This window comes from Alosa alosa, chromosome 2 (genome assembly GCF_017589495.1).
Source record: "Alosa alosa isolate M-15738 ecotype Scorff River chromosome 2, AALO_Geno_1.1, whole genome shotgun sequence".
NCBI classification, from domain to species: Eukaryota; Metazoa; Chordata; class Actinopteri; order Clupeiformes; family Clupeidae; genus Alosa; species Alosa alosa.
Window position 1 is genome coordinate 28,870,754 of NC_063190.1, and position 121,896 is coordinate 28,992,649.

At 42.7% G+C, this 121,896-nt stretch overlaps 4 protein-coding genes across 6 annotated transcripts; 2 read left to right on the top strand and 2 right to left on the bottom strand.

Moving 5' to 3' along the window:
• Nucleotides 1–17,944: 17,944 nt before the first annotated feature.
• casr (calcium-sensing receptor) lies at nucleotides 17,945–34,649 on the bottom strand. Its single transcript, XM_048229483.1, has 13 exons — nucleotides 34,637–34,649; nucleotides 34,012–34,186; nucleotides 33,408–33,714; nucleotides 33,089–33,300; nucleotides 32,216–32,519; nucleotides 31,977–32,083; nucleotides 30,847–31,099; nucleotides 30,333–30,566; nucleotides 29,932–30,055; nucleotides 29,371–29,629; nucleotides 20,274–20,487; nucleotides 18,575–18,937; nucleotides 17,945–18,226 (listed from the first exon to the last, which is right to left on the bottom strand). Exons 1-13 carry the CDS (start codon nucleotides 34,647–34,649, stop codon nucleotides 17,945–17,947), a joined length of 2,847 nt encoding a protein of 948 aa, XP_048085440.1.
• Nucleotides 34,650–52,371: 17,722 nt separating this feature from the next.
• zgc:175280 (cationic amino acid transporter 2 family protein) lies at nucleotides 52,372–68,262 on the top strand. The gene is made up of 12 exons (XM_048238013.1): nucleotides 52,372–52,505; nucleotides 55,474–55,847; nucleotides 57,239–57,394; nucleotides 57,850–58,012; nucleotides 58,193–58,329; nucleotides 58,567–58,789; nucleotides 60,567–60,703; nucleotides 61,000–61,102; nucleotides 61,430–61,554; nucleotides 63,267–63,427; nucleotides 65,520–65,628; nucleotides 67,569–68,262. Exons 2-12 carry the CDS (start codon nucleotides 55,478–55,480, stop codon nucleotides 67,712–67,714), a joined length of 1,830 nt encoding a protein of 609 aa, XP_048093970.1. The 5' UTR covers nucleotides 52,372–52,505; nucleotides 55,474–55,477; the 3' UTR covers nucleotides 67,715–68,262.
• An 8,015-nt stretch (nucleotides 68,263–76,277) lies between these two features.
• LOC125309805 (sodium/nucleoside cotransporter 1-like) lies at nucleotides 76,278–95,065 on the bottom strand. 2 transcript variants are annotated; one of them, XM_048266938.1, is made up of 18 exons: nucleotides 94,913–95,065; nucleotides 94,678–94,754; nucleotides 94,419–94,501; nucleotides 93,591–93,682; nucleotides 92,933–93,122; nucleotides 92,337–92,478; nucleotides 91,982–92,095; nucleotides 91,640–91,714; nucleotides 91,460–91,540; nucleotides 91,280–91,360; nucleotides 90,581–90,706; nucleotides 90,174–90,304; nucleotides 89,795–89,963; nucleotides 88,359–88,538; nucleotides 87,370–87,451; nucleotides 87,160–87,258; nucleotides 86,321–86,426; nucleotides 86,051–86,185 (listed from the first exon to the last, which is right to left on the bottom strand). In XM_048266938.1, exons 1-18 carry the CDS (start codon nucleotides 94,917–94,919, stop codon nucleotides 86,077–86,079), a joined length of 1,944 nt encoding a protein of 647 aa, XP_048122895.1. In that variant the 5' UTR covers nucleotides 94,920–95,065; the 3' UTR covers nucleotides 86,051–86,076. The 2 variants fall into 2 exon arrangements, with proteins under 2 accessions (XP_048122889.1, XP_048122895.1); XM_048266932.1 differs by lacking the exons at nucleotides 86,051–86,185; nucleotides 86,321–86,426 and adding an exon at nucleotides 76,278–77,253.
• Nucleotides 95,066–100,594: 5,529 nt separating this feature from the next.
• Nucleotides 100,595–120,544, top strand: zgc:152816 (uncharacterized protein LOC777712 homolog). 2 transcript variants are annotated; one of them, XM_048237392.1, is made up of 25 exons: nucleotides 100,595–100,672; nucleotides 101,870–102,065; nucleotides 102,428–102,715; nucleotides 103,502–103,582; nucleotides 104,218–104,279; nucleotides 104,453–104,485; nucleotides 105,016–105,086; nucleotides 105,332–105,393; nucleotides 106,206–106,340; nucleotides 106,563–106,688; nucleotides 106,950–107,108; nucleotides 107,622–107,749; nucleotides 108,073–108,211; nucleotides 108,990–109,251; nucleotides 109,459–109,544; nucleotides 110,262–110,349; nucleotides 111,087–111,103; nucleotides 111,692–111,811; nucleotides 112,996–113,127; nucleotides 115,241–115,369; nucleotides 115,482–115,612; nucleotides 115,948–116,050; nucleotides 116,271–116,400; nucleotides 116,618–116,744; nucleotides 118,759–120,544. In XM_048237392.1, the coding sequence occupies exons 2-25, from the start codon at nucleotides 101,889–101,891 to the stop codon at nucleotides 118,811–118,813; spliced, it is 2,841 nt and encodes a 946-aa protein (XP_048093349.1). In that variant the 5' UTR covers nucleotides 100,595–100,672; nucleotides 101,870–101,888; the 3' UTR covers nucleotides 118,814–120,544. The 2 variants fall into 2 exon arrangements, with proteins under 2 accessions (XP_048093349.1, XP_048093348.1); XM_048237391.1 differs by lacking the exon at nucleotides 100,595–100,672 and adding an exon at nucleotides 100,708–100,850.
• Nucleotides 120,545–121,896: the final 1,352 nt, after the last annotated feature.

Consider the following 121,896-nt stretch of genomic DNA (forward strand, 5'->3'; position numbering starts at 1 on the left):
TCTCTACATTTGGCCTATCTCAAATCATTCAAACTGATCAGGGGTCAAATTTCCTGTCTCATTTGTTTAAGCAAGTGTTAGAACAACTGCCCATCAAACATGTGACATCCAGTGCGTATCATCCGGAGTCCCAAGGAGCCCTAGAGATTCCACCAGACCCTGAAGTCCATGTTTCGCACACACTGTTTAGATTCTGCAAAGGAGTGGGATGAGGGGCTTCCACTGCTTTTGTTCACGTGCGCGAGACTACTCAGGAGTCGCTGGGTTTCAGTCCTGCCGAGTTGATTTTTGGACATTCTGTTCGCGGTCCATTACGGCTGTTGCGTGAGAAGTGGGGGTCAGAGACCACTGATTAACAGCAGAATATCTTGGACTATGTTAGTTCGTTTCGTGAGCGCTTACACAGGGCATGTGAATGTGCTCAGAGAGCATTGTCATCTTCGCAATCAAAAATGAAGAGTCGTTACGACCGGAGGGCTGTGTGTAGGTCATTTCAAGCAGGTGACTGAGTTTTGGTGCTTTTGCCAATTGTGGGCTCTGCTCTGCAGGCCAAGTTTTCTGGGCCGTATGAGGTCGACTCAAAGCTGAGCGAGACGTACGCCTGACAGGAGGCGTAAAACCCGGGTGTGCCACATCAATATGTTGATATTGTATGTGTGTAGAGAAACTGAGAAGAGTGCTGATTGTCCTGTGCCTATGGTGTCTGTAGCTCCTGTGCTATCCTCCTATTCTCCTGAGGAGGATGGTCTTACCTTCCGTGTCCTGCCCAAGACTAATACAAAAGAATCTAAAATAACGCTGCGTTGCAGGTATAACGTTAGATGAGCTTTAAGGCCCCATTATACTTGCTGCTAACGATGCATACTCATTATGGCTGCCATGCGTATTCTGCATTCGTAGTTATATTTTGATGAGATGCTTATAATTGTACCCATGCCGCAAGTCATAAGTCAACGGGAAAAAGTTTGAGTCAATAGCATGGAAGTCCAAGTCGAGTTGCAAGTGATTTCTAATTTCGTCAAGTCGAGTATGAAGTCATCAAAAACCAATTGACTCGAGTCCACACCTCTTCTTCATACCCACTCCTCTACTGCCCCAATACCCTATACCCACTCCTCTACTGCCCCAACACCCCATACCCACTCCTCTACTGCCCCAATACCCCATACCCACTCCACTGCCCCAATAGTGGTGGGTATGTAGCCCCACTAGACTTTTACGGAAAAAATTGGTTTGGTCCCCGGGGGCCACTTTACTCCCCCCAACTCCCCCAAAATCGTAAATAACTACCTGAACCGTGGCACTGAGGATGAAGACATTTTTATGGTATGTTGGTCTCATGGGCCAACATCAACCTAGCCCATAACCCCGTGCATTGTCATTCTGCTTTAATCGCCCCTATCTTCAGTTAAGATGTTCAGAATTGCACCAAATTTACGTGTATGATTAACCTGACATTCTCTGGGGGTATTTCAACGAAGAATTGGAAATGTCCTGTTTTCTTTAAATTGTATTTGACATGTGTGTGTCTGTTGTACTGTTTTATATGTCTGATCACTATGCCCTATAAGGTAGACTCATTGAATGAAATTGTGATGTAATTGTTCAATTATGTGATCCAAATGAGCTGTGACCTACTAGGCCTGTTGGCCACTAATTGGATGCACCTGCTCTAGCTCATTGCTAGGTTACGGGGACACTGGCGAGACACGCCGCTCCGTCTGGCATCATACTTTTGTTTGTTTTTATGTAATTGGCGAGCTGCCATGCCAACTGCAGACTAACGTTAATGGTGAAGAGCTGCAATCTCACGGAGCAACAAAAGGTCGCTGTTAAAAGTCCACCGAATTGCGGATCTACACGATGGCCCACTACTTTAGACTGTGCTTCCAGTGATCTCCAGACTGCAGTCTACAAGGCCTAACGTTAACGTTATCTCCAGACTGCCAGTGAATTCACCGGGTTGGTCAGTTGCTAAAGAACTTTGTTGGCATTGCATCGGTTGTGAAGACAGCTCTGTGCGCAGTTTTCACGGATCATCATTGCCCTTGGACATTTTCAGCTGGTTTGGAAATTGGACTAATTTTAACATCACTTTTCCCCCTTTTTAAATATATTTTCATTTTTTTTTACTTTTTATTTGTTTTGTTGTCTGTCTTGGTGTCACGGGTACGCTGGCGACTACGCCACTCCGTCTGGCATTTTTTGTATCTGTTATTTTTTAAATGTATTTGTCATGTCTTGATGTCATGGGCACGCTGGCGACTACGCCACTCCATCCGGCATCTTTTGTCTTGTTGTTATGGGTCTTGTTTGTGGAGCGCTTTGGGTTGCATTATGTGCATGTTAAATGCACTTTAAAAATAAAACTGACTTGACTTGACTAGACTAGTTAAAAGGTTGCCTCACAATGCTGCTTATCTTTTTTGCACTGAGGATAGTCTTCACTGACTGAAACGTTTGTACAGCACTTTTGAAAAAAATATGTAAAAAACTAAATACAGTGGTTTAAAAACCAACCTTTTGTGATTATTTGTTTCTCAGAGTGCAAGTCCTCCTTGCCTATCTGATAAACATAATTTGCCACAGTTTTGTTTATTATGTTCACCAGAAAACATTCTATTATGCAGAATTTGACTACAGAAGTTTGTATTGTTTTTGTCAATTATGTGTCATAACTGTCTCTCAGGGTCTAGAAGTAGCAGTTTGCAGTCATGGCATTATTCTTCGCGCATTGAATATGTACAGGGAAGTATTTCCATTTCAGTACATTGCCACGTGCTCATTTATTTATTTAGTTTGATACAGTTCAATTTATTTCAAACAACGTCATCTTATAAGGTTAGCACTTACAGAAGGGCTAAGGTATTATGCCGGCATTGTTCAAAATGTCAGCATCTACAATGGCGGAGATGACCATAACAGTTAACATCTCCTTCCTTTGGTGAAAAGTATATGAATTTATCTTGTACCTCATTTCTTAATGTGAATTGTATCAGTATACCAATCATCAATGTTTAAATCAGCATACTAATCCAATGTTTTAATAAAATCCCATAGGGGTGAGATATTCACTTATCCAATGTTCCTCCAGAAGGAAGTTGCAGCCATAAGTAATCCAAAGTTTTTCTGCATGGTTGTCTGCAAATACTGGCTCTATGTCAACAGAATTGTTGAAGCTTGGCCAGATTACTTGCATATTTTAGCCATGAAGCCCTTGCTATCAGCGCTCCATGCCAAAGCACATGGGATCAAGTGTGAGGTATGTGTTTATTTGTCTATTTATGTATCCTATGTCCTATACTTTACAGGGTAGATGAAAAACCCTGTATATAGACTCAAATAGATAAATGGGCAGCAGGCAACCAGGATGGTGCTGGTTCCACCTTGGGAGAAGAAGTTGAAATGGTCAACTCCTTCCTTTCCAGGACAGCGATAAACACAAAGTTCATTAGCAAAGGAGGTTGGTTTGGACAGGTTATAATTTAAATATTCAGAGAATCCAGAGAAACCTTTTGAACAAGGGACAAGGCTGAACAAAATATTGTATTTAGTGCTATAATGCTATTCAACTTATTCAGCCTCGCACATTTTTTAAATTCCACGTTGTCTTGTAAACTTCCGGTCGGCTAGCTACGTCTAGTTAGCTTCATTGGGATAACACGGCAGAAGAGGATAGAGAGGCTAACTTACAGAACGGCAGACGAGGATAGAGAGGCTAACTTACAGAACAGCCGCTCCAAAGTCCGAACAGAAATGTCTTAAGTCACCAAAATCCTAAATAAACGTTCCTAACTTTAGGATGACCCATAATATATGATGCCAGTCATCTCGATAGAGCTCTGCTATCTCAATGTATCGCAATGGATGTACTGCTCAATCGGAAGTTCGGAGACAATGTAGGCAAAGCTAGCGCCCCCATGTTTGCGCGCGGAATAAGGTGAATATACTGCATTAAGACCTTTTCCTGTAAAAAAAGAATTATTATGGGCTAAGAAACTTCTGATAACTATTGTCTGTGAGTACAGTTTAAAGAAACGCCAACTATTATTCAGGCCCTCCAGGAATTCACGATGTTGCGATCGCAACAATTAACGCAAATTCAGCAAATCCTCGTGAATTCTGGGCGACCTCGCAATTTTGTCCAAACACCGCAACTTTTTTGCAAATGTGACCAATCATCATGGTTTCCCCGTGACATTTCACCTACCACAACAGTCCCTCGCGCAGAATATTGAGTCAGATGCCACACTCACTTCTGCAGACACCAGAGACTGCCCTATAACTTGTTCACTCCTCTGCAGTTTTGATGACAATAAATAGAAGGCTAACGTTAATGATCTGCTTTACTTGCATCTCTCAACCTGGTGTTGCTAACCTACCTAGGCTATGAAAGTAAGTTAATTAAGGCCTACTTGGTTTACTGACATTTGAGTAGGCTACAGTATGCAACCCATTGGCAAACGTTTCACCTGGAGATGTCCTTATAGCTCGTGTCATGTTTGCTAGCTTGTGGGCTCAGTTTGTGTAGTGCTACCAAAATCACGATCCAAGAATGATGTCATTCGAGTTCTTTTTTAACATTTATTTTAACTAATGACATAGAAAACATCCCGAATTCCATCCACATATCGTAATGCACTATTCAAAAAGTTATTTCCACTCGTAGCCGAACACAGTGAGATGCAAGCTTTCCAATCCCAAAACGCTACTCTCACGCCCTTAAAGCCACAGGCAGTCAATTAGACTTAAACACCACGTAATAACATTAAAGAAAAGTGTAATCTGATAGTTTAAACCAATATGAAATTACTACTTAGTTGGCTATTAGTAATTATGCAAGTCACAGAATATGAATTATTAAAAAGATATGAACTTAATATGAATTACAACATATATGAATGTATTGAAACATAGTGACATGATGCCATCTCTTTAGGGGGCTGTCTTTTTTGGACAGTTCTACGAAAGGTTATACTGCTTTGTGAATTACCCCAGTCAAAGAATTTACACAAATAAAGTAGCCTAGGCCTACTTAGATTTTCTGTAAACCATACTATTTACCTTTACTTATCCTTTTTAATAAACATCAAGATGATCAGTGTGATTTTGGTCTTAGGCTACTAACCTTAATTGCCCTCAATTCCAATTTTTTTTTTTTTTTTTTTTTTAAATCGCAACTATTTTTGCAATTTTCACTTCCTCCCGCAATTTCTTCGCAACAAACAGCTAAAAACCACCGCAACTTCCATCGCAATTTTTTAGAAAAGTTGTCGCGAAATCAGGCATTTTAGATCGCAACAATCTCAAAAAATCCTCGCGAAATCCTGGAGGGACTGATTATTTATCCTGTAGTATAGCAGCTATTTTTTGCAACAAAAAAAAAAACTAAATACATTTTCTTTATTCATCTTTAACTGTCCGCACAGACATGTTGACGGTGCAGGTCATGGATTGGAGAAAGGTGGAAAACATGTGCAACACCTTCCTTGTGCACAAGATTTCGTAAGGTAGGTCATGAACTTGAATTTGGACCATATTGCAACCCAAGGGAGAATTGGATAATGTTTAAATGACATCTTTTCCCCTTTTTTCTCACAGACACAATTGAGTCTTCAGTAGTGTTAATTTTGTCACCTATTTTTAATTTAGTCTTAGTCTTAGTCTTGTGACGAAATGTCCTTTTTAGTCTTTGTCATATTTAGTCATTCAAATATCATTTTTGTTAGTCAAGTTTTAGTCGACTAAAAGTCTCGTCATTTTAGTCTAGTTTTAGTAAAAAAAAAACTAAAGGTATCTTAGTCTTAGTCAGTTTTAGTCAACACATTTTAGTCTTTTTTTTTATAACAAATTATTTCTGATTACCATTTGAGTCAAATAGTGTTTCACACATCTCAATTTTCCAACAAAATTGTGTGTCCACATGGCTACTCGTCTGTTATAATTACTCATTCTGATTTTTTGTCAGTCAGTATGTTTACATGCACAGGTAAGTCGAGCTACAGTTATAGCTCGGCTGGGATTTGACCATAGACAGTAAGATTTGACTGGACCTCTGTCATATTTGTAGACCAGCGTTTCTCAAAGTGTGGCCCGGGGATCACTGGTGGTCCGCAAGCTATCCCAAGTAGTCCGCGAGCAGACGTGGTAAAATATGAGTTGAGTTGTTTGCAATATTGAACCAACTTGTATGTAAAAACAGTTCTGCAACACTGTCTATGTAAGATATGCCAGTTTAAATCACACAGTATGAATCCACACAATAAGCAAAGTGCAAAGACAATAAGCAAGGTGGTTCAGTGAGTAGGCCTATTGTGTAGACTAATTATAGGCTACTGTTGAAGTAGGTCTAATTTTTTTTTTTAGCTAGGGTTAGTTAAGTTGTCCTGAAACTGAAAAAGTTTGAGAAACACTGTCATAGACCAAAGTATTAATGTTTTACTCCGCCTCACTAGATGGCGATATGCGCCCAAACACAACACATTCCCCAAACAGACTCTCTATCTTAGCCATAGCTAACTTGCTAGCGAACTTTCCATATTAGCTTACTTGCTAGCAAACTTTGCATCATCAGTCTAACTAGTTAAATAGTTGACATTACATGATGAACATTTTCGTATGGACATTCTGGGGAATGTTAATTTGTATGAGAGAAGCTTGAACTTCTGGGTATGTAGCATTGTGGCATAAAGCTTAGGTAGTTAGCTTGCTAACTCTGGCAGAAATCTTCAGTGTTCTTGTTCCATGTAGTTTCGTGTTGCAGCCACAGGGTTGCAGCAACAGCACGTAGACTAGCCTAAAGGAAAGCTGTTGCGGATGAACTCATTCGGAATATTTTGAAAATATAAACCGCTAGATATTCTGTCTCATTTTGTAGACGAAAATGAAGAGAGATTTTATCTTAGTTTTTATTTCATGCAAAACATTTTAGTCTCGTCTTTTTTGTCAATAATGCATCTTAAGATAGTCTTAGTCAGTGTTTCAGGACATTACTGCCGTCTCGTCTTAGTCATGAAAAAAAAGGTCGTTGACGAACATATTTCCTCTCGTCTCGTCTGACGAAATTAACACTAGTCTTCAGAGGGAGAGGCAGAGCCTACTGTAGACCATGGAGACAGAGTTCTCTGCAGGTGATGGAACTGTGGAGCAGTGGGCCAGAGATGTCCAGGACTAGGCTGAACATGGTAAGTATACCCAGCCATCTTCATGACCAAGCTCATCTACTGTAAACAACTGTAACCATGGTCATAGATTTGCGTGGGGACCAAAGGATGTGTCCACACCAATGTCAAATTCCGACTGAAATGTCCCCACCAATATTCAGGTTGAAATGGGGGAAAAGCGCTCACACGTGCTACACAAAGAGTTAAATCATTTCTCACTTCAGTGCTGCGGATCATCTCGTACAGATCTTGTAATGTGCAGCCTAGCCTATAAGGGTAAATCACACTGATTTGAAGTTAACTATAATAACTACCAGTGAGCCGCAGTCTCCTGCGCAGCGCTTCAGCTTCACTTCGGCATATGAAGTGCGTCCAAATTCACCCATTCTTCTCTGTTGAACTCCTCGAGAAGTAGGCTACTCATCACACGTGTCACATGAAAGAGCCTTTTGTCAGCTCTTAAACAGTGCTAGCTAGCCACTATTTGCTGTGATAAACAGTTCGTGAGAAAAATATCTTTTTTATTTAATAAGATTTAATAATTATTCTGCGCCCATCTTCACATCCATTCGTCTCGGTGGAATACACACTATATAGCCTGGGAAAACCCCAGACGTACTTCCGGCAAATTCGAGATTCGCTCTGAAAGTCCGTCTGGCCAAGAACCCATTCTAGCCCATTTCCAATTTTCCTAGGTCGAGGCACCAATCAGAACCCTTGAGGCGGGCTTTACACGATGACGATAGCGCACCCTGTTGAAGAAGCCGGGGTTTTTTTATTATTATTTATTTATTTATTTTTTAAACAACCATGGCTGCTGCCGCTTGTTTGAAGCTGATATCAAGTTGGTTTAAAGGGACACCAGGCAAGCCTGATGCTTTTTCTCTACGAAACTTTCCCTCGCTCGGTCTGAAGCTCTTTTCCTTTTCTTTGCGTCTTCCGTCAAGGGTTTTCGCTGCTTCTTCGCCGGCTCTGCCATTATACACACGCTTGCAACAATAAGCGTTTCGTTAGCCTGCCTCTGTGCTGTAAACTGATCCTGCTTCAGTCGGCGGGTAGGATACACCGAACTGGCAAGTGAGATATTCTTTCTACAGGCAGTAGGGGCGGGCGAGAGAGCTTTCATTCGCGCCATAATAAGTCGTTTAACCATATACCGACTTACGAAGATGATTAATTAACACGAAAACGTTGCCTGGTGTCCCTTTAAGACAGGGAGTTAGAAGTTTCTTAACTGCTTCCTTATGTTGGAATATGCAACATTGTACAAACATGTATGTAAGGGATACCTATGTGATATCTGCAACAGTGGTAGGCTACTGAAAACGGTTTGATATTCTGTTCATTTATAAGGCAGATGTAAATTGCTAGTGACAAAATATTAGCTTTCAGTGTGGCACGATGTCTTTGTAAATTAGCCTACGTTTAATTAAAAAGTGGTTAATTCTTCCTGCTTCTCCCTACAACCAGACAGTGTTGCAAATTGTGTTTCCGTCACTCTGTCTCTTTCGTTGCTCTGATTGGTTTTTGGCTTCTCCTATTGCGTCCGAGGCATTTTGATCGGCGTATGTTTGAGAACGCCCTTTGGAAATGGAAGTGAACCAGAAAATGTCTAACAAGGGGACAAATGCCACTCTCGGAAAACTTCCGGTTTCTGAACTGGTTGCAGTTCCTACTGTGGTTCCACATGAGGGCGCTTGCGCTTGAGTGCAGAATGAATGGAGGTCTATGGAGCTGTACCCCTCAAAATCCACTTTTCTCGGGATATAATTTTTCCCAAATTTGAATATTGTATTCGAAAGGGGAGGCAAAGAAAATACAGTTGGTTGAGTATTATATTTTTTGAAGTCACTTAATTGTTCTAAAAAGCCTTTCAAACGTGTCAATGACGTCATTCATTAGCACAATGCTAGCGTGTTATGGGCAACAACGACCCAACCTGTAAGAAATCAAAAGGACATAAACACTCGTTCTTTTTCAACTTTTGACCTATAACCCATGTTGAAGTTATATAAACTACAATCAAATCTGAGATTTGTCAACGACAATCAGGTGAAACAGACAAATTTAGCCATCTAGCTCCATTGACTCCCATTCATTTTGCACTCATGGCGATTGCCCTCAGTGGAACTTTGGTGGAACTGCAACCAAAATTCGGTACAATGGGACTTGAAAAAAGCAACACCAAAGAGTTTTTTGTACCTTAAAATAATGTTTCCAAAATCGTTTCAGTGGTTCATCAACTCGTAACAGGGTGAACGGCAATTCCTCATTCGCTTAACGGCCCTCTATCGGCTATAACCGCACTATGTAAGTTTGCCAGATCGGGTAGCGGATCTGTAGTTCGATGGAATGAGACATAAGAAACTACAAATTTGACTTGCATCTGATGTCGCAATACATCATACTTTTATAAGTCATGCAAAATATTCTACCTTGTCTGTGGACATCGTTATTTGCAAAGCCGGTGCTGGATAAACAAATAGCGTGCGTGCGACAGAGGGAAAGTTCTTTGGTGTTGCTTTAATACGGAGTGGCCAGGCTCTCTGTAGACGGGCTCTGCTGTGAACGAACCTTCCCCAGACCCACTCTGTTACGACTGAGAAGGGTCTGGTTTTAACCGAGCTACACTCTATACGCAACACATGACAAACCATTCATCAGAATAAACAGCAGACCTTACCGAACACAAAGGTGTAACGCATTCCCGTGTATAGTTAGCTGTTCCAGAGTAATCTGGTTTTGAAATAAATTGTAGTAAAATTCAACATGGTCTTTCGGCTTTAAGCATTTCTTAAAACTGAGCTGTGCTTACATCGCCTAGATATCTGTAAATATTAGAATCAGAGAATATACATGCAGCTCACGGTTAAGAGTCTGTCAATTAATGATTTCTTTTCACAAAATGCTAAGCATGCATGTATTTAAAGGGGTCATAGAATGCAAAACCGAGTTTACTTTGTCATAGATGAATAGTGATAGTTCAGTGGGTGAAATGGACATACAGAGAACTTCAAAACCCCACCGACACCTCCTTCCTATGCAAATCTCACAATTGAAACTCCCGCCATAAAACGGCCGAATCCAAGCGAAACTCTTGCGGAGTTTACGCAAACTCATTGGGTGGTACCTTATTTGGCTCTGGCCTGTACATTTGTCACGCCTCAAAATTTACATACAGACCAGCCCACTGGTGCTCTGAGCACAGGAACGGAATGGAGAGCGAAGATGAGACAAACACTAGTTTAGCTGCCTGCTCGTTTTACTTCCACAGGAATTATAAAGCAGACAGTTCTTCAAGGATATCGAAAATGAGCCACGGATTAAGTAAATGCAGTGTTCCAGGTTGAAACTTAGGCTACAAAGAAAGCTGAGACTTTCCATAGTCTTCCCAAGGATTCAAAAGTTCGAGGGGCATGGATAATGTTTTTCTACCAGAAGAAGATCCCTGCAAAGTTCGACACTTCGTTATTAATTTGCAAAACATTTCACCGAAGGCAGTTTTCAAAACCTTGTACAGTTAAGCAGGATTTGCTTTTCCAGTGCCACCCTTGCATAGGATTTGCCTCATGAATTTTATGAAGTGTAGGTGATGTAAATATATATGGTAGCCAACACTATAGTACACTAAAGTACTCGAACCCCGGGGGTCAGTCCGTGCTACGTATATTTTCCTTTTTTTTACCTTTGCCAATCACACTCCTGATAATTATTAGTAATTGTGTCTTTTGATTTTTCCTCACCTAGATCCCAGAGACGAATAGTCCTAAACAGCAATCTGGTGCAAAAAATGCGAGGGTGCAATCATCGATCCCAGCAGCGTTCACCTCAGTAACAAAATATAAAACTGACTCACTGGAACAAAGTGTTAAAGAAAAAGTGATTGCGCAATGGATTGCACGCACCGGTCTACCAGTCCGCAGTATTGAGGATAAAGATTTCGTCTTCATGATGGAGACCATAGACAAGAGGCTGACCATTCCGAAAAAAAAAACAAAATAAACAACTTGATTGACCAGCTTTATATTGATGAAAAACAAAAATTTAAAGAAAGACTCGCCACGGCACGCAGAACAACAATTGGTCTGGACACAGGGCCGTTTTAAGGAATTTGGGGGCCCCAAGCAAAATGGACATGGAGGCCCCCCCACACCGCACGCTAGTGTTAATTTCGTCAGACGAGACGAGAGGAAATATGTTCGTCAACGACCTTTTTTTTCCATGACTAAGGCGAGACGATGGCGAGAGGCGGCGGTAATGTCCTGAAACACTGACTAAGACTATCTTAAGATGCATTATTGTTGACGAAAAAAAAATGAGACTAAAATGTTTTTTGCATGAAATAAAACTAAGATAAAATCTCCCTTTATGTTAGGTCTACAAAATGAGAAGACAGAATATCTAGCTGCTATGTTTTCAAAATATTCGAGATGAGTTCATACGCACAGCTTTTCTGTAGGCTAGTCTACGTGCTGCTGCTGCAACCCTGTGGCTGAAACACACGAACTACATGGAACAAGAACACTGGAGATTTCTGCCAGAGTTAGCAAGCTAACTACCTAAGCTTTATGCCACAATGCTACATACCCAGAAGTTCAAGCTTCTCTCATACAAATTAACATCCCCCCCAAGAATGTCCATACGAAAATGTTCATGATAATGTCAACTATTCATCTAGTTAGACTGATGATGCAAAGTTTGCTAGCAAGTAAGCTAATATGGAAAGTTCGCTAGCAAGTTAGCTATGGCTAAGATGGAGAGTCTGTTTGGGGAATGTGTTGTGTTTGAGCATATATCGCCATCCAGCGAGGAAATTAAAACATTAATAGTTTGGCCTCACGACAGTGTTTCTCAAACTTTTTCAGTTTCAGGACCACTTAACTAACCCTAGCTAAAGACCTACTTCAACAGTAGCCTATAATTAGTCTACACAATAGGCCTACTCACTGAACCACCTTGCTTATTGTATTTGCACTTTGCTTATTGTGTCAGAGGATTCATACTGTATGATTTAAACTGGCATATCTTACATAGACAGTGTTGCAGAACTGTTTGGATTTTCATACAAGTTATATTGCAAACAACTCCTCTATATTATATTTTACCACGTCTGCTCGCGGACCACCAGTGATCCCGGGACCACACTTTGAGAAACACTGGTCTACGAATCAGAAATAATTTGTTATAAAAAAAAGACTAAAATGTGTTGACTAAAACTGACTAAGACTAAGATACCTTTAGTTTTCTTTTGACTAAAACTAGACTAAAATGACGAGACTTTTAGTCGACTAAAACTTGACTAACAAAAATGATATTTGAATGACTAAATATGACAAAGACTAAAAAGGACATTTCGTCACAAGACTAAGACTAAATTAAAAATAGGTGACAAAATGAACACTACCGCACGCAAAGCCTACAGGAACCACAGCATAGCCATACAGTTTAAGTTCACCCACACTTTATATAAATAAACAGTTTTAAATTGACAGTGCAAATACTGCTGTTGCATATATATACTGTGCATTAGTTTTGCAAAAACACCACCGTACCATAAAATCCAATATAAATTGAAAGTGCAAACGATAAACAGTGATTCTGGAACAGATCTGCGTCTTCCTTATCCCGTTAATAAACATATTACAGTATGTACTGTAACCACATTCCGTCTGTTCGGGAAAAAAAAGTTGCACTAACTATTCTAGTTTGTTACAAGCAGCATGGGCCGTCAGGCAGGTAGTTAAGTATTACCACTGTCTTGTTTTTTCTTGTCATCCTCTTCCTTTCTCTTCTTTCTTTTCTGGCTTCCGGACGCATAACTCCGCTTCATTATGACTGCCGAGGTTTTATATTTTGCCGGCAGCAGAGATCACGAACCTGGCTGGCTGGCTGCTGTCAGCGACTACTGAGTCCAGTATTGCCGGTAACGGTGTCGTTGCACTTTACTGCATTGACTATCAAAGGGGCACTCACAGTTTGTCATTGCATTTTATTCTTAACCAGTCGTTGTCTTGGGGCCCCTGGCCAGCTCGGGGCTCCAAGCAATTGCTTGGTTTGCTTGCCTTCTAGCGACGGGTCTGTCTGGGCCAGAGGAAATTCTTTGTGTCAGTTATCAGTGACTGGGCCATTGTTGGGCCGGAGGCCCAGCCAGAACTGGGCCAACACTCACGCAACCCTGAGGCAGGTAGTGGGCCAGGGGTGGGCCGATCAAATTTTGCTATCTGGGTGGTGAGTGTACATACACAAAACAATATGCACATAATAATAATGCAGCAAAAAATCACTGACTCAGATGGTGTATATCTGTCAGTACACTTTCATGCTGTGCCGAATCATTTCAACAATAGTAAATGCAACTGTATTAGTCATAATAAATTTCAGGACTTTTACTTTCAATACTTATGTACATTTGAAGGCAAGTACTTTTGTACTTCCACTCAAGTGGAAATGTAAAAGGAGGACTTTTACTGGAGTAACATTTGACCATGTTTGTCTCTACTTTCACTCAAGTACAGGATTTGTGTACTTTGTCCACCACTGCCCACAGGTGGATAAACATTTATTTACCTTCACATTTCTTGATATTTATGTTGCAAAACACAATGCTGATATGTGTGTAAGTTTGAAATGCCATCAGTCATTGATGATGATTCTGTGATAGTTTCAGTTAGCTCTGTGGAACAAATTCAATTGTTTACTGTAGGCTATTGAAGATCGAACCACATCAAAGGGATCAGAGGATCCATCAAAATATCACATGATCCAAGTCAGATGACAAACGGGAGCATGTTCAGTGATGTTCATCCCTTTTCCTTTCTCATACTAGATAAGAGAACTGCATTCCATGCAAAATAACGTTTGAAACTAACAATGAACTTGAGGCTGCTGAAGTTTTTATAAGATACAAATAATTTTACATTCTAACAGAAGATTCTGTTCCACAACGTATTGTAAGGTTTTAAAGTTCCATGTTGAATTCAATGAACCCAGATATTCTTTAGAATGTTAAATTTCTAACATTCCTGTCAGACCGATGTGACCAAAGATTCTAGAGCGGTTCTGTTCTAGAATGTTTGGGTGTGACGGTACTCCGGTCAGTTTCCGTCCCTTTCCGAATAGGCTGTTTCTGGGGCCTGTTGCCTTAAATGCAAATTAGCTGTTGTTGGCCACGCCCCACTCCGACACTAATAGACCTCTGAAGTTCGCCTACAAAAAAGCTGCCATCTTTGACATCCGGTATCTGGCGATTTTTCTATGGGAAAATAACATGGGGATTTTGAATTATCACACCTGTTAAACTCTCGCAGGGATGGAAAAAGTCTGAAATGCAGACGTTTTCCTGAACACACTTTTGTCCTCTGCCTTCAAGTGGATGAACTCTATTAGGCTATTTTTGTAATAGTGAACAAATGAAATGTATATTATCTATACATTTATATTCTGTAGATTCTCCAATCTGAAACTTTTCTTTCCAGCTTTTGAAAATGAAATCAAACAATAGGCATATTGTTTCAAATTATTCTATTCTCCAAAAATTGGATAGCTGTGAAACCCTTGAAAGTGTGATGTCAAATGTGATTTATGTATTGTATCTCTTGACATTGTCTTCCTCATTACTGTTTACCATTCTTTTTAGCAATATATTTGTCAATATAGCCTTGTTTAGGCCTCATTCTTTCTTTCATAAGTAAATTAGACTACTGTTTGCTATGCCTTGTGCAAATATGGCACTGCCACTGCTGAAGATTGAACTATATAAACAGACTGGTTTATTTGGCTATGCTTTGTGCATCATACAGACAATTTCAGAGCAGAGAAACATAATCATCCAGGAAATTCACTTAAATTGCTATCAAGAATAATAATGACAGAGCTTTACAGAAAATTATGCTCCTAGTTACACTAATATTCACATACCCAACAACACACACAAATCAATTTAGCCTTCACAATAGGCTTTACAATAAACCTACAGTAGTCACACACAAATAAATTGTGTGCATGTTTGTATGTGAATATGTTTACAACTGTGAAGAACTGTTGGTGTACTGTATTTTTGTGATGACTGAACATGTTTTTCATATATTTATGTGTGTTATTGTGATCTAAAGGTTTCTGCACGGTGTACTCAATAAGGATTTTACCTGCGGTCTTATCAGGGAAAGACCTGGATGTGTTGGAGGTATACATTGTGCTATATTCTTTCACTGACAAATCATAAAAGACCACTGGAGTCGGCACGATAATGCAGCATAACAATCAAACACCAAATTACAGAGAAAAAGTAAACAAGTAAACAAAAACATCTCTGCAACCAAAACAACCATAACAACTGCACAACAGTATAGATAAACAGCACATATGTAATGTGTGCGTCCTGAGGGGAGGAAGGACACAGAGTCCTATATGAAGTGATGCTGGGGTGGTGGAAGTGTATGAAGATCAGTATCATCCAGTCCAGATGACAGAAATCCGGTCATTATTTTCTTGGCACAGACTTATTCCCTTAAAAGCAAGCGGTACACAGGATAAGCACGAGGACAATTTCAAAGGGTCTTCAAGGAGGACAAAAAGGGGGTTCAGGTGTGTGCTCATAGAATCTCAGGTATACAGGTGTGTAATCACAGAATCTCAGGTACACAGGTGTGTGCTCACAGGCATGTGTTGATAGCTTTCTAGCTTAGCATCTGTGGAACAGATGGAGTTAAGGTTGACCTATTGTGTGCACATGTGTTATAAAAAGCCTTGCAGAGACAACAATGAGGAAAACAAACAGACACACAAGCGATGCTGTCACAGAAAACATCTGGAAGCAGAAGCACAATCCATATCCTCCTCTTAACAAAAACATGCCCCACACCCCTGTTCAAACAGACCAGCATCCCCACAGAGTAGTGTCCTTTCTTTAAGGGTGATTTCCCACTTGGTTGTGAACTCCAATAAAATGTCTCTTCACTTAATACTGGTGGTGGTGTGGAGTCCCTCGTAAATGTGCAAAGTCTTTACAAAAGCAGGACATCATGTCTTTTGCTGGTATAGTTGAGGCACCAGGGGCCTAGTCCCTCTCCTGACCAAACCGTCCGAGTTTTGAACATTCTAACAGAAGATTCTGTTCCACAACGTATTGTAAGGTTTTAAAGTTCCATGTTGAATTCAATGAACCCATATATTCTTTAGAATGTTCAATTTATAACATTCCCGTCAGACTGGTGTGACGGTGCTGGCTGAAAGATCTATTTTCTCAGCGCTGTCATCCCAGCGTTAATTAGGAATTTGGAGGGTGGGATTACTCTCTCTCTCACACACACACACACACACACACACGTACATGCTGTAGTCTGGGAATCACTCACACACACACTGCAGTTTGGGGATCACTCACACACACCCACATACTTAAAGGTCCCATATTATAGTTCTTTTTCAACAAGTCGAAATAGACCTATGGGTTGCACAAAACATGTCCCTAGGGCTGTTTGCGCAAAATTCCCCTCAGATTAAACATTATCAGCAGCTCCATTCTTGTCAGTTTCCGTCCCTTTCAGAATAGGCTGTTTCTGGGGCCTGTTGCCTTAAATGCAAATAAGCTGTTGTTGGTGGTATGCTCCCAGCGTAGGATAGGCTACGTTAAATGGCCTTCGGCCTTGTACCTATGGCCAAATGACAGCCGCGGGGATATTGTTTGCTAACTCCGCTCCCACTCGTGTCATATTGCTTAAATATTTTAACAAGAACGAGACGTGTCCTGGGGAGTTTCGGTTTGTATACTTGAAATATGGATGATATCAGGTGCGTAAAAGACGTTTGGATATCTTGTGTAGCCTACTACAAAAAATGCTGTTGATACTCTTTCGCATGGTGCTGGTTGGAAACGATAGGCTACGACCAAAATGGAGGATCTTCGACAGGAAGTTCCTAACCTAGTGGGTGGGAATTTTCAGATGGGGGTGGGTAGTCAGTGCATTATATGGCTCTGGGTGTAGTAATATTCAAATTTCCCTTATTGTGACGTCTCAATAGAAGAGATTTCGGACATCAACTACCCTTAACTCACCCACAAAAACTCAACGCACGGTTTTGTTTTGAGTGTTTGTAAAAGTATCAGAGACCCAAATGGAAGTACAAAAGCACAGAGTGTTTTGCAATAATTTAGTTTTTGCATAATATGGCCCCTTTAAAAACACACACACACACACAGAGCCAGATTGCCTCCAGTCAGCTGCTGTCTGAATGTGGTCCCCAAGCCTGAGGGTCCATCACTGGGCAGACAGAAAGGCATAAAACCTCCTATTGTCCTGCCTCTCTCCTGATAAGTTCAAATGATAAGGGTCCAGGTCATCAGGCTCGCTCAGCTCTCTGCACTGGTAGAATCTAGTACTGAAGCTGGTACTAGATGCCTTGATTGTATCGTCAGTCCTGTCCATCAACATCAGTAGCTCATAGACCTCTGAAGTTCGCCTACAAAAAGGACCCAAAGCTGCCATCCAAATCCGGATCTCCTTAAACAGGCAAAGATGGTACCTGCATCTCCTTATATGGGCAAAAATGGCAGCTTTGGATCCTTATAGTAGGCGAACTTCAGATGTCTATTGTATTCGCCTTATTCTCACAGCGGCCATTGTAAACCAAAACGAGGCTATGGGTTACACTGACTATATCATTAACACGTTCTCGCCACCTACTGGCAAATGCATAGAACACAACAATACTGGTTTGTGTACCCCATAACCTAATTTTGGTTTACAATGGCTGCCGTGTGAATAAGGCGAATACAGGTCCCATCAGGGTTTGGAGCCCTCCTTTGGACTCTTCCTGTCAATCGTGGACATGGACACCCGCTCAAAGCTAACTCTGGGGACCTGCCCTCTGTCCAGCGAGCCACCCTCCAGCTCAGGCTTCGAGGACGAGGACGAGGAGAGAGAGGGTGACGAAGAGCGCTTGCGTGAGGCGTTGGAGCCGTGGCGCAGCGTTGCCCTAGCAGCTGCTTTGAAGGCGTGTGCCGCCGTGCTGCACCGAACCTCCTCCACTGTGTTCCGTGACGGCTTGAAGAGCAGGATGTAGACCTGGAGATCCGGCACAGAGATTAGCATTAGACCCGGACCTGTACAGAGATTACCATTATGCCTGCACCAGCACAGAAATAAGCCTTAAACCTGGACCAGCAGAGATTAGCATTAGACCCGGACCTGTACAGAGATTACTATTATGCCTGGACCAGCACAGAAATAAGCCTTAAACCTGGACCAGCAGAGATTAACATTAGGCCTAGTTTATCAAAGATATGGGTCTTATAAACATAGATATATGTATGGACATCAGACATCAGAGTTTATTATAGAGATTGACATAAGACCTGGATCATTACAGAGGTTAACACTATGATGATCTAACACAGTGACAGTTATACATACTTTGTTGAAGAACAGGCAGGCCAGCATGCTGAAACTGGAGGCCAGGATAGCGATCACCTCCACCGCTGACACGTACTTCCCGTGGGTGCTGACGTATGCCGGCACAAACGAGCCCCACACGATGAAAAAGATGAGCATGCTGAATGTGATGCACTTCGCTTCCGTGAAGTTCTCCGGAAGCTTTCGCGACTTGAAAGCAAACAGGAAGCAGGCGGCAGCCAGCAGACAGGTGTAACCAATCAGAAGGCCAAGAGCCATGGCTGACCCCTCATGGCAGGTCACCACAATGACCTCATCGTCCAGTTCATGGTTTTCATAGCTGGCCGGGGGGGCGTTGTACAACCACACCACACAGATGGCCACCTGTGGGCACATGAGGCACCCGTGAATTAGCATTAATAAGACAGAACATCACAAGTGTGCACTTTACCATTCATCTTTATCAGTGCTTTACCATTAACAATTATCAGCAGTTTAACAATTAGCTACAGTTTACCACTACTATTTATCAATAGTTTACTATTATCATTTATCATCAGTTCATTTAGCCTAGAAATCTAGACGCACCCTAGCGGCAGCAAATTAAATTTGCTGCCAGGGCTAGTCTAGCAACTCTCCGTTGGCTTGTGAGCTCGAACAATTAAACTTCTATCAGGCCAATCAAATCGTGTATAGAGTCGTTAGGCGGGCTTAACATGATTGATGGAGTTGCAACGGTTTGGTTTGAATTCCCTGCTACTTAAAAACAAATAAGATAATGTTGCTGTTGGCGAACAGTGTGACACGAGTTAAGCTTTTATTAAGTTGGCAAAAGTTTGAACTAGCCAACTAGCTCCGCTGGTGGGAAACGCATGGGACTCATAGTGCTGTCCTATTGCGTGCAGAGAGAATTTGGAAGACAACTGATTATCCCGCCCCTCGGACTGAGCACTGCGAACGGTGAGTGCCCAGACCCTACATTTTAATGTGGGTCTGGCTCGTCAGGCTACAGTTCATTATTAATTGGCACTGAATGGCAGCGGATAGGAAGCACACGGTTGGTCCTGCTCTGTACAGGGCACATTCCAGTCAGACCAGCTCCCCTGATGGGAGTGTGAACCTAATATTGAAAAGGCTATGAGAAAGTGTCACCCCACCCTCTTCACAGGAGCTATATATTCCTAGGGTCATATGTTCCCAGGGTCCTATGTTCCCAAGGTCCTTTGTTCCTAGGGTCCTATGTTCCCAAGGTCGTATGATCCCAGGGTCCATGATCTCCTGTTCAATTTTCTGTTAGCTGGGGAACATAGGACCCTGGGAATATAGGGCCCTGGGAACATAGGACTCTCTAACTGGGGAACATAGGGCCCTGGAAACATATGACCCTTTTTTCATGTTCACATTATCTACCATGTTAATCTGGGGAACATACTGTAGGACCCTAGGAATGTAGGGATGACCCCCTCTTCACTACGCTTCAATTACTAAACTATGAGGAGGGAATTTGCACTATCTTTGCAGATTGAAAGTGTCTTGTCTGGGAAAGTCACTAAGACCATTGGTAATTCTTGTTTTTTTCATTGGGAAAGTCACTAAGACCATTGGTAATTCTTGTTTGAGTGTGGTTTTGAACATCAGCAGCATTGTGGTTGCACACACACACACACACACTCTGACACTCACACAAACACATACAACATGGCTGTCCACCTGTCCTCACCTGAACGAAAGTGAAGAGGAAGACCAGCAAGAACTGTAGGTTGAGACCCCACCACTTGCGATGGACGCTGGTGGGGATCTTGGCTTCAAAGACCAGCAGCACCCTGTTGGTCTTGACCAGGATGCAGGAGATACACAGGACGAAGCTGACGCCAAAGGCTGGTTGGCGCAGACGGCAGGTCCAGTCTTTTGGTTTGCCGATGAAGATCAGAGAGCTGGTGGCACGAAGTCAGAGGAAACCAGAGGTGATGAAGGTGCAGAAGACATGCATGTCTGCATATGTCTGCATGTCTGTGTTCATGTCTGCATATGTCTACATGTCTGCATGTGTCTACATGTCTGTGTGCATGTCTGTGTGCATGTCTGCATATGTCTACATGTCTGCATATGTCTACATGTCTGCATATGTCTGCATATGTCTACATGTCTGCATATGTCTACATGTCTGCATATCTGTGTGCATGTCTGCAAATGTCTACATGTCTGCATATGTCTACATGTCTGCATATGTCTGCATATCTGTGTGCATGTCTGCATGTCTGCAAATGTCTACATGTCTGCATATGTCTACATGTCTGCATATGTCTACATGTCTGCAAATGTCTGCATGTCTGCAAATGTCTACATGTCTGCATATGTCTACATGTCTGCATATGTCTACATGTCTGCGTGTGTCTACATGTCTGCATATGTCTACATGTCTGCGTGTGTCTACATGTCTGCAAATGTCTACATGTCTGTGTGCATGTCTGTGTGCATGTCTGCATATGTCTGCATGTCTGCATATGTCTACATGTCTGCATATGCCTGCATGTCTGCATATGCCTGCATATGTCTGCATGTCTACATGTCTGCATGTGTCTACATGTCTGTGTGCATGTCTGCATATGTCTACATGTCTGCATATGTCTGCATGTCTGCGTGCATGTCTACATGTCTGCATATGTCTGCTTATCCACCTGCATGTCTACATTTCTGCATGTGTATGCATGTTTGCATTTTCACAGTTATGTCTGTGTCCATGTCTGCATATGTCTACATGTCGCATGTAGGTTGCATGTCTACATATAGTGAGGAAAAGTAATCTCATCGCCTTCTACTGGTTGCATTCCTAAAATGTGGAGAAATGAATGGGATTCTCCATAGCTCGTTTTTAGAAAAAATATATCTTGCTCCACATGGGAAAGTTAGTGGAATGGCTTCCACATGATATGCTGTCTCTAGTGAATTCCCCTCTCAGCAAATGAATTCTATCATCATGGCTCTCGCTTAGCTCAAGTGTGGCAGTCTATGCCAGCTGGTAGGGAACAGAAGAGAGGGAGGAGGAAGAGGAGGAGGAGAGGGAGAGGGGGAGCAAAAAAGAGGGATGCCAGACATTCTCTATTGCTTCTGGTGATCATGCTTTATTTGTAGGAGCTACAATTACATGTGACACCACCAATTTGGGAGTTTCATCTCAAAATGGCAATTTGCTTGACTGGCTTAACATTTTTTGTAATGGCGGAGAATAATGTAAACCACGTGGTGATTATCTTTATGTTTGGTTTGCTTGTGTTGTGCTTCTACTCACATGAAGAGCTGACAGTCACGTGACTTCTAGTTGTAGTCCATTTTCCAAATGAAAGGTGCAATTTCATTTGTTTAAGTAAATTTCCCATTGAAATGAATGGGATTTTATGGATTTAGGTGAAGAAAGTGTACACATAATACATGTTGGTCTGTACCATGAAGGGAAAACTGATTCAACTATATAAACCATATATTTTCTGAAAGCTTAGACCCCTGAGGATGTGATCTAACATGACATGAAACATGTCCCACCCTCCTCATTAGTATATCATACTAATATCATACCTACACCATAGGGATATCAAGGTATCTGCATAATTAGATAGATAGATAGATACTTTATTGATCCCCAGGGGAAATTCAAGATTATTATTATTAAAGGAGGTGCAGGGATACGAGAGGATTTCTCGTGGGTTCAGAACTAGCGCACCACCACTCACCAGCCAAATCAAAAAAAAAAAAATAGCCACTGACATCCAATCAAAAAACAGAAAATCACAAAAATAAACACTTTTTAGCGCTGTGTTCATCAGGTCCTGACACCCGTCTGAGCCTCCATGGACCATGTCAACAATGAATGAAAATTAGCTTATAAAAACACAAAGGGTTTCCCCTTGATATAAAGACTGAAATAGGGCCCTATCATGACAGTCTAAAGCGCATCGTCACTCGTCAAAAGCTTATTCAAATTTAGTAGGATGTCCAGTCCACATTGGGAGTTTTTTCGTTATCAAACTTCGAGCGCATAGCGCAACAAGGTGTTCCTAGGTTTCTTAATCAGTCAAGGGTGTGTTTGGGGCGTATCATCCTTTAAGCCAATGAGAATGACATCTGTCATTCCAAATGTGTGTCAAAGAATACATCAGTATTTTGACAGTCAACGGCGCATTTGAAGGAGGCTGCTTTCGAGACCGTATGGAATAGTCATTCCACTAAACCATGCTTTACTAAAACCTAGCATAGCCTTCACACATTTGCACTCGTCTATTATTTGAAATCATTGGCAAAGTGGAACTAACTTCACCATGGTGTCAGTCAATGACAAGACAGTTATACGCAGTAAGTTACTTTCACTATTGACTGACAATGGGTTACCATCGAAAACATAGGCTGGAAAAAGCAACTTACCCTAATATTTATTGAATGACTGAATAAAAAACGTTTATCCTGTAGAGGAGTTGCTTATATCTCGTGATGGTGCGTCTTCAGCTGTGCTCTTTCGTAATATCTTTATTCTAATTATGTTTCCCATTGTAGCCTAATCGTGTAATTTCTAATGTTTTGCATGGATGTGCGCTGGTGCGCGCGTTCATGGAGGATAGAAGGATGGTGCGTTGTGCACCCGCCAATTTGACAATGCGCTCTTAAAATAACATATAAACAACTCGCCGTAGACTTCTGACCAGGTTTCTTTTGGTCAGTGGCGTAATGCGTTTTAGGTGGTGTACAAAAGCGATTTTTAGACAATGCGCCAGGCCACTCCCTAGGTTGTTAATTGCCAGACCCCTGGGCGCATTGTTTAAACGTGCAAAATAAGAAAATAGACTTTGCGCCAGGTGAAAAAAGAGTTTTACGCCATGCGCCAGGGTGCAAGATAGGGCCCATAGGCTATGCAAGTATCACTTTCCCAGATGGGTACAAATCCCAGACTGTCCTGAAAAATAAACAAAAACAAGATATAGGATGTATAGATTACAATGTCAAATTCAAGGTTAATGCTTCTTTCCAAAAAACTTGCCAGAAGTCATTATTTAAAGGTGCTCTAAGCAATGCCACACGTTTTTTAGGCTAAAACATTTAATGTCACTTAATGCAAACATCACCTAACCAACCGCTAGGCGCTAGCTGTCTGTGTCCTGAATACACTGTAAAAAAACGCGATCTCTGTGGACAGCCCAGGCTCCAAAAACGGCAACAAAAACAACCTGGGCAATCCTAGCCCATAAAAACATAATGAACTGTTCCAGCAAATCACAGACGAGAGTTTCAATTGCACAAGAGCAGCACGGGAGGGAGGGGGAGGAAGTAGCGAGCTAGCTCTCTGTTTTGTTTGAAAGTCAACAGAAGTGACGCGACCCAACATCACTTAGAGTACCTTTAAGGGGTTATTTTTTTTTTTTTTTAATCTTCTGTGGGAGCATGCCCCCAGACCACCCTAACTAAGCAGAGTTACCAACCTTTTAAAATGGCCAGGGGGACTCTTTTCACATCTGTGCCTAGCAAAAATTATTTTTTTCTATTAACACATTTAAATGTTTAACACATTTAAAAGTCTCATAATGTTGGCTTCAGGCGGCACCTGCGGGTGTTACAGATCTCGATGGGATTCAGCAGGAGAGAGAATGCGCACGCACGCTACCGAAATTGTAGGCCAGGCTACTTGTTGTTTTCTTTTACTATGCTGGTTATCAGCACACAATGTTATAACCTAATTCACTAACTCGAGACTCATCATGGACATAACACGTTTTTTTTTTTTAAACAACGAAAACAGAAAGGATGGAGACAGCTAGAGGAGTTATTTCAAATGGGCATGGTCTAAAGCCATACGTGAACGGTGGGCTACGCTAGAACAAAACTAAAGGTAACTTTATCGGAGTGTCTATTTACACCCCTGGTCGGCACTAACATCTGTTCAGATTACGTTTTAGATTGAAAAGTTGTGTTCTATTTTCATAATCTTGGTTCAGTGAACACATACAACCGTCAGTTTGTTAGTTAACAGAAATTTCATGAATATGACACTCAGGCCTATAAGCTATAAGTTCACCTGCAAATACCCTGTATTTGTGGAAGGAGATAATGCAGTGGTCCCAGACATGTCTTGGCACATGGGAGACTGGGGTTCGACTCCTATGTGATGAGTTTTGGCAGAGTGAGTGCGCATCCAACGAGTCCAACGTCTCTGGACAGAAGGCGCGCAATTTGAACAAGAAATCGGTTCTCAAACGGAAGTTTTGATTGCAACAATTAGCTAGTTCATGCACCAGGGTGTTAATAGCATACATTACTATATACACCAGGGTACGAAAAGCATCCACTTATAACTATACATTGATGCAAACAGCATACCTTATTCAGAGTGTCTATTACACAGCTGAGCTATTAACACCCTGTTATGTAACAACAAAAAAACATGTTGCTTGTTTTTTATTATTATTACATTGTGTGATCAATATGCCTGAATAAATGCACAGGGGTGCAAATAGCATACACTGATATTTGTACCAGATGGGGTATTAATAGAACACATTGCTGTGTGCACCGGGGTATGAATAGCATACATTGATATTTGTACCAGACGGGGTATAGAATGCAATGCTGTGTGCACCGGGGTACGAATAGAATTCACTTCTAATTGCACCAGGGTACAAATAGCATACACTGCTAATTGTACCAGGGGTGCAAATAGCCTTACCCTAACTTTATAGGCTGTATAAAGTTGTCCAAATTAATAGGTCATTGTTAGGCATTGTTGTTGTGAATTGCATGTGGATGTTAGTAGTGTATATGTAGGGTAGCCTACTTTTTTGCTGACCAATGCACAAACATTACCGGGAAACAGACAAATATTATCAACACGTTGAAAGTTTCGTTGGGGGGGGGGGGGGGTTCAACAGTACTTTCTTGACGTGAAGAATTATCTTTTAAATTCACACATCATATGTGAAATTCATAATTAGAACGAAGTCACGCCCTTCTACTTCCGGTCCCATAGGACCTATCTTTCAAAAAAATATGAACGGGAGTCAATGGAGATCCCGTTTGTGCCACGATTTTCACATTTAATATGTGTGAATTTAAAAGATAATTTTTCACGTCAAGAAAGTACTGTTGTTTGATAGACTTAAAAAGTTATGTTGGTTTTGTGTGAATCCGCTCAGTGGACTACATCTCGTCTCGAACGATGTACGTCACCAACGTAATATATAAAATAAGACTAGATGTTATGCTAGTTGACCGGATTACATGGTTATTTTGACATAGGTTGCGGGCCGGGAGTTTGAGACCCCTGCTCTAAGCACTTTGCTTTTCAAGACTTCTGAAGTTCTGCATAGCCTATAGGGGTCGGCAACCTTTTTTGCCTGGAGAGCCACTTTTACCAAATTTATTTTAATTTTATTTATTTATTTATTATTATTATTTTTTTTTTTAAGAGCCACATAAAGACGGTTACAAGAAAAAGTTTGGATATTTAACATACTGTTACTTTCATTCAACAGAGGATTTTTAAATACACTTTCTACTAGTTTTAAAAGTAGGCCTAATGTGCAAGTAACTTGAAATGTAAAGTGGAATGACAGAAGTATATTTTTCCCTATTTTTCCAGTGCCCTTTGGTATGCAAAGTAACATCACAGTTAAAGCGATGGTTCGGAGTAATTTCACCCTAGGGTCCTTTGCACCATGACCCCGAGCCAAACACCCTCCCAGAAACTTTTTTCCCTTGGTCGAACCCTGGTCGAGTAGCGCTGTCAGAAACTAATGACATTCTGCAGTCGTAATGGAACCAACTTTTATCTCGTAAATTACACTACTAATGGTACGGAACTTCTACAGTAGTACAACTATGACCTTTAGTCCAATAACGAGGCATTAGAAAGTTTGCAAGTGCAAAGAGTAAGTTTTAAAGTCCGCACATCCAAATGTCTGACCTGGGAGCAGGACAAACAAACGACCAGACAAAAAAGAGAAAAAGTCCGCTTCAACCAGGGTTTTCTGCTCCCACTTGTTTTTATATTTCTGTGACGTTTCGGGTAATCACCCTTCACGGAAAAATAAAAACAAGTGGGAGCAGAAAACCCTGGTTGAAGCGGACTTTTTCTCTTTTTTGTCTGAAAGTTTGTAAGTGCACCAGGAGTTTTAAGGAGTTTATTTAAATAACACTTGCCTCTGCATCTGCTACTATACCGCTGCGTCGACGTTTCTTCCGTGATTTGGGAAAAGCCCGTAAAAGTCCTGGCAGGAAGCATGCATAAGGATGTAGATCCAGGAATGCACTAATATTTTGTTTGTAGTCCAGTTTGCAACAATTATTAGTTAACACTAAGTTGTAAACACTTCGGGAAAAAAATATTAAAAACTGGATATACCAAAAAACATTGATGTAATCGCTTCCTGCCAGGACTTTTCTCACATGCAAGTGGAACCGAACAGGGTTAACACAGCAATACTAACTCGTTGCAGTGTGCGATATATAACGGGCAGTTCATTTCGAGTTTTCAGAATCAGTCTTCTTCGGATGGAAACTTTCCCATTTCAGCCCGCGTGTGTTCGCGCTCGCAAGCTGTGGTCGCTGACGTTTCCTTATCTAGCCTACAGCAAGCGCACACATCAACAATAACAATTAAAGTGTTCTCGGTTGACTGAAATGGAGGGAAATCGGTGATTTTGTTTGATATTGACACGGCAACGAACCGCGAATGTAACAATATTGTGCAGGCTACGGTTACGGAGTCAAGTTAGGTGGAAAGTTATATAGGCTAAATTACAGATAGACACAATATTACATTTTGAACGAACTAAAATAAAAATACATTTTAATTAAATAGACTAGGCCTAGGCTACTCATGAATTATTTTCAAAAGCTGAGCCGCATCAGAGGGATCAAAGAGCCACGGGTTGCCGACCCCTGGCCTAGCCTAATCCACACAATCGCACTTTATTTAGCGACACTCACCTCCAAAATGGAGATAACGTTACCCTGTTGGACAGGCTAGAATAGGCTAATAAGCTAGAGAAAAGTAATTTCGCTTGTTCGCTAACATTCAGATGTTAGATTAGGATATGCATGGGAAGTGATCCACAAAAGCCTATATGGTCAGCACAATGGGATGTCGGAGCAGAGGGGGTTTTTTTTTTTCGAAACTAAGGGATGTCGGACTACTGGGCTGTCGGACCAAAGGGAATTATTCGGATTATTGAGAGGTCGGAACGATGGAGCGTCGGAGAAATGGGCAGTCCCCATCCCCTGCCCCCTCCTCCTTCTAACCTCTGTGGGTGAGACCTCAGCAGCAAGCACACGATGCTGTCCTGTACATAATATACGGCCCCCACTCTCCAGACACTAACATATGATTACGGAAGCATATTAGGGCCACATGAAGAGAAAATATTTTTTAAAATTCCGAGATAAAAGTCAAAATTTTCGAGAAACAAAGTCAGAAATATTTTCTGAGATTAAAATTTTGACTTTTATCTCAAAATGTTTGACTTTTATCCCGAAAATTTTGACTTTTTCTCACAAATTTTGACTTTAATCTCAGAAGTTATTTCTGACTTTGTTTCTCGAAAATTTTGACTTTTATCGGAATTTTCATGTGGCCCTCATATGCTTCCGTATATGATTGACTTGACGTGCAAATGAGTGATAGAAAACCGCAAATGAAATCTACGATTTTCCCCCCACGAGCGCTCATTTCACACACATCAGGATCCGCCACCATAGTTATTTCTAAATTCTTTGCACTGCACTCTTAAAATGAATTCCAAACTATATGTTACTCTTGTCCAAGTAGCCTACAATTAGCCTACATGTTATGCCGTAGTTTGGTCGGACATGTCTCATGTCATGTTAGATCACATTCTGAGGGTCTAAGCTTTCAGAAATATGGTTTATATAGTTGAATCAGTGCCCCACACCCCTGTTAAAACAGACCAGCCAGATCAGCATCCCCACAGAGTATTGTCCTTTCTTTAAAGGAGGCAAAATAGGGTCTGACCTTTTCACAGTTAGTAGCCTAGATTATTACTGGATACACACTGAAATAACTTCAATAATTTAGCTGATATGGCTTTATAATTTATTTTTGAAAATTAGGTCTATGAGACGTTTAAAGGGACACCAGGCAACGTTTTCGTGTTAATTACTCATCTTCGTAAATCGGTATATGATTAAATTACTCATTACAGGGCGAATAAAGACTACTTGCAAGTTCAGTGTATCCTACCTGCCGACCGAAGCAGGATCAATTACATCCTCAAAGGCAGGCTACTAAACGCTAGCGATTGTTGCAAACGCTTGTATAATGGCAGAGCCGACGAAGAAGCAGCGAAAACCCTTGACGGAAGATGCAAAGAAAAGGAAAAGAGCTTCAGACCGAGCGAAGGGGGAGTTTCGTAGAGAAAAAGCATCAGGCTTGCCTGGTGTCCCTTTAACACTGCAACTGCTCTCTGATAGGAATAAAACCAGGGGTGCTGGTTTTCACTTTCCCTCCCTATGTCTTTATGCATGTCTGCATATGTCTGTATCCATGTGGGCATATGTCTGCATGTCTGGTTGCATTTCTGCATACAGTATGTCTGTCCATGTATGCATGTGTCTACATGTCTGGCTGCATGTCTTCATTTCTGTGTCCATCTCTGCATATGTCTTCATAATATCTGTGTGCATGTTAGCGTATGTCCTTGATTGTCTTGATTTTAATTTGCCCCACAAATTAAATAAATGTTTATAAGTGAAAAAAAAATACTATTCCTATGTATGTAATTATCCATCTTTCACTCCACCTCCATCCGAAATCTCCACACCTTAGGAAGCAGCAAATTAGAGAGATCAGCAACAGGTACGAAAGCTCTCGATTGGCCGCTTTGACGATGGGCGTGTCCCTGAACTTGATGAATAATGCCAGGACGAAAGCCGTTGCCATAACGCCCAAGGATGCCAGGATGGCCAGGGTTACCCCAAAAGGCTCCTCCCACGACAGGAAGTGGATCTCCTTTCGGAAGCAGCTGGTGTGGTTCCCATGTGACCAGGAATCACTGGGACACTTGGTGCAAATACTCGCATCTGAGAAGGAAGGGGGCGGGGGGGTTATTACTTAGGAAACTGAGGTCTATAAGGCCCTGGACAGGAGCTCTCATCTAAGGCTGGGAAGCTAGATGGACACACACACACACATAGGTAGGACACAAAATTACAAACATATGACAACCTTTTTTGTCACTACACAGTAATGTCTGGCATCCAAAAGTGCCTTGTAATTCTCACAGATAGAGTAAGAAAAGACAAACAGCTAGCTGCAGATGGACTAAAACACTGGGCAGACCCACCAGAGGGGAGGTAGGGGACGCCCTGGCAGACATGATTACCTTTGTGATCACTGTACTCGCCATCGGAACACTCTGTGCACTCAAAGCAGCAGGTCGGCATCCCGTCGATGATGCCCTTCCGGGTGCCCGGGTCGCAGTCATCACTGCAGTTGGAGAATGGCACCTAGGAACACGGGGTGAAGAAAACATGAACAAAAATTAATTTGTGAGCAAGGGCGTGGGTTTGGTCTCGGCTTTGGTATGGACACAACAACCTCCCCTCCCCCACCACTCTGCAGGGTGAAAAAGCTTTGGATAATACGAACAAGGTCGCTAAAATATTGGTAGGGACAATTCTGTCATCCCAAAATATTGGTATGGACATGTCCCTACAGTCCATATATGCAAACCTACACCCTTTTCTGTGAGTCTTACATTTAGAGAAAAACACTAAAAATCACCTCTGTCATCTGTCCAGTCCAGATGATCTTTGTGCGGTCGATGTGCAGCTTTCCTTCTCCTCTCCCGTTGGCGCTGACATGGAAACCGACCTCATGGAACTCCACTGAGTTGTCACTAGGTGACCGATGCCAGTTCATAATTGTATAGTTGCCATGGAGCTCTGCCCCTTCATTAAAGCTGACAAGTTCTCCCAAGCTGTCATGAAAGCGAAGATGACGAAGCTGCTTCAGGACCTAAAGATCGTGAACATGGTGACATTCATTGCCATTAGATTGTTTCCTGCATGAGAAAAGATAGATCGATAAACTTCATTCAATACTTTGGAAGGCAACATACAAAGATATGCTTGTTATGCACAGTTTCTACAAAGATATTAAAGATAGCACAATAAAGCTAAAAAGCTTATTTCCATTGTGGTTCTTAACGAGGTGGGGGGTTGTTGGAGGGGCCTTCTCCCACTAACTAAAACACAGCATCATCATGAGTGGGAACAGAAAAGATCAAGAAACACACCTGCCATGCCTCCACCCTCCGTATGTCAGCGCAGGAGTTGTTGGCAAACAGCCCCTTCCCCGGTTTGCATGTCAGAATCTCCTGCAGTGCATGGGCGATGGCATACACAGCCACGTAGACATTGTAGGATATTCGCAGGTGTGTGTAGTCCAGGTATGGAGTCTCCACGCTGGACACATCCTCATCTCCAGAGCAACGGGGACGAAGGCTAGCGCCCTCATCCTCACCATCCACATCGCTCCCCTCCTGCTTTCTGATCAGGGATCAATATAATTTCTGACTGATCAGAGATCAATATCACAAACACATCATTCCCTCCTGCTTTCTAATCAGAGATCAATATCACAAACACCTCGCTCCCTCCTGGTTTCTAATCAGAGATCAATATCACAAACACCTCGCTCCCTCCTGCTTTCTGATCAGAGATCAATATCACAAACACCTCGCTCCCTAGTAGGACGACGGTTGAGCCTGGAAGCAGGCTTCGCTACAATGGAATCAACTGTAAACAAGTTAACTGTCCATGCTATCGCTGTTATAGGGACGGAACGGAGCGGACAGTTTTAAACTTGTTTCCTTTGTGTGCTACAAAGGCATGGCTATTGCCTATAATGGCAACCGGGTGATAAGCTGGCGCTGCGCGTCAGGGAGTTCTTTGGCTCTCGCCCTCGTCCATTAATTCCGTATAACAAGACACCTCGGTGGCCATTATCCCTTACTTAATCTGAACCCAATCTAAACTTTCAGTAACTGTAAGATATCACTTTAAGAAACAATTTAATCAAAATTGCTGCTCTCTTGCTTTGAAGGAATGGAAGGTTTTGTGTCAGACAATTCAACGCAAAATGCGGAGTGATTACTGGCAGTGAAGAGTCAAGAGTTGGGATGCCCTCATCATGACTCATGGAATACCTCTTTTCCAATCACAAATTAATTAATAGTTTGACCAAACGGTTGTATAAACACACACACAGCAACAACTTCAAAACGTCAGTGTTGTATGTGACTGGTGCTTCACAGTGCTAAATGGAATTGAACTTCATTAATTGAGAGGACAGAGTACGTTTAGCTCAGGATTCCCAGATGGACTAAGCAGCAGGTCAGCAGCACTGAGGACATGCAGTGCTCACCTCTCCCTCCGGGTGGCGCCGTCCTGATCGTCCAGGTAGCAGTTAAAGGTCTCCTCCCAGAACTCCCGGACAAACTCGTTATGGACTAAGCTTGGACCAGGACGAATCTGCCGTCATAAATAAATATCTTTAGACACTTTCATGTTGGGTCGTACAGAGTCACGTTTCAATTGAACAGACACCTGCAGTAAAAACTAATGTTAGCACATGCTAATTAGCATGAGATTCAGGTCACGCACCTGCCGCAGAAAGTCCCGGAAGCCTGGTATGGGTCCGGCCCTGAGGGCGAAGCCCAGCGTGCCCACCATCACATCCAGGTAGTCGGGCCGGGCGATGAGCGAGGAGGTGGCCCAGGCCTCGCTGGCCAGCCACACGCGCCCTGTCAGGTTCCGCCGTGCCAGCTCGCGCACCAGGGGCTCCAGGTCTGGCGCTGTGGCAAAGGCGGCGATGACGCGAGCAGACGAGTTCTGTATACGATCTGCCAGTGCCTGGACCTCGGCCTCAGTGGCATACTGCGATATGAGCTCGTTCAGGTCGATGCATCTGCACAGAGGAGCCATGGAGACATAAACAAAGTTTTGATGGAAGAAATAAACAAAGCAGCTCTGAAGAAATGAACGAAGCAGCTCTGGCTTCGAGAAACAACGGAGATTGGTGAGGAGGTCGTTCTGGACATACCATCACTTCCTATTCAAAATGAACTACTTTTGAAGTACTTTGGGCTAATACAGTAATTACTGCAGCAGCAAACTGGAAGTGATGCAGGTGATACCACACAGAATCCCTCTCTCGCTCTTTTCCTCCATCGCTCTCTTGTTTCTTTCCTCCATCACTCCCTCTCTCTCTTGTTTCTTGAGTCTCTCTCTCTAGTCTCTTTACTCTATCTCTCTATATCTTGTTTCTTGAGTCTCTCTCTCTCTCTCTAGTCTCTTTACTCTATCTCTCTATATCTTGTTTCTTTAGTCTCTCTCTCCCTCTCTACAGTAGTCTCTTTACTCTATCTCTCTATATCTTGTTTCTTTAGTCTCTCTCTCCCTCTCTACAGTAGTCTCTTTACTCTATCCCTCTATATCTTGTTTCTTGAGTCTCTCCATTTCTCCTTTTCCTCTCACATGTCTCTCTCTAGCATCTCGTTCTCAAACTTCTCCACAGCAGGTCTCCCGTAGTCATCATCGGACGCCACAGCAATCACCCAGTTCCAGCCAAAGTGGTCGATGACCGCGGCCATGGCAACAGCCTGCTGTTCATCTGAGGGGATGGTGCGCATGAACGACTGGAACTGCTGCCGGTTGCTAAGGAGACGACTGGACGAGCCGTAAGAGATCTAGAAGAAACCAAATGAACGTTCTCTCTCACACATGTTTTTACTAGAAAAAGAACAACAACAATAACAAACACAACAATAATAATAATGATGATAACAAGACCAACCTGTGGGATGTAGAACAATCCCAGGAGGTTTGCCACTGAGGTAGAGACACTTGACCCCGTGGCGCCAACAACTGCGATTGTAGATGGAACCTTTCCAGAACAGTTACAGAACTCATCGAGGCTTAACGAGTCGATCTTGTTCTGTGCCACAAAACTCAACGTGGCCTCTAGGGCCTTGGAGACGGTGTTGCAGGTATCATGGATACGGTAGCCAAGAGTGACATTAGGAAGGAGGTCAGTGCTGTTGTTGATCTGGTCCACTGCAAAAACCATCGCTTGGAGCCATCGGAAACCACGGAAATTGAACCTGTGAATGTGGAAGGACAGAAATTAAAACAGAGTATAGCTGCACACTCTAATCTCTTAATACATTTATAATGGCCGACGTTTCGGCACACAGCCTTTATCAAGGAGATAAGAGCGGCTACTCGGTTTTTAATCTGATGACCTCCTGTGTGTGTGAGCAGAGGAAGGATGGGAAAGAGAAGAGATGGCCTGGGGTTGTGTGTGTGTGGGTGGAGGAAGTGGTGAGAAGTGCACCTGACACACTCGGTTGTGTGTGTGTTTGTGTGGGAAAGAACATAGGAGAGGGTGAGAAGCGTACCTGACACACTCGGTCGCCTCGGGTCGTGCTGCCAGGTCCTGGTCGTGGGACTCAACGCCGAGGTGGATGGGGAAGAGTCCCCCCAGCATGATGTCACCGCTCCTCTGGGCACGCTGCTTGGGGCCGTACCCCCCCACCGGGAACACACACCACACACACACCAACACACACCTCCACACACACACCTCCATCCTCTCCTCCACCTGTTTCAAAAGGTTCACTCATCAGAGACACACCTTCACACACCAACACACATTGCTACTCACACACTAACACACAACTATACACACCAACACACACACAGCAACACGCACCAACAGACACATCTCTACACACACACCAACACACATCGCTACTCACACACCTACACACATCTCTACACACCAACACACTAATACATACCTACACACACTAACACACATCTCCACACACACACCAACACACATCTCTACACACACACCAACACACATCTCCAAACAAACACCAACACACATCTTCACACACTAACACACATCTTCACACACAGACATCTCCACACAAACACACCTAGAGATACATACCCAATACATACCTACACACACCAACACATCAATACATACCAACACACATCTCCACACACACACACCTGCACACGCCATCTGACACACACTATCAGAGTGGGGACTTCTAAAGGCACACACTCACATCACAGTGGGGTCTAGCTGCAGCTATACGTCTCCATGGTGATGTCAGCGTGTGTTTTGTGTATACACTGTGGTACAAGCAGCATATTGAGCACACGTTCAGGTCTAAGTTGCCACAGCAACCACAGTAGTGTGTCTGAATCTAAGTAAACTCATTTCCTGTCAACCCTTAAAAGTTGTATCAGCGATTTCAGTCCCAAAAAAGGCCCAAACATAAATGATCATATTCATCTAATCTTTCCTAACGATCCGCTAGCTGCCTGCCCCATAAGCAGGCCGTCAAAAAAACACGTCTCTGTAGGCAGTCTAGGCTCCGAGATCTGTACACAAAAACAATTGCTACCAACAAGGGTTGGCAACCCCTCTAAAGCAAAATAAAGTGTTTCAACCAATAAACGACGAGATGCGCGTTTAGGAGAGTTTTAATTGCATTGGAGGGAAGGGGAGGGAGTAGTGAGCTAGCTCTCTGTTTTGTTTGAACATCAACAGAAGTGACATATCCCCGCTATCGCTGATACAACCTTTAATGTCCTATCACAAAGACTGAACGTTTTTCAGTGCTTCTACACATGCATTTGGGTATCTGGGATGGCAACCAATGCAAAACTAGCATGATGTAGACACTGCTGCACATGTGACACTGGTCCTCTGGGCGCACTGCTTAGGGCCGAACCCCCCACTGGGAACATCCACCACACACACTTCCACACACACACACACCAACACACACTTCCACACACACACACACCAACACACACTTCCACACACACCAACACACACTTCCACACACACACACCAACAGACACTTCCACACACACACCAACACACACTTCCACACCAACACACACTTCCGCATACACACCAACACACACTTCCACACACACACCAACACACACTTCCACACACACACACACCAACACACACTTCCACACACACACCAACACATACTTCCACATACACACCACAGACACCAACACACACTTCTACATACACACCACACACACCAACACACCAGGGTTGTGCACAATTTTAATTGCAATTCTGCTTCCTGTTTGCTACCTCAATTGAAATGCAAGTGAAATTCAAGAATTTAATTGGAATTTAAGAGTCAGTTTCAATTCAATTCTGGAATTTTGCACAAGCCTGCAACACACCACACACACACCAACACACACTTACACACACACACCACACACACACACCAACACACACTTACACACACATACCACACACATACCACACACACATCAACACACACACACCACACACACACCAACACATATACACCAACACACACTTCCACCCACACACACACCACCACACACACACTCCTGCACACACCCTAACACACACACATCACACACACCTCCGCACACACACCACACACACACACCTCCATCCTCTCCTCCACCTGTTTCAAAAGGGGCACGCATCAGACACACCTTCACACACCAACACACACATCTCTACACACACCAACACACATCTCTACACACACACCAACACACATCTCCACACACACACCAACACACATCTCCACACACACTCCAACACATCTCTAAACACACACATCACACTTGACCTATCTGGACCAAGTCTCTGCTCACGACTGAAGAAGGAAAGTGCAAAAGTGCTTTTATCCCACAAGCTTGGGACCTGTTACCAAAATGTCAAAGTAAGTCCATTGGGTAAGGAACATGCCCACAAACAGGGCGCTCTGAACAGGCCCACAAACGGGGCGCTCTGAACATGCCCACATGGCACATCACCAGTTAGACCATGAATTCTTGTCGCAAATCAAAATTCCACTGGAGCTCCAAGTGGATTTGTACACGCAGCCTTACAACACTGTTTACAGCTCTGCGAGTCACGGTAAAATGTCATTTTTGGTACATAGCTAATTTAGATACACTTATGGTGTATGTGTTTTTTTAGGAATTCACCATCTTGGTTTGTATAGAAATGAATATTAAGTGACACATACACGTAAGAGGGTGGAAATAGGGGACGGGCGGTAATAGGTGACGTTCCTATTTAGTTGAAAAATCATTTCAGGAAACACTCCAGTGTTGTCCTGTTGAGCAACAACTGGTCACGACAGTGTTCTCTGCTCTCTCTCAGCACAACGGAGTGTGTTTATGTCCTCAGAGGCCACGGTGACCGTGGGAACGACAAACTGTCAACTCATTCTTGTTTTGATATAACACAAATATAACATCACACAGAGTGTAAATACCAGATTGACATCTCTGGGTAGAGTTACGATCTGTTTTCAGAGTGAGTGTCTGTGTGTGTGAGAGAGAGAGTTAGTGTGTGTGTGTGTGTGTGAGAGAGAGAGAGTGTGTGTGTGTGAGGCTGTGAGTAGAGTTCTGTTTTGATGTCTGATGCTTTTGCCATATGCCTTCTGATCCACAACCAGAGTCTAGAGGTGAAAGGTCAGTGTGCTGGAATCATGCCACCTTGGGTCTTTAAGGGCCTGCTGTCTTTGTACACATTTCTGAAGATCAGTGTGCCTTTCTAAAACATTTATGAAGGTCAGATATTGCCTATGTCAGATATGTGCCTTTCTAAACCATTAGGTTACGTCTTTTACTTAGACTTAGCGTCTTTTTCTGACAAAAGAAGTTATGCAGACCGCTTTTTCAGTTTGAAAAAAAATCTGCCAGCGTTCTTGTTCCAAAAAGCAGCCGGAAGCTTTTTTTTTGCGATAGGCAAAGTGACTAACGTTACGTGTGGATACAAAATATCACAGAAGAAAAAATTGGGGTTGGCTATTGCTTTTGGTATGTTATGGTAAAGTTGTGAAATCATGTCAAACAATTCCCTGCTCAGACACTAAAACGAGTCTCTCAACCGGTCACCTTCTCCATATTTTACTTGTTGTCATGGGAAACCACAGGTCTCGGTAATCCGCTTGTGATTGGTCAGCTGTAAAAAAGACAGCATGACGTATGGCGTTTTTCCGCTAGAAGTTGAATATTTCTCAACTTCTGAGCTGCAGAAAAAGACGGTTGTGGTCGCGTTTTAAAAGAAGCCAACGTTTTTTTTTTTTAACACGGTCTACTCCATACGATTATAATGTAAAACTGACGTGGGCAGGTGCAAAAAAGACACTTAGTCTGAACGTACCCTTACTGATCAGATCAGATATTATTATGATTCTAAAATATTATTAAAGTATGTAATCATGCATTCCTAAAATATTACTGAATCGAATATGTAATCATGCATTTCTAAAATATTACTGGATCAAGTATTTATCAGAGTCTATTATCAAACAAAATAGTTTAGTTTAGGCACAGGTTTTCCATACACTTTCTTTGATTATTTAGTTCATGGTGGTGATGGTGTGTGTGTGTGTGTGTTGGGCGGGGGGGTATGGCATTACTCTTCTGTGCCTAGCAATGTGTATGTTTAGATGTGAAACTGAGTGAAATGTTAGAAATGTTCTCAGGCAGTATAATGACTCCCTAAAGGCTCTGGGGTCTCACTGATGAATGAGACAGTTCAGACTGTGTGTGCTGCTTGTGTGTGTGCATGTGTGTCTACTGAGGCTGATTGTGTGTGTTTGTGAGAGAGGGAAGCTAAGTGTGTGTTGAGCAGGAACCTGCCGTAAAATATTCTTTTCTCATGCAACTTTGAAATCTGATCTTTAATGTGCGTGCAAGTGTGTGTGCATGTGCTATATATATATATATATATATATATATATATATATATATATATATATATATATATATATATATATGTGTGTGTGTGTGTATTTGTGCCTGAATGCATGCATGTGTTGTGTGTGTTTGTGTGTGTGTATGTGTGTGTGTGTGCCTCTGATTAGAAGTTTAAATTAGCACTGGAAATTATGCAGAGACAGGAACCAACGAACATTACACAGCTGAGTGACTAGAGCCCGTGGGAACGACAGACACAGAGAGGGGAAGAGGGAGAGAGAGAGTGAGATAGACAGACAAAGAAAGAGAGAGGGAGAGACAGACCAGCACACACACACATACACACACAAAAACACACATACACACACACAGACAGAGACACAGACGGAAAGTGAGAGAGACAGACACATAGAGAGAGACAGAGAGAGACCAACACACACACACACACACACACACATACTCACTCACACACACGCACACATACACACACACACACACACACACACACACACACACAAAAAATACATACACACACAAATACATACACATAAAGAGAGACAGACACATAAAGACAGAGAGGGACAGAGACACACACACACACACACATACTCACTCACACACACACACACGCATACACACACACACACACACACACACACAAAAAATACATACACACACAAATACATACACATAAAGAGTGACAGACACATAAAGACAGAGAGGGACAGAGACACACACACACACACACACATGGATATGCTTTGGCAACTGTTTCTTTTTGAATGGTCATGCCAATAAAGGTCATTGAACTGAATTGCATTTAGACAGAGAGAGAGAGAGAGCAAGGGAGAGAAAATGAATGAGAGATGGACAATGACTAAGAGAAGAGAGACAGAAAGGTGAAGAAAAGCCTTCATTGTAAAGTCACTTGATTATAATAGAGTGATGAGAGAATGTTTATTTTGGTAGTGGCCCACTTACAGTAGAATGTCATCTCCGTTTGCATGGTTGAGCACACAGAGGACCTTGTCCAACATGTCCAATCTGTTCCTATGATTACATGGAGAGTGGACTATGGGGACAGCTGGGTGGTTCAGTCCAGTGATGTTGGATTAGTTTACGGTCATCCGTTACTCAGTTTAAACCATAAGCTGACATACCTTCAGACCAAATGCGCACCCTGCTGTCTACATCAGAGCTTTTTAAAGCAACACCAAAGAGTTTTTTCTACCTTATAATAATGTTTCCAAAATCGTTTCAGTGGTTCATCAACTCGTAACAGGGTGAACGGCACTTATGCATTCGCTTCGCGGCCCTCTATCGGCTATAACCACACTATGTAAGTTTGCCAGATCGGGTAGCGGATCTGTAGTTTGATAGAATGACACATAAGAAACTACAAATGTGACTTGCATCTGATGTCGCAATACATCTTACTTTCATAAAATCATGCAACATATTCTACCTTGTCTGTGGACATAGTTATTTCCAAAGCCAGTGCTGGATAAACAAATACTAGTGCGTGCGACAGAGGAAAAGTTCTTTGGTGTTGCTTTAACCTTTTGGCACACCACAGGTCAAACCAAAAGGCCACACTAGCATACCGACTTATGGTTACTGATTATAATGAATGTCATGAACATTATACTGTAGGTGTTTATTTTCATATGCCCTGTTTTTTACCATGTTCATTTCATGGAGTGTAAATGGAGTGTTCAGGAGATGAGCACAAAAGAAGGCAAGTTATGAAGTTATTGGGGAAAGGTGATTTTATTCTGTTGCTTGACAAGGGAGAGGGTGCTCCCAAAGTTGGCACAGTACTCACTCCACATATTATTTGCTAGAATTGTTTTGTTGTTAGAGCAGGTAGGTGAAAAAGTTGCTAAATCTAGCAATTCCAACATATCCTAACAAATAGGAATAAACTTGTAGTCGAAGAGAGAAGGCCAGCTTGCTCAGAAGGAGTAGTGAGAAGGATCTCAGCTTCAAATCATGAAATCAAATTAAGATTTAGCCTACTAAAGACCTTTTTTTTAAGTTGATAATCTCTGTCTACCTAAAACTGTATTTAGTTAACAAGCTGTGGCATTGATGCATCCTAAAATAGTCCTCTAGCCCATTTAAAGTTATAAGAAGCCTGTCATAAGAATAAATTGGGGTCCCTCAAAATGACTCGGCACACCGCACTCTCTCTCTCTTTCTCTCTCTCTGTCTCTCTCTCACACACACAGACACACACATACACACAAGCACACACAAATACACATAATAATGTGTATAAGCTTTAAGTATAAGCAATAAAATGATGACAGACAACATTTTCCAGTAATTTTGCATTTCTCTATTAGACACCTAATATACACATTACAAATATATGTACCAGAAACCCAACCTGTGTATGTGCTTGCTTGTGTGTGTGTGTATGTGCTTGCGTTAGTGTGTGTGTGTGAGAGAGAGTGTGTGTGAGAGAGAAAGAGTTACAAAGCAATCACAATACTTACCTCTAAATCCTTATTTTAATCCAAAACGTCTCCAAACATGTTCCAGAACCTTTTGTCAAGAACCGCTTACAGAATAATCCTTCTTCCTTGACATATAGCTTCCATTAATCCAAAGGTATTGGAAGAAAGGTTTTTGAGTTGAATTAGTTGATTACGCATTAACAAAAAATAAGATCACCATTCATTAGGGTTTTAGAGCACAAGGCAATTATGTCTCTCCATAAGTTTTATAAATGTTTTCTATATGTTTATAGGTCTTCTATAGGTCTCTATAGAGATCTCTTTATAGGTCTATAGGTTGCTCTTTGTCATAGCCTCACTTTTGCCTCACTGTTTTTTGTATCTCTCTGACTCTCAGTCTCTCTCCTCCTCCTCTCTATCCCTTTCTCTCTTTCCCTCCCTCTCTCTCTCCCTCTCTTTTCTCCACCCTCCCTGTTTCAAACATTAACTTCTTTGTTCAGTTCATTTCCTGTCATTTAACATCCCCCTCTCCTCAGCATCCTTCTCTCTCCCTCTCTCTTTGTCTCTCTCCCTCTCTCTGTCTCTTTCCCTCTCTCCCACCCTCACACTCTCTCTCCACCTCTACCCCCCACCCCAACTTTAGGGTGGAATTCAAGTTAAGTAGAGTAGAGTGGAGTTGAGTAAAGTTAAATAGAATTAATGAGAGAAAGAGAGAGAGAGAGGTGTGTATGTGAGAGAGAGAGAAAGAGATGGCTATGTGTAAATGTGCATATAGCGTCTGAATACATATAAGTCTACTCCACATGGTTTACTGTATACTGTTCATTGCAACAGCTTCAATTATTTAATCTCAGGCTCAGGCTAGTCAGGCTCAGGCTAGTCAGGCTCAGGCTAGTCAGGCTCAGCCATGCAATCGTCCGAACTCGAACCCGCAATGTGCAGCACCTCGGAAAAGGGAGTTGAGCGCGCTAGCAATTGACCTAAAGCCCCTGGGTGCCAGCTCTCTCACTAGTATGCCTGTTGAGGCGTCGGAAGGGAGCTTTATAATGCACAGTTACGTACCAACTGGCTACCTTACATATTTACAATGTCTAATGAATTCAAAATCGAATCAAAAAAATGTAGCACACTTTTTTGCAAAGCTGCACACATTGATGTTCACTATTTACACTATTTTGCCATTTATGTTCCCACTTTGACACATGTTAAAATACTTTTAGATAATGAGTTCACTCAGCAATTAGATGTGCTTGAGCACTGTAAATATTGAACAGAGAGTAAAAAGGGTGGGAATTAGAGGAGAAGGAGGAGGAGAAGAAGTGGAGGAGGAACAGGACCAGGAGGTGAAGAAGTAGAGGAGTAGGAAGATGAGGAAGATGAGGAGGAGGAGGAGGTGAAGAAGTAGAGGAGTAGGAAGATGAGGAGGAGGAGCTGAAGACGTGGAAGAGGAGAAGGAAGATGATGAGGAGGAGGTGAAGAAGTAGAGGAGAAGAAAGAGGGGGTGAAGAAGTGGAGGAGGAGGAAGATGAGGATGAGCTGAAGAAGTGGAGGAGGAGGTGAAGAAGTGGAGGAGTAGGATGAGGAGGAGGAGGATGATGATGATGTGAAGAAGAAGTAGAGGAGGAGGAGCTGAAGACGTGGAAGAGGAGAAGGAAGATGATGATGAGGAGGAGGTGAAGAAGTAGAGGAGAAGAAGGAGGAGGTGAAGAAGTGGAGGAGGAGGAGTTGAAGAAGTGGAGGAGGAGGAAGATGATGATGAGGGAGGTGAAGAAGTAGAGGAGAAGAAAGAGGGGGTGAAGAAGTGGAGGAGGAGCTGAAGAAGTGGAGGAGTAGGATGAGGAGGAGGAGGATGATGAGGAGGAGGTGAAGAAGTGGAGTAGGATGATGATGAGGAGGAGGTGAAGAAGTGGAGGAGTAGGATGAGGAGGAGGATGATGATGAGGAGGAGGTGAAGAATTAGAGGAGAAGAAAGAGGGGGTGAAGAAGTGGAGGAGGAGGAAGATGAGGATGAGCTGAAGAAGTGTAGGAGGAGGTGAAGAAGTGGAGGAGTAGGATGAGGAGGAGGAGGATGATGATGATGTGAAGAAGAAGTAGAGGAGGAGGAGGTGAAGAAGTGGAGGAGGAGGAAGATGAGGACCAAGTGATTCCATGGTGCCCACTATAAGCACTAGACAACATTACATGTGATGTGGATGAAACATTATGGCCAGACGTAGAAAGAAGGCAAGATCTAATGGGGGTTTTTGTTCTATCTAAAATGATTTTTATTTTCTTTGCTTTTTTGTTTGAATTGAAACAGAGAGAGAGGAAAGGAGATGTACTCCAAAAGAGAGAGATATTTAAAGACTCAAAGAGAGAGAGAGAGGAAAGAGATGTACTCCGAAAGAGAGAGATATTTAAAGACTCAAAGAGAGAGAGAGAGAGAGAGAGGAAAGAGATGTACTCAGAAAAAGTGGAGAGGAAAAGAAATGTGTAGAGTCAGAGAGAGAGAGAGAGAGAGGTTGTCCATGGGAGAGAGAGAGAGGTTGTCCATGGGAGAGAGAGGAGAGAGAGGTTGTCCATGGGAGAGAGAGAGAGGTTGTCCATGGGAGAGAGAGAGAGGTTGTCCATGGGAGAGAGGAGAGAGAGGTTGTCCATGGGAGAGAGAGAGGTTGTCCATGGGAGAGAGAGGAGAGAGAGGTTGTCCATGGGAGAGAGAGAGAGAGAGAGAGAGAGAGAGAGAGAGGTTGTCCATGGGAGAGAGAGAGGTTGTCCATGGGAGAGAGGGAGAGAGAGGCCGTCCATGGGAGAGAGAGAGAGGTTGTCCATGGGAGAGAGAGGAGAGAGAGGTTGTCCATGGGAGAGAGAGAGAGAGAGGGAGAGAGAGAGAGAGAGGTTGTCCATGGGAGAGAGAGAGAGGTTGTCCATGGGAGAGAGAGGAGAGAGAGGTTGTCCATGGGAGAGAGAGAGGTTGTCCATGGGAGAGAGAGAGAGGTTGTCCATGGGAGAGAGAGAGGTTGTCCATGGGCCGCGTTGTCAGGAGTGATGGCACGGCAGAGGTATCCTGGTGACTTGGCAACCATGCAACACCATCGTTTAGCCATTTAATGCCTGAATTCATCTGCTTCATAAACCTGCCTCAGGCCAGATGCTCCCCCCTTTAGAAACCCACCTCTGGCTGCCTTCTGTCTACGAGTGTGTGTGTGTGTGTGTGTCTCTGTGTGTGTGTCTGTGTGTGTCTGTGTGTGTGTGTCTCTCTGTGTGTGTGTGTGCACGTTTTTTGTCTATCATCTTTTATATCTGACCAGTTGATCTACATATCTGTGTGTGTGTGAGTGTCTCTCTTTTTCTGTATCTGTCTTTCTGTCCTGTGTTAACACCCACCCCTTGCAACCCCCACACACACACACACACACAAACGCACACACCTACACACAGAGAGAACAGTTTGCTTCAGTAGACATTAAAGCAAGTGATTTTCCTTTACTTAGGAGGTGTGTGGTGTTTGACGATCATTAAATAACCGCCTTGTGAATGTGTGTTTGTGTGTGTGTGTGTGTGTGTGTGTGCATGTGTGCCTGTGCGTGTACATGTGTGTGTGTGCGTGTGGGTAAGCCTGTCCTTGTGTGGGTCTCTGTGTGTGGGTGTGTCTAGGGTTTGAGTGTATAGGTGTATAATAGGCCTATACAGGAGACACAGAGAGTGAGAGAGTCAGTGTGTGTGTTTGTGCAATCAGTCTTGAGCAGGAGCTCAATGTTTGCAGTTGGAATCTTGCTCATGATAGTAATTAGATTTTGTGTAGATATTATTTTGTACTGTTAGCTTTAGTTAGACTAGATTTTTCCCTTTACCTGCCATTTACATGAGATCCCTGAGTGTGTCCATCTGGGGGAAATACAGTAACTGGGTGACAGCTGTGATGGCTCCAGCTGATGATATTCAATGCCATGAAAACAAACAATGCTACAAACAACGCAAAGCACTGACTGGCTTCCACCTACCAGAACTTGCAGCTCGCTGTACAGAATGTGACCGTCCAGTAGATGGCGCACTTAGACTCAAGACCAGGAAACTGGGTTGCCCCTGCCCATAGAGAGAGCAGGATAGGAATGAACACCTGGTGCAGTTGGTGACACAGGAAAATGATTTTCAGTCAACTGTCAAACGATTAAAAACAATTACTTGATTAATTGCATAATTTTTCTGTGATTAATCATGATCCATTTCTTCCTATCAATGAAGCTTTTAATAATGTAACTTGTAATGTAATATCCTAGGATTATTTCTGATGCTATTGTTTAAAGGTTGTATCAGCCCAAACATAAATGATCACATTCATCTAATCTTTCCTAACGATCCGCTAGCTGCCCGCCCCATAAGCAGGCCATGAAAAGACTGTGTCTCTGTAGGCAGCCTAGACTCTTGAGATCTGTACACAAAAACAATTGCTACCAACAAGTGTTGCCAACCACTCAAAGGCAAAATAAAATGTTCCAATAACCGACAAGATGCGCGTTCAGGAGAGTTTCAATTGCTCGGGAGGGAGGGGGAGGGAGTAGTGAGCTAGCTCTCTTTTTTGTTTGAACGTCAACCGAAGTGCCGTTACCCCACCATCGCTCATGCAACCTTTAATTTTAATCTTCTTTCAAACTTCTACACAAGCCAAAAGCTTTCCAATAAAATAATTTATGTCATTGATTTTTAGCTTGAAAGGGACATTTCTTGTGCAGTAAAAGAAATAACAAACCCCAGACTAATAAATAATGTGACAGCTGAATTGCAAGTAAGTACACAATAGTCCATGCAAATATGAAAAAGAAGACTCAGAGGGAGAGAGAAAAACAAACAGCAGTCATGGGAGAGAGACTGTGTGTGCATGAGAGAGAGAGAGTGTGTGTGTGTGAAACAGAGAGAGAGAGAGAGAGAGAGCACGCAAGCTCAGAGACCTTTTTGAAAATGACTTTATCAGATTTTTCCTTGCCAAAATGTTGGCTACATTTGGATTACATTTCAATTACAGTTATGGACTTTACAATTAGATTGTGTTGCTTTGCCCTCTCTTGCTAGCATGTTGAGAGCGATACCAATGGGTGCATTAGGTTGTCTAGGTCATTCTTGCTGTAGCACTGACCTCAATACAGTCCCTGAAGGGAAAGAGGCTCAATCGCCTTTTTTTTACATGTCAATCGCCTTTTTTTTCAAATGCATCACAGTGATTAAGAAGTTAATATTGCACTAGTTTATATTTTTGCAAAATAGGTCTGTCTTTTGGTGGGTACCATCATGGTTTGGGATGTTTCATTAGTAGGCAAGAAAGTAAGAAAACTCAGACTAATTAAAACTCTAGGATCATCTCATATCAAACTCACACACTGTGTGTCTCTCTCTCTCTCTCTCTCTCTCACACACACACACACTCATTTCACATTGCAGATTATTAGATGCGTGGATGAAATGTTAAAACCAAATGTTGGAAATGTAATCATTTAAACTGTTGGCATTGATGATAGTCACAATTTGTTTTTTTTCTGCCTGCTATGCTGTCCTTCTGTCTCTTCATTCCACACCAAGTGTCATGGTCAACTGATTCCTGTGGGCCGAGAGAGAAACCAGCATGGCCTGCACAACGGCACAAGGAGTTGGGGACGAGGAGCTCATGAGAGTTCTGTGAGACAGCAGGTAATGTTCTTCTTTAGGTAGCAGGTACCTTCTTTTTCAGCTGTTTCCTGGCGTCAATGTGCCCTGTGTGTTTCCTGGTATCCATATGCCCTGTGTGTGTCACTGGTGCTCTCCAATCCTCCGTGGACAACTGTTGCTGGACTCTGGAGGCTTTAAGGTTCAAATGAACAAGGTCCTGTTCTCTTTTGGATTGAGGTTCAAATGACCAAATGCCATTTATGCTGTAGCTGGTCCCACATTAAAGTAGCCTGGCGGGCCATCCTATATCATTGAAATGTATAGTCTGGAATCGAACCATTCACCTCGCTTAATCCAAGGGGCGGGCGGAGAATTGTCTTTCAAACTGCCTAGGCATGCAATAGGCCAGCACTACGACCATATCCGTATCCGGTCGGCAAAACGGCAAATACATCCTTCTTCGAAAGGAATGACTTAAGTGCATTGTGTTGCTCAACTTTCAAAGAAAAGCACAAGTCCAACTCCTCCAAAGTTGACGCCAACGCCGATTCAAACAACCGCCTTCGCTCGGCCATAGCCACCTTCCTTGTTGTTCACCGTCGCAGGACTGTCGCTTATCCTGTTAAGCCCGCAATAAGACTCTCTAACAAAATAGAGCGCCAGATTGGATGACGCCCACGGGCCAGCCAATAGAAATTCCTATGGTTTGATACTAGACGTACAGGCTGAGCAAATTAATTTGCCGCCGCTAGGGTGCGTCTAGATTTCTACACATCAACTTTAAAGGCCAATTTACACCAGAACTGTCTGACGTCCCTCTTTTGTTAGAGATAGAATTTCATTAGAATCTACGTGGAAGTTCCGATCAGTACCATATTCTGTCCAACCAAGGCGTATTTTTACACTTCACTTCTATTTTTAGGGCGAATCTCAGGATGTCTTACAGTAATATGCATCTGGTTTGAGCAACACAAATGTCCTAGTGCTAAATCATGGTTTGCTGTGTCTGACATGCCATATGGGAGGACAAGAGTCCAACATCAGATGACACTGGAGGGGTGTTCTGCCACCAGTGTCAACGCATCCCTGCTCTGTTGCTAAGCAGTGCCTTTATGATGTCATAATCCCTTTTATGAGGCGCACAGCAGGTTAGTTCAGCCTGTCAGAGCCACGTGGAGACCAGAGATCTTTAGGGCGGAGTGGAGTGTGTTCTAGAATCTTAGATGGAGATCACAGCTCACACACACAGTCATTTCTGTTGTCAAAATATTAGTTATATAGATCAAAATACTCTCATTCCAAGCTCGATGACCTTGAATGTATATTAGAGTGTACATTTTGTCCAAGTTTGTAGGAGTGCAGTGTGTGTGTGTATGAGAGAGAGAGAGAGAGAGAGAGTGTGTCATGTGCCATTGTGTTTTGACAGCTTTCTGTGTTACAGTATGTGTCTGTGTGTGTGTTTGTGTGTGAGACAGCGTGTGCATGTTTGTCATGTGCTTCATTTCATCCTGTGTGTGTGCAGCTTGTGTTTGTGTCTCATCATGACTCTCTCCCTCTCCATCTCTCTCTTTGTGTGTGCGTGCATGTGTGTGTGTGTGTGTGTGTGTGTGTGTGTGTGTGCACTTGGAAACACTTGTGTTTGTGTGGGAGAGGAGAGAGTTTGCCAACTGCCAAGTAAGGCAAAAAACAGACACGGATACAGAAATTGGATCCTTATTTTCACGTTTATTCATTTAGCAGTAGCTTCTAGCCAAAATGATTTACAAAAAGAGGAATCACAATCAAGCTAAACTGTAAAGGAAACCTTAGATAACAATACTACTACAATAAATACTATTACCAGAAGATGAGAGTGCAGAAGTCTAAGGTCGAAGGAGATAATGGTACAAAGTAAAGGAAGTAAAAGGGAGAAGAGAAGAGCTCGGTGATTCCTTCAGCAAGAAAGCCCAGAGATTACCTCATCTCCCATATCTGTACACACACATTTGTACTCTATTCACCCATGAATAATGTTTGTATTTCTTTTGGCTATATTACAAGTGGTGAAATTAGTCATTCCTTGTATTTTATGCTCATTTGGCAAAAAAAAACATGAAATCAGAACAATAAATTCATCACCATAGGAATGCAACAAGTGTTCCACAACACTGTTGCCATGATGATCAGATACTTACACTTATCAAAATGAACGGCTGAGAGATGATAATGAGCAAGCATGTTACAATTCAACTAGTGCTTGGTGCTATGATTGTATTTTGGAAAGATGAGCTGAGAGTCAAAGAGGAGTGATTACTTTGCATGGTTAATTACAGGACGCAAGAGAGAGAGAGAGAGTGAGAGAAAACACTAACGATACAAAGGCATGCTGTAACACATTTAATATTAGTTTTAAGTTAGTTTGTCTTTTGTCTTTAATATGTCTTTTAAACTTTAAAAAAAAACCTCCCTTCTCTGTTAAGGTGGAGGGGAGTTTGTCAACGATTGTGATTGGGGCCAGCAAAAGTTGGAAGCAAAAATAAAAGCAATAAATAAAAAATGTAAAAAAACAAGTGTGTTGAGTATTGTTAGCATTATAATAATTTGTCGCATATATCTGAATATTCTATTTTCCATGATAATCTTTCTGATTGGCTGTGTAACTCCCTCTCAAGCACGGGCAGACACAAGTGGTTTCCTTTTTACTGGTTTTAATGAAGTCTTCTCCAAGTCAAATCGTGAAAACTCGTTGGCTGCATGCTGCGAAAGGAAATTATCTTGAAGCCTTCCCATCTTCAACATTTCTTAAACTGAAACTGTATGCTTCTTTCTCGTTCACTCACGTTATAGCATTTATTCCAATCTGTGAATTAGTGAAACACACTCAGCACACAGTGAACACACAGTGAAGTGAAGCACACACTAATCCCGATGCAGTGAGCTGCCTGCTACAGCGGCGCTCGGGGAGCAGTGAGGGGTTACAGTAGGTGCCTTGCTCAAGGGCACTTCAGCCGTTCCTACTGGTCGGGGTTCGAACCGGCAACCCTCCGGTTACAAGTCCGAAGCGTTAACCAATAGGCCAGGGCTGCCCATCAGAACAAGTACACAATATGCAAGAGTTAGCACCATAGCTAATTTTAATCTATTGTCCTTAGGCAGATAAATATAAAAAAAAAAACATAAAAACAAGTAACAAGCATGCAACACCCTCATATTTTTCAAGTTTGAAGGAGTGAAGGAGTGTGTGGGGGTGTGTTCAGACAGGGCTGCAGCTATGACTGGGGATAACAGTGGAGTGACAGCTCTCATAAAGCAGAAAGCCCCGAATGCAATGTTCACACACTGTATGCTCCATCGCAAAGTAGCCTACTTGTAGCTAAATAGATATAGGATGAGCTTAATTTATTTTTACATTTACCATAGTATTGTCGATGGGTTTAATAGTCTTGCAAATAATTAATAATTGTTTTGCAAAAGAGGGGCTTTGGCCAGAAGTGGTATTTGGGGCGACTGAGGTAAACTGTAAACCAGTTTAAGCTCCACATCAGTCACTTGTGCAATTGCTTGTGCACAATTGTCTGCTCTTTTTTACATTATCAATCGCTAATGTCATGTCAGCCAAAATGCATTATACAAGTTCTCTGTTTTTCAGGATAGTCTAAGCTACCCATATCTGGGAAAGTATGATGCTATAATGCTTGTGTATGTCAGTCTTCATATCAAGGACAAATTATTTGTTTCTCTTCATTTTTTCATGCATTCATGTTAGCATGCCAGTTAGCCTGAAAGCCTGCCGAATTTAACCCTGCCCACAAAATTCAAGAAATCAAGAAATTCGGTCTGGACTTGAGAGCCTAGAGAACCTGAAAACTTGAGAACTGTGCAGACCAATTAAATCATCTGGGCGGAATTGGCTATGTCAGGATACATGTCATTAGAGATATCTATTCATATTTGTGGGATTGTCTGGATTCTTTTAATATAAGAATCATGATGGTGAGATACTTTGTGGCTTGGCAATTTACAAAAATATACTGTATATTTTGATATACATATTTTACTTATTATGAATTGTTTTGAACACTGAGGTATTGTCACTGAACCACTGGATGAAGAATGTTACTTATACTCCTCTACATTTGTGACCTGAAGTAACCTGTGCTTGCTTATGCAGTCAGTGGTTCTCAAACCTTTTCCGTCATTCCCCTCTTCAGAGGTGTGGTATTTTCAAGCCCCACCTGACCTCATCAACCCAGCGAAATGGTAACGTTAAAATATAATTTTTGCATTTTGGTTCCACATTACATTTCCCGTCTATCCTGTTCATCGCGCCCTGTCATGTCTCTATTCCCCACTATTGAGAACCATATGTCATGTAGTCCAAGGCACAGTTGTTCTGTGCATATGACCAACTTCTGATTCTTTGATATGAAAAGCAAATTCATTATTTTGAGGTGCTACAACATTAGAATTTCAGCCCAGAGTTGGAGGCTGTGTAGACATTTCAAAACCGGATAACAGCTAATTGTACAGAGAGATTTTTATATACTGTATATATACTCTTTTAATCCCGTGAGGGAAATTTGGTCTCTGCATTTCCCTTTATCGGTCTTTAGCCGTGCCTACTGGTCGGGGCTCGAACCGGCAACCCTCCGGTTACAGGTCCGAAGTGCTATTGGGATAAATGCAGAGACCAAATTTCCCTTACGGGATCAAAAGAGTATATATACTTATACTTATACTATACTTACTACTTATACCTCCATGGTCTCAGCCTGTATCTCCTAATACATAAAGGTTGATGTGTTTTGTCGGTGTGTGCGTGGGTGTGTGTCATTCTCCATCTCTGTTTTTCCTCGTCTCCTGCCACTATCTCACACACACTCTCTGAATTTCACATGATGGTGCGTGTGTGTGAGTGTGGGTGCCCTGACTGATGGTCCACGTGTGAGTATGTGTACTGACCATGTGAAAACACGGAGGGCCTCTCCAGAGCGAAAAGACCCTTTCAGAACACACATTAGAACATACTAGTTCCATCTAGAGAACCCCTACTCTACCCTACCAGAGAAAAAAGACCTTTTCAGAACACACATTAGAATAGTTTTATCTAGAGAACCCCTATACTCTACCTTACCAGAGCATAAAGACCCTTAGAGAACACATTAGAATCTAGTAGTTTCATTTGATGCTATTCATGCACTTACTGATTACTTTTTTTTTTTTTAACCCAACAGCCAACCACGTGCTACTAACTATATATATATTTTTTAATGAAATGTTGTTGCTAGGCTACATCATGCCAACTTGTCCAGTTGAAATAACTCTTTCCAAGGTTCAGTTTTTTTGCCTCAGTGGCATAGAAAGTGTGTCCACTGCTCTGAAGCACAACCTGCTACCAAACACACACACACACACACTACCATTAGCTGCCGTGTGACCATCAGCTCACACACGCAAGCACACACACACACACACACACACACAGCCTACGTCTGAATACTCCAAAGTATCTCCTAGAACTCTCCTAGTCTACTCCAGGTCTGAACCTCTATTCTACTCTACTGGATTGAGTCCTACTCTACTGGACTGAGTCCTACTTTATTGCACGGCTGGGTTGGGTGGGTGTGTGTGCGTGCACTAAGATGAGTCCGTGCAGGAAGTTCTTATCCTGCAGTTTGGCCCATTGGTGCATTAGTCAGCATCAATTATGTGTGGAGTTTGTACAGTAGAAGCGTACACACACACACAACACACACACACACACAAGCTCACTCACACAAACACCCATGCTCACTCAAACACACACCCGTGCTCAGTCACAAACACACCCACACATACACACACGTGCAGCTACAGAGTATGAACTGTGTCAGGTGTGTGTGTGTGTAGGGGAGTTTTTTTCTTGAAACATGAAAACAACTTCAACCACCCACACACTCACATTCTCTCTGTCACACACACACATGCATATAGCGGATAGAGGCACACACACATACAAAAATTCACACACGCTGCAGATTTCACAGCACACAGACGAGGACATCTCTGACATTCCCCAGGATCCTCTAAGACCAACTCTACTGCAGGTAAAATAACACAAATTTAATAAATAACCCCTCCAATAGGCATTCATTATCAATGATAAATGATTAATTATCACACAGTTAAATTAGTTATTGTAATCATGTCCAAACTGCATTCCAAACTTACTTTGAAGTCCGTTCTTCTGGCTGTTAGATTATCAAGTTGGTTCGCTTCACTCACTAATAGTCTTATTTGTTATTCATGTTTACATGTATCTGTAACAAAGCTGTAACAGAAGATACATAAAAAAGCTTTCATTCTTCAGCAGGTTAGATTGAAAGTTTAGCATACAGTTTTATTTGTCTGAAGTAACTGCAATCATAAATTTATTTATTTGTAACTTGAATGTAATTTGTAATTTGACATGTTATCAAATAATGTTTCATCAAATAGACGTTATACTTGTGATAATTGTTTTGTATTCATTTATATTCACACCCTTACGTGCAGACAGACACCCATACTGTTCTTACAGGGAATGAGATATACACTGAGATGTGTGCGATATACTGTGTTGTCAGAGATGGAACAAGTATGTGAACTTCTCACTCACAGATATTCATATTATGAATCAATATCTCAGTCAGCGCAGAATGTCTCTTGTTAATTGTGAATATTTGAGGTTGATTTTAAATAATGCATGAGATATACTTTGTACAGTTTAGTGAGTGATAACACGCTAATACACTAAGACTGATTTCCGTTTGTTAATTAGGGGTGAGCATTGTATTCAGAATACGCGTGTGTTAATGGGGGGGGTAGCGCTGTACTCATAAGCTTCATGCGTGTGTGTTGGTGGGGGTTAGCATTTTACTGTGTTGATGGGGGGGAGGGGCAGTGAGTGTTGCACTCTATGTGTTGATGGGGGGGGAGTAGTGTTGTACTCTGTGTGTTGATGGGGGGAGTAGTGTAGTGTTGTGCTATGTTGATGGGGGGAGTAGTGTTGTGCTCTGTTTGTTGATGGGGACGGGGGGGGGACGGTATTTTTGTACTCAGTGTGTTAGTGGGAGGTGAGCTTTGTACACGTGGGGCTAATGACTAATGCTCAGTAATAGACTGTCCCGCTATCATAGGTTCACCTGGCAGCCACCATAGCCTTCTAATCATTCCAATCATATCTCCATTACCTTGAATATCCTCATTTTTAGACTCATATCTCAATGCCTCCATTACCTGTAATAACCTAATCATTCATACTGTGTCAGTGTCTCCAGTACCTATAATAACAGCACTGTCTTCAGTAGGAACATCACGTTGTCCTCTACCTCAGAGTGCTGTTGCCAGGTGATGTGTGGTCAGTATGGTTTAGTTCGGTTCAGTTGTGTTTGGGTTAGGTGATGGTTTAGTTGGGTTAGGTGATGGTTGAGTTGGGTTAGGTGATGGTTTGGTTGTGTTTGGGTTAGGTGATGGTTGAGTTGGGTTAGGTGATGTTTTAGTTGGGTTAAGTGATGGTTTAGTTGATGGTTTAGTTGGGTTAGGTGTTGATTTTATTTTGTTTGGTTCAAGTGATGTGCCAGCTGGTATTAGAAGTAACCACCAGAGTCATCAACCACTGTGGTATTTGTTGTGGAATGTGATGAGTTTATTGTCATGAGATATTATTTTAAGACTGAGATATTGTTAAGAAGGAATAATATTTGTTTCCCTGATCAGATGGCGATGACTGGGATATGGGAGGAGTTTCTTTTATAATCCTTCAAGGTTAGGATCATAAAGAGGGATAAGATAAAGAGCAGTGCAGTCATGTTCTTTAAGCGTTTTATAGACACCGGCTGTGGGTGTGTTTGTGTGTGAGTGAGTGTGTGAGTGTGAGTGTGTGATGTGGGTGAATGGACATAGGTGGCTCAGGAGATCAACGGTAGCTGTTCCCTGGACCCATACCCATATTTATAATGACAGAATGTCCTGAAATGAGAGAGAGTCACAGAGAGTCAGGTGGAGTGAGGAGGAGACATGAGAGGGCAGGGTCCGTATTCACTGCCTCTGGAGGAGCTCTAAGTTTCGCAACAATTTGAAGGTTCTAAAATTCTATGTTGAATTCAATGAACCCAGATATTCTTTAGAATGTTCATTTCTCAACATTCCCGTCACACCGTGTGACGGGAATGTTGAGAAATGAACATTCTAAAGAATATCTGGGTTCATTGAATTCAACATAGAATTTTAGAACCTTCAATTGTTGCGGAACTTAGAATGTTCAAAAACCTACACCTTTAAGGGTTAACTTACCCGTTGGGTAATGGTAGACTTCATTAGGTATTTATATATCGATCTTTGCAGTAGGCTATTACAGCTCCCAACTTAGGTTGGGTAATGGTAGACTTATTTATGTATACAGCATATCAATCTTTGCAGTAGGCTAATTTACCTGTTGAGTAATGGTAGACTTATTATTTATTTAATTATTTATTCATTCATTTATCAAACTTTGCGTAAGCTATTATGGCCATGCCCACTGAAATGCACTTGTCACTCATTAACCAATCACAGAGTTCACTAAAAACAAAGCTTGTGCCTGAGACTTGACGTCACCTACACAGTTTTTTCTTCTCTTTGGAGTTCTCCTTTTCCCTTTCATACACGCTGGCAAGTTAGCACACCATAGGGTAGGGCTGATATGAGATATGAGAGCTAATCACACTGAAAGCTGAATGACAAAGATGACAAACAATCACATGAAACTGATGCTAAATGACTGATGCTGAGTGGTCATTGTAGGATAAGATGTATGTTCACCTCTGCCCTATCACATCACTCAGACACTAGTGTAAAGGGAAAGGCGAAGTGTGTTTGTGTGTCTGTGTGTGTATGTACTGTAGTATAGCATAGCAGTTATGCTGATGTACGATTCCTGTCCTTTAGAACCACAGCATGTGAGAACATTTATATATTGATATGTGGGATTTTGTTCTGCAGTACCATGCCATGTGAGAACATTTAAATGTTGATGAGTGGCTTCCTATCCTTTAGAACCATGCCCTGTGAGAGCGTCCTGTCCTTCCTGAAGAGCCTGACCCGGCGGAAGCCTTTGGAACCCGATGGCGAGGAGTCTAATTTTCGGCGTAACCTGACGACCCTTGACCTGGTGGCACTGGGCGTGGGCAGCACACTGGGCGCGGGGGTCTACGTGCTGTCGGGGGAGGTGGCACGAACCGTGTCCGGACCCAGCATCATCATTTCCTTCTTCATCGCCGCAGTGGCTTCCGTGTTTGCCGGGCTATGCTACGCTGAGTTTGGGGCGCGTGTCCCCAAGACAGGCTCGGCTTATCTCTACAGCTACGTCACCGTTGGGGAAGTGTGGGCGTTTGTGACTGGATGGAACCTACTGCTGTCATACATCATTGGTAAGTGTGTCTGTGTGTGTGTGTGTTTGTTCGAACAGTAAGGAAAGTGTGTATGTCTGTGTGTTTCAGTGGGGGAGAGGCTGAGTGTGTGTGTGCCTGTGTATGTCTGTTTGAAATTCGACAGAAATCCAGTATTTGCATATGTGTGCGTGTGTGTTTGTGTATGTGAATGGGAGAGAATGTATCTGTGTTTGTATGGTGAAGACAGAGGGTCTGTCCGAAACGGATGGCAGCTGTCTGCTGCCTCACTGCCCTCAGCTGTCTAACGAGTCACTTGCCTTTGCAGGCATCAAGGTACCAGCTACAAACTTTGTTTCGGACGGCCTACCAAGATAGCAACACAGAATGCTGTTGCCAGGATACCAGAAAGCAGAATAACATAACATTAGACTACATCTTTTGGCTGTTGCCAATTCCCAGCAGCTGCTCACAGTTACATTTGTATTAATTAATTTAGCAAGGAACTGTTATCCAAAGTGATTTACATAATGTCAGCTATATTACAAGAGATTACATTGTCCCCGGAGCAACTTGGGGTTAACTGCCTTGCTCAGGGGCACAACGGTGGAAGCTGGTAACTGAACCCTTGACTTTCCAGGATACTAGCCCATTTCCTTAACCACTCCTTAACCACTACACTACCACCGCCCACAATTAAATAGAATTTTGGACCTTAAAGGCAGCATGAAGGATACATCTACGCTGCCTTCAAAATTCGGCTAAACAAAGTTATCTTAAAAGGCAGCATTTCATAGAAATATTGATTCGGAAATTTCTCGATGCCTCGCTGTCACCGAATACTATCTTAGAAGGCAGGATTTTTTTCTGTTTCGAACACAGCCAGAGCCACGTGCCAAGGCTTAGACCTTTGTAAGTATGTCGAATTTGCTGCTGTAATAAATAAATACAATTTTTTGTAAATTTAGTGTGTGTGTGTGTGGGTGAGTGAAAAAGTCCTTCCCCAGTCCAAAGTGGTCTTCAGCCTGTAAAACTGACTTCCTTTCACGATCCTCTGCATGCATTGCGTCCAGCTGAAGCAGCATGTTGTTTTACGATCTGCTGTGTCGTCGTATGTTGTTTTATGTAGTATAAGTATATATACTCTTTTGATCCTGAGGGAAATTTGGTCTCTGCATTTATCCCAATTTGTGAATTAGTGAAACACACTCAGCACACAGTGAAGTGAAGCACACATTAATCCCGGCACAGTGAGCTGCCTGCTACAGCGGCGCTCGGGGAGCAGTGAGGTGCCTTGCTCAAGGGCACCTCAGCCGTGCCTACTGGTCGGGATTCGAACCAGCAACCCTCCGGTTACAAGTCCGAAGCGCTAACCAGTAGGCCACGGTTGCCCACACATATTGTTTTACAATCTGCTGTGTCACCATCTTCAGGCACATCCAGTGTGGCCAGGGCATGGAGCGGAACATTCGATGAACTCATCGGGAACCAGATCGCCACGGCGCTGAGGGAGAACTTGCCCATGAACCTGTCGGGTCTGGCCCCCTACCCAGACTTCTTTGCAGCGGGTCTCATCATGCTGCTGGCCGGTGGGTGGGGGACTTCTGATGGGGGCAGACTCACAGGGCACTCCTGATCAAAGGGTGTTAACCTGAACACACGGCAGGGACAGACTCACAGGGCACTCCTAAAGGGTGTTAACCAACTGGCATTTCAGTGAAAGCTGGTTGGTTTATTTACACAACCAGAATAGGCCTACAGTGGCTTTTACTGATCGTTTTATCTTTTCAATAATTTATTCATTCATTCAACCTTTATTTAATCTCGGAAGTGCATTGAGTGCAGTCCTCATTTTCAGTGATGCTGAGATTACAATAACAATAAAACTATTTTCTTTTACAATCTTTTACAGGGTTTAGTCTTTAAGTATGATTGTGTTTGTGCTGAGTCGTACTAACTGTGTTACATGGGTAAGTGTGGGAGGGGACTGTGTGTGTGTGATGCCCTCGGGTCACCCTGACACTGTGCTGCCTCGTTCCTCCAGGCATCCTGGCGTTCGGAGCTAAGGAGTCCGCCACAGTTAACAAGATCTTCACTGCTATCAACGTCCTGGTCTTGATCTTCGTCGTCATTTCTGGCTTCATCAAGGGAGATTTGAGCAACTGGCAACTCACCCCGGAGTTCATTCTCAACAATACCAATTCAGAGTAGGTGTCTAACCCCAACCCTGACCGAGAGACACCTCATCTAGATAGATAGATAGACAGGCAGACAGACAGAGGTACTGGTTCACCCACATGTTGGGGGTTTTGGGATGTTACAGCGAGACAGCCTTTATTGGGGTCTTGTGAAACAGTTCAAATAACAACCTCCCCCTCCCCCCACAGCAACATCACTGGAGAGGTTGTGCCTAACCTCAGCTATGGCTCGGGCGGCTTCTTCCCTTTCGGCATCGAGGGAACGATCGCCGGGGCGGCCACCTGCTTCTATGCCTTTGTTGGCTTCGACTGCATCGCCACCACAGGTCCTATCTATCTACACATCTGTCCTTGCCCCAACCCTCCATATCTCTCATTTTCAGGGTAACTTTGTGGGCTCCAATTAAATGCAGGGCAAAGTGCAAAGTCTAAAGTATAACTAAAGCTTGCTTAATAACCATACACAATCTATCTGAAACTTTAATACCATGAGATGACCCTCCTCCTAACTGTGCTAGTGAGTCGTCTACCTCTAGTTGACCTCGTCTGTCTGTCTCTCACAGGAGAGGAAGTCAAGAACCCGCAGAAATCCATCCCAATAGGCATCGTGGCGTCTCTGCTTATCTGCTTCCTGGCGTACTTTGGCGTGTCAGCTGCACTGACGCTCATGATGCCATACTTCATGCTGAGTCTCCAGAGCCCGCTGCCCGTGGCATTTGAATATGTGGGCTGGGGCCCCGCCAAGTATGTCGTGGCTGTCGGATCCCTCTGTGCCCTCTCCACAAGGTGGGTGCGGTCTCCCGGATCATACACCAATCACTTTGCTCACACAGTAAGTGGGTGGCGTCTCCCAACTCAAACACCAATCACTTCATTCAGACACAGGAGGGAGAGGAGATGACAAACCTAAAGCTTTTAGCCTTTCCCTGTGGACACAGTTGGCATTACAAGTATTACTGTCATATTGAGGCCATTACTCTTCATAAGACAAACAGCCTCGAGCCTGATCAAAGTTTCCTCACTATCAAGCTACTTATTAGCCTCATGAGTGTTACCTCTTCAGTCATTAATGAGGATGTGAACCCAAGACTGATCTCTACTCCTGAACTGAACTGCCTTAGTTATTTATTGTGTTGATGTAAGTACATCCCACAGCCACTAAGTCAGCGATCCTATAGAATCAATTAGTCAGCATTCTATCACTCTTTCTCAGGCTGACTCCACTTAAATGTTTGTGTACCTGTGCACCTACGTGTGTGTATGTCTGTACCTTCGCACATGTGTGTGTGTTTCTGTACCTGTACCTGTGCACCTACGTGTGTGTGTGTGTGTGTGTGTCTGTACCTGTGCACCTGCATGTGTGTGTGTCTGTACCTGTGCACCTGTGCAGGGGCGCCTTAATACCACCCGAGCCCCTGGGCTATATGTTTTTTAAGCCCCCCCAACCGCAAATATTAATTATGATTAAATGATACCTGGCCCGCGATCTGACCCGACACATAGCGTGAGCTTTTGGTTAATAATATGCAGTGTAGCCTATTATTCAGCCTATGTAGCCTAAAACCTTTACATAAACAGGAACAGAATGCCCTCGAATCACGTCAGCCCATGACATCGCTTATCAAAAAGGCTAGCCTACTGCACGAAAACAAGCGTTGAACTTTTACAACACATGTTGTAGGCTAAGTTGAAAGATGGGTAGGCTACACATATGGACGTTTAAAAGCTTTTCAAAAGTGCGTGTTTGTCGTGTCGGGGGGTTCCCCAGGAGTTTTTTTTTTAATTCTGTCTACTTAACACACCAGTTTAACGCAGTTTGGGAGGGACAGAAATACTTTTAGCCTATAACAAGCTGGCTCATGTGATGTGAACATGGCTACCTTATGCATTATCACTACACTACATGGAGACATATCTCACGTTAACAAGGGAGAAAACACAACATAGACTATTGTGCGAATGGGTTAGCACAAACTTAGCTGTTGGTGAACGGAGATGCAGATCACTAATTAATTTCTTTGCGCCACAGCCCATGTTCACTCCAATGAGACAAGTGAAATACCTACATGTTTTAAAAGCCGTTTCATTTCCAGGGTATTTGCTACGATATTTACCTGCTATGCCTTCTGTTTTCATGGACAGTTACAGGAATCCACGTCATTCGTTTATCGTTGCTTCAATCCTACCCAAGTTATCTCCAGAGTTTGTATGATAAGTTTGTCAGTCAGTTTCAGCCTCTCCTCTAGCTCCTCTACACCCGTTGGGATTTATTACGTTTTGTTACATTTTGTTACACTTTAGAATTGGAGAAGACAAAGGGGGCCTCTGCATGGATGTAAGAGCAGTATGATGTGCTCAATTATTTAGGCTAGCTCAGAGTAGGCTAATGACGCCCAATCGGACCGCCGTTTATTATTATTGATTATCATTATTATTATTATTAGGAGGCCCCTCATTGGTCGAGGCCCCTGGGCTGAAGCCCAGGTAAGCCCCTGCATTAAGGCGCCAGTGCACCTGTGTGTGTATGTCTCTGTACCTGTGCATCTATGTGTGTGTTCTGCAGTCTCCTGGGTTCTATGTTCCCTATGCCCCGGGTTCTGTTTGCCATGGCTCGAGACGGGCTCCTCTTTAAACCCCTGAGCAACATGAGCGCCCGTCAGAGTCCCGTCATCGCCACAATCTCCTCCGGAACCGTCGCTGGTGAGAACCTGACTCTCTCTCAGCCCATTCACCTGTCTGTCTCTTGGGCTGTCTGTCTTTCAGTCTGTCTGTCTCTTGGCCCATTCACCTGTCTGTCTCTCGGCCTGTCTGTCTCTTGGCACATTCAGCTGTCTTGTTTTTTCAGTCTATCTGTGCCCCATTCCATTCACTGTCTGTCTCTCGGCCCTTTTGCGTGCCTGTCTCTCAGTCTGTCTGTCCTTCAGGCCCCTTTAATCTGCATTAACGTGTCTCCTGTCAGTGATCTGCATTAATATAACGTCTTTCCTGACTTGCAGCTATCATGGCCCTGCTGTTTGACCTGAAGGCCCTGGTGGACATGATGTCCATTGGAACTCTCTTTGCCTACACACTGGTGGCTGTCTGCATCCTCATCCTGAGGTCTGGGTCGGGGTCCGTCTGTGGGCCTCATAAGAGTGACATTAGCATGATCCTTATCTGGAATCATATAATACTCCTACTTCAGAAAGTATAATAATAACTGTGTTATGACTGCACATGCCAGCCATACATAAAGTATAATGACTGTGTGTGTTAATATTGTACAGATACCAATGTGTGTGTGTGTGTGATGACTGTTGAGACTGTGCAGATAGTAGACATATGTAAAGTATAATAATGTGTGTGTGTGTGTGTGTGTTGTGACTGTGCAGATACCAGCCATATATGAAGTATAATAATGAGTGTGTGTGTGTTGTGACTGTGCAGATACCAGCCTGGTGCTTGTGATGAGGTGAATGAGAAGCAGACTCCCTCCTGGAGCATCAAGAAGCCCCCATCAGCACCCAACCCGAAGACCTCACAATTTGTGTCCCTGCTCACCATCTTTATGAGTAAGTGTGTGTGTTCTTCTATGTGTTTGTGTGTGTTCTTCTGTGTTTGTGTGTGTGTTCTTCTATGTGTTTGTTCTTCTGTGTTTGTGTGTGTGTTCTTCTATGTGTTTGTGTGTGTTCTATGTATTGGTGTGTGTGTGTTCTTCTATGTGTTTGTGTTCTTCTATGTGTTTGTTTGTGTATGTTCTTCTTTGTGTTTGTGTGTGTGTGTGTTCTTCTATGTGTTTGTGTGTGTATATCACCAGGGGCAGACCTGGACACTTTGAGGCCCAAGGCAAAGGATCCCGAGGCCCCTCGGAGCACTGGGCTTTTTTTTAACGATTTTAACTCGCTCTGCATCTCTTACGGTGTCTGGCCATAACCCAGGGTCGTCACTGATAATTGTAGGCTAGTGCTAGGTATTGTGTTAGGGCTACTCACGTTACTGGTTTCGTTTGCACCCAAAGCTTCTGCTACTGAAATGGTGTCCGTAGCAGCACCACCAGCACCAGTGCGGACTTCGGCAGTGACAGTGATCTTGTCCCTCACGACTGTTTCACTTAGATCAACATCATAATCATCATCATCATCAGTAGAAGAATATGTAGTGCAAGTTTGAGTTGCCGGTGGTGGTGCATCGCTGCTGTTGCAGCTAGCATTAGTTACACCACCCAGCTTAGCAGATGTTGTTGCATCACTATCCAAATTACTTTCTTCCGTGGAAGAATTCTTCGACTGGAAGAAGTTGGTTAATTTAGGCAATTTCTTTCTAAATTCTTCCTCCTCCCTTTTTCTTTTATCACTTCCACTCTGGAAACATTTCATGGCTGCTGTCAATCGCTCAACTCCACACCTCACCAAGACCTCGTTCAGACTAGCTAGTTGCTGCTACCCTGCTGGCATTTCAACATTGATTCAACGGTTAATAACCGTTATAAACGTTTTAAAAAAAACGTTATAACGGGTGAATCAACGTTGATATCGCAACATTATTTCAACATCCGCCATTTCAACATTGGTGCTTATTTCCTTGATTTCTTATTTTACAACCATTTGTCAACATTTTACAATACAACAGTGTTTCAACATTGACACATCAACTGACATTATTTCACCTATAATTCAACATTGATTTTCTTGATCTTTTTACAACCAACGTTGTTTCAATGTTTGTCTACATACCTTTTTACAACCATTTAGCATTAAACATTGTTTCAACATTGACGCAACAACTGACATTATTTCCCCTATATTTCAACGTTGAAGGTCGGTCGTGTGCCGGCTGGGTATGGTGACAGAAAGCGGACCTGCAGTCATTTGATTTTATGATGACTTTATGAGCAATCATGAGGCAATTTTTAAAAAAAATCTTTATTATGGATTAGAATATATTGTTTGGATGCGGAGATCATTTATTTAAAAAACAAAACAAAACAACAACAAAAAAACGAAATACGATACGGGGATGACGAGGCCCCCTGGTGGCCGAGGCCCCAGGCAATTGCCTGACCATGCCTAATGGCAGGTCCGCCCCTGTATATCACCATGTGTTGATTACATCATATCATATTAGGACAACCCCATTTCCAAAAAGGTATCCTAGTTGCACTGTACCGTAACACGTAAAGATGACAATATCATATCTGTATTACATATTGTGCATGTGTGTGTGTCTGTGTGCATGTGTGTGTGTGTTTATGTATGCGTGTGTGTGTGTGTGTCCTTCCCTGCAGTCGTGCTGACGGTGGTGCTGAGTGTGATTCTAAGCAGGGGCTTGGACTTGATAGGCGAGTGGTGGATGATCCTGCTGGTGGTGGTGACGGGGCTGCTCATGCTGCTCTCCCTGGCAGCAGTGTGGAGGCAGCCGCAGAGCTGCAGCAAGGCAGCATTCATGGTAAACACACACACACACATCCTGCAGTCTGGAGGCAGCTAGAACTGTGCCAAGGTGGCACTAATAGTAAATACACACACACACACACACTGCAGTCTGGAAGCAGCCGTACAGCTCACCAGAGAAGCATTAATTGTAAATAAACACATAGTCACACTCACTGCAGTCTGGAGATAGCCCCAGAACTGCGCCAAGGCAGCCTTCATGGTAAACACACACACACACACACACACACATACACTCTGCAGTTTGGAGGTAGCCCCAGAACTGCGGCATGACAGCCTTCATGATAAACACACACTCCTATGACACTCTTGGGGGTATTCCAAGTACGTGGTTTAGTGACAACCCTGGGTAAGTTAACTCAGAGTAAGTGGTAAACCTCCTACAACAAGAGCCCTATGGCATTGTGTTGTTAGGAGAATGAAGCCATACATCTCTTCTATTAGGAGGTTTATCGTTTACTCTGAGTTAACTTACCAAGGTTTGTCACTAAACCCCGTACTTGGAAACCCCTCCTGGGGCCCGTTGCACAAAACTAGGATAAGGGATTAAGCCGGGATATCTTGGTTATCCTGGCTCAATTTATCCGTGATCCGGTTGCACAAAAGCGGGATAGGGGGCAGTAGGATATGTTATGGAATAAGTTACCATGGAGATTTATTCTGTGGAGCTAGCCTGCTCCAGACCAGGCTAAATTCCAGGATCTATTTAATCTCATCCCTTATCTCAGTCAGCTGTCCCACAAACGGAAACCAACAGTTATTCCACTGCCCACTACACAGTATCACATATAACTACAGTACAATTGCTTTGCTTTATCACTTTCTTTTTAATTATGTCTTTTACATACTCGCCATTCACCTGTCGTGCGGCAATGTGACGTCACGGGAGCGCTGTAACCATACTCGCGTGTGGTGGTCGCGACACTAGTTGCAATATTCTCCTAAACAGAGGTGTTGCTGTTAAGGCTATGGCTCCCTACTTTACACCGTAGAAGAAGCAATGAAGCCACTCTACTTGCCACGGTGAATCAGTGGATCTGTGATCGGTGGCTGGGTGTATTTGAGGGAGCTGTGAGCGCGCCCTTATCCAGGATCGGTTTTACCTGGCTTGATGAATCCATTTCAGAGACTTTCTAATGAGGAGACAGAGCACTCAAAAAATCCTCCATAGAAATGCATGGGGCTAGTTTGTAACGCCAATATGGCCGTTGCCTACACATATCCCACCCCTTCCTCTGCAAAACGTCAACAATGTGAATACATTGAGCCAATCATGTGGTGTGATGTGAATACATTGAGCCAATCATATGGTGTGTTGTGAAGACATTGTGCCAATCATGTGTTGTGAACTCGCCGCTGGAGCAAGATTGGTGTCGTGAAGCCTTGCACACGCACATTTCTGCCGAATAGGATGCCCAATGAGTGCCTAAAAAGTGTTGCGATATGGCCGCCGAGTGGAGGGACTTGCCTAAAAGGACTTTGTCCGTTTCTGCTCATCCTGGCTTGGTCTTTGTGCAACCAAATAAGCCTGGACGCTCTTGTTTTGGATTCATTGAGCTCAGTCACTTATCCTGGATGTCTTGATCCTACTTTTGTGGGCCTCTGCTCTGTGGATGATTAGCCTGGAGAGTTGATACAAACAGTTCAACCCCCTAACTCCAGCGACTATATCTGAGGCCTCTATGATACTCTAGGCCACATCAGAGGGCCGACATTGTTTATTAGCTCAGGGCAGTAGAGTATATATCCATTATCGCTGAAATGATAATGCTGTTTTGTAGTGAAAACACGGTCAGCTGTTTATAGCCTGAAAGCAAACCGTCTGTATGTAGGGTGATGTAATATTTATGTTGGTTTGAATTTGTATTGTATCGAGCTAGAGGCAGTTTGAGCTCTTAAACATGTCCCTAGACTGAAAAATATTGTAGATAATGTTGACTCGTACAATATACCTATTTTCAGTCAGATGCTCCACACCTAGAAACTCACTGATGTTTACCCGTTTATGTTTTCCTGCTATGTTTGTGTAGGTGCCATTGGTCCCTCTGTTGTTTACCTGTTTGTATTTTCCTGTGTTGATTGTGTAGGTGCCATTGGTCCCTCTGCTCCCAGTGCTGAGCTTGTTTGTCAACATCTACCTGATGGTGCAGCTGGACGGGCAGACGTGGATACGCTACTCCATCTGGATGGCAATTGGTGAGGACGACTCCTGTGTCAACACTACACTCCTGTGTCAACACTACTAACACTTCACTGTGTCAACACTACTAACATTACACTCCTGTGTTAACACTACATTCCTGTGTCAACACTCTTAACACTACATTCCTGTGTTAACACTACTAACACTACACTCCTGTGTCAACACTGCTAACACCACACTCCTGTGTCAACACTACTAACACTACACTCCTGTGTCAACACTACACTCCTGTGTCAACACTACTAACATTACACTCCTGTGTTAACACTACATTCCTGTGTCAACACTCTTAACACTACATTCCTGTGTCAACACTCTTAACACTGCATTCCTGTGTTAACACTACTAACACTACACTCCTGTGTTAACACTACTAACACCACACTCCTGTGTCAACACTACTAACACTACACTCTAACACTACTAACACTACACTCCTGTGTCAACAAACACTAAAGGCAGGTGTAATCCAAATTCTGGTTAAATGTGTCAATTATAGAAACTTTCAGAGACAGCTGATTCAGTATTCAGAGCATCGGTTTTCTTCATTGTAGGCTACTATGTCAAAAGCAACTTTAGCTTTTGTTTGCCTTTCTAATATTGTATGTTCACTTTCACAATATCCACTTCCCAATCTGCTAGACCTATTAGATCTATTAAGTCATAGCCCTAGTCTATGTGCAAAAAAATAGTTTAAGTATTTGTTTTAAGTGGAGTAGAACTATATATATATATATTTAAGTATGTATATAAGTATAAGTATATATACTCTTTTGATCCCGTGAGGGAAATTTGGTCTCATTTATACCAATCCGTGAATTAGTGAAACACACTCAGCACACAGTGAACACACAGTGAGGTGAAGCACACACTAATCCTGGCGCAGTGAGCTGCCTGCAACAACAGCGGCGCTCGGGGAGCAGTGAGGGGTTAGGTGCCTTGCTCAAGGACACTTCAGCCGTGCCTACTGGTCGGGGTTCGAACCGGCAACCCTCCAGTTACAACTCCGAAGCGCTAATCAGTAGGCCACGGCTGCCCAACTACTAGGCCTACTCTGTATGTCGCTGCTTGTTGACATCTTATTATCACATATGATCGCTAAACTTTGATTCTTTTTAATGTAGCAATCGGTTAACTCCATTCAGCTGCGCTTGTGGTTCAGCTGTGGGCACGCAATTTGTGTTGTAGAGGGGGAAATGAGCGCTGTTTACATAATAAAGTGACACCTTAGTAAATTCCACGCAATATGGAAATGCACGGCGTTTGCTTTCTGCAGATCGGAAAACTCAGTATTAGCTCTTTCATTGCACATCCAGCCCTGAGTGCTTCGCTTCGCTAGCTTCTTCAGACTTTGCAAACTCAGCTGGGTGATGTTTCAAGTGTGGAGTGCGAGTGCATTTGACCGGCATAAAATCGGCATATCTCAGACTGACCAACCAGTCGGCGGTCATAGCCAATCACGTGAAAATCGGCCAATTCCGATCACCAGCCGATCAATCAGTGCATCTCTACTACTAACACTACACTCCTGTGTCAACACCATTAACACATCACTCTAACACTACTCATGTGTTGACATTACAAACACTAATCTGTGCCTGAGACACACACACACACACTGACTGACACGTATTATCCCAGCTGTGTTAGGCTCTACATTGTCTGTATGGGGAGGACACTTTTGTGATTGCTGCTGTAGATATCACAATGGGACTCTCTGATATTGGGCTTCCTAGAGTGCCTTTGTAAATTCAATCTGAAACGCTCTGGACGCTCCGTGTGTGACGCTCTTAATAAACACACGATAATTCCATCCACGCTCCAAATTCACGAACGGTTAAGTGTGAATTTGTGTGTGAAGTCAGAGTGGCAATTTATGCACCTCTAATGTATCAGCTGGATTTTTCTCATGTTTTTCCCCTTGTGTTTTCAGGTCTCCTGATCTACTTCTGTTATGGGGTCCACTTCAGCGTTCAGAAGCAGCGCATGGAGGCGCCTGGAAGCCCGCTGGAGGTTTCCACCATCGACCAAAAGCTGGAACAGGACTCGGACACAGTCTTACGGCAAACCAAACTGTAAACATGTCTCAAGAGCTTATAACCCCGACACCTCTAGAGCACCTCAAGATCTGGTAAACCCAACAGGGTTTTGCAGGAAGGACATTCCTCTGTTTTGGGAAAGAGACCAGTTTCTTTTTATTGTTTAGTTGCAAAAATGAACTTATGTTGAAAATAAGCCAAAGAAAAAGGTTTTTCTTTTATCCTTATCTTCCCCTAGACAGTCCAGAGTGTATTGCTGGGTCTGAAACCTGCTGCAGTTCAGTAACAGTGCATAGCTGCAGTTATACAGGATGTTAACTGTGCTGAAACATTTGACATTTACTTGGCCAGTATTCATGTCTTGCTTGTTTATGTATGTGTGTGTGTGTGTGTGTGTGTGTGTGTGTGTACGCACGCGCTTGTGTGTTTTCTAAACTTTTATTTTAAAAAACTTTTCTGGAAAGAATGATATTAAAGCATGTCTTTATGGTAACATTTCAATGTAACTTTAAGGAGAAGATATTTTTTAACATGAATAAACCATTACTGTAATAATGAATATGAATAATAAATAATCATTATGAATAATCCCTGTGATTAACGATTATTAACGATTCGCAGTCCGTCTATTCCGTTAAAGGCAAACTATGCAAGATTTTCACCTTTACGAAGCCAATTTGATGGTAAAAGAACTTGTAGTAGGCGAATCGTTCACCCAGCATAGACGTGGCGAGTCCCTATCGAGAAAACCAGCCATACAACTTCCAAGAGCGGCGCCCCGACAAATCTCGCGAGAATCGTGAAACATTACTTTGTCAGTAGATATAGCTCTTTGGAGATAGTGTTTGCCTGTTGTAATTCTGGCGAGAATTGACCAAAGGGTGTTTTTCTGCGTTAAAACATCAAATAAGCCATGCAGACAATATTTTTCGTTGATCAACCACTACAGAGCTTGGCCCGGTATAGTATATGCTATAGCCCTAAATCATAAACAGTGGATTAGACTTGAACTTGGCTTTGTTGAATCTATTTCTTTCAGCTTAACGTTGGCTACAAAGAGCATTCATAGCCTAGAGAAAACAATACATTTTTTTATCTGCAATGTTCCAGGGAAATAGGCTTACATAGGCTATTTTTAGGCTGTCCCTGTTTGATCACAGGTTCAAGAAAACGCCTTAGAGTGGATATAACTTCAATGCATTCTAGTTATATTTCATGTACTTTATTTCATGTTGAGTTTTGCTTCCCAGCATGCATTGCAATTCATTTACGCATTTTGGGTTATTATTAGTTTGTTTTGAATTTTGAAACAATTTAGCTTAGGCTAGCCTAAGCCTACTCTGATGATGTTTTGAACAATATGCTACGGGATATGCCTATTAAAAAACTGTATTAGTCTATTAAGAAAAAGACACCGTAGATGTGAAAGTATCATATCCTAGCCCCGTATAAAGGTCCATGTCTACTCACTAACACTATAATGCGTAAGGAGGACGTGATGGTGCATCAAGCCTAACTGATTGTGTAATTGTCAGTTTAATCATAAATGCGATCTCAGGTTACGACAAGCTCTCTCCTAGCAGCCTACCCTACCGGTATGTCCATTCATGAAGCCTACAAGATGTAGCCTAATAATGTGTAATCACGTTTCATGTTTTTTTTTTTCCATCGCGGAAATATAAACATTGCGCGCATAACGTCGCGGTGAACATTAAAGGACGTCCCCTCAAAGTCTCGGGGATGTCCTTTAGACTTCCTGAACACAGGTCCGCGGGACGTCAAGGGAACCCAACACAATGTCGAGGAGGTGACGTTCGCCAGGGGACCTTTAGGGGACGTTGCCGGGACTTTATTTTGTTTACTGGGTAGCCTACTCTTGGGTGAACTTCATCTTTGTAATGTGGTTTGATAGTCTCTTGAACAATGTGTTTGCTCGATCGTTTTATTGTGAGTGTGTTTGGCTTGGATTCTTGATGGCTAGCTCGCTTGCTACCAAACATGTTTGTTTGCGTTCTGAATCCAGGTTCTCGTTGTGTAATTAGATATCTAGATCGGCCTTTGAATGTTGCCTGATTTGTCGCCTGTATCATGCGATATGTCCAGCTGAACATAATAGCACTAATGCAGTGCCCTGACCTCTGCTAGTTAGCACATATTCCAAAGCTGCAGGGGTATGGAAGAATATTAGACTCTAAAGTTTTGTACATGTGTATCACGTTTTGAAACTGTAGAAATGATTTGTAACTGTAAAAATGATCTGTACAAGTAATTGTCAAAATTACAAATATGCCCTACACTTACAAATCTATTCTACAGGTACGGATCAGTTTTACAGCTACAAATCATCCTACAGTTAAAAATATTTTACCATTACAAACATATTCTACAATTACAAATCAATATTCTATGCACAAAAAGTTGTCCTACAGATACAAATCTTTTCTGCAAGTGCACAGACTTTTGCACCACCTTATGGATGAGAAGTGTCTCATATGTATTGTGTGTGTGTGCATCAAGATTTGTAACTGTAAAACTAATTTGTGATTTAACAAAAAAATGACACGAACGATTTTAAGTATTACTTATATGTCCTTCACTTACAAATATATTCCACAGGTACTAAACCTTCCACAGTTGCTTGTCTTTGAATTACAAAGCTATTCTGCCATTACGAATCTCTGCCGCTGCAGAAGTTTTTTCTACAAGTATACAGATACTTTTGAGACTGTTCTGGCACTTCCTGTTGAATAGCCAATGGCGATGCTCAGGTTTGGCTAGCCAATCAGGAATCTAAGTTCACTAACCAATCACAGAGTCAGGAGGTAGCGCACCCCAAGTATATATTGGTCCAGTGTTTTTCAACCACTGTGCCGGGGCACACTAGTGTGCCGTGAGAGATCATCAGGTGTGCCGCAGAAAATTACCCAAATGTCACTCACTGCAACTGTTGCATCAAAGAATTTATAACCACATGCTCTCATTGATTGTATGATTGCACTATTTGTGGTATGCAGGCATTGTACAACGGGGGCCCCATATCCAGTATTCACAGAATCATCACATATCCAGTTCATAACAACAATTAAATAAGATATAGTCACCTACAAATGAAACAGAGGGTGTTTGTTTTATTGAGCAGGTCTTGCATAGAAGCCATAATAAGGCCATATCTGTGTATTATTTGAAATTTTAGGCTATGGTATGTTTATTTTTTCTTCACACAGGATGTTAGTGTGCCGTGGGACATTTTAAGTGTCAAAAGTGTGCCGTGGCACAAAAAAGGTTGAAAAACACTGTATTAGTCTATGCCGCGAGTGGCCAGCTGTTGCGAGAGAATATTAATACCATATGCCTATTTGCTCCGGAAAACTTAAATTGTGCTGCGGATTGTCATGACAGAGAAGGACGCAACGATTGCGAAGGAAGACGACAAAATATTTTATCATAAGTGCCTTTCGTTTACACAGCGACCCCGCAAATCGGGGCTTGAAGACGCAAAAATCTGAAGACTCCTTCCAGAGCGTAAAGTTTTGAAGACGACCCGGGTTGCGTCTCCGTCTAAACGGTTAAACCAAAGATCCTTGATTACCTCTCTGGCTAAACTGTCAAATTAGAATGTCTGCGCGTGATGTACCGGGGTTCTATCACACCACCACCCAGCAGTCTGAAATGCATATTTCCCCCTGAGAATGCTCGTCTAAACGCGAATAAAAAAACTTCTGCGTCTTCTCTTTTCATCGTCACCGTATAAACGTAGCCTTAGTGTGTTAAGCTTAGGTCACTAGCCTATGCCGTTTACGTTTTGATAGCTAGGTTATTTTGCTAGTTTATACCAAGGTCCACATTGCATGAGGCCAGCTATTGGGAGAAAAATGGACATAATTTCGCCTGGAAAACAACAGAATATGATGTGGATGGTCATTGTACGCTTGAGAAGCGAGAGTGAGCTAAGTTAACAGATCAATGGAGAGAAGTTTGTCATCATGACAGCATCACAGATTCTCTTTAGAGTTTAGACCATCATGGAGTTTACGTGCACAGCGCAAGCACAAAACGCCACCAACACAACCCACCCACGTTGGTACCAGTGTTGCCAACTATTTAGAATGAAAAGTAGCTAAAGCCAGCTCCAAAAGTCGCTAAATGTCGCTAGATGACATCACACACTAATTTGCATATTAATTACGTCAGCACGTAGTACCCGTAGCCCCCGTCCCCCCCCCAAAAAAAGTGATGGCCCTTTAATTCCCTTTTACTCCTGTTTGCTTTTCTCCTACTCATACAGGCAACTTTAAGAGCCTAGTTTAAATATATTTGATTTAATATACTTGTATATTTATTGATAGGCTACACTTTCTGTAGCCTATCATCTAGACTACACTAGCATCAGGTGGCTGAAAAGCAGTCATTTCCAACCTATTCACTGCTGCATCTGCTTTGCACTGCTTGAAGTCTGATTATGTGACCATAGGGTAGGCTAGCCTACACGCAATGTACCCTTACGGCAATGGCTATATTTTGGATGTATTTAGGCTACATAATACAGGCTTAAATGCCACTCGGACATTTTTTTTTTTTTTTACTCAGCTGACAGTCTTGCATCAACTTGCATTGACAACATTGAAGCTAGGCCTACATAGCCTAAACGAATGCTATAGGTTTTTCTAACATGTATGTTTGATTAACTATCTACTTCCTTTGTTCAATTGTTGAACGATGCTGGCAAGTGTGCCCCTGCTGTCATCATGTCATTGCTCTCGTCTCGTTGACTCTCGTTGTAATTTCACCCGAAGTTGCTGCACCTTCCAATGAGCATTGTCTGAGCTTAGATCTATAGAACATCTACTTCCTTGTAATAAAATGGGTTGATACTGTACAGGCCAGTCATTCCTTTTATAATCATGGGGCAACGCTTTGGGCAAATTTGCGATGTAATTCACTAACGAAATAGGCATGAGAGGGGAGATTTTCTGATGTTTCAATAACGAAACAGAGTTTGCCATCTTTGCGAGAAGATTTTTTTCACGCTTTGAGCTGCTGCTGCAGTCAGCCTGGGCAAACCGAAGGATAACGCAAAGAGAAAACAAAAGTCGCCAGACACACGAAAAAGTTGCCAGATTTGTTGTCAGTCGCTAGATACACTTTTCAGTCGCCAAAGACGGCCAAAAGTCGCTAAATTGGCAACACTGGTTGGTACACACTCCTGGCTCTGTGATTGGTTAGTGAACTTAGATTCCTGATTGGCTAACCTGAGCATCGCCATTGGCTATTCAACAGGAAGTGCCAGAACAGTCTCAAAAGTATTCGCATACTTGCAGAAAATATTGATTTGTAATGACAGAATAGTTTCATAATTGAAAGACAACAACTGTGGAAGGTTTAGTACCTGTGGAACATATTTGTAAGTGAAGGACATATGAGTAATACTTAAAATTGTTTGTGTTATTTTTTGTTAAATCACAAATCATTTTTACAGTTACAAATCCTGATACACACACACACACACACACAATACATGTTGAATCACATGTGATACACACACAGTTTATTAAAAAGATAGTTTAGAAAAAGTAGCGTTCACGTATACAGTGTATATGTATACATCATATACATCTTGGGAAAACACGTGACTGTAAATTCAGCTCACATTGCACGATGTTGGATTGGACGCTGGAGGTATCAACGCTACACTAACAACAACCAATAGAATGCTCATTCATTTAGGATTTTTTAGAAATCCCTTAACTTCATATAACATCCTGTGCCAACATAGCTTTTGTATTATCTACATAAACAATACAAGGCAGAACAGGCTCAACTACCTCGTACGTAACATTGGGCTCCCATAAGAAGAATATTTAACATGTCCGGTTGTAGGGAAGCTAACTTTGACATACTTTTTCTGTTGCACCGTATTGGTGTATAACCGTATTGTTTGGATAAGAAGCTCAGTCCAGCCAGCCCTGAACTCATGAACAAAACCTATGTAAGCTAAGCCTACAAGCCGAGGTAAAGCATTACATAGAGGCAAGTAAAAAAAAACGGCACTAATAATTTCAGAGGTTTTCGATGGATTGACAGTAGGCTAGGTTAGAAAAGTGGAAAGAAGATTATTCTTTTACCAATGACTGTGTTTGAAGATGATCATTTCTGGTAGTTTCAACATTAACACAACCTGATATCCCTTGTGTTGATGATGTTAATGATAATAACTAAATAAATGTTTAACTTTGAAGGCGAAGTGTGATAAGAATTTCTATGTGAACCATCTATCAGACGAGTTACAAGATTCAGTTTGATGGCTAATGTCACAAAGTTAAGTTTGAGTCTGTGCAGTATGATGTGGGGGGGTGCAACTGGAATAACGTTCAAATTTGTGTCAGTGCCCTCCCATTGAAAACAATGGAGTCTTTTCGTCTATTCGTTCTTTTACAGTCTATGGTCCAAAATTGGTCTGGATCCGTTTGACGGATCTGGTGCACTTATTGTGTGTGGTACGGACCCGTTTATCAGATCACAGCTGGTGTTCTGTCAAACTGGGCTACCTGTCGAGTTGAGCTACAGCGCAAGCGCAGTTGAAAAACCTGTCACAATCAAATGTTGGGAGTAGAATGACTTCATTTTATGCTACCTTTCTCAACACCGAGGTAACTCGGAAACGTCGACGTGAGGTAGGTTAGTCAACATGTAGAGATATATATGATGCGTAACAATGATGTAAAATAAATAGTGAGGTAGGTTAGTCGACGATGTGTAACGGTCATGTAAAATAAATAGCCATAAATACATTATATTAGCCTGACGTAGCCATACTCAATTCTTGTCAGAATATGAGTCTGATACTGCTCCATTGGGACGTAATTATGGGGTGTTTCAACCGATACGGGGGAATGCCTCTGCACTCAATTGGATAGACCTACCCAATCAGCGCAATGAAATAGCTTACCGTGAGATGTAGGAAGAACACACAAACCTTCCTTCTTCTCCACAAATGCCTTAAAGGGATATTCCACCATTTGGGGAATTACACTCATTTTCCACCTCCCCTTGAGTTAAACAATTGATTTTTACCTTTCTCCAGTTCATCCAGCCGTTCTCTGAGTCTGGCGATACCAGTTTTAGCTCCAGCCTAGCATAGATCATTGAATCTGATTAGACCATTAGCTTCTCGCCTGCTATAGTTCCATGTCAAATCAACTTAGAAAATCGCTACATTTGATTTTCTGTTGGTCTTATTACACTTTTTAACTTGAGAGGAGACAAGTTTTAAATAGGAAAATTACCGGAAATCTTGTCACTTTTAAACGTGATGCTAGCAGGCGAGATGCTGGTCTAATTCGATTATATGCTAGGGCTGGAGCTAAAAGTGGTATCGCCAGACTCTGAGAACGGCTGGATGAACTGGAGAAAGGTAAAAATCAATTTTGAGTGTAGTGAAATGAGTGTAATGAAATGAAATGAAAATGAGTGTAATTCCTCAAATGGTGGAATATCACTTTAACATTGTTTTCTGGTCTTTTGTAAAAGTCATTGTGCTGTCAATATCTCCTACAACACTCATTAGCGAAATCTAAGAGATACGTAGTAGGGTAGGCTATTAGAAAAAAACTGACAGCCGATATCCCCTCCGTTTTTAAAAATAATTCTGTTGAACACTGATATGCTACAAACATGTTATAAACACCTGGGAAAGGCTGTCGCAAATCCCTTGAACAGGCGGTCAATCAGAGATTTCAAACGAACAACATGTCACAATGCAGTGCAGTTTTCCCTTGATGAAAGTGAAACCATGAGTTTCCCCACATCTCAACTTTGGCCAAAGTTTTCAGAAATAATCGTTTTCAGTGATAAAACCTCATTGAAATAATATGCATTTTCCATATGGGGTCTTAGAAGCCATCTGTCTCCTTCTAGCCACAGGGTTTTTGTTGCAAACATAATCAACCTAAGCGTGCTCAGATGACGTGATAGACGAGGCGCTGTTGCTCACCTGTCCATCATCGCACCCAGGCTAACATTATATGGGAGCATGCCTATGTTCCCACAGCCCTATGTTCCCTAACCAACTCACCCCTATAAAAAAACAATGACTGATTTCCCATGTGTCTGTTCTTGTAGCTGGGTAGTTAGCTAGCTGGACAAGTTCATCCACACCAAACTCTGTTGTACTTGTCTGACTGCATTGTGCCAAGTGTAAAGTTTGGTGGAGGCGGCATTATGGGGTTGTTTTTCAGGAGCTGGGCTTGGCCCCTTAGTTCCAGTTAAAGGAACTCTAAATGTTTCAGCATACCAAGAGATTTTGGACAATTCCATGCTCCCAACTTTGTGGGAACAGTTTGGGGATGGCCCCTTCCTGTTCCAACATGACTGTGCAGTGGTTCTCAAATGGGCGTGCGTGGCACTCCAGGGGGTACGTGAGATTTTAAAATATACATATATTTAAAAAGTAGAATCCATGCAAAAATACTTTAAAAAGAAATATTTAATAAATATTTCAGGAAAATATCAGTTCATAAAATGAATTTCATATTTCAGTAGGCTACTCAATTTCATTATCCTAAAAACCCAGAGTCCCCCCCATACCAGGATGGTTCGACCCAAACTGTCACATGCCACCCGCCATCACCTGTCAATCACTGTCAAAACTCAAACGATGGAGTCGTGGTTGAAGCGTAGCGGTAATTCTTGTGAAAACACGGAGGGACAAGTGGCAAAGAAGACCAAACCAGAGCCGGCAAAATTCCGGCTGTATCTTGAAGAATATGTTTTATTTGGATTTACGTCAACAAGTTGTAACCCACCCAAGGCACTGTGTTTTTTCTGTGGGGAGAAATTAGCGAATTCATATGCTAGTCAAGGCAGGTGACCCAATACTTTTGGCAATATAGTGTATCTGGCAATTAGGGAACAAGCTTGAAGAACTCTGGAGGGTCATAGTAGAAGAGCAAGCACTTGGAGAAAGGCTGACTGGAGTTGAAGTCTTGCTTGCTGTAAGGCAAGTGTTCTCTGCAAATGAGCTGTCCTGACGAGGGGTCATTCAAATTAGTTTCAGGATTTTTTTCTTCTTCAAACAGACATAAAGTATTTTATGCAGAAGACTTGCAACAGACGGTGTGTCTTCTAAAGGCTCCTCTGAACCCATAACACAGAGTGTGAATTCAAAGTCATCCACATGCCCTTTTGTGGATTTCCCATTAGGAAAAAACATTGTCTTTCCATCCTCAACGATTTTTTTCATGGTTTCACCTTTCCTGACTATAATTTCTCTTGTGCCACCTCCAGTTGGACATCAAACCTGTTTCAAAATACCATAGTAATGGTTCATCCATCCTACTTAAATTTTTCTTGTACCTTTCTCTGCATTTTTGTTCCCAGCGCCAAAACGTTTGCAAGTATGGGTTTGAGTGCCTGTTGGTGCTATGCCACTGCAGGGCAGTTTCATTTTGGACCGAAGCCGATCAAAAAGGATTCTCTTCATGCCATTCGCCATTGGTCCAGTTCCTGGCAAACACTCCGTCTCCCAGATGAGGTATACACCTGCACAAGGTGTTCTTTTGCAGCCATAACGTCTTGGTTCACCTGAGAGTGTAAAACAATTATCAGACCTACAATCACCTAAACAATCATTAGATACACCAGGCTAGACCCCCTTTTGCCTTCAGAACTGCCTTAATTCTTTATGGCATTGACTCAATAAGAAGCAGCTGGAAGCATTCTTCATAAATTTTGGTGCAAATTTGTGAGGTTTGGTGACTGTACGGGCCATTTTAAAACAGTGAAGTCATTGTAATGATCAAGAAACATTTCGAAATGATCCAAGCCTTGGGACATGGTGCGTTATCCTGCTGGATGTTAGATCACATCCTGATCGTATAAGCTTTCAGAACATATATGGATTATATGGTTGGATCAGTTTTGCCTTTATGGTACACACCAAAATGTATTGTGTGCACTTGTCACCAAAATCCATAAAAATCACATTCATTTCAGTGGGAGTTCATAAGGCTGTAATTTTAATACATGCTGTTTCTTGGTAAGGCCCCACTTCATAGATTTCAATTATTTGACCTGACTATTAACTCTTATGTTAATTGTTAACAGTTTACTGTTATGTACCAGCATTCCTACCATCATCTTGTTAAACAATGACACCTACTGTCAGATCTGTAAACTGTTGTGCAAATATTTTCTTAAAACAACAGCTTTTCTCTTCAAACATAACTAAGAAAATAATTCAATAGTAGGCTATTTGCAATAAAATTCGGAAGAAGCGCATGCCTTGCAATATGTCTTTTTAAGTGTATCCTACAAAATCACTAAAGGTTACACTATTTATCTTTCTATCTAGGTTATCGGGGATGCTGTTGAGTGTGAAGCCAACAAAAAATCTTAGCAGCTAGACACAGAGACAGCACTGTGTATGTGCTAGCAGCTAGACACAGAGACAGCACTGTGTAAGTGCTAGCAGCTAGACACAGAGACAGCACTGTGTAAGTGCTAGCAGCTAGACACAGAGACAGCACTGTGTATGTGCTAGCAGCTAGCGCTACTGACCAGCTTTTTAAAACCATGAACTAACAGGCTTAGCACCAGCAGCCAAAGATGATTTTACTATACTTGAATTCAGCAATAATCAAGGCACTACTGCATTAACCATACCAGCGGAAATAGTAGTCCCTTGCACTAGCCTCTGCTAGGTACAACGGGGTCATCCCTATGTTCCCCGCTCGGGGTTAGGATATGGTTATGGTTAGGGTTTTAAAAAAGGGTCCTATGTTCCCCGGTCCCATACAAAGCGGGGAACATAGGACCCGGGGAACATAGGTTCGCTCCCGGTACAACAGGTACGCTTCAATTTTATGCACAGATAGGCCACCTTCAATAACGTTTGTGAAATTTGAACATGTCTCACCTTGTCCTCCATCATCCTGGTGATGTTCTCCTCTGCTACCCCAACCTCTCTCAAAGCTTCATAAAACTGCATTGTGCATCTGACACCTGTCTTCTTCCTCGTCTTCGTACTCTCTTTGTCAAGCAAAGAGGGCGTGACGGTAGCAGCTAGACGTTTTCTCGGTCGTTTTCCCGTGATCACAAAATAATTGTGTTGTTCTCCCCGATTAATTATCTTGATATATATATATATATATATATATATATATATATATATATATATATGACAATGGCCTCTCTTGGCTTCTGTAGATTGAACTAATTGGTAACCGGTGTTTTGGAACCGACAGCTCGGGTTTAGTCGCTATGGGTTCAGACAACCCAGAGGTTAAGTTTTATCTCAGTGTTTGTTAATCCGCCTTTCTGGAATAGACCCCCAGAATTTATATTGGTAAAGCTGTGCAGATTAAAGGCCCTATTTTGACGATCAGAAACACAGCGCAAAGGGTATTCTTATCAAAACGCAAAGCTTATTCCTCAAATTTTTCACCAATTAACGACCTAAGGTGTGGTCTGGCGCATTATCTAAAAATCGCTATCGTACACCATCTAAAAAGCATTATGCCACTGACCAAGAAAAACCTGGTCTATAGCTAGCTAAAGGCACATATGAAGCACAGCTGAAGACGCACTGTCACGAGATGTAAATACCTGTTCCATACGGTCTCGCGTGCAGCTATCAAAATACTGATGCTCTGTTTGAAGTTGCGCTGCTTGCTTTTTAAGGGAATGACAGATGTCATTTTCATTGGATTAAAGGATGTTACGCCCAAAACACACCCATGACTGATTAAGAACAATTTCGTCATTTAGATTAGTTAGAGTCAACTTTATTTTCATTGTACAGAGTACAAGTACAGAGACAACGAAAGGCAGTAGGTTTCGTTGGAGAGTGCGGACAACGATTCCGCTACCTTTTGCATTTCCACAACTTGACAAAGGAGCGACACGGTCTGGCGGACGAGAGCTTTCCAGGTAAGTTAAAATACTGTAGCGTCGGTGTCTACTACTAGACTATGTGTGCTAGACTCCCCTCATGCTGTGCGGGCGGGGTACGGGGAAACTGGGGGTGTTACTTTTAGGATAAAAGTTGGGTTACTTTTAGGAGTGTGTTACTGTGTACTGTAGTTTTGCCTTTCGTGTAACCCTTGTGTCGCACTGAGTGTTGCTACCCTGTTTGTGTATTAGATAGATAGATAGATAGATAGATACTTTATTGATCCCCAAGGTGAAATTCAAGATTTTTGTGGGAGTGTGATTGACTACCCTCATGCAGGGCTGCCAACTTTTCAAAAAACCTTGGAGTGAGATTTGGTGGGGCCAACCAAAATTTTGCTGCGTAGGCTACATAGGAAATTTTTGTTTGGCCCATTCAGCATTATTACCGTAGGCTACAGAAAAAAAAAAAAAACGTACATCATGGTTCTCAGGTGTAGGGACCAGGGTCCCAGAGTTAAATTAACATTGGTATCAAAGGGATCTACTACTAGGACTACTGTGTCGTCCTAAGGGTGTTTTGTAATTTTTTTGTAATTTAAGAAATGTTTGTATTTTTTAACTTTTAAATGCATCAATCGGGTGCACTTTCAAAATTAATTCAGAGGTCAGACGTTTTTTATGGAAATATTTGTGCTGTAGCCTAAACTATTTTGCACTTCAGAATTATAACCATGCACACACAGGTGGAATAGTTATGGTGATATTGCAATAAGTTCACAACCACAAAACATATATGCTACAGCACTCCATGAAATTATGCAGAAGTGGTCACCTGTGTTATTCAGCTAGTTCATTTAAGATAAGATATTGGTCATTGTAATGGCCATCTAGTCTATAGCCTATGCTCTTCATTTTTCAGGACGTACTGGGAATGATGTGAATATTTGCATATGGCTTATGTCAGGCAAGAAAAAAAATATTTGTCTCATTATTTGATTTTCGTCATATGTTTGCATTAATGTTACTAGGAAGCATGCCATTAGAAATATATTCATGTATCTCTGTGGGATTGGCTGGAACCTGGCAATATAAGAACCATGATAGTGGGATAATCTATGGCTGAGCAATTTACAAAAATGTATACTGACAAATAGTTTACATTAGAATAGGCTACATTATAATTTCGCCCCAATGAGACTATGTAGAGATGTGTTGCAATTTCAAAACCGGATTACTCAGGATCCACTTATTGCACAGAGGCATGCTTTATATCCTCGTATTTGGTACGGTTTGCTGTTTATTGAGATATTGGGTTTGCCATGTGTTGTGTGAAGGGTTAGTGAGATATTTAACCGAGAGTAATGGGTGTGCACTGTGTGCAAAATGCAAATATGATTAAATTGCATGTTCAATCGTTCACATGATGTGTGATATCTGTAGGTTATAGTTAGGTTGTAGGTTTAGTTTAGTTGAACCTCATCTGCCAGGTATTTGACCTACCAGGTTGACACTTCAGTGTGAAAAATACTCAATAAATACTCAAAGCATACCTAAAGCCGGGAAAATGCGGGGGGAAATGCGCCTGGGATGGCTTGCGAAGTAGCATCGCAAATAAGACAAAGAATATTCCACAGACAGGAGGTGCTGAACCCCCTCACCGTCTCTGAAATCATAACTAGTCGATCACGAGTGGCTCAACAGGTAGATCTATAGATAAACTCATCTTTCAGGCATTTGACCGACCGGGTTGACACTTCAGCGTGAGAAATCGCGGGTGTGGCGTGTGAAACTAATCAATTGTGTGTGTCTCACGGCCAATGCGTGAGAGTTGGCAGCCCTGCTCATGTGTCCCTTGTACTGTGTCTATCCTAGCGTTCATGGGCTTCGGAAAAACCTTTTGCCCAGTGAAAACATCAGTCCGCGTCATTCACGTCACATAATGTGAGTCAGAGGTCGGAAACTGGGGCTAGCTAACAGGGTTGCCCAGTTAGGGGCTCGTCATCACTTTTGTCATCACGTTGTAGTTCGTTTGTAGTCCATGTGGCCTTTCATGTCCAACAGTTTTAATGTGAACTTGGGAATTTGCCGTTTTTGTCACTTGAAAGCTGCATATCTTTCTTTCACAAGCGTCTTACACTAGCCTGGGTTTTCCCATGCTGCCTTACACGCGCAATTTTATTCACGCTGCTAGGCAGCCTGGATACCATGGAGCAAATTTTCGCCTCAGTTAGGGGACCAATCACAGAACGGAGGGAGGGCAGCAAGACGATGACAACACAACGAAGCCGCTATGAGCTACGTACAGACGCATTTGATAGACATTCGTAGCGCCTAATGAACAGCTCTGGGCATTCGTAAACCACGTTTCAAATACGAGAAAATGAATGCCTAGTTCCCAGTAGAGGTCTGCACTCCGCACTCTTTTGCAAATTGAACCCACGTAAACGACAATATAGGCTATAACGCACCTCTCTCACGAAAATCAAATGTTTCAAATTGTGTGCTGAGTGTAAATGTAGGGCTTATTAATTTATTTAATAATTATTTGAAAGGCACAAAGCCGCATACAATCGCGCGCGTGACTGTGTATGGTAATAAGGGGATTCGACTTGATGTAGCCGCCTGCAGCCGTCATAAGCTGACTGTATGAATTGTGCATACGTCATGCAGTCAGCTACAGACCGCTGTAGGCGGCTACATCAAGTCGAATCCCCTTATTGCCTGTGCACTCAGAATTCCCTTGCTGCAGCAGTTTCCTACTGTCTATGGAGGTATATTTATCAATAAAATCTATCCTCCTCAAACTGCTTCAAGAGAAAAAAACATGGAAGCTGAGAAGTCACTGTAGCCTACTGTAGTTCTAGGCTGGGTAGGGTAGCTTAATGCATTACCCTAGTTACATACCAGAGGCGATTTTTCTGTAAGACTACAGGGGAAGCTCAGCCTCCTAAAATATCATAGAAAATCGCATCAAATAACACTATTACATTAGCTAAGCTTCTAGCCTACTATTCCAACTAGAACATGCTGAAAACATGTTCATTTTCATGGCTAGTTTGTTCAGCAATAAGGTTTTGCCGGTCATTTATCGTGATTTCGCAACCGTAATACATTGCTCTGACAACACGATCCATCAAAAAAAACATGCAATAAACCCATAGACGCTCGGCTTCACTGGACTTTCAATGGCACTACAGAGTGGGCTGATCTCAGTGCAGAAAAGCTACACGTTTATTGGACAAGTCAATAATTCATTTCCGGCGAAGCCCGGCGTCTCTGGGAGTGAATGGGACAGTGGGATGGCCCGGAAGCCGAGCTTCTGTATGATGATTGGAGGAACCATCATAGAGACTGGACTCTTTTTGATTGACAGCATATGTCGCGATCTGACAGGAAGTGGTTCAAGTTCAAGGGATGCATTAACGTTAGTGTTGGCAGGTGAAATTCAGACTTTAGTTTGAAATGGGAGAATGTCTTGTTTGGTTTTTATGAAAGCAGAAATCTTGCCTCTCATTTCTACTTGATTAATATATTAATAATATTGACAAAATACTACATTCATAAGTCTAAATTTCAGAATAAAAAACCTATACCAATTTTACAGAATTTGGTATAGACGTTACAATTTTTGGTATAGACGTTATAACAATTTCTAGCAGTAATAATAAGAAGGCTGTCAAAACACAAACACTTTTTGTGCTTTACAATATGTTTTATTATTATTTTATTTTATTATTTATTATTATTTTTGTGTAATGTACATCCCCCTGGCGTAGTTGCAACAAGGCTTTTGTACTGTATTATTGTATACTCTTTGTATACTGTTTGTATACTTTAATTGATCTAATAAAAAAAAAATTAAAAAAAGTGTTGGCAGGTGAAGTCGAGAGGCAAGGCAAGTTGCAGCTCAAATTCTCATAATTTGTGAGCAATACAGTCATTTTCTATTTGTCTTTGTAAATAGCATAGCCTACTGTAAATAAAACCGTAATGTGAAGTTAGAGTTTGTGGCTTGCTTTTGTTTCAGTTGTGTATTTAGGCTAAGTTAGGTAGCGCGCTATATAACGGTGTAGGCTATATTATGCTAATATTTACTTGAATTTTGATTTGCGACGAGAATTCTTGGGCTAACCGTTGATGTGCCGTGAGAAAGGTTGGGAACAGGCACCCACCAGCCCAGCACTAAACTCCGAGCGTGGTAAACAAAATCGGATATTTCAGGCAGTAAAAGCCCTGGTAAGAACCAAACTAGATTTTGTTCAAATTTACACACCTATGGCTACTGAAAAATGTAAGGTTAATTTATCAAATGTTATTTTGAAGTATTAAAAAAACGTTTTAGAATTTAAGAACGAAATGGTTGGTAATTAGCACCTTTACGATAGCCTACTTGCTTATCGTTTTGTAAATTGGATTGGCGTGTTCCCTAAATAACATAACCATCTTCAATTAGCACACATTTTGCAATAGCAGCTAGCACAATGTGAGAATTGTTGATCATTATTTTGTTTTACATACTATTTTAATTAAGTTATTTTAATTCAATAATCAAGCCTTACATCCCCAACCGCCCACTGCGGTCTTCTGATGAGCGTCTGTTATGTCGACCAGTCATGAAAACTAGGTCTAATTCAAGACTCTATTCCTCAGTGGTTCCATGTTGGTGGAATGAGTTGCCCAGTGCTCTCCGTTCCTGTGGTAGTTTTGGGTCGTTTAAGAGGGGTCTAAAGACATTCCTGTTCAACATGTACTTAGTTGTTTAAGCGCTTATGTGTTATGGTTTGTATAATATTGTTTTATTTTTCATTAGGCTGTTGATTATTTTGACATTATTGTTTATTATTGATATTCTCCTTAATGTAGTCTTACCATGTCATTGTTTTTATATTATTGATTGAATGGACACTATTGTTTTATTATTGCTTTTCCCCTCATTTTCATTGCTTATTTTATTAGGCTATTGATTGAATTGATATTGTTGTGTATTATTGCTATTGCTATTATTGACCAACATTCTAATCTGTTCCCTGTTCAATTTTAAATATTATGTTGTTTTGTATTTACAGTATTTGTCGCTTTGGACAAAGGCGTCTGCCAAATCCATAACCATAACATACTATAATTGATTAATGTTCTACCAAATATTTGAGCTCTCCGCATATGATGGGCTTGATTTGTAAAGCTTAAACAAGAGGAGGTTGTGTTTTTCATAGGTCACTTGTGTATATATTTTTTCACATAGTCATTTTCATAGGATTGAAATGGTATATGGGGTAGCTAGGCACTTGAAAATCTATGTGAAAGTAGATCAGTCTATGGGCAATGAGTGTACAAAGTGCCAGTGTTGTAGGCTTACATAGATAAATAAATTGAGTCCATCATTGGCACTTTATACACAAAATTACTAAATTAATTTGGTACTTTTTCACTTGTGAATATACTGCACATGTAGTATATTCAAAACAGGTGTCAAGTGTTGAAACATTCAAATTCTTCGTGAAATCCCATCCCAGAAAAACTTTTGTCTGCTGAGACATCACAATTATCCATATGTTTGTTTCCGATGAGCCATTGTGAATTATATCATTATGAATGACACAGCTTAAAACTATGGGTTCCTGTAGAAGATTGATTCAAAAGAGATGATGCATTGCCTGGTGTGTCACATAACTGTTCCGCAGTGATCATTTAATAATACAGAATCTGTATGTCTCAGTCTATCTGTGTGTGTACATGTTTGTGAGTGTGTGTGTGAGAGAGAGAGAGAGCATGCATGAATTTGAGCGTATGTGAGTGTGTGTGTGTGTGTGTTGTGTCTTATCTGTACGCATGTGTGTTTGTGTGTGTGAGAGAGAGAGAGCATGCATGAATTTGAGCGTTTGTGAGTGTGTGTGTGTGTTGTGTGTGTGAGAGAGAGAGAGAGAGAGAGCATGCATGAATTTGAGCGTTTGTGAGTGTGTCTGTGTTGTGTCTTATCTGTACGCATGTGTATGTGTGTGTGAGAGAGAGAGAAAGGAAGATAGAAAGAATAAAAGTAAGGATTCTTTGTGATCCTGTGCGATGGGTAAGTGTGTGTGGTGCTGTTGTGTCAATTGTTTTTATAAAATAAAAATGTACAGTACAAATAAAGAGAGAGTCCATTCTGCCATAAATGTATGCAATGATATGCCTTGAACAAATTAATGTCATTTAGATAATGGCATGTACATTTTTATTGATATAAAGGTAAATCATTTTAATAAAATAATAAAAAAAATACTTTTTTACCAATTCTTAAAAAGTAATATATACAAAGGCATATGTTTTAAAAAAAAGATCTTGCCTAATAGTTTCTCAGCTTAGATTGTGCAATTCTGTTCACCAATTTACATTTGAATATATATATACAGTATATATATATATATATATATATATATATATATATTATATATACAGTATATATTCATATGTGTGTGTGTGTGAATTCAGTGAAAGTGAATTCAGTGCCAGTGAAAAACACCTTTAAATAGTTTACTAGCACATGGTCCCATTGTAGAGACTACAGCATTTTTTAAAGTAGATGGTGGCGTTTGTCACCTGACTCCAGATACCCTCAAATGTCACAGTCCCGTTGATCACCGCACTGCAATTATGGTTGTTAAGAGATGAGGGGTAAGTGACCTTACAGGTTAAAGGGTAGACATTGCCAGACCTTGTATCTAGGTCAAGGCCCCCCTACCATGTTCTCAATCAAAGGTGGATAAAGAAGTAAACTCACCTATTTAAAAGGTCAGAACAGCAGTGTTCGATGTTGGGGTCAGTGCTCTCAAAAACAGAGGTCTTGAAATACTCCACACAGTCCAGAGGAGGTACAAAGAGGAGTCCTGGATAAGATAACGCTGCAAAATCATTGTCTGGCACAAAGTAAGTGTATTTTTACAGCCACCCATATATAACAGTTAAGGGCTGAGCACTCAAATCTTGTAGCCTGACGAGCCAGACCCACATCAAGATGTAGGGTCTGGGAACTTACCATAAGCACTGCTCAGTCCGAGGGGCGGGTTAAACGGTTGTCTTTCAAATTTCCTCTGCACGCAATAGGATAGCGCTACAACTCATGAGTCCCATGCATTTTCCCACCAGCGGAGCTAGTTGATAAAAATTTTGCCAATTTAAAAAAAGCTTAACTCGAGTCGCGATTCCAAGACCGCTGTTCGCCAGCAGCAGCATCCATCTTCTTTGTTTTCAAGTAGCAAGAAATTCACGCGGAACCGTAGGCGACTCTATACACGATGTGATTGGCCTGATAGAAGTTTCATTTTTCCAGCTTGCAAGCCAACGGAGAGTTGCTTGACTACCCTGGCTGCAAATTACATTCGCTGCCGCTAGGGTGCGTCTAGATTTGTAGGCTACAAATCTTGTGCATTTTCAAGATTCTTTAAGATGAACCTTCTAGCCTAAAGTAACTTATGGTGCAGGTGAGTATAGCCATCTTATCTTAGTGAACACACTATGAACTTTTGGTTTTATCAGAGCCATGCGTTGTGAGTCAAACTGAGTCACAAACAAGTTTTGGTCTTATGACAGTTACATACACGTACATGGAGCAATTCTTACCTGCAATACATGCATTGATGAGAGACACACAGGTACCAGTTAGGAGAGCTCTCATCACAAGCCTGGAAATGTCATTCTTTCTTGAAGGACAGATGGATGCTGCAGTGAAACACGTAAACTCCGTAAATCCTTTATCATTACATCAGAATCAGAATTCATATATAGACACTGAAGTGTGGGAGCCAAAATGGCTTCTACAGTGATACTCACACAAGGCCCCGATGATCATCCCAACTGAACTGAAGTTGGCAAAGCCACACAGTACATAGGTGCAAATAATTTCTGACCTGACCTGTAACGACATAGAAAGATTGCACATTATGGCCAACATAGACTGTTGGGCAGAATAATGATTAGTTACACAAATAACTGAAGACCCACTCTTTCAATGTCCAGCACTCTTCCTGCATCTCGACAAGAGAATCTTTCTGTGGCAAATCATATTTATTAATTTGCTAAACATCATAGCTTTGGATACAAGGTGCAGGCATGCAAACTGGTCAGTGGTGAGGAGGGTGCGCAAAGAGGGAAATGGCCGTTTCATAGCGAAACAAGCGCGAGTGACATTGCTGCCAATAGTGCAGCTTCCATAGAGTATGAAATGGCCACATCCGACGTATAATGTCAGCATCATATCTGAATCATCCGAAGGGTCGGACCTCCATTTGACAAAGCTCCGCATATACTGTACTCTGGATGTTATTTCTGAAAGTATAGTATAGTATAGTATAGTAGTATAGATACTCTTTTGATCCCGTGAGGGAAATTTGGTCTCTGTTAATCCAATCCGTGAATTAGTGAAACACACACAGTGAACACACAGTGAGGTGAAGCACACACTAACCCGGAGCAGTGAGCTGCCTGCTACAGCGGCGCTCGGGGAGCAGTGAGGGGTTAGGTGCCTTGCTCAAGGGCACTTCAGCCATTCCTACTGGTCAGGGATCGAAACGGCAATCCTCCTGTCACAAGACCGAAGCCCTAACCAGTAGGCCATGACTGCCCCCCAAATGAAGTAGTGTAAATGCTAGTTAAAACAATCTATGAAGTACTGCCAGAAGCTATCAATCATTTCAGAGAGCTGATGGCACAGCTCTTCAATAAACCCCTAACATCTGTCCTTACAGAAACTGACGGGTTCAGGGAGATCTTTTAAACATGAGACCAGTTCCAAAGCGTAGGGAAAAACGGTGGTTACTCACAGAGATGGTTTCAGCAGTCAAGCCATTGAGCCTGTTGTTCTTCAACACAGAGAGTTTCTCATAAGCAATGAATTCGTTGAGGAAGAGCTTGGTACCAAGGAGCTCGGCCACCACGTAGGCATCTTCTATAGGTATACCCATCATGAAGGCCACAGGCATGAAGACGTAGGAACAGATTAACTGTGGAGAGCATGAAAGGGGTGCTGAATGTGGGTCAGACACTGGCCCGCATTCTAGCTAGTTCTAGCTAGTGTGCTACCATAGCTGGTAAGTCCAAATGAAATGGCAAGGAAGAGAGCATACAGCCACAGAATCTTACAGGGTTCCTATACGCAGTATGGAAAACCTGGAAAAGTATGGAATTTGATTTTAGTAATTTCCAGGTCTGGATAAGTATGGAAAAAAGAAACAAAGGTATGGAGAAATATTTGTTTTTCCAGACTAGTGCATTTGCAGTACTAATCACTTCACTCGGGTCATAATGAACCATTCCTACTGTTGTGTACTGTCAGTCCCCATCGTCAAGATACTATAAGATACAACTAAGATACACCTAAAAATGACCCAGCTAAATGGACGAATATTAAGTGTCATATTTTAATTCACTTCAGTTGTCCATACCTTTGTTTTTACCGAGTTATTCCAAACCAGAAGTGGCCGCAATGTCAAGAACATAGGTCAGAAAAATCTACCGTGAAGTTTGGAAATTTGAGTATGGAAAAAGTATGGAATTTTGAAATGGAAAATGTGTAGGAATCCTAATCTTACATTTACATTTATTACATCTGACGTAGGACAGGAAGACTGAAGCATGAAAGAGCACAATCACAGATGTCAACCAAGAACTTAAAGGCCACAGAATTGTTCAACCTGACAGTCCATTATCTCAGTCAGCAAAAGGCATGTTGCACATGAGTAGTTGTGAAATGCTCGAATCCAAATGCAGTTTCCACCTCAAACAATTTGATTCATTAAGATATTATTTCAAGTGATTCTAGAAGTTGAACATGACATCCTGACCCCCATCTGGTGCCCTGAAAATCTTTTACCTGCAGCGTTCACTATCTGAAATTTGCCAGATAGAATAAATGTGGGAGTGCTTTGTCTACAGTGTAGGTCACTAGTCAGGGTTGTCTACAGTGTAGGTCACTAGTCAGGGTCCTGACGAGCTTCTCGGGAACACAACGGCTCTGCGCTGGCATTACCGCTCGTGGTCGCGAAGTGCATCACAGCATCACGCCGGACGAGAACTGCGCTGGCAGGGCAAGGTCATTGGCTAGAGCACCCCCTATCTATCACAAGGAGACGGGATGGGAGGCGGCTGGGAGGAGAATGGGGAGGTGGTGGGTTGCGATCAAGAACGACTGCTGCAGCAGGGCCGGCAGGTGAGCCTTGACTAAGTTATCTGGTTAATGGGAAATGGAGGCGTGACAAACCTGAAATGTGAGTCCTGGATAATCCACCAAGACCCCAAACCAATCCAAAGCAGCATTTACAAATGCGAGGATTGCAAGGAATGCTATCAGGTTAGCGACTATGTTAGCCACAAGTCCAATGGAAGCTGAGGCTCCTCCACTAGCGGCCTCCAAAATATTTTTCTGCCCCCTTTCAAAAAAAGTGAAGTTCAGAATAACCATGAGGATTGGCATAACAACACAGGGAAAATGAAGATAATCAACCTGACCAGCATGGCAGGAGAAATATACAGTGGGCTATATACCCAACATCATATATCAGCTTCAAGGACCTTACAAGAACTCAGAAGACAAACATTCCTTGCCTCAACTATTTACTGGAAGGGAACTGTTCACTCACCCTCCATCCACTTTCACATTTTTACCGTTCTTAAATTTGCTCTCTTCAGTCTCAGGGTAGGAAAGCTTGGAAATGGCTAGGGCACAGGGAGCAGCCATAACAGAAGCTGATATCAGGTGGGCAGCATCGATCTGTTGGATGGAGAGACCACAGATGAGATATCACAAGCCTGACTTGCAGCGTACCAGTCAATGATAAACACTGAGAAGATGAGCCATATTTAATATTTAAATTTGATCTTATTTATTAGCCATATCTAATTTGATAATAGAGGCTAATCTGGCAGATCAAAAGAGACTTTTATTTGTATTATTACTCATGTGGCCACTCTGGCCAACAAACAAAGGGCTGGTAGAGGAAGAACTTCGAAAAAACAATGACTTAACCTTTCTATAACTAAGCCTCACCCCAAAACTGATGTATGCTCCCATGACACTTCCAGCAATGGTGGCAAAGCCTCCTGTCAAGACTGCGTGGATCTCTGATTGGGTCATGTCCTTTATGTATGGACGGATTAGCAGGGGAGCTTCCACCTGCCACAGAGTATCATTAGTTTCACCAGTATGTACAGTGGCTTACATCAGTGCTTATGTATGTGCCCTCGAGTTTATTCAATGACTTTAATATTGATTCCTCTATAGGTTTTAAGTAACACAATAACAGATTTGGTTCTGATGGAGCATGCATGCAACAGATCTGCACCACAACAACTCCAGATCGCTGCCAGAATCAGCTCATGTGGGTGTTCTTTACAAGCATGTTATTGTTTCATGGAGATTGCCTTTTCCCGAAACAGCAACACACCATCCATGTCTTAGATAGATAGATAGATAGATAGATAGATAGATACTTTAGTATCTTAGATAGATAGATAGATAGATAGATACTTTATTCATCCCGAGGGACATTTTAGAAGTCTTTAGATAACTCATTAAAATTATAATAGATAGGCGGCAAAAGCTAAGATGCTAGATGTTGTATCAGCTGTCAGAGGTTAGCCAGTGTTTTAGGGCAAGAATTTATCAAATCTAGAGGAAATGTTTTGTCAAATGTGTACCAAAATATATTTTATTTTGATTTTTTTAGTACATGTGCTTTCACCTCACCTGGCCGATAAAGATGTTACCTGCAACACTCAACGATTCTGTTGCTGTCGTGCCCATTGTAACTTGCATGACTGAGGAAATCTGAGAGAGAGAGAGCGGTTGCAGCTCCTAGCCATTACACATTCCATTCAATCGTCACTTATGCTCTAAACCAGTCTGTGAACAGGCAGGGGCTTTTACCTTCATAATTAGCCACTGCATTAGTCCAAGGTAGTAGAGAACAGACATGACACTGCTGAAGAATATCACAATGGGCAATGTCTGCAGAGTCACACATACAGCATGAGGACATAGCAAACCCGGAGCAGACAGCTGTAAAAATACTATGACACAGCCAGACAATGATTAGTGTTGACTCACCTGAAAGGCAAAGACTTGAGTGAGCTCTGTTCCAAACACAAATTCAGACCCAGCTTTGGTGTAGTTCAAAAAAATCTGAAATGAGACATATGAGTCAGAATTTAATTCATTGTAATGTACAATGTTATTTCACTGACAACCACTACTGTCACAATGATCATTGTTGTCTTGCTGTGATTGAAAATGTCATTGCAATTTTTGGATTGCACATTTATGCAAACTTTCACCATAGCAAGATTAAACTTAAAAACTACTCTGTGTTTTATTTAGTTCAGTGTTCAGCAGTGAAAACATCAACAGAATATTAGAAGATGCTTAGTTTTTCACATTGGTTAACATTACCTGGACTTGATCTCCAAGCCATTTGAATGCAATGAGACCTGGTTCTGTCCTTATCACAAACACGCCAATTGCAAACTGCAAACCAAGGCCCCAAAAGACAGGTCGCCATGACACCTAATTTTGCAGAATAAACAAATAAATCTGGTTTTAATATGTATGTGTGTGAGAAGCTTATTATAACATGTGAACACATTATGAAGGTTTGTGAAGAAGTCCACAAGAAATCCAAAGTCTACACACTAATGTGCACTTAATGTGTTAATAGATAAGAACATGTGGTAAACTGCAGAAACGGGGTGTGTTCCTTTCCTTTATATACCAGCACCCTTCTGACAGTAAACAACACCACCCTTACCGCCGTTCGGTGGGCTGAGGTGAGGAACAAGACCGGGACGAACATACAGATGCCCCCTAATGACATGAGCTGTTCTGGTCGCTTGCTGGTGTCCACTGCTAGCCAAGTCATGATCAGGCCAAGCACAACCAGTATGAATACCCTGCAGAATCCAGAGTGAAAATCTCCTTACTTCAACTGAAGCATGAGAAGAACATTTCATTTGAAATTCAAGCAAGTTTAAGATAAAACGGGGGCGTTGTGGTGCAGCAGGCTACAGCGGCCGTACCATGTACGGGTCCGAGTGCCCACGGGGACCCAGGTTCGAATCCGACCTGCGGTCATTTCCCGATTCCCACCCTATCTCTCTCTCTCCCACTTACTTCCTGTCACTCTTCACTGTCCTGTCCAAATAAAGTCAAAAAAGCCCACAAAATATACTTAAAAAAATAAAAAGTTTAAGATAAAACACTACCTCCTGTAAGAAAGAAAACATATATGGCACACAATAATAGCCTATATTACAAGTGCCTAAGAAGTTTTTATTATTATTGTTTCTGATGTGAATGTGAATAACAAAGAGAATACTAAAAAGATCCTAAACATATTTCACTGACCATTTGATCCACCTCAGGTTTCTCTTGAAACACCTGTGTGCAGGCTTGAAGCATCGCTTAATGTCCTCTCCCTTGTACTTTTTTACAAGGTCATACACTTTAGAGACTACTGCCAAACTGGTGAGAACTACAAGGGCAATTGCCCAATTAATGTTCATCACACATGCTGTGATGAAATATGAAACATAACCTGTAGGAAATTCAGAGAAAAACAATTATTTCGGAATCTATGCAGTAATACAGTATTTCTACATCATACTCTGTAAGTTTGGTTCTTTAAAAATTCTTACATTGTTGTTCTTTGTCTTTGCAAGTTCTTAATTCTCTGTTAGACTATAAAGTTGGTTGAGTGATACATGGTTGTCCATCAACCAGTTAACTGCTTTTAATTTTCAAACAAATTTTGCGTTTTCAAGTTTCGAGTTAAGTTTTCAGTAGGTTTTGGTTTGTACCAGGTGAAAGGGTCACAGTGTAACCAACTTAATTGTCAAGAGATTTCAAGATATGCAAAAAGTGGCCAGTGAATCTCATCTATCAGGTTTACACAATGCTTTTGGGTCAGGTGTGTTATTTCATGGTCATTATTTGTTTAGACAAGCTGTGGAGATTTGGATTGAACATGGGGGTTCCTCCATTTAGAATGTAAAAGATATGCTACCTGCTCCAAGTAAGGCCAACACAATGTATTTGATGATTCTGGAATGATCCTTGCAGTATCTTTCAACTGCATTAATAGGTTCAAACACCTTACTGAAAAATACAAAAATAAGTGTGCGGTATCAGCACCAGGACTCCACCAGTTGATCAAATCTCACAAGGGGTTTCATCAACTAATCGACTATTAAAGTTGGTGCAGGCAGCTGCAGTCAACCAGTAGTGGACAAAATGACTAAAGACTAAACATTCCACAAGTACTTCCCGAAAATGAGACCTGTTCCACAGTTTCATGTAAGTTGTAGGCTATACAACTGCACTAAAGTACAATAAGAACAGACCCACTGCCAACAGCTAGCAGTAACGTTAGCACCAGCACTGTACCCCTTAAACCTCACACTCACACAAAGTTGAGTTGACAAACTAATGACTAATTACAAATATGACGTACTCTCAGGATATTACAATAACAAATTCATCATGGTCAGAGAGAGTCATGCTTACACCAATTACAGGGATACCATTTCACCCAGAGAAAATCGGTGAGTTTCAGATACGTCAGAAGTGAGGATTCTTGCAGTGGAGTGGCCTTTTACAGATTACACATCTAGATAACACAGGGTCAGGATCATGACCCTCACAAAGGAATGTGAAGGCCAAAGATACAATACAGAGCCTATGATGCAGGCAACAACAGGGGGTTAATGGGTATGCATTCATAATCTTATGTGCATGCATTCAGAGAAATAAATATGGGACCACAGTCAATTATTCCTCAAATTGGAATTCTGTGCTGTCAGCTGTAAAATATTTCATCATTGGAGGACAGTACCTGCAGAATGACTTTGATTTCGTGGTCGATCCCTTATCATTTTCATCCGTCGAAGCCTTGCTGTGACCATCACTGCTCTCTTCCTAAACCATTGAATTATTCACTTGTCAAATTGAGGTTAAAAAACCATTGACAAGAAAAGCAAATCACTTTTTCAACTGAATCTAGAGCGGAGCCCTATGCCTTCTCTCGCACCGATTCCCACGGTTTCACTCCAGATTCAGCTATCGAAAATCTGATACCCAGCGCTGAAACTGACCTCTGATTCAAATGCTTTCTTGTCCACCCCCTGTCCATTAGAGTAAACACAGTTCAGCTGGATATCACTTGTCTCCGCTGGGGAAAAACAAAGAAAATGACATACATGGATACGTTTTCAAAGCACCTATGGGTGAAAATAATTCCACAGAATCAGAATTAGCTTTATTGGCCAAGTTTGCATAAACAAACAAAGAATTTGACTGCAGTTAATCTTTGCTCTCAAAAGTACTCACTTAACATATAAAGAAAAAAACCTTAAAGCTCAGTAAGCGATATAAAAATACTGTAATAGAAATATAAAAAACATTATAAAAGTAGTAAGAATAAGTGCACAAAGAATAATAGACAGGTCAGAATGATAGACAGGTAAGGGGTAGACAGGTAAGGGGTAGACAGCAAATGTAAGAGGGAGCAAGAGGAAGAACAGGTGCAAATAATGGCTTACTCATTGTGTCCTGACTGAGATGCATGTGTTTGCAACGAACAGGAAAATACTCCTTTCCCAGATCTTATCAGTAATTAACCACGTGGTTGTGAATCTATGCTCGGTCACTCCATTGATCTCTGATTCAGAACAATAGCACTTTCCCGTGTAAGTGATCTGATTTAGGACTTTGGAGCTCCAAGATAAGGGATACGGACAGGTTCTTCAGAGGTGGACTTAAGTCGCTTTAGACAAAAGCATCTGCCAAATCCCATAACCATAACCAAATATATTCCCCAGGTTGAGTATGTGTAACTTTTAGACATGATTACCTTTTTTATTGTTGTTGTTAAGAATAACCATACCAAAAGATCTCTCTATAATCTATTCTATTTCTCCTAAACCAGTGTTTCTCAAACTTTTTCAGACCAAGGACCACTTAACCAATAAAAAAACCCCACAGACCACCTAGCTAAAAAAAAGTAGGCCTAATTCAACAGTATATTACACAATAGGCCTACTCAATGAACCTCCTTGCTAACTGTCTTTGCACCTTGCTTATTGTGTCATATGATTTAAACTGCCATAGCTTACATAGGCAATGTTGAAGACCTGTTTGGATTTACACACAAGTTGGTTCAATATTGAAAACAACTCATCTATTATATTTTACCACGTCTGCTCGTGGACCACTTGGGATAGCTTGCGGACCACACCTTGAGAAACACTGTCCTAGAAATAAATGAACCCAATGTAATGAGACTCATGGCCATGTTTTTTTCTTGTATTTCTTCAATTGAACTACTGAGAAATAGCCCTTCTCTTGTCTCAGCCCAAGCTCAACTTCAGAAATCACAATTTGTTTTTTATTGCTCCTTATTTCTCATAAGGGGTTAGGAAAAACAGGAGAAAACTCGAGAGCTGATTTATTTCTTGTGATATAAAGAAAAGACAAAGTCTTTGACAAAAGACTTGTAAAAGACAAAATCGTTGCAAAGTAACTATAATTGACAGTAATAATCTAATCCTAACAATTGCACTACCTTTATACAGACAAACATGTTTATGATAATATGAAAAATAAAGGATCTCCCAAGAGATCTGCACAGTTTTGTAATATACAGACTCTAGACCAACATCTGAAAATCATCACATATCACATTGTTTTCATGAGTTTTCAAAATACAGGGTTTAGAAAAACATCAGTGCCAGCATTTTATTGACCACAAGAACTCCATAAATCACATCTTGTTTTGTTTGGCATTTGGCTCTATATTCAGTCATAGGTTGACTGATTATAGTTTAAGATCCAGTTGTGCAGTGATTTCCAATAAAATGTTCTACACAAGAGGTCAGTGTTTTGCAGAATATTAGACATGCAAAACATAAGATAATTAGACATTAGACATGGAATACATATTGCAGACTATTATTAATCAAAGGCTAGATAAAGATAAAGGTTGGATAAAAATATGAAGGTATATTTGGTGCAAAATTCCTGAGCACTTGGCAATAGATTTTACTTGTAGCCAAACTTGTGGATAGGTGTCCAAATGTCGAGTGCCCGCCCCTTAGCTCTACAGATACAGATTCGGGTAAGAATCAGTTTAGCACCAAATATCTCAGTCACGTGTGGTGCAAAAGTGAGAGCTACGGAAATCAGCATTGGAGACTCCTAGCAGCAGATTCAAGCAGTTATTGACTTGTGTGCATGCGAGAAAATGGTCACAGACCCTCGATGAGAGGTCTCCAACCTTTTTGGGAATGAGGGCTAAGGACCCAAAATCATATGGAGGGCTACTCATTTGGAATAAAGAACCCCAGGAGGTTAATCCTCCTATAAATAATAGACCTATGTGATTTTTACATCTAAATTATCAATATTATGTAGGCCTATAAGCCTTTATATATGAAGCAACTGTATTTTAATCTGATTCCTCAATACTTCAATATCAATATGCAACACTACCAACATTTTTGTTCAGTTTGTTCATTTCAAAGTTTGCATAGGGAATCTAATCCAATTTTTTTTAAACAAAAAAAGCAATCTTTTTGTGCAAGAATTCAGAGGCTGTTTAAGTTCTGCTTTCAGTGGACAATTCAGTTTTAACATTTCAATAGCAATCACCAACAACACCCTAACTTATACACTGTAACAGAGGTCGTAATTCGTCCACCGCTCACGGCCCTCGAACCCGCACACCTCAACACACACCGGCATGGGAGTCAAACGCTCTAACCACTGAGCTAAAAGCCCAGGCTTCCAACTCAGCGGTTAGAAGCGTTCTTAAGGTTAAGGGTGTAAAGGGGCTATTACATTGTACATGGTATGCGCTGCACTCGCCGCTAGGTTGCTCTTGGTTGAGGTAACGTCCCAAAGATTTTTGTTGTGCTTGCCGCTGGGCTCAGCGCAAAATACCAACGACTTACAGCGCGCCGCAGTCAAAGTTCAACCTGATTGAACTTTGACCACGGCACGCGCAAGAGCGGCAAAGCGCCAAAATGCCGCTTGCGCTGCGCTTTGCTCAGGCATCCACCAGCCCAGCACTAAACTCCGAGCCTGGTACACAAAATTGGATATTTCAGGCAGTAAAAGCTCTGGTAAGAACCAAACTAGATTTTATTCAAATCTACACACCTATGGCTACTGAAAAATGTAAGGTTCATGTAGCAAATGTTATTTTGAAGTATTAAAAAACATCGTTTTAGAATTTTCGAACGAAATGGTTGGTAATTAGCACATTTACGATAATAATGTGAACTCTATTTTTGCTGCCAATCAACAAAAAGCATGACTTTTATGTCTGTGTACGTAGGCTACACGGGATTCGATGTTCGATAAACACAACCAAGAACAAAACCGTTGCGAAACTAGCAGAACTTATAATCAGAAGTTAATTTTCACCAAAAACCGGGACAATTCGTGTCCCAAAAAATATTATTAATTATCCGGGACAGTCACTCAAAAAAGAGAACAATCCCGGGAAATCCAGTGCATGTGGCAACCTTAGCAACAGCATGGCAACATCTAACATCTAAGGAGAACGTTCACTCCCGGGAAACATTTGGTTTCTGAACTGGTTGCAGTTCCTATTATGGTTCCACGTGGGGGCACTCACGAACAAGTGCAGAATGAATGGAGGTCTAAGCTGTACCCCTCAAAATCCACTTTCCTCGCGATATAATTTTTTGTCTAGAAATTTGAATGTTTAATTCGAAAGGGGGGGCAAAGAAAATACATTGCTAAGTATTATATTTTTTGAGTCACTTATTTGTTCTAAAAAGCCTTTCAAACGTGCCAATGACATCATTCATTAGCAGAATGCTAGTGTGTTAACAACGACCCAACCTGTAAGAAATCGAAAGGACATAAGTACTTCATTCAACTTTCGACCTATAATCCATATTGCACACGCGCCACACACACGCAACAGGAGCAACAATCCGATGAAAAGTTGACATTTTCAAGGTGATATATAAGATATAAGCACTACTTCAAATTCATTGTGGTCAAAGGCAAGAATGTGCATGTAATGTGTACATTATGTCCAGGAGCGAATACTTTGTCGACATCCGTTGTAAGCAACTCTAATTTAATGAAGCATCTCACACACGCATCTAAAGCTAGTGGCCAAAAACACTGATACCTCCACCACAGATGATAGCTCGCCATCCACTAGCAAAGAAGGACTCGGAGCAAAGTCCTCCAATCAGCAAAAGCTAGATCTTTCTGCCTCACAACAAAAACCTATGACACAGGCTGAAGTCAACCATAGGTCTGTCGATGTGCAATATCTTGAATTCCCCCTTGGGGATCAATAAAGTATCTATCTATCTAATAAATATCGAAAGTTATGTAGCCTACAAACACCTGTCTGTTCTACTCATTTTAACTGGCTGCTCAAAACTGCTCAAAAAAATCCAAATTCTTTGACATATAGCAACTTTTTTTTAACAGTAGCCTAATGCAAATAGTTACTTTCCCTGGTAACGAGTTACTCTTATCATAGAGTAATTCAGTTACTAACTCAGTTACTTTTTGGAACAAGTAGTGAGTAACTATAACTAATTACTTTTTTAAAGTAACATTCCCAACACTGGTCACCGACTCGTTTTCCCTGGCTTTTGACTGTATCTAAGCTGCCCGTTGACGTCATGACATAAACATGGAATCAGGCGTGGGGCGTGGCCAACAACAGCTTGTTTGCATTTAAGGCAACAGGCCCCAGAAACAGCCTATTCTGAAAGGGACGGAAATTGACAAGAATGGAGCTGCTGATAATGTGTAATCTGAGGGGATGTTTTGCAAACAGCTTCAGGGACATGTTTTGTGCAACCCATAGGTCTAATTTGCCTTGTTGAAAAAGAGTATAATATGGGACCTTTAAGCTAGTTGATTATGTGTAGGGGAGACCGGGGCTGGTTGGAACAGGGGCAGGTTGAAACACAGTTAATATCCAGGCTACTAAAGGGAGCTGCAACAAAATTCCAACACTAAACTGACGGCCTTATTGAGTAGAGTAAACTCACGTATGTAACTGGTCTCCAGGTCATTAACCCTTTAGGGGAGAACAACTTTTTAATTTTGTAGTGTCAAAACTTAGAATATGCACCTCCCACTAAATACATCCTAGAAGGGTAATAGTTAGGGATATAAAAAAAATATTCATTATAATTGATTGCTAGGGGACTCATCTATAATTTAAAATGAAGTTTGAAAATCAGAGGTGACTGATATTAGCAGGCTAACAGCATTTGTGCAAAAAAGTTTGACCTAATGTGGGCGGGGCATGTTGGCACACTGATTTTGGGGTTGGTTGGCACATACATTCCCTATGGCTATTTTGTGACAAATCTATAAACTTTGTATTTTACACATAAAAACATCATCAGTTTTATTTTAACATTGTTATTGTAGCCTAATTACTGAACATAGTTTTACATTTGGAAGCATTTCAGACCATTTTAAACATTTGAAGTAAAAAAAATCGGTATGACCAAATTGGTCTTGACGGTGGGCCCTACTGAAGAAAAACACACAGGAAAGCCCTACAAGCAGTGATATAGATGAGCACTTCAAACAAAAGCAAAAGGAGTACTGCAAAGGACTATAACATAGGTGTTCCAACCAACCCCGTGCATGGGGCAGATTGGCACAACACCACTTTAATCATATATAACTCAAAACAACGGATCGTTTGTTGACATTGAATGTATACATTTTGTAGCTGAGATCCCAAGCTTTCAGTTTATCACAATTTGACCATTTCAACGCATTGTAAGACGAAGAAATATAACCGAGTGAAAAGTGTTCCAACCAGCCCCGGTCTCCCCTATGTCTGTTTTTCTTATCACGGTATCAGAAATATAGTGACAGTGTGTCAACGTGTGATTATCTCCAAAACAGTTTAGGAAATCCATCATAGGCTACCTTTAAAGAATTTCGCACAGGCGAAACACTAAGGAACCAAAATATAGGGCCTACGGACCCACCACGCCCACTGTTGACAAAATGGCGTCGACCTGAACGGACTGCTTGAGAGTTTGTTAATGTAATTCTGTGTCCGAGGTAAATTCAGGTTATTGAATTATTACCCTGAATGAAATGTGTGATATACCAGAACACGCCAGGAAGTGCTCCCCAGATTTTCCATCTACGTTAACAGCTACGTAAATTAACGTCAATACATTGGCTGAATTGCTAGCCAGCTTGCCGTGTGGGACCCTGTATTGTTAACATTAGTCCTGTAAGTTATTAGGAATGCTAACGTCAAAATAATCATTGTGCGTTATGCTCCTCTTAATGACGATCATAACTACTGCATGCATTGGGTCTATCTTTGGATTGAGCAGCGCAAACTATCAACTTTGACTGTTTTAGGTGCTAGCTTAGCATCTAAGCTAGCACCTAAGCTAGCACCTAAAACAGTTAACATCGCCATTTTGGACTGAAGGAGTAAACTGTAGATTTCGCTATTATAACGTTAGTTGGTTCCAATGGATACTATGCCAAACTACTCTGCACGTGTGCTCTATAGCTATGAAACGCCCTAGCCAACGAAGGTGGCCTTGTTGTATGTAACACTAGCAATATTGTGAGAATGTAGAGCCCCTCGTCGAGTGTGGCTTTTCCAGCTACGTGTCGAAGTTACTGCACGGGCTGACTTTCAAAAAAGTTGATTGAGAAGTGGCGCGTCTTGTTTTTGGTCAACAGTGTTGGAGCGTCCCCTGTCCCCCGATTCTTTACTACGTGTTCTGAAACAATTTGCTGTCTTCTGTTCAAGCACACTGACTAGGTAGTTTCTTAAGACATAGTGGGGATTTTTGCATCAGTTTAGGAGATGAGCACAGATCATCTGAAATATTTTTCATGTCCTCATTACTGATTCAAATTCTGGCTATGTCATCTGACCTGTGGTAACAGAATTGGTGCATAATAAGTGTTGGTCTTGAGGTTTAAGCACAGCTTTTGGGCTACAGAGTAGGCAGTTGGAAACTTAAGAATGATTATGGTGCAATTGGAAACTTGAGGATGATCATGCTGTATGAGCTTGAGGAATGATTTAGAGCCCATTACTCGGAACCAAAGATTCTAGAACAGAGCTCTGCTCTAGAATCTTTGCCCGGAACACACAGAGTTGCCTGGGAAACGGAACCCTGTGGCTGTAAACAACACTTCATTGACTAACTGAGCTTTTCTTGAGAATCAGATTGTGCTATTTGACTGTCTCATTTGATCTTTGATCTTTCCCACACAATATCTCAGTGACCCCAGCAGTGACGTGATGGACAGGGCGCAGGACCCTGCTGCTGCTGACGCCCCGCCGCCTGTGCCCACCTCCAGCCTGTTTGCGGAGCTGGGATTGGCCCCGGAGGACGTAGACGCTCTTGCCCAAATCCCCGAGAATGAGATCAGCATTGAGACCCTCCCCTACCTCATCATGCAGCTCAAGGCTAAGAAGGTATCACTCGCTGTTGTCCATGAGGCTAAAAAATGGACAGCTAGATAGATAGGAGTAGCCTAGTAGTGTGACACAATTGAATGCGGAAGATAAATAATGAGCAATGCACACAAGTGTTATCAGCGAATATGAAGTAACTGCACTCATTTAGCCAGATTATTATTAGAGTAATATAATGACACTAGGCCAAGGATCCAGTGGAGTTACTGTGGACAAAGATCAGAGCAATATGGCACGCATCACACACACACACACACACACACACACACACACACACACACACACACACATAGTAGTTTGTGTGTGTGTTGAGATGTTGCTGAGATCACTGAGGTGGTGGTTTGTCTCTTCTCTCTACACAGGCTGGCATCCCAACACCTACAGCAACCAAGTCTGATACTGATGCTCGACGTGCTGACGACAGTAACAACTCCACCTCCTCTTCTCGCCATGATAACAGCCACACACCCAGCGGCGGACCTTCTTCCTCCACAGCATCCAAAACGGGGAGGTCGTCATCAGGGACGACCCGTAGTCATGGAGACGGTGATGGAGGACACAGGAGCAGGAGGGAACCCAAGAGCCACAGCAAGAGTCTAAGAGACAAGTGGTACCCCGACAGCCTTCCCAAGATGCCGTTCTCTTACCAGGTACCCATTACGCACACACGCAGCAAGAGTCTGAGGCAGCCTTCCTATGGCGCCCTACTTGTGTGCCAGGTTCCATTTGCTTTGTAAGTCGGAACTGGGGTTTGTGTCACATCCCAGTTGACTGCAGTCCAGATGTAGCAAATACAAACATTTGTTTGCTGGTGCCAGTTTTTGACAGATAGAGCAATGCCTGTTTATAACAATGCATTACACTGTATTTTACGTATACAAACATTGTAGCAACATAGTGAGAGATGGTAGTTGGACCATATTGTGTCTACGACTGATTTCATGAGATATACAATCAGAACAGAACTGCTAATAAACAGTGAATGTTTATTGTCTAGGGATTTAATTTACTGTTGATGGGTGCAGCCATCTTGAAATGTCAAACTCAGAGCACTCAGGGTTCAAATAAGTTCAAGCGAGTATGAGAGACAAGTGGTATTCATACAACCTTACCAAGATGCCGTACTCTTCACCGGTACCCATCACATTGTACACACACACACACACTCATGCTACATTAATTTAGCAGACGCCTCTATCCAAAGCGACTTACATATGACAATTATGTTACAAGAGCCATAGTCTCTGGAGCAACTTGGGGTTAAGGGCCTTGCTCAAGGGCACAACGGTAGAATCTGGAAATTAAACCCACAACTTTTCAGGCTACTACATGCTAACCCAGCTCCTTAACCACTACATTACCACCGTCCCTGATACTAATGCTCCTGTGGTGAAGGGGTGGATAATTGTATGTCCCTCCCTCCCTCCTTCTCTCAGGCATCTGATTTCCATGGCAGTGTACCTCACTCCTTCCCCCACACCTGCAGTCTGTGCCACTGCAAGGTTAACTCCAAAACGGTGAGCCCCTATGTGTGCATGCGTTAGTGTGTACTCCAGGCCTGTGTGTTAATGTGTGTGTACCGCAGGACTTGTTTGTCAGTGTGTATTGCAGGACTATGTGTTTGTGTGTACCACAGGACTAGGTGTTAGTGTGTACGGCAGGACTTGTGTGTCGGTGTGTATCGCAGGACTATGTGTTTGTGTGTACCACAGGACTTGTGTGTTGGTGTGTATCACAGGACTTGTGTGTTGGTGTGTATCACAGGACTTGTGTGTTGGTGTGTGTATTACAGGACTATGTGTTTGTGTGTACCCCAGGACTTTGTGTGTTAGTGTATACGGCAGGACTTGTGTGTTGGTGTGTACCGCAGGACTTTGTGTGTTAGTGTATATGGCAGGACTTGTGTGTTGGTGTGTACCGCAGGACTTGTGTGTTGGTGTGGTACCGCAGGACTTGTGTTTTAGTGTGTGTTAGTGTGTACTGCAGGACCATTTGTTAGTGTGATTGTGCTCTGAAACTGCATGTGTACTGTAAAGAGTGTGAGATGCCCTACATGTCTTACTCCTGTTTCTCCTTTACTTTCTCTCTCTGTCTGTTTCCCTCGCTCCTCTCCTCCTCCCCTCTCTCCATCATTGTTCGGTCTCCCCCTCAGACGTGGAAAGACCACCTCCATGGCGTGCGCCATGAGTCCTCCAAGAAGGAGCTCTTAAGACTGTAAGTGGGAGTGGATGGGAGGGTGTTGGCTATTATAGTTGTATCGTAGGTATTGGGCAGCACATGTGAGGGTGCTGCAGTAAGATGTGGGCATAGGAGGTGATTGGTAGCCTGGGGATAATGAGTGTAAATGACTGATACTGTAATGGCTGATGTCTGCTCTTGACCTGCAGATTTCCCAACTGGGACCCCTACCAGCAAGGAGTGTAAGTTACACTAGTTTACGCTCTCGCATACGCATACGCACACACACACACACACACACACACACACACACACACCACTCACACTCTCACACACACACACACTCACAATCACACACATTCTCACACACACACACACACACACACACACACACACTCACAATCACACACATTCTCACACACACACACACACACACACGCACGCACGCACACACACACACACACACACACACACACACACACACACACACACACACACACACACACACACACACACACACACACACACACACACACACACACACATACACATTCTCACACACACATACACACACACACACACACACACACACACACACACACACACACACACACACACACACATCTCACACACACACACACACACATTCTCACACACACACACACACACACCACACACACACACTCACACTCACACTCACACACATTCTCACACACACACACACACACACACATTCTCACACAAACATGTTTGTTGTTGCTGTCCCTCTCAGGTCATCCCTCTATCCCAATGATACAGATCGCAGACCTGGACGTTCCCTCAAACGCCCGAACCGTAACACAGGTAACCGCCTTTTTACCCAGGTAACCAGGGTAATCCCACGATCGCCCAAGTAACTGCCCCAAAAGTCTAGACCAGTGTGTGAGGTCTGTAGGGATTTCCTCTGTGCCAGGGTAAGAGGTCTTTATGTCCGTATGGTGACCTCCGTGCAAGCACAAAGAGCTTGTTGATTATTTTACATTTTGTACGTTTTAAAGCTTCCCTGTCTTGGGACTCTTGTTTTGCTAATCCTTCCTTGTGCTTCCCAGGTGGAGCTCTCCCCAACTCAGACTTGCCCATCCCCAAGTGGGTGCTGTCAGGTCCGCAAAAGGTTAGCCTGAAATCTGCTCTCAGTTTTGTGGTATACTGATACTGTCCTATCACCTCTTTTTCAAGGCTCTTTCCCTTGGCCTCGACAGAAAATGTTATGAGGTCAAAAAAAGATGATTTTCTGTGAAGATGATTTCATAAGGACTTAGGAAAAGACAACCATGGTGTTAAAAACAAATCCAACCATGGTGTTAAAAACAAATCCAGCTCTACTTACAACATTTATTACATAATATTTCTGCGTGAGATGGAACTATCAGACCGCAGCCTAACAGTGTCAGTTATCCCCCTAGACCGCAATACTGTATTCCAGAATTGGGGTATATCGACTTAAATTTAGAAATAGGAACTTCAACTTCAAGTAGTGTTCCATTGTACTTTTTTCCAGTTGGAGGTTGGAATTCTTAAACTTAATTTTTTTATTTTGATCTGGAATGAAATATTCCAACTAGCATATGTCAAACTTCTGAGTTGTCTGGAACGCAGCATAACTATGCTCAAACCATGTCAGTTAGCAGCTTAACCTCAATAACTACTGTACCAGTGACAGCTCAGTTAGCATCGCTAGAGTATAGGGTTCTGAGATGGCATTTCTAGAGTTTAGGCTTCTAAGATATCATTTCTAGAGTATAGGGTTCTGAGATAGTATTGGTAGAGTATAGGATTGGGAAGTCCGCCCTAGATGGCGTTGGTAAAGTATAGGATTGCGCTTTAATGTTTAACATCCTATATACTTACAGGTTACCTAGGAGCTGTCAGTCACCCTCAAAGATTCGTGTGGATTAACAAACTCTCTCCCCTCTCTCTTTCTAGCCTCTGCAACGTCCTGTCTTTAGAACCAGAGTGGTGGTCACCAAGTTCCCTTTGGGTTCTGTAACAGTGAGAGACTTGCTAGAACTGGCAGAACCGTTTGGAACAGTTGTCAAGCATCTGGTGTTCCCCTCCAAGGTGTGTGGAATTGTGATTGTTTGTATGTGCATGTGTGTCTGCATATGTAACTGAGTGTTTCACCTGCATTAGCTTTTATGTCTGTTTATTAAGAAGCATCTGACAATAGTTAGCATGTTGTTGCCCTGTTTCATCTATCTATCCATCCATCCATCCATCCATTCTTTCTCCAATCCACCCATCTACCCATCCATCATTCATCCACCCGTTCTCTCTGTCCAGGGTTTTTTGGAGTTCAACTCTCACACTGAGGCTCATGCTATGGTGTCTCATTTCTACGACAAGCTGGATTTCACCAAGCAACATAAGATCTATGTCTACCTCTCCCCAAACGTTGCCAGTATACAGGTAATCTGTGTGTGTGTGTGTCCATAAGTCGTCATAAGTGAAAGTAATATGTTGCGATCAATAGTGTCAAAGGCTGCACTAAGTTCCAATAACGCTAATTAGACATACTACTTTCTCCAGATCCTAGCCCTATTCTGAGCTTTTAAGTTAAACACAAAGCGCTAAAGGACAGGGATCTAGAGAAAGCAGTAAGTTGTACTACTTTCCCTTGATCCGAACCCTTTCAGCTTTAGATTAAACACGTTGCTCTGCTTTCTCCAGATCCCTGGAGGCGGGGACACCAGAAGTCAGTCCAGGAGTTCAAAGACTGGCGCAGTTCTCTTCACCCGCCTGCCCGACAAAAAGGACACCGAAGAGAAGGTTCTAGAAGTCGTCAAGATGTTTGGCGACGTGCGGCGCTCCAAGTTCAGCGGCTCAGAGGTGAGACGGCAGAGTGTCAGGCCACTGTAGCCCACTGTACTTAAGAAGAGTGTTGAGGCCAATTTATATCCAAGGTGTATGGCGAGACGAGGTGCAACATTCCATACTAGCAACTTGCAGCGCACGTTCTGAAGTCCAGGGGAGTTCATACCAGTGATGCAACTCACAACAGCACCCCCGTTTCCTTCTTATTCCTCCTTCTATCACTTATAGCCAGATGGACCAGTTAGTTAGCTAAGTTAACCAACTAAGCTGACTAACCAGCAGTTAATGAAATTAGATATATTTTTGTGATTTTGTAAGCATATCCATTTTGGGATATATACAAAAATAGTAGAATTATATCATTTCTCTGCCTCTCCTGTTATCAAAATTCTGACCTGATGCCTTTGATGAACTGAATCTTTGGGTCGAATTGGCCTTTAAGCCACTATAGGCATGTTCTTCTTTAGCTGCTGTTTGTGTTTGTGAAACTCCTGACACATTCCCCCCCCTCTCTCCCATCCTGCGCAGGCCCAGGTTGAAATGGTGGACCGGGAGGATGCTCGTCTGATGGTGAAGTACTACTACGACCGCCCACTGAAGATCCTGGGAACTAAGGTCAAGGTGACCATGCTGCCTGACCCCAAGCACTCTCTGCGGTGAGACACACACCTCCACAAAATACACACGAGATGCAACCCCCACAAGACACACACCACGAGACACAGACCCACACAAATGTAACACTTATCTCCACGAGTGTGACATGATTCCCCACAAGCACTTCCTCCTCCATCCGACCTCTGTTTGTCCCCAGTTCTGTTCTCTTAATTACCTTCCATAGTCTTTATTCAGAACAGACAAGTCTAGTTCTGCTCTCCTAACTTTCTCCAGAGTCATTATTCAGATAAATCTAGAAATAGAAGAAAAGGAGACAGCAGTCGACACAAGACTGAGACCAATCTGTCTGTTGTCGTCATAGTGACAGTCCTGAGAGGAGCCACAGCGGGTGTCGCCACAAGAGTGAAGACCAGTCCAAGCCGCCTTCATCATCCTCATCCTCAAAGGACAAAAGTGGGGATGCCACAGACACCTCGACACCAGGCACCCTGGTAGAGCAGGTGAGATCAGACACTGGACAAAGACTGTATTTTTTTATTTATATATATATATTTTTAATATATATTTTTGGGGAGTGGGAGAGAGAGGTGGGGTGGGATCAGTAAATGACCTGGGCCGGACTCGAACCCGGTTCCCCTTGGGCACATGGACCCGATTATGGTAGGGGCGCTGTTACCCCCGAGACTGTGTCAATTAACCAGAGTAATGATGCAGCTCTTTAGAATGCCTTCCCAACGTTCCAAGGTCTGTGTAATGACCGCTGCAAAAAATGAATCACTGCTGTTAATGGGTTTTGTGCTTCTGACTCAAGTCTTTCATATCATTCCACAAGTAGTCAGTTAGTGGAACAGGAGTTAGTGGAACGGGAGCCTGCAGATGTTATTTAACGTGAGTTAGTGGAACAGGAGCCTGCAGATGTTATTTAACGTGAGTTAGTGGAACAGGAGCCTGCAGATGTTATTTAACGTGAGTTAGTGGAACGGGAGCCTGCAGATGTTATTTAACGTGAGTTAGTGGAACGGGAGCCTGCAGATGTTATTTAACCTGTCTTAGTAGAAGGTGCCTCTGACTGACAGTTGCAGTCAGCTCTGATTATTTAGCTTTATTGCTCAGGGTTGGCGTTGGTTATCTAGCTGCATTGCTGTAAGCAGGGTTAGCATTAGCGCTAAACTGTAGGAAGAGTAAGCGGTAGAATTGACATTACAGCTATTTGCTGTAGCGTTGGCTACTTAGCTGTAATGACGGTTTGCTGCAAGTTGCTGGCTTTTCTCCTCTTAGGTCAGCGAGGAGACTCAGTTGGAGGAGAAGCCGGCAAAGGGCGGGCCTCGCGGAGAGGCCAGCCAACCAGACGCGGAGTGGGCGGACCTCCGGGAGGAAGACCTGGACCCTGAGGATGAGGAGGAGATGGAGCTCGGAGAGGAAGACGAGGATGGGGACGAGGAAGATGGGATTCCCGTGGAGGATGAGCGTGGGCTGGTGGAGGAGGGCGTTGAGGAGCCCGCGGAGGTCACTGAGGGCTCAGAGGTCGCGCAGGGCGAGGGTGTGTGTGTGTGTACTTCTGATCTCTCTTGATGGAAGTTTGTTTATTTCTGACGAAGGTGTTGGTTGTGGTGCTGATGTAAACAACAAATAATGAGGGGGGGAGATGAAAAATCAGTTGTTCAAGTAGTTGTTTTTTCCCTCTGCTGACCTGTGTGTGTGTGTGTGAATCCCCCCCCAATCCTAAATGAACACAAACTACATCTAGAGGGAGCAGAGCCATCAGAAGACCCAACCCCTGACTCTGCTGGGACAACCCATCTTGAGCAGGCCTCAGGAGATGAAGACAATCAGGTACGAAACCCACGACCATGTACACACACACCAATCACTTAGAGACTGGGTACACACACATCAATCACTCAGTAACCAGGTACACACACACCAGTCACTCAGTAACCAGGTACACACACACACCAGTCACTCAGTAACCAGGTACACACACACCACACACCAATCACATAGTAACCAGGTACACACACACACACCACACACCAATCACTTAGTAACCAGGTATGCACACACCAATCAGTTTGTTGGTGTCCGCAGCAGGATGTCATGTGGTTGATTTGGTGGGTTTGTTATAAGTATAAGTATATATACTCTTTTGATCCCGTGAAGGAAATTTGGTCTCTGCATTTATCCCAATCCGTGAATTAGTGAAACACACTCAGCACACAGTGAATACACAGTGAGGTGAAGCACACACTAATCCCGGCGCAGTGAGCTGCCTGCAACAACAGCGGCGCTCGGGGAGCAGTGAGGGGTTAGGTGCCTTGCTCAAGGGCACTTCAGTCGTGCCTACTGGTCGGGGTTCGAACCGACAACCCTCCGGTTACAAGTCCGAAGCGCCACGGCTGCCCCCTGTTGGTGACCGCAGCAGGATGTCAAGTGGTTCATTTGGTGGGTTTGTTGGTGTCCGCAGCAGGATGTCATGTGGTTCATTTGGTGGGTTTGTTGGTGTCCGCAGCAGGATGTCATGTGGTTCATTTGATGGGTTTGTATCTGCAGCAGGAGGATGTAGAGATCTCGGACTTCCCTGATAACCTGGATGACTTTGTGACGCTGGATGAGCTGGACTCGGGCACCGACATGCTTGGTAAGAGAACCAGAACCAGTTTAGAACCAGAACCAGACTTGCTTGGTTAGAGAACCAGAACCAATTAAAACCAGAACCAGACTTGCTTGGTTAGAGAACCAGAACTATTTAAAACCAGAACCAGGTATGCTTGGTAAGAGAACCAGAACCAAAAACCAAACATGCTTGGTAAGCAGCTCAGAATGCAGCAGGCCGATCAGAACCACACAGCGATGCAGAACGGCCTTGATGAAACACCTCAAGCCTTTAGCGGGAATTTAGATTGAGTGTCTCTAAAAACACTCTTTTTAAGTAAGTATGAGTATATATATTCTTTTGATCCCGTGAGGGAAATTTGGTCTCTGCATTTATCCCAATCCGTGAATTAGTGAAACACACTCAGCGCGCAGTGAACACACAGTGAGGTGAAGCACACACTAATCCCGGCGCAGTGAGCTGCCTGCTACAACAGCGGCGCTCGGGGAGCAGTGAGGGTTTAGGTGCCTTGCTCAAGGGCACTTCAGCCGTTCCCACTGGTCGGGGCTCGAACCGGCAACCCTCATGTTACAGGTCCAGAGTGCTAACCAGTAGGCCACGGCTGCCCCAAATCAAATCTATCAGTTGTACTTTGATTAATGGTCTGTGCTGTGAACAATCTAGAGCACAAAAGCGGGCTGTTCATGAAAACTTCCTCTTCTCTTTTTCTCCTCTGCTCTCTCTCTCGTCTCTCTTCTCCCTGGCCTTCCCTCTGTTCCCAGAAACAAACGAGTTCCAGGTGAGTCCATCAGTCGTCTCTGATTGGTTGAAATTAGTATCAATACGTTCAAGCAGTTTCATGGCGAGAGCGGTGGGGTTTGCTGTTGTGTGTGAGTGTGTGGCTAATAGAATGTGTCCACTTACTATGTGTGTGTGCATGCTTAGGAGTTGTGTATTTGCGTGTGCTCATTGCCCAGGGTGAGTGTGTGTGTTTGTCTGTTTCAATAACTCTGGCTACTCCTGTAAAATCATTGCCCTCATTTTTGGTAGTTTAGGCCATGTGCACAAGATGTGTGTACGAGGCCTGCAGATCTCTGGACTACATAAGAACAAGGCCAAGAAACTGACAAGATATTGCTCTGTATCAGCAGTAATTGGTAGCCTATACATATGGAGGCGTAGGTGCCACCTTTGCCCCTAATGTGCATAATGGACTGGGATATTGGCTGCTGTTGTATATGCTTATCTTCTAATCCAAATAAAGAATTTAAGTGTTTGTGTGTGTGCGTGTGCGCGCGTGCGCTTATGAGTTCTGTATTTGCGTGTGCTCATTGCCCAGGGTGACTGCGTGTGTGTGCACTTATAAGATCTGTGTGTCATTGCGCAGGGTGGGAAGGTTGTTCTGGTCCGACCCGTGAAGGGGTACCCGCCCGAGGAGGCGCTCCGCAAGCTGGCGACGCCGTTTGGGAGGGTGGTCAACCACACCATCTCACGCTACCGGCAGGAGGTGGGTCTAACCACGCCATCTCACGCTGTCCAATCACATCTATCAGAACTCCCATTTGTATAATTATCAAAACTCCCACTTGTCCAATCATCAAAACCTCCACTTGCCCAATCACATCCATCAGATCCCCACTTGTCCAATCACATCCATCAGAACTCCCACTTGTCCAATCATCAGAACTCCCACTTGTCCAATCATCAGAACTCCCACTTGTCCAATCACATCCATCAGAACTCCCACTTGTCCAATCATCAGAACTCCCACTTGTCCAATCACATCCATCAGAACTCCCACTTGTCTAATCATCAGAACTCCCACTTGTCCAATCACATCCATCAGATCTCCACCTGTCCAGTCATCTGAAGCTCACACAATCGAATCTCTATAAACACCCAGTGAACAGCAGCATTCTTTAGAAAGTTTCCCAAAGTCAAGGAAGCATATTCAACGACCACCGTTTCTAGGACGCCATGTCATCAAACTCTGCCAAGCACTGTTCCAGTGTCAAGAATACTCCGAAATTCGCACCCTTCATTCTGAGAATTTTCAAGGAGGCATTTGTGGATCCTCAAGTGAACAAATAATCCTCTGTGTTGACATGCATTGGAGCAGCGCCCCTACTGAAACAGAAGCATGCAGTTAAAAGCGGAAGCACTCAGACGGACCACGGTGATGTGCACATCCCCACTAGCTAGTCTCTTCCAAAGTAGAGTCCAAGAACGCTAGGCCTCCAACCTCAACTTCATACAACCCGACACGCAAGGAAGCATGCTCGACTTTGGGGAAACAGCAAGAGTTTCCTGAAAGTAGCCCCGATTGTGTGCACACGCATATGTTATTTTAGGGCCTAAAATGCCCGAATAGAGCGGAATAGTCCCAAGATGGAGCTTAAATAAGCCCATCTGTTAATGGGCAGTGTATCTTGATGAACAGGAAGTGCATTTGATCAGTTAACAGAAAACATCCGAGAACAATTTGGTCTTAAGTCTAGATTTGAAACTGGCTACTGTTGGGGCATTTTTGCTGTCACTCGAAAGTTGGTTCCAGAGCTGAACCTAAAGCTATGAAAGCTTGTGTCTGATTGGCTCTTGGCTCTTTGGAGCACTGAAGCTTTTGTATGATTGGCTCTTGGCTCTGTGATGTTCTGCTTCGGAATTCTGAAGCTGTTCTTTGATTGGTTGCAGGCCCTGCTGGAGCTAGAGACTGAGGAGCAGGTGAAAGAAATGGTGGCGTTTTACAAAGGTTCTAAAGATGGGGCCCTCATCAACGGGAGGCCTGTGACTGTCAGCCTGTGCCGGACACTCAAGGAGCTAGAGGTGTGTGTGTGTGTGTGTGTGTGTGTGTCTGTGAGTTCAGTGTGTGTGTGTTTCACTTAACACAGTGTAGATGTGTTCCTAACCGTAGGGTAAATATGTATTTGGATGTTCAACAAAGTGCTACTAGGTTTGGGGTTGGTGCGTTTTTGATTGTGTTGTGTTGGTGTACACAGGGTCCCAGTGGCTGTTCCATCTACATCAGTAACCTGCCGATAGTGTGTGTGTGGGTGCGTGTTAGGGGTGTAACGGTACACAGAAGTTATGGTTCGGTTCATACCTCGTTTCAGACATCATGGTTCGGTACAAGTTCGGTACAATGGAGGGAAAAGCAAAACAAAAATGCAAAAAGCATTTTTTTTTTTATTGTGCATGTCTCAGGCTGTACCTAGTCACAGTCTCTCCCCTGAGCTATCTGCAACAGCTTGAAGTGTGTAAGATGTAAACAGTACAATAAGTACCCAGACTCCATCTGTAACTTGTAAACGAAATAAGACAATCAGCTATAAAACTGAAAATAGGCCTACAGCATCTCTTATTTCTGAAAGTGCAAACTGCATAGAATAATGATTTTATTCCACTTAAGCAAGACCTTTAACATCCGTGTTTAGTTGTATATGGAAGGGTCTACAATTTGCCTCAATATTTGTCAGTGTGTGTACAGTAATAATCTACTAACTGAAAATATCACACTATATTGCCTTCTTTTAAAAAAACGAAATTGCTCCTTTCATTTCATAAACAGACTACAACTAGAAGTCACATGACTTTACCCTTCGACGTTAACTCACCGAAGCATGATTTGTTTATTAGCCTGGTTAGCGTTGACACTTTCTTTTACTGTCTATGCACTTAATACTGCCAGCTCCTCATGTGAGAAGTTACAAGTTACCCCAACATAAAGGTAATTACCACGCAATTTACATAGCTTTATGTCATTACGAAATCATTTTAAGCCATAGGTTTTGGCCCTATTTGTATGTGTATCCAAAGACTGGTGAAGTGCAGGGGAAGTTTTTTTTTTTTCTCGTTTCAGTGATTGGTAGCCTACATCATCTGTTCGAATATGTATAGCATGTTCGATATATTTCTACTCACATAACGTTACCCAACAACTGCTGAACAACGCCGACACACAGTTTCGTCTTATCCACCACTCTTTCGCCTGTACTACTGTAAATTAAGTTTTGAAATCTGAGACCAGCGGGTCCTCTAACTCTTGTGGGTCGCTACCACTCGCTTAGTGCTGCTATCTCTGACTGACTGACTCGACCGACGACCTGACAAAAAAATAACATACTGTAGGCCTAGGCGCCAATCAGAGCTTAAGAGCTAAGGCGAGGCTACAGATTAGCGTTAGGTGTCGCTAAAGAACTCTCGTAACTCTGGTATTTAACAGTAATTCCGCATTACATTGATTAATCCACATGCGAGTTTTATGTATTTTTATACCGTGTTTTGCCCGCGGTAAATTTGCGTGCGTGCGTGCGTGCGTGCGTGCGTGCGTGCGTGCGTGCGTGCGTGCGTGCGTGCGTGCGTGCGTGCGTGCGTGCGTGCGTGCGTGCGTGCGTGCGTGCGTGCGTGCGTGCGTGCGTGCGTGCGTGCGTGCGTGCGTGCGTGCGTGCGTGCGTGCGTGCGTGCGTGCGTGCGTGCGTGCGTGCGTGCGTGCGTGCGTGCGTGCGTGCGTGCGTGCGTGCGTGCGTGCGTGCGTGCGTGCGTGCGTGCGTGCGTGCGTGCGTGCGTGCGTGCGTGCGTGCGTGCGTGCGTGCGTGCGTGCGTGCGTGCGTGCGTGCGTGCGTGCGTGCGTGCGTGCGTGCGTGCGTGCGTGCGTGCGTGCGTGCGTGCGTGCGTGCGTGCGTGCGTGCGTGCGTGCGTGCGTGCGTGCGTGCGTGCGTGCGTGCGTGCGTGCGTGCGTGCGTGCGTGCGTGCGTGCGTGCGTGCGTGCGTGCGTGCGTGCGTGCGTGCGTGCGTGCGCATGCACCAAACTGTGACACCCGTACCGTTTCGGTTCAATACGAATACATGTGCCGTTACACCCCTAGTGTGTGTGTGTATGTGTGCTTGTGTGTGTGTGTGTGTGTGTGTTGGATTGATTGTGTTGTGTTGGTGTGCGCAGGGTCCCAGTGGCTGTTCCATCTACATCAGTAACCTGCCGATGGGGAAGTTCTCGGACATCGCGCTCTTGTGGATGGCCAGACCCTTTGGATCAATAAAGGCATACCGCATCAACAGAGGGCCACGCAGTGTGAGTTTTTATCCACACACAAACACACACACACACACACTACTCATGCCTACACTTTGTGGTCTCTCCCACACACACACACACTACTCATGCCTACACTTCTCTCCCCCAGTGCTATGTGCAGTTCCACCGGCCGGAGGCGGCTGAGAAGATGCTGAAGAAGTACGGCTCGCGGCCGCCCAAGTTCAAAGGGGCCCTTCTCACCGTGTGCCCCTGCCGCAAGCCAGACTCCACCATCTCTTGGTGAGGCTCACACTTGTGTGTGTGTGTTTGTCTTTGAGATTTGAGCACCTTATGTTTTTAGAAGCCTCATTTTTTCCCCTGCTTGGGCCACGCTTTTCTGAACACGAGGAGCGTTGCAGCGGTCATTCACACCATTCCACTGGGAAACAATTGAATTCAAGCGTCTGGAGCCTCAAGCGCCTTGTGCTTCACGTTTCTCTCTGAACTAAGGCTGCTTTCCTAGACTGCAGACTGTGTGAAGGTATATTCATCATAGCTGCCTAGGATTTCTAATCTGTGTGTGCGTGTGCGTGCGCATGGCATGCGAATGTGCGTATTTGTGTGTGTGTGTGCAGGATAACCCCAAGCGTACAACTGGGGGCGGCAGAAGGGAAGGAGTTGGAGGAGAACGGAGAAGAAGAGGAGAAAGAGAGGCGCGGCTCCAAGAGAAAGAGAGGGGTAGGCGTGCGTGCGTGCGTGCGTGCGTGGCACACTGAAACATAACTTGTGAAACAAAACTGGGTGTCTGTTTGAATATCCATGTCTAAGTAATGTGTGTGTGTGTGTGTGTGTGTGTGTGTGTGTGTGTGTGTGTGTGTGTGTGTGTGTGTGTGTGTGTGTGTGTGTGTGTGTGTGTGTGTGTGTGTGTGTGTGTGTGTGTGTGTGTGTGTGTGTGTAGGAGTCCAAAGAGCTGGAGGGCCGATGTGGGGACCCACCCCCTACGGAGCCAGAAGAGGGGGATGAGAAAGAGAAGGGGAAAGAGAGTGAAGAAGCGGAGGAGTGTGTGTATCAGCCCGGAACCCCAGTGGGTATGTATACACACACACACACACTCTTATACACTCCTATACACACTCACACACTCACACACACACCTGGCACTAATAATATACACCTTTATACATAGTCTGTATCTCGCAATGGTGGTGTGTGTGTGTGTATTAAATCTCATAATGTGTGTGGGTGTTGTATCTCGCTATGGAGTGTGTGTGTTTTCTGCTGTTAACGTGTAGCTGTATGTGGCAGGTGTGGACTTCATAGTTCCGGCCAGTGGGTTCTTCTGTAAGCTGTGTAACGTGTTCTACACCAGAGAATCATCCGCCAAGTCTCAACACTGCAGCACCGCCAAGCACCACAAGGCCCTCAAGAACCGGTACGTCCCGGTGTGTGTGTGTGTGTGTGTGTCTTGAATTTCCCCTTGGGGATCAATAAAAGTATCTATCTATCTATCTATCTGTGTGAGAGAGAGAGACAGAGAGAGAGAGAGAGAGAGAGACAGTGCAGAGGAGATGAGTAGGAGACTGATTGGGAAAGGGCCAGACTGAACCTGGGATCCCGTGTCCGCTGGGCCTAGAATTTGGCAAATCTTTCATAAGTGAATGTGTGTGTATGTGTGATTCTCTGGAGACCAGTCCTCTGTGTGTGTGTATGTGTGATTCTCTGGAGACCAGTCCTCTGTGTGTGTGTGTGTGTGTGTGTGTGTGTGTGTGTGTGTGTGTGTGTGTGTGTGTGTGTGTGTGTGTGTGTGTGTGTGTGTGTGTGTGTGTGATTCTCTGGAGACCAGTCCTCTGTGTGTGTGTGTGTGACTCTCTGGAGACCAGTCCTCTGTGTGTGTGTGTGTATTAGGGGTGTAACGGTTCATGTATTCGTATTGAACCGAAACGATACGGGCGTCACGGTTCGGTGCATGAATTTACACGGAGAATACACGGTATAAAAAAAACATAAAACTTGTGTGCGAATTAATTAATGTCATGCGCCAATTACTGTTAAGTAGCGAGAGTTACGCGAGTTCTTTAGCGACACCTAACGCTAATCTGTAGCCTCATTTTAGCTCTGAAGCTCTGATTGGCCTATGTTTTTTTTTTGTCAGGTCGCTGGTCGAAGTCAGTCAGTCAGAGATAGTAGCACTAAGGTGGCGACACACATTAGAGGATCCGCTGGTCTCTTCGCAAGTTTGAGAACTTCAGTTACAGTAGTACAGGCGAGAGAGTGGTGGATAAGAAACTGCGTGTCGGCGCTGTTCAGCAGTTGTTGGGGATGTGAGTGGAAATATATGCTACACATGTTCGAAGCAATCACCCAGATGATGTACTACCATGATGGCTACCAATCACCGAAATGAGAAAAAAAAAAAAACTTCCCCTGCGCTTCACCAGCCTTTGGATACACATACAAATAGAGCCAAAACCTATGGCTTAAATTAAATGATTTTGTAATGACAGAAAGCCATGTAAATCGCGTGGTAATTACCTTTATGTTGGGGTAACTTGTAACTTCTCACATGAGGAGCTGGTAGTGTTAAGTGCATAGACAGTAAGTGTCAACGTTAACCAGGCTAATAATCAAACCATGCTACGGTGAGTTAACGTCGAAGGGCAAAGTCATGTGACTTCTAGTTGTAGTCTGTTTATGAAATGAAAGGAGCAATTTCGTTTTTTAAAAGAAGGCAAAATAGTGTGATATTTTCACAGTTAGTAGGCTAGATTATTACTCTACACACACTGAAAAATATTGAGGCAAATTGTAGACCCTTCCATATACAACTAAACACGGATGTTGAAGGTCTTGCTTAAGTGGATTTTTAAAAATCATTATCCTATGTAATTTGCACTTTCAGAAATAAGAGATGCTGTAGGCCTATTTTAAGTTTTATAGCTGATTGTCTTACTTTGTTTACAACTTACAGATGGAGTCTGGGTACTTATTGTACTGTTTAGCCTACATCTTACACACTTCAGGCTGTTGCAGATAGCTCAGGGAAGAGACTGTATGACACTAGGTGGTACAGCCTGATACATGCACAATAAAAAATAATTGCTTTCTGCATTTTTGGTTTTGCTTTTCCCTCCATTGTACCGAACTCGTACCGAACCGTGATGTCCGAACCGAGGTATGAACCGAACCGTGACTTCTGTGTACCGTTACACCCCTAGTGTGTATGTGTGATTCTCTGGAGACCAGTCCTCTGTGTGTGTGTGTGTGTATGTGTGATTCTCTGGAGACCAGTCCTCTGTGTGTGTGTGTGTGTGACTCTGGAGACCAGTCCTCTGTGTGTGTGCGTGTGTGCGTGCGTGCGTGCGTGCGTGCGTGCGTGCCCTGTTAACTCTCCGTGGTCTGTTGATGCACTGACTGACCGAGTTGGCCGTTTTGTTTTTTCTGTCCAGAATGAAGAGGAGGCGGCACAGCAGCCCCTCCAGTCCCAAGGCCAGCGACCCCTGATCCTGTCACATCCTGATTGGCCTCCAGAGTGGACACACTCACACACACACACACACACACACACAGGACTAGTCCACACACACACACACACACACACACACACACACACACACACACACACACACACACAGGACTGGTCTGAACACACACACACACACAGACAGGACTGGTCTGCACACACACACCACACACACACACACAGGACTCGTCTGCACACACACACCACACACACACAGAGGACAGTTTGGGCCTGATGGACTGATGCTCCACCTCACAACCACCAACATGAACTAGAAATCCCTCCTACCATTTGGGCTTAGCAAAAGCGTCGAGCCTGCACACACACACGCACACACATGTGTGTGTGCGTGTGTGTGTGTGTGTACTCTAACCATAGTGTGTGTGTACTGTGCATCTGGCTTTTTATGTTCTGTTAAAGATCAAATTTCTGAAAGTATGTATGTGTCACTCGGCTTGTTCGGTCTGTGGTTTACAGATTTATGTAAGATCACCGCACGCACACACACACACTGAGATACACACATATATATACTTTATTTGATTCAACTTTACAAGTTTCATTAGGAATCAAAATGTCTAAATAATGAAATAGATTGGTCTGGTCAGGTGTGTGCGTGCAGACACACAGTGGTCAGGTGCAGTGAGCGTTTGTTTATGTTTGTTTATGTAGTGCGTCCACACCTGCTCTGCCCATTCACTTCTGAACAGCAGAACTCTACAGCTCTACACACACACACAGTTTTGCCACAGTTGTGCCAAGTGTAGCAGAACCTTCCCTCCACCCCCATCATTCCACTGTGTGTGTGTGTGTGAATGTCTTCAGTGTCACATGCTTGAACATTCCATATGTGTGTGCCTGCGTGTGTGTAGGGGGGTGCTGCTAGAATAAAGCTCAGAATAAAACAAAACAAAAAGAAATTGTGTTAAAAACTGAGCTAATGAGCTGATTTGCTTAAAAAAAGAGAAATTTGAGTTTTTAAGAAAAATTCACGTTTTGTTGTTTATTAGTTTTGCCTTGTACACAAATACAGTAATACAGAGGCCTAATGCGCAGTTTTGAGATGGCAGAAAAACTGGCAGTGAACATGATGTGTTTTTTAACCAGACGCTTGGAAATGTGTGTTTGTGTGTGTGTTTTTAATCAGACGCTAGGTAACTGATGTTGAGTTAGGAATAACTCTGTGTGTGTGTTTTTAAATGGACACTAGCTAAGTCAGGAGGAACATGGTCTGGTGTGTGTGTGTGTGTGTGTGTGACATTAGCTAAGTGATGTTGGTCAGAATCCTGAGACTTGCTGCTCAGAATGAAGCGGAGTGCTCAGGCGGACCATGAGGACGAGACAAAAGAGTGTGTGGCCCGTCTACAGATGGACGTCCTCCTGGAATACAGACCCAACCACATGTGTGGTTTGACCTCTGCGGTGGGACAGCGACAAACCCCGCCCCTCAGTAACCCCTCTTTAGCCCCGCCTCCTCCAGTCCTGGGGCTTCATCTGTACAGACGAGACGGGAGTCTCTGGATTACATGAACATTTGTAGAGAACAGATATACAGTAACGGTCAAAGTTAGTTGTTTTTATTTGTTTGTTTTTTGTTTTTGTTATGCTTTCATTCCTGCCCAGACCGTCAATTTGTCTACTTCGGCTTCCTTGAGTTGGTCTGCAGCTCTTGTGTTCCTCAACACAGATTATTAAAACTACAGACAATGCTATTCACTTTTTTCACCCATTTCTAATGTGTTGGCCTATTGTCATTTGTGTTGTCATGCACATGTTCCAATAGCACATATCTTTTCTAATGATCTTTGTGTGTGTGTGTGTGGAGAAGGAGGAAGTGTGTGTTTGTGAGAGAGAGTAAAGTAGACAAATGAGAGAGAGAGCCTAGACATAAATGTGTACAGAGATGAGTGTGTGTGTGTAAATGAGCTCAGCTGCAGGTGTGCGAAGAAAGCATGTCTACAAGTCTGTGTGTGAGGGATGGCCTGGCACAGCCCACACTCTGGTCCTGTGATTGTGTGTGTGTGAGAGAGAGAAGTCTGTGATGAGGGGACCAGGTGGCTGGTCTTATAATTTTTGTGTGGTATAAGTAAGCATGTCGTCATAGTTACATGTGTCGCTGGCCAAATGTCTGTTTATGTGTAGATATTGTTCAGCCTATCCAGTGTAGTGCGTTGTGCTGTGTGTGTGCAGTGTAGTACTTTGTGTTTTGTGTGTGTGTCTTATTCATGGGGCACATATGTGTTTGTGTGTGTGTGTGTTTTGTCTGAGGCACCTTGAGGGTTAAGGCCAGGTGTGGTAGAGGAGTTCTGTTGACCGTCTCTTACACCTGCCATGTTTTGGGTTGGCCAGCAGGGGGCAGCAGAGCTTCAGATGGATTCTGTCTTCTGTCAATCTTCAGCATTATCACTCTTTCCCTTTGTCTAAGGTGTTTGTGTTTGTGTGTGTGTGTGTGGCTGTCAAGGTGCTCAGTAACCCATATACCCAAACTGTTTTCACTGACACTCCAGTCAAATACACCCACATACTCCTCTCACACACACACACACAGACTGAAATACAGCCTTCCCCTACACAAATACTGAAAGGTTGCTCTCTGAGTAATGTCCTGCTTTCACATGTCTCCCTTTAACTCCTCGTGGGTATCAGACCTGCTACTAAATTAAACTGCTTGATTACTAACCAGCACCGATCGCGCCACGAGCCAGCTGACAGCGTATGCTGAAATTGACTTGACTTATAGGATGAGGGGACGTCAGATGATTTCATTATGATTGTAGCAAGTTAACACGGCTGATCATGTCACCGTGTTATGATGATTAACCTTTGTAAGGTGCCAATGTTCCCGGGTAGGCTTTAAATCAATACAGCCATAACAATTTATGTAAAAATAAACAGATGTTTACTTTAGCTCAATTACCAATGATATAGACATTATTTATGGTTCATATTTGCCATTTACCCCTGTGAGATCACATTTATGACCATATGATCATTTTCGTTTTTTGTGAGAAAATTATGAAATTCCATTATAAAAAAGGTAAAAAAAAACTAGAAACAAGATTTT

Bases quoted from the DNA above. Each gene is read 5' to 3' on its own strand.
- zgc:175280 (XM_048238013.1), top strand. From the start codon at position 55,478: ATGCCCTGTGAGAGCGTCCTGTCCTTCCTGAAGAGCCTGACCCGGCGG. The intron at 58,013-58,192 runs GTAGGTGTCTAA...CTCCCCCCACAG, and splicing joins CTCAACAATACCAATTCAGA to CAACATCACTGGAGAGGTTG. The intron at 61,555-63,266 runs GTAAGTGTGTGT...CCTTCCCTGCAG, and splicing joins CCTGCTCACCATCTTTATGA to TCGTGCTGACGGTGGTGCTG.
- zgc:152816 (XM_048237392.1), top strand. From the start codon at position 101,889: ATGGACAGGGCGCAGGACCCTGCTGCTGCTGACGCCCCGCCGCCTGTG. The intron at 107,750-108,072 runs GTGAGACACACA...TTGTCGTCATAG, and splicing joins GACCCCAAGCACTCTCTGCG to TGACAGTCCTGAGAGGAGCC. The intron at 108,212-108,989 runs GTGAGATCAGAC...TTCTCCTCTTAG, and splicing joins CAGGCACCCTGGTAGAGCAG to GTCAGCGAGGAGACTCAGTT.
- LOC125309805 (XM_048266932.1), bottom strand. The intron at 89,964-90,173 runs GTGAGTGAACAG...TTTTTTTGAAAG, and splicing joins AATGTGAAAGTGGATGGAGG to GGGGCAGAAAAATATTTTGG. The intron at 88,539-89,794 runs GTTTGTCACGCC...TGCTCTCCACAG, and splicing joins ATCCAGGACTCACATTTCAG to TTAATCTGTTCCTACGTCTT.
- casr (XM_048229483.1), bottom strand. The intron at 33,301-33,407 runs GTTGGTCTTGTT...GGTTTCTTCTAG, and splicing joins GATTGTTCTACATCCCACAG to ATCTCTTACGGCTCGTCCAG. The intron at 32,520-33,088 runs GTGAGAGGAAAA...TCCTCTGTGCAG, and splicing joins GAGATGCTAGAGAGAGACAT to ATGCATCGACCTGAACGAGC.